This window comes from Chiloscyllium plagiosum, unplaced genomic scaffold, assembly GCF_037043375.1.
Source record: "Chiloscyllium plagiosum isolate Xiang-an unplaced genomic scaffold, Cpla_swu_hap1 HiC_scaffold_34, whole genome shotgun sequence".
NCBI lineage: Eukaryota > Metazoa > Chordata > Chondrichthyes > Orectolobiformes > Hemiscylliidae > Chiloscyllium > Chiloscyllium plagiosum.
In genome coordinates this window covers 43700178-43844356 of record NW_028270172.1, presented here as the reverse complement: position 1 = coordinate 43844356, position 144179 = coordinate 43700178, and the positions used below count along the sequence as shown (strand labels likewise).

The following is a 144179-nucleotide window of genomic DNA, read 5'->3' as shown; positions in this document are numbered from 1 at the left end:
CTCAGGAGTAGGATATTCAACCTCTTGACCCTATACCACCGTTTGAATCATGGCTGATTTATGCCTTAATTCCATTTACCAACCTTAGTTCCATATTTGTTGATAATTTTATTAAACAAAAAGTGACTTTAATGTAAAGATTCTATGCTGGATTGTGGTTCAATTCAACTAGGCTTCCTTTGTCCAGGAGGTGTATCTGTGTGAACCTTGACTATATTGATGTGTGCAGCACTCTTTTGTAAAAGAGTGCATACATACTTTGGTGTGGAGGGGTTATTGTATATGGAGTGCACTCATCGCAACCAAGGAATATCGATTCTTCACTCTCAGCACTTTGAAGTGCATGGCAGGTTTATTAGATAGTGATCTAAAGAATGAACTCTGCCTGCCTGCTGCTTAACTTGGAACATTTGAGATCAATTGATCTCCACATGCCAAATGGCTCGATAATAAAAACCAGGCATGGTAAGAAGAAACTGGAGTTCTGACTTGTGAGACTTGTAGGCTACCAGTTGATGGACAATGACTTAATAACAGAGAAGGGGAAAGGGGCCATTATTAAACCAGGAAATTGTTTAATGGCTTCTGAAAATGATATTGGAAAACTCATTACAACATAATATTTAACAACATGATTGTAAAATGTACTCCTGCTCGGTAGACTTAAATCTACGTCAGTATTAAGAGACATTCAGCCAACTTGTAAAATTCCCCTTGGGATTAGTTCCAATTTAGAAACAATGCCCCTTTTATTTGTTTAGTACTAATATTGCTGTCTTAGTTTTAACAGCTGAAGATAATAAACATTTGCTGTATTGCTCCAGCCTGTCCTAAAAATATAGGACTTTACCCACTACCACACTTTGGACTAAGAAACTTGCAATTCTGCAATGATTTGTCATCCTTATATCCCAGAATACCTCAGGTTGATTTTTAAAAAAATCATTATTTGTAGTTTTGTACATAAATGTAATCTCGATTTGTAAGGTCCACCAACATTAAAACTGATTAAAGATCAGGATCTGGATCTTATGAGTATTGGCAATCATAGTAGTGTATGTCAGTATATATTAATAGTCTGTGTATATCATAACAGTCAGTATATATTAATAGTCTGTGTGTATCTTAGCAGTCAGCATATATTAATAGTCTGTGTATATCATAGTAGCCAGTATATATTTGAGATTCCACTGCTGCACATTTCTAGCCAGGCCTACAAAGCCCAGCTGAAATGTGGAGCATAGCATCCCTCTCAGAACTCTGTTGGATCAGAGTAGAGTTGAGAAGAAGACAGAATGCATCCCCTTTTTTACTGTACTAACTGCCATGTGGTAAGTTTAAGTGCTCGGTTTGAACTTTCATTATTGGATGACTTATGAGATGCATTGATAGAGTTGACAGAATCTTCTTCCTAGAGTTGAAATGTCAAATGCTAGGGGGCATGTGTTTTAGGTGAGAGGGGGGAAAGTTTCAAGGAGATGTGAGGGGCAACTTGTTATTACACAGAATGGTAGGCATCTGAAACACGCTGCCAGCGCTGGTAGTGAAGGCAGATATGAATAGGGGCAATCAAAGGACTTTTAGTTAATCCATGAATATGCAAGGAATGGAGGGTTATGAATTAAAGGCTGGCAGAAGTGATTAGTTTAATTTGATGTCATATTTGGCACAACATCATGGGTTGAAGGGCATATTCCTGTGCTGTACGTTCTATGTTCTCTGACTGCGTGTAAATGGATGGAGAGGCTGGTAGAGGGAACTGGTTAGCATTGGTGGGTTTGGAGAGGCAGCATGTTCTGTGTGAGCGAGGTGACCAATTGGGGAGATTAGTTGGCAGGCCAGGGAAGTATTTGATGGTTTGAGGAGGCATTGGTAGGTCATGGTTTGAGATAGTCAGGGTCTATGATGATTCAGGTGTCAATTCTGACTTACGCAGGAATTAGACTCATTTCTTTATGCCTAACGTTTCCTGAGTAAATTATCAGGTAAGTATATCAGAACTGTCCAAAGTCTCTGACTGTAGCTCACAATTAGAGACTTCTGCAGAGGATTCTCTGGAACTAATTGGAATCTTACTGGGCAGTTCCCATGTAGATCAGCATACCAGGACCTTTACAGAATCCTGACACTCATCTCTGTTAATAAATCCAATCTCTGGCAATCCAGGATCAGAGACTACAGTAAATGGCCGAAATTTCTTCTGCAATATATTCTCTGCAGAAGTCAACCTAAATGTAGCAAAGAGCTAGAAGATTGGGCAGGGCCTGGAAATGTCTAAACCCCACCCGGAGTATGGTCCAAGTGCAAGTTGAATTGAGGTTTTGGAGAGTTTTTCACTTTGAGGCTTAGCATGGTTTTACTCCACATTGGAGCAAATGTGCTTCATTAATGAACTACATTGCTCTATAGAAATTGCCACATCCGATTCTATCCTCAGCTTTTCACAAAATAACTTGCCACTTGCATGTAGGATCCCAGGAAACATGGTCAGATGGATACAGAATTGGCCGAGTGGCAGGAAGTAAAGGGTGATTGTCAAGGAGTGTTTTTGTGATTGGAATCCTGTGTCCAGGGCTACTCCACAATAATCCATGTTGGGTCATTTCTATTTGTAATGTATGTATCGACAATTTAGGTTTGAATGTGGGTGGGGATTGATCAGTAAGTTCGTGGCTGATACAAAACTGGTGAGGTGATCGATAGTAAGGAAGATAGCCTTAGATTACAGGAGGATATTGTTGGGTTGATCTGTAGCAAATAGAATTCAATCCAGATAGGTGTGAGGTGATGCACTCGTGCAGGACAAACAAGGTAAGGGAATTCATGATGAACAGTAGGACTCTAGGAAGCACCAAGGATCAGAGAGACTTTGGGATGCATGTTCACCAGTCTCTTAAAAAAGCAGGACAGGTAGATGAAGTCGTCATATGGGATACTTTATTTAAGTTGAAGAGCATAAAAGTTATACTGAAGCTGTATAAAATGTTGGTTAGACCACAGTGCAGTTCTGGAATCTACGTTATAGGAGAAGGTGATTGTACTGGAGAGGATCAAGGAAATGTAAAAGACTGGGATTGTTTTCCTTGAAGCAAAGGAGACTGAAGGATAAGTTTCTTATCCCCTAAGTAGAGCAAAACGTGGTCCAGTATTCCTCCTGTGGGATGCAGTGACATCCATTTGCCCCAACTAAGTCAGTACCATCCTTCAGTTGTTCTAGTCACCCTGCTGTCATTGCCCAGAAGCTATCGCAATGCCGTGAGTCATGTGCCTGTCTGGCTGCCTCCATGGAGAGTTGGATGGCTGCCATTGGGAATCTGTTCCAGCACCCTCAGGGTCTGCTGAAGTGGTCTGTATACCTGCACTTCACTACCCAGCCATCGGTCCTCAGGACCAAAGTCATGGCGACAGGGAATGGGAACCTTGCATGTACCCCAAGTACCCCTCCTCACACGGAAACATGGTAGTGCCAGGAGGTAGCCAAAAAGAGAGGAGAAACCACAGATAGGGCACTCCAAAATCTCCACTCGGCATTCCAGAGGTGGCTGGGTGCCCTACCTCCACCCAATGTGACCCCCTCTTGTTGTTGCCACCAGGGAGAGTCTGCTTGCATCTGGCAACAAACCCTCAACATGTCTGGGCTGACCATACTCAAAGGCCCCCTAGGATAGCCCAGCCAAGCTCCAGGTCCAACGGGCTCCACTGATGCTCAATTTCCCTCTGCCTCAGCTGCATAACTATGGAGTACACTAACACAAAGTGGGGGCACAGGAGAGGTTATGAGAAAGTTTATTGTGGGCACTTTGGTGGCACAGATGACAATATATTGTATGCTATTTGACATTTTTCTATAAATGGCATGATTTTGACCTTTGCCCCTCCGGTCTTAGCCTTTTGTGTAGCCCTGAATTAACTGTTCCCCCAGTATGATGCTTAGCTTCTTGGCCATGCATGATATACTGTGGATCAGTGCCTGTGTTTAGAGCCAGCTGCAGCTTGTGGAAGCAAGAGGAACAAGCTCTATACAGGAGAGTAGGTTTTGCTGACACCAATGCTCCTTGTCCTACAACATCCCTGTTCTTTCCCTGACCTCTGTGTCCAAAAGTATGTGAATGAGTTGGCCACTGATGTCTGAGGCAATGCAGCAACCAGTAAAGCCAATGCCAGTGAATGGGGACCATGCAGGTTTATATCCTTTACAGTGCCTAGGACTGTGTTTGTGTGTAATGTTATATCCCTTTTAAAGACTTCATATTAGTGAGTATTGGGGCCCACTACCTTATAGGTTGAGTCAATTTTCTTCAATATTCAAGTTGCAAAAAGTACTTCGCCAAATAAATGATCTATGAAAAGGCCAATTTATATAATCAATTTTAACTAGAAATTGGAATGTCTATTTTTTACAAAAAAGCTAAAAGTAAAGAATGAAGGTTAACATACTTAAACAGTGTCCTAAAAGATCATCTAGAAATACTCCAGATGAGAGATTCAATCTGAATGTTTTGTTCGACAAGAGTAATTAGGGATAAGGAATCAAGATGGTATAAACAGTTGAGGTGCACAACAACCATTTGTTCCCAAATGAGTTATGTTCCTATAGCGACTGAAACTGTACAATGTTCCTATTAGTGAGTTCTGTAATGATTTATAAGGAGGTTGTAATAAAGTTAAGGTTTTCCTGGGATACATTGTACTTTTAATTTTTCAAAATGTGTAGGAACTTATTTAGAGCTTTTAAACTCATCCAAATACTAAATTAAGGTTTATAAAGTTATCAGGAGCATGGATAGGGTAAATAGGCAAAGTCTTTTCCCTTGATGTAAAAGTAGTGGTCCGAAATTGCAATTTTCACTTTCAAGTTGGTGTTGCCACATTAATTATTTTTTAAAAACTGATGTATAAGATACTTAATGCCACAAAACATTCTCAGTATCTGTTTTCATGACACAAATAATTCTGCTTTCATTTTGTAACTTAGTTTTGGATTTCATTACGTTAGCAGATGTTATAGCGTATGACAGAGTATGACATTGCGTAAGAAAAACGCAATTAAACATGACTGACACCTAAAATATTATAGAGTAGCAAAATTACAACAAAAATGAGCTTGATACGAAGCATTTGACAAATGATTGAGCCCATCAGTAATGATAAAGAGTGTTCTGCTGAGTGTATAGACATTGAGGTAAGTTGAGAGAAGCCATGAAAGAAAGAATTCTTCAGATCGAATGTTGAAAATGATTTAAAATGAAACAGAAAATCATAACATTTACATCAGAAATGGTCTTGACATAACTTAGAGCGCTCCAAAGGCGTATAAAAATACAAGTAAATGAGTATTTGGGGTCATAGAGATGTACAGCATGGAAACAGACGCTTCAGTCCAACCCGTCCACACCAACCAGATATCCCAACCCAATCTTGTCCCACCTGCCGGCCCATATCCCTCCAAACCCTTCCAATTCATATACCTAAATGCCTTTTTAAATGTTGCAATTGTACCAGCCTCCACTACTTCCTCTGGCAGCTCATTCCATACACGTACCATCCTCTGTGTGAAAAAGCTGTCCCTTAGGTCTCTTTTATATCTTTCCCCTCTCACCCTAAACCTTTGCCCTCTAGTTCAGGACTCCTCCACCCCAGGGAAAAGACCTTGTCCATTTATCTTATCCATGCCCCTCAATTTTGTAAACCTCTATAAAGCCACCCCTTAGCCTCCGACACTCCAGGGAAAACAGCCCCAGCCTGTTCAGCCTCTCCTTATAGCTCAAACCCTCCAACCCTGGCAACATCCTTGTAAATCTTTTCTGAACCCTTTCAAATTTCACAACATCTTTCCAATAGGAATGAAACAAGAATTGCATGCATTATTCCAACAGTGGCCTAACCAATGTCCTGTACAGCCGCAACATGACCTCCCAATTCCTATACTCAATACTCTGACCAATAAAGGAAAGCATACCAAACGCCATCTTCACTATCCTATCTACCTGCGACTCCACTTTCAAGGAGCTATGAACCTGCACTCCAAGGTCTCTTTGTTCCAGCAACACTCCCTAGGATCTTACCATAAGGTGTATAAATCCTGCTAAGAGTTGCTTTCCCAAAATGCAGTACCTCGCATTTATCTGAATTAAACTCCCATCTGCCACTTGTCAGCCCATTGGCCTATCTGGTCCAGATCCTGTTGTAATCTGAGGTAATCCGCTTTGCTGTCCACTACACTTTTAATTTTGGTGTCATCTGCAAACTTACTAACTGTACCTTTTATGCTCACATCCAAATCATTTATATAAATGACAAAAAGTAGAGGACCCAGCACTGATCCTTGTGGCACACCACTGGTCACAGGCCTCCAGTCTGAAAAACAACCCTCCACCACCACTCACTGTCTTCTACCTTTGAGCCAGTTCTGTATCCAGATGGCTAGTTCTCCCTGTATTCCATGAGATCTAACCTTGCTAACCAGTCTCTCATGGGGAACCTTGTCAAAAGTCGTTCTGAAGTCCATACAGATCACATCCACCGCTCTGCCCTCATCAATCTTCTTTGTTACTTCTTCAAAATACTCAATCAAGTTTGTGAGACTTGATTTCCCACGCACAAAGCCATGTTGACTAACCCTAATCAGTCCTTGCCTTTCCAAATACATATACATCCTGTCCCTCAGGATTCCCTCCAACAACTTGCCTACCTCCGACGTCAGGCTCACCGGTCTGTAGTTCCCTGGCTTGTCCTTACCATCCTCCTTAAACAGGAGCACCATGTTAGCCAACCTCCAGTCTTCCGGCATCTCACCTGTGACTACTGATACAAATATCTCAGCAAGGGGCCCAGCAATCACTTCCCTAGCTTCCCACAGAGTTCTCGGGTACACCTGATCAGGTCCTGGGGATTTATCCACCTTTATGCAATTCTAGACATCTAGCACTTCCTCCTCTGTAATTTGGACATGTTTCAAGGTATCCCCATCTTTTTCCCTACATTCTATATCTTCCATATCCTTTTCCACAGTAAATACTGATGCAAAATATTCATTTAGTATCTCCCCTTTTTTTTTCTGTGGTTCCACACAAAAGCCACCTTGCTGATCTTTGAGGGGCCCTATTTGCTCCCTAGTTACCCTTTTTTGTCCTTAATATATTTGTAAAAGCCTTTGGATTCTCCTTAATTCCATTTGCCAAAGCTATCTCATGTCTCCTTTTTGCCCTCCTGATTTCCCTCTTCAGTATACTCCTACTGCCTTTATTCTCTTCTAAGGATTCACTCGATCTGTCCTGTCTATACCTGACATATGCTCCCTTCTTTAAAAAACCCCTCTATTTCTTTAGTCATCCAGCATTCCCTATACCTACCAGCCTTCCCTTTCACCCTAACAGGAATATACTTTCTCTGGATTCTTGTTATCTCATTTCTGAAGGCTTCCCATTTTCCAGCTGTCCCTTTACCTGCGAATATCTGCCCCCAATCAGCTTTCGGAAGTTCTTGCCTAATACCGTCAAAATTGGCCTTTCTCCAATTTAGAACTTCAACTTTTAGATCAGGTCTATCCTTTTCCATCACTATTTTAAATCTAATAGAATTATAGTCGCTGGCCCCAAAGTGCTCCCCCACTGACACCTCAGTCATCTGCGCTGCCTTATTTCCCAAGAGTAGGTCAAGTTTTGCACCTTCTGTCGTAGGTACATCCACATACTGAATCAGAAAATTTTCTTGTACACACTTAACAAATTCCTCTCCATCTAAACCCTTAACACTATGGCAGTCCCAGGTCTATGTTTAGAAAGTTAAAATCCCCTACCATAACTACCCTATTATTCTTACAGATAGCTGAGATCTCCTTACAAGTTTGTTTCTCAATTTCCCTCTGATAATTAGGGGGTCTATAATAAAATCCCAGTAAGGTAATCATCCCTTTCTTATTTCTCAGTTGCACCCAAATAACTTCCCTGGATGTATTTCTGGGAATATCCTCCCTCAGTACAGCTGTAATGTTATCCCTTATCAAAAACGCCACTCCCCCTCCTCCTTTGCCTCCCTTTCTGTCATTCCTGTAGCATTTGTATCCTGGAACATTAAGCTGCCAGCCCTGCCCACCTTTGAGCCATGTTTCTGTAATTACTACGATATCCCAGTCCCATGTTCCTAACCATACCCTGAGTTCATCTACTAGACAAGTATAAAGCATGGCAGGAAAATAGGGCAGTGAAACAGAGCATAATGTTTCAATCTGACGTCTTCCCTCCAAATGGTGCAACAGTCTAGCCAAGGCTTAATATCCTGCCTAATTCTTCTCTTCCTGCAGTGATAGTTCAGCTGCAGCACCAACAGACATCCCTTGCTGTCACTAGAGAGGATCCAGTTCTATCTGATTGTACATAATAATCCAGGAGACTGGATCTCGGTTACCATGGCTTCACGACGAATATGCAGTGTGTTGTTTTATTCATGGAATTCAGAATCACAGAACCTTTATGGTTCAGAAGGAAGCCATTAGCTTGCTGTCTAGTTTGGATCCCTGAACAATTTGACTTTAATCCAATGTCCAGCCTTTTCACTGAATCATTACCATCATTTCTACTGAAATATCGAATCCCCTTGAATGCCTCAATTGAACCTGCCTCCACCATACTTCCAGGCAATCGTTTCCAGAACACAACTATTGCTGTGTGGAAAAACAATTCTTACCTTGCAGATGCTTCTTTTGTAAAACACATTTTCAAACGGTGCCTTTGGTTCTTGATCCCTTTGAGAGCAGGAATAGTTTCTCACAATCTACTCTGTCCAGATCCTTCAATATTTTGAAAATTTCTATCAAATCTCCTCTTGGCCGCCTTCTCCAAGGTAAACAGTCTTAACATCTCCAGTCTATCCTTATAACTAAAGTTAAGCAGCCCTAGAATCATTCTTTTCAGGCATAAGCCCGTCATCAACAATGGTTTTCCTGATGTTGATTCTCCTGCTCCTCGGATGCTGCCTGACCAGCTGTGCTTTTCCAGCACCACACTCTTGACTCTGATCTCCAACATCTGCAGTCCTCACTTTCTCCTAGAATCATTCTTGTCAACCTATTTTGCATTCTCTCCATTGGATTCCCACCTTCCTATAGTCTGGTGCCCAGAACAGTACGCAATACTGCAGCTCAGGTTTAGATTAGATTAGGTTCCCTACAGCGTGGAAACCAGGCCTTTGGCCCAACAAGTCCATTCCGACCCTCTGAAGAGTGACCCACCCTGACTCATTTCCATACTTTTGCCCCTAACACCTATGACCAATTCACTTGAACTGCATATCCTTTTGGAATGTGAAAGGAATCAGGAGCACCCTGAGGAAACCCTCGCGGACAAAGGGGGGATGTGCAAACTCCACACAGTTGCCCGAGGCCGGAATTGAACCTGGATTCCTGGCACTGAGGCAGCAGTGCTAACCACTGAGCCATCCTGATGCCTCAGTTTAACCAGTATCTTCTACAAGTTCATTTCTGCTTAAAAGATAGTTAGGTCACAGTTAGAATATTGTATATTGTTCTGGAATCATGTTATAGAAGTAATGTTATTGCAATGGCCAGGGAGCATAGATTTAAAGTAAGGGGCAGAAGGTTTAGAGAGGATGAAAGGATTTTTGTTTACACAGACAGTGGTGGGAAGCTGGAACTCACTGCCTATAAGGATGGTAGAGACAGTGAACCTCTTAACAGTAAAGAAATATTTAGATGCGTACTTGAAATACCAGGGCAAATAAGACTGAGTTAACTGCTGAAAGATGAGATTAGAACAGTTAAATGGATGTTTTTGACTGGGGCAGACTCGATGGCTGAAGAACCTTTTCCAATGCAGTAGACCTCTATGGCTCTATGATTCTTGTAGTCTGAGCCACTATGAATTCCAGCTTACTGTACACTTTATTAACTCCTCTGTCCTGCCACTTTTAATTATTTGCGCACACATACTCCCAGGTCTCCCTGGTCTGGCATACCCTTTAAAAGTTTACCCTTAATTTTTTACTGGCTCTCCATATTTTTTGTGCCAGTGTAAATCACTGTATCTTTTTCCACATGGAACTTCACCTGAACCTAATCACCCGATCCTATTCAACCATTCCATCAAGCTGTCAATGCAGTTGAAGTTCTACACTAGTCTCCTCTCAGTTTCCAATTCCCTCCTCCAAAGTTTTCTGTCATCTGCAAACTTGAAATTGGCCACTGGGGCATGCCGCTATGAACTTGGTTCTAGCCTGAAAAATACTCATTAACCATTACTCCCTGTTTTCTGTCCTTCAGCCATATTGTTTCCAAGTTGCTAATATTCCTTTTATTCCATGCCTATACGTTTCCTCAAGTGTATTGTGTGACATTATATTGAATACATTCTGGAAGTCCATGTACACCACATCAACAAGCTTCCCCTTATCAGTCCTCTCTGTTACGCCTTAAGAAAAAACTCCAAGTTAGTTAGACATAACTTTCCCTTAACAAATTAGTGCTGACTCTTTCAAATTAACCCACATTTATTCCATGTGACTATGAATTCCTGAGTAATTATTTCTAAAATTTTCTCCACCACAAAGGTTTAACTGATCAACCTGTAATTACTGGGCTTCTCTTTACAACCTTTTTTGGTGAAGAGCATGATGTTTGCAATTCTTCATACCTCTGCATGACACTCAAACAGAAGATTGAAAGATTATTGACTGTGCCTCTATGATTTCCACTTTCTCCAATATCTTTGGATGCACTTTATCAACTTCAAGGACTGAAAGCTTTAAACTTTTCTAATGACTGAGTTTCCTCCTGTACCACCACGGCTGAGTAGCACCTGTTTTGTAGGAGAGAGACAAAGTATTAATTTAACACCTCAACCATGCTGCTTGACTCCATGTGTAAACCCTTCACTGCTGATGTGCATAAAGAACACTTTGGGATATACAAAGCTATAAATCACACAACACGAGATTATAGTCCAACAAGTTTATTTGGTAGCACTAGCCATCGGAGCAGTGCTCCTTGGACAACCACCTGATTGGTGGGAATCTGGAACTCACTGCCTATAAAGATGGTGGAGGAAGAGAACCTCTCAACATTAGTCCAACAGGTTTATTTAGAAGCACTACCTTTCGGAGGGCCAAATCATTACTTTAGGATATATCTGACATTTTTTATCGAACCTCTGTTTCTTTTATTTGCTTTTTTACCTCTCTTCAATAGTTTCTGTATTCAATTTGGCTCTCATTTGTATTTACTACTAGGAATATGTCATAAGCACACTTTCCTCCTTTTCTATCTACCTCCTTTGCCATCCAGGGAGCTGTGGATTTGTTTGTCCTGTCTTTCCCTTTCAAGGGAATATAACTTGACTGTGCCTGATCAATCTCTGCTTTGAAGGTAGTGTTTGTCCCACCAAACATTGTCCTAGACTCTCTGCCCAGCCTCATTCTATCCTATTGAAGCCAGCTCTCCACCAATTGATGACTTCAAATCTGACATAACCAATGTCATTGCCATTCTTATCCCAAACCTTCTGATAAGGGGATCACTGTCCCTGAAATGTTCCCATCCTGTCACTTGATCTGCATAGCCCATTACATTCCCAAGATCGAGAATTCTAGCAGGACTTGCTTTCTTGTTGGACGTATACCTCAAAGAAATTCTCCTAATCAAAATCCAGGGATGCTTGCCCTTTGCTGCCTCTTAAACTACCACTATCCCAATTTGCATGTATGTATAATTAAAATCTCCCAATTCAATCATGGGAAAACAGAAGCAGCAATTTCTGAAAATACACAACAGATCTTTCAGCATTTTAACAAAGAAAGGATCTAAGTTAGAATTCTGCATATCAATCCTTCACCCAAGAACTTCCATTTAAAATAAATCTGACCAAAATACTACATAGCCATTTTTGTTTCAGATGCTTTGTGTTTCCAGTATTTACAATTTAGAGTGGGTGCACGTATTGTGATTAATATTGTTTATAATTTCATTGTTCCTTCACTACACCTTTATTGAGCTTTTAATTTGCTTCAAATCCTTGCTGCATTATATTTGTGGTTTGAGAATTAACCTCCAGCACAACTTACCAACGCATTCTACCATCCATAGGAAGCAGGTTCATGCCATGGTATTTTACTGTCTCTCATCTTCTCAAGTTTATTGAATAGAAGCTGAAAAAATCTGGTGTAGGTGGAATGAGATGTTCATGGAAATATTTGAAGCTACTGCCTCATCCACCAGCTTTTGATTAAAGGTGGCAATGATTTGGAAGTACATGTCTGATCCAGCCCTTTTGTTAAAGATTGGTCATGTGTAGATGTGAGGAGAAAGTGAGGTCTGCAGATGCTGGAGATCAAAGTTGAAACTTTATTGCTGGAACAGCACAGCAGGTCAGGCAGCATCCAGGGAACAGGAGATTCGACGTTTCAGGCACAGGCCTGAAGAAGGGCCTGTGCCCGAAACGTCGAATCTCCTGTTCCCTGGATGCTGCCTGACCTGCTGTGCTGTTCCAGCAATAAAGTTTCAACATGTGTAGATGTGAGCCTAAGAAGAGAAAGATAATTTCTTCAGCTAGAGAGTGGTGGGCCTGTGGAATTCATTGCCTTAGAGCACAGTGGAAGCCGGGACGTTAAATGTCTTCAAGTCAGAGGTTAATAAATTCTTCATCTCACACGGAATTAAGGACTATGGGGAGAGTGTAGATAAGTGGTGTTGAAATGCCCATCAGCCATTATTAAATGGTGGAGTGGACTCAGTGGGCTGAATGGCCTTACTTCACTCCTATGTCTTATGGTCTTAAATCTCTTTTGAATTACATAACCTCATTTTTTTTTTCTAGCTATTATAAACCATATGTAAACCAACAGTTACAGAATTACCAGCTTCTAGAGTTCTCCCCACTAAGTCTGAAAACATTTCTAGATTTAATAATTTGGGCACCATGTCCATCCATTATACAATACAGCAAATGAACAGGCCCTTCAGCCCACCAAGCATACGCCGATTCCCAGTCCTTACTTAGATCTGCTACTTATTGGGCGGCACGGTGGCACAGTGGTTAGCACTGCTGCCTCACAGCGCCTGAGACCTGGGTTCAATTCCCGCCTCAGGCGACTGACTGTGTGGAGTTTGCACGTTCTCCCCGTGTCTGCGTGGGTTTCCTCCGGGTGCTCCGGTTTCCTCCCATAGTCCAAAGATGTGCAGGTCAGGTGAATTGGCCATGCTAAATTGCCCGTAGTGTTAGGTAAGGGGTAAATGTAGGGGCATGAGTGGGTTGCGCTTCGGCGGGTCGGTGTGGACTTGTTGGGCCGAAGGGCCTGTTTCCACGCTGTAATGTAATCTAATCTAATCTTATTGCCCATGTGCAATATCTATCCCTCTGTTCATCTCATGTTCATGTGTCTATCAAGATCAAGATACAGCTGAAACCTTACTAACATAACTGCTTCCACCACCTCCACTGCATCCCAGATACCCACTACCGTCTTTATTAAAACATTTCCTTGCACTTATCCCCTAAACCTTCCCCTCTCACCTTGAACCTGTGACCTCTTTGCATTTGACCTTTCTATCCTAGGAAAAAGCCTTGACCATCCATCTTATCTATGCCTCTCATAATTTTGTAGACCTTTATCAGGTGGCCCTGCAGCCTCCGTCTTTCCAGTGAAAGTAATCAGAGTTCATCCAACCTCTCCTCATAACAAAAACCCTGCTGGCACCTTCCTGGTAAACCTTCTCTAAGCTGAAAATGTGTTGCTGGAAAAGTGCAGCAGGTCAGGCAGCATCCAAAGAGCAGGAAATTGACGTTTTGGGCATGAGCCCTTCTTCAGGAAAGCTAGGAAACCTTCTCTGAACCCTTTTCAAATCTTAAACGTCCTCCTGGTAGTGTGGTGACCAGAACTGCACACAGTATTCCAAATGTGGCCTAACTAAAGCTCTGTACAACTGTAACATAACCTGCCAACTTTTATATCCGATGCCCTGACCAATGAAAGCAAGCGTGCTGTCTGCCGCCTTGACTACCTTATCCATCTGTGTTGCCATTTTCAAGGATCTATGGGTCTGTATACCCAGATCCTTCTGTATGTCAATGCTCATAAGGTTTCTGCCATTTATTGTATAATTCACACCTGAATTTGATTTCCAAAATGCATCACTTCACATTTGTCCAGATTAAACTCGATCTGCCAGTTCTTTGCAAATATCTGCAATCTATTTATATTCCACTGTATCCTTTGTTTAATATCTGTAATGCCACCAATTTTTGTGTCATCCACAAACTTACTAATCAGACCACCTACATTTTCTTCCAGATCGTAATATATATATATATTACAAACAACGAGGATCCCAGCACTGATCCCTGCAGAGCATCACTAGTTACTGATCTCCATTCCGAAACTCCACTCTTTCCACCACTATTTTGCCCTCTCTGACCAAGCCAGTTTTGTATCTATCTCACCAACTCACCCCAGATCCCTCAAGACTCTATCTCCTGTACCAGCCTGCCATGAGATACCTTATCAAATATGTTTCTGAAGTCCATGCAGATAATATCCACTGCCATTCCCTCATCAATCATTCTTGTCACCTCCTGAAAAAACTCAATCAAGTTGGTGAGACACAACCTTCCCACACAAACCCATGCTGCTAATCATTAATAAGTCCATTTTTTTCCAAATGTGAATAAATCCTGTCTCAGTAGCTTCTCCAACAGATTCCCCACCACTGACATCAGACTCGCTGGCGTGTAATTACCTGGATTATCTCTGTTTCCCTTCTTAAACAAAAGAACAACATTAGCCAATCTCCAGTCCTCTGAAACCTCACCTCAGGCCAAGGAGAATGCAAAGATATCTGCTAAGTCCCCAGCTATTACCTTAGTTACTTCCCACAGGATCCTGGGATTGATCCCGTCTGGCCCTGGGATTTGTATATGTTAATGTATTTCAAGACACCCAACGCTTCCTCCTTCGTTATATTGACCTGCCCAAAAGTGTTCATATACTTTTCCCAAACCTCGATATCCCTCTCTTCAGTGAATACTGATGTAAAGACTCATTAAGGATTTCACCCATTTCCTCTGGTTCCACCTGTAACCTCCCTCCTTTATCTTTGAGTGCGCCTACCCTTTCCCTACCCTCTTGCTTCTAATGTATGGATAAAATGCCTTGGGATTCTCCTTAACCCTGCTGGGCCAGGGACATTTCCTAGCACCTTTTAGCCCTCTTAACACCCCATCTGTGTTCCTTCCTACTTTCTCTATATTTTTCAAGGACTTTGTCTGTTTTTAGTTGTCTAGACCTGAGGTATGCTACCTTTTTTTTGACCAAACTGATAACCTCTCCTGTCATCCAAGGGTCCAGAATCCTGCCACACCTGTCCTTAATTTTCACAGGAACATGCCTGCCCTGCTGTCTAATCAACTGGTCCTTAACAGATGTGGATTTACTCTCAAACGGCCACTCCCAATCAGCGTTCTCCTATTCTTGCTTAATTCGGTTATAGTTGGCCTTCCCCTAACTTAAAAACACCATTTGAGGTCCATTCTTATCCTTATCCATAAATATACAAAAACTTATGGAATTATGGTCACTATTCCCAAAATGTTCATCCACTGAAACTTTGATCATCTGACTGGGCTCATTTCCCAATATGAGGTCTAGTAGGGCCCCCTCTCTCAATGAACTATCCACATGAGTGCTTCAAAAAACCCTCCTGGACAAGTCTATAGTACAATCCCACCATTGTGATTGCATCCTCCCTATTCCTGAGCTCTACCCATAATGCCTCACTGCAAGATCCCTCCAAGGTGTCCTCCCTCAATGCAGCTGTGATATGCTCCCTAACCAGTATTGTAACTCACTCACCTCTTTTGCTTCCTCCTCTATCGTGTCTAAAACATCAATATCCCAGAACGTTAAGCTGCCAATCCTGTCCCCCTTTCAACCATGTCCTGATGGTAGCAACATCATCAGAATTGCATGCTTTAATCCAGGCTCTAAGTTCATCTATTTTACCTATTAAACTTCTTGCATTGAAGTGAAGTACAGTCGAAGCCTCCAGTTCTACTGAAATCAGCAACATCTCCCTGATTGCTTCTCTCCTTTGCTATATTTGCCTTAGACTCAAGCTCGCTCTGGGTTTCTCTACTTATTGACCTGCTGCTCTCATTCCCACCCTGCTACCACACTAGTTTAAACACTTTCAGGTGGCACTATCACACTTCCTTGTCAGGATGTTAGTCCACTTGCACTTTAGGTGGAAGCTGTCCTTTTTGTGCAGGTCCCACATTCCCTGTAAGACATCCCAGTGGTCCACGTTTTTGAAGCCCTCCCCCTACTCTAGCTTTTTAGCCACATGTTTAATTTTACTCTGTTTCTGTTCATAGCCTCAGTAGCATATGGCACGGGAAATATTCCTGACATTACTACCCTAGAGGTCCTGCTTTTTATTTTACTACCAAATTCCCAGAATTGTCATTTCAGGACCCTGTCACTCTTCCTAGCTATGTCATTTGGACAATGATTTCTGTCTGTTTTCCCTCCTGTTTCAGGATGTCCTGTACCCACTCAGACATCCATGACCCTGGTTCCAGGGAGGCAACATACCATCCCAGAGTCTTTTTCGCAGTCACAGAATCGCTTACCTGTTGCCCAGGGGCTATCAAATCTCCAATTACTATTGCTCTGCTATGCTTTGTCCCTCCCCTCTGCACAGAGCCAGCTGTGGTGCCAGTGCTCTTGCTGCTGCTGCTGCTGTCACCTGATGGGCCAACCTCCTCATCAGTATCCCAAATGGAAAATTTGTTTGATAGGAGGACAGCTGCAGGGGATTCCTGCACTGACTGATGGTCCTGTCTAACAGTCACCCATGTATCATCTTGGACTTTGGGGTTGTGACTATATTTCTACCATTTCTGTCGATGATACTCTGCAGCATTTGTGTGCTCTTTGTTATCTCCAACTGCAGCTTAAGCTGATCCATTCATTAGGTGAGCAGCTCAAGCTGGGTATACTTGCTGCTGATTTAATTGCTGTCAGCACCCACGAGCATACTTCGCAGTTGGAACACACAACCCCACCAACTGACATGACTAACCCTCTACTGGCTGTTAGTTTGCAAGTTACTTTTTAGGTAGCTAATTAAAATTTATCATTATTACTTTCGAACATAGCCTTCCGGCCCCCAACTTACTATCTGAACTCACTGAACTATCCAGAAGATGAATTAACCGTACTCTGTAATGAAGTAAAATTCCTTCACCTGGAGCACCAAGGGGATGAATGGGTTAACACAAACTAGCAACTGCTCAGCACTGACTAAGCAGAAATTCTGCTCCCTTTTCCCACTCTCTGGGCTACATCGCCACCTGTACTTTACTCCTTCCCTCACCCCTACCTTTTCTCTAGTATATATTCCAACCTTTTCCTAGCTACAATCAATTCTGAAGAAGGGTCACTAGACTCTCAAAATGTTAATTCTGCTTTCTCTCCACAGTGCTGCCTGACCTGCTGGGTTTTTTCGGCAATTTTTTATTTTGTTAATGAATTTTTGTCGTAGGATCTTCAAATGAACAATACTTTCGTTTAGGTTGTATCTAAAGAAATGTGCTGGTATTTGTGTTAAGTTGATTTGTATTCCATGTATGCTGTAGACATTTCTAAGTTTGAATTCTGACCTGCTGGATTGAACTGGTGGACTTTTCAGCATTTCAACTTCACCCACTGAGTGTTTTTATTTTCCCATTGCACAGTGAGACAAGAATGGATTTCAAAACTTAAGTTGCTTTAGGACTAGGTGTGATAATAATCTTAGTCTTTCAAACCTTCAGTGTAAAATTTAGTTTTCTGAACATGTTCTGATGCTCATTGTCATTTCATGTACCTATTTTGTCAGCTATTTTATGTTTTTTTTTGATGCGCTTCACTGTAGTATTTTCTTCTTCTTTCTTTTAAAAATTACCAGTACGCCAAAGCTCTGTGTCAGAAACAAGTTCCAGGCAAAGTCCACGCTCTGAGGATGGCAAACCAGGCCGGTTTTCAGAAGATCAAGAATTGCGAGGAAAGGAGAAGATGCCCAAGAGAGAGCGACAGCATTCAAGAGTGGAGGGAAAGAATGGCAGCAAGTCCAGTGATTCTGGAGAGGAAGGAGACAAAGACTACATATTTGTATAGGGGCTTTTGGATTAGGAGGTTGCGCAGCACAAGAGCACACAGTGATATGAATAATCAGGGTGTAAAGATGATCTGAGATGTTTCTACTCACCAGCCAGCCATCAAATTAAAACTTATCAAAACTGGAAAATGGCATTTAGATTCCTGCTTTGAAAGCAATCTTTTTTCTTATAAAAGAAAGGCTTGGTTCTTTAAAAGATTGTTTGTTTGTTTGTTTGTTTATTACATTTATTTGCTGCATGCGTAATATTTTTCTCTTATCCCTGTGGTTCCTATCTTTTCCTTCTTCATTCTTCCCTGCTTCCCACCTCTGACAAACTGACATTCCTTTTTATTTTTAAATTTTGCTCCCATACTTGCAAATGTTGGCAGTTTTTCTCATATATCGGATTTCTGTTAACCAGCTGCCGTGGGAAGACATGCCTTGTACAAAGACATCATAAACCAAGCAACCAAACTGGAATCTTTTTAAGGGCAGCTTCTGTACAATGAACAGCAAGCTTATGGATGTACTCCTGTGTGCTTACTTGTGTGTCAGATGTGCATGCAAGATATAATCCTGTATGCATTTGAGTAAAATAATGATACTAACTGAGCACAGTAAAGGACTAAATTTGTATAATTTATTATAAATAAAAGAGGAGCTTGGGTAGGTGTTTGTAATCATCTAACAGGGCATATTTTAGCCGCCAGGTGTACAGATAATCCATTTCAGATTATTAAATCTGTTTTCACAAACATTGCCATAAGCACAATGAGCAAGAATATGTGGGGATGGTGGGTCCATCATGTGGGGTGTAATGTTTAGCAGTTTCATGCTAATGGACTGTTGGAACTGGGAAGTTTATTTTTTATGTTAATCATTAGGCTAACTGATGATCTGTTTATCTACTTGCTTTTACATCTGAAATTATCTAATCATTATGCCTTCCAGTGGCATATATTGCTCTCTGTAAGTTAGTTCAGTGTAGAGGGGATTTCTTTCTGTATATATTTGTACCAATAAAGAGAATGATTCTACTATTCTGTTGCCTTTGTATTGTAAAGAAAGTGATTATGGACACAGCTTTCAATTATAATGAACTCGATGCAGTCAGGGAATTAAACAAGGAGCTATAGGAATGATATTTGTTCGCTTTGAGATTAATGTTGAAATTAATTGTGACTAATCTATGTATGTTATCCTTCACGTGCATTGTGGTTCAGGATAATTTTGCACTGATAATTTTGTATTTCTTGCCATCTAAAATCTACATCCCCGTAATATTTGTTTTTGTGGATTGTGGGTTCAAAGACTAAAAATAATTCCAGTCGAGGTAAAATAAAATTGGAGTTTACTCATTCAGTTAAGCAGATAATCACTGATACCACAGCCAGAAGTAATCAACATTGTTATTAAACTATTTCTGGATGAAGAGAATTAGATTTACAACACAAATAGAGATCATTTACTCTGTCTCCTCATTGGTTTATTTGGTTCCATTGCAACAGCAATGATTCGGTGTTGACTTTATTGCGTATTTTAATGCTACTTTAAAGTAGCAATGTGTACCATCCAGAAAATGCACCCCAGCAACTTGCCAAGGCTGAAGACAAGCTAGTGATCTCCACACCATGAAGACCACCTATGCATTGGTTGATCATCAGCTAGAACGTCCCCCACCAAAACATATATCAAGCAATCCGACTTGAAATGACATTACCATTCCTTGGATGCTGCAGAGTGAAAATTCTGGAACTCCTTCCCTAACAGAGTTCCCCACATCGCAGGCTGGAACAGTTTAAGAGACATCTTACTACCATCTTTTTGAGAATACTAATGGATGGACAACCAATGCTGCTCTTACAGACAATGTACAAACTTGGTGCATTTATTTTAATTACTGGTTTAGAGCTTCTCATGGTGTTAAAAAGCAAAGGAGTGTTAATTAACTATTAGCTGTGGCTGAATGTTAATTTGCTTCATATTTTCTATACCTATTATTGTTAATATAACCTGCTCATTTAAGTCTAACATAGCCAGCTTCCAGGAATCAACTCTTGCAGTAAAGTAGTAGAATTTAAGGCAGGTTTACTGAAGAACTGGAATTTCAGCCTTGAGTCAGTGTTGGTAGTCTTGCTGAAGTCAAAAGGTCATGGGTTCAAGCTCCACTCCAAATATTTGAGAGCGTGTCTGGTTTGACATTGAAGTGATCACAGGTTGGAGTTGCTATTCTTAGAGATGTTGAACTGAAGATTAATCAGGTTGGCTGTGAAAAAAAAACTCTACCTAGTTCTGAAAAGTGCAAGATCAAGCATTTTCTGGTGTCTTGACTAATATTCATACTTGAATCAAAACCACTGACTTGTCCTTAATTTATCTCCCAGTTGTTTGTGGGACATTACTGTGGAGATAACCTGCTATGTTTACTTGTATTTCAACAGTGAATGTATTTCAGGAGTACTTGAGTATTGGAGTGCTTTGGGATTACCTGATAAGACACTGTATAAATACATATTCTTTCACTGTACAGAGAAAATGTCAGACCAACAGTTCATCCATATCCTACGATCAGAAGTAACAAAATAACCATATTCAATGTTTGGTGAAATTAAAACAGAATGATGAATTTAGTTTAGCAAGGGAAAATTTGTTTGTTAGTTCAGTCAGGCAGAACTGAACACTGTTGAGGATGTCAACAGTGCGATTTGGTGTGGGTTTTTTCTTTGTCACAAGCCGGTTTTGAAATTAATTACAGCAAGCATCTATAATTTCATTTTCTACACGCTCTAATTGAATAGCTTATACCAAAATATTAGATTCACTGTATGTAAAATAAAATCTCTTCATGGTCTGTACTAGGTCTTGTTTCAATATAAAGTATTTTCAATCCACTCATAGAACATCAAACATGACAGCACAGTACAGGCCCTTCAACACTCTATGTTGTGCTGACCTGTGAAACCAATCTAAAGCCCACCTAACCTACCCTATTCCATTATTATTCATATGCTTATCCAATGACCATTTAAATGCTCTTAATGTTGGCAAGAGCAACTCCTGTTGCAGGCAGGGGATTCCACACCTTTACTACTCTCTGAGTAAAGAACCTACCTTTGACATCTGTCCTATATCTACCACCCCTCAATTTAAAGCTGTGTCCCCTTGTGCTAGCCATCACCATCCGAGGAAAAAGGTTCTCACTGCCTACTCTATCTAATCCTCTGATCATCTTGTGTGCCTCTATTAAGTCACCTCTTAACCTTCTCTTTAACAAAAACAGCTTCAAGTCTCTCAACCTTTACTCCATACCAGGCAACATACTGGCAAATCTCCTCTGAACCCTTCCCAATGCTCGCACAACCTTCCTATACTGCAGTGACCAAACCTCCCAACTGCGGCAGAATGAGAGTTTTGTACAGCTACAACATGACCTTATGACTCTGAAACTCAATCCCTCTGCCAATAAAAGCTAACACAATGTATGCCGCCTTAACAACCCTATCAACCTGGGTGGCAATTTTCAGGGACACAGATCTATCTGCTCACCTATGCTACCAAGAGCATTACCATTAGCCCAGCACTCTGTATTGCTGTTGCTCCTTCCAAAGTAAATTATCTCAGACTTTTCCAAATTAAACTCAATTTGCCACCTCTCAGCCAGCTCTGCAGCTTATATATGTCCCTCTGTAACCTGCAACATCCTTCTGCACTGTCCACACCGCTACTGACTTTAGGTTCATCCATAAATTTATTAACCCATCCTTCTATGCCCTCATCCAGGTCACTCAAAAATAACAAACAGTAGTAGCCCCAAAACAGATCCTATGCGCTACCCCACTAGTAACTGAACTACAGGATAAACATTTTCCATCAATCACCACCCTCTGTCATCATAAAGCTAGGAAAATTCTGATCCAAACCGCTAAATCACCCTCAATCCCATGCCTCCCTATTTTCTGCAATAGCCTATTGTGGGAATGCTTTACTGAAATCCATATACACCACATCAACTGCTTTACCCTCATCCACCCATTTGGTCACCTTCTCAAACAACTCTAAGGTTTGTGAGGCACAACCTACCCTTCACAAAACCATGTTGACTATCCCTAATCAAATTATTCATTTCTGGATTATTATAAATCTATCTGTTATAGTCTTTTCCAAAACTTTGCCCACAACAGAAGTAAGGCTCACTGGTCTATAATTACCATGGTTGTCTCCACTCGTCTCCTTGAACAGAAATGGCTGAGGATGATGTGATGTATCCAGAGGTTGGTGGTGTGTAGGGTGAGGACCAGGGGGTTCTGTCCTTATTACGGGACAGAAGTGTGGGTAGTAGATGAGATACACTGAAGGAAAGAGCTGGCCATAACAAGAACAGACACCCACAGGTCCTCACCTTCCACCCCACCATCCTCTGGATACATGGCATCATCCTCAACCACCTACAAACGGACCCAACTACCAGACATATATTTCCTTCCCTATCCCTATCTGTGTTCTGTAGAGACTAACCCCTCCACGCCCCCCACCATCCCACCCTCCCCTCCAGGACCTTCCCCATCACTGCAGGAATTGCCAAAACCTGTGCCCACAGCACTCCTCCCACCTCAGTCTGAGGCCCCCAAGGAGCATTCCACCTGCATCAGAGATTTATTTGCACCTCCACACATGTCTTTTACTGTATCTGTGCTCCTGATGCGGCCTTCTCTACATTGGGGAGACAGGATGCATACTTGCAGAGCGCTTCAGAGAACATTTCCAGGACACGCACAGAGCAACCTACCTCCCTGTGGCTCAACACTTTAACTCCCCCTCTGGCAAAGACATGCAGGTCCTCGGCCTCCTCCATCATCAAACTCTAACTACCCAACTCCTGAAGGAAGAACACCTCATCTTCCGCCTTGGGACCCTCCAACTTCATGGGATTAATGTGGATTTCACCAGTTTCCTCATTCACCCCCCCCACCTTATCCAAGATCCAACCTTCCAACTTGGCAGTGCCCTCTTGACCTGTCCTATTTGTCCATCTTCCTTCCCACCTAACCGCTCCACCCTCCTCTCCGATTACCAACATTACCCCCCCCCCATCTACCTATCACTCAGCTACCTTCCTCCAGTTCCATCCCTCTTCCATTTATCCCTCCTCTCCCTCGGTTCACAAGCCTCATTCCTGATGAAGAGCTCTTGCCCAAAATGTCAATTCTCCTGCTCCTCAGATGCAGTTTTTGTCCAGTGTGTGCAGGAGGGTTTCCTGACACAGTATGTAGACAGGCCAACAAGGGGTGAGGCCACATTAGACCTGCTGTGCTTTTCCAGCACCAGATCCTCAACTAATCCTACCCTAGTCATTCTTATATTTCTTATATACCTGTTGAAAGCATAAGAGTTTTCCTTGATCCTATCTGCCAAAGACTTCTCATATTCCCTCCTGACTCTTCTTAGCTCTCTCTTTAGGTCCTTTCTGGCTAACTGGTCATTCTCAAACACCCCAATTGATTTTTACATCACCCTCCTTTTTCCTCTTGACAAGAGTTTCAACTTCTTTAGTAAACCACGGTTCCCTCGCTTGACCACTTCCTGCCTGACAGGTACATAGTTATTAAAGGGACACAGTAGCTGTTCCTTGAATAAGCTCCACATTTCAATTATGCCCATCCCCTGTAGTTTCCTTCCCCGTCCTATGCATCCTAAATCTTGCTTAATCGCATCATAATTACCTTTCCCCCAGCTATAACTCTTGCCCTGTGATATATACATATCCCTTTCCATCACTAAAGTAAACTTAACCGAATTGTGGTCACTATCACCAAAGTGCTCACCTACCTCCAAATCTAACACCTGGCCTGGTTGCTTATCCAGTACCAAATCTAATGTGGCCTCACCCCTTGTTGGCCTGTCTACATACTGTGTCAGGAAACCCTCCTGCACACACTGGACAAAAACTGACCCAGCTAAAGTACTCAAACTATAGTGTTTAAGTCCCCCATAACACCTACCCATTACTCTCATTCCTATCTAGAATTATATTTGCTATCCTTTTCTCTACATCTCTGGAACTTTTTGGAGGCCGACAGAAAACCCCCAATAGGGTGACCTCTCCTTTCTTGTCTCTAACCTCAACCCATACTATCTCTGTAGATGAGCCCTCATCAAACATCCTTTCTGCCACCGTAATACTGTCCTTGACTAACAATGTCACATTTCCCGCTCTTTTACCAGCTTCCCTGTTCATACTGAAACATCTAAACCCCGGAACCTGTAACAACCATTCCCGTCTCTGCTGAATCCATATCCCTGAAATGGACACAACATCGAAGTCCCAGGGACCAACCCATGCTCCAAGTCCACCCACCTTATTCCAGATGCTCCTGGTGTTGAAGTAGTCACACTTAAAACCGCCTTCCTGCCTGCCGGTACACTCCTGCGACTTTGCAACCTTATTCATGGCCTCATTATTCTCAAACTCCTGTACCCTAGAGCTACAAGTCAGGTTCCCATCCACCTGCCGAATTAGTTTAAACCCTCCCCAAGAGCATTAGCATATCTCTCTCTCAGGATATTGGTACCCCTCTGGTTCAGGTGTAGACCATCCAATTTGTAATGGTCCCACCTACCCCAGAATGAGCTCCAATTATCCACTCACTTGACAATAGTGATAAACATAAACAACAACACAGATGTGTAACTGTCTTATCGAGCCATGATCCCAAGACAATCTTAATGTTACATCCTGTGTTATTTTGACTAAAGTAGGTTACAAATGCTACAGGAAGGATAGAAAGGGAGGCAAGAGAGGAGGGGGAGTGGCATTTTTGATAAGGGATAGCATTACAGCTGTGCTGAGGGAGGATATTCCTGGAAATACATCCAAGGAAGTTATTTGGGTGGAACTGAGAAATAAGAAAGGGATGATCACCTTATTGGGATTGTATTATAGACCCCCCAATAGCCAGAGGGCAATTGAGAAACAAACTTGTAAGGAGATCTCAGCTATTTGTAAGAATAATAGGGTAGGTATGGTAGGGGATTTTAACTTTCCAAACATAGACTGGGACTGCCATAGTGTTAAAGGTTTAGATGGAGAGGAATTTCTTAAGTGTGTACAAGACAATTTTCTAATTCAGTATGTGGATGTACCTGTTAGAGAAGGTGCAAAACTTGACCTACTCTTGGGAGATAAGGCAGGGCAGGTGACTGAGGTGTCAGTGGGGGAGCACTTTGGGGCCAGCGACCATAATTATATTAGTTTTAAAATAGTGATGGAAAAGGATAGACCTGATCTAAAACTTGAAGTTCTAAATGGGAGAATGGCCAATTTTGACGGTATTAGGCAAGAACTTTCGAAAGCTGATTGGAGGCAGATGTTCGCAGGTAAAGGGACGGCCAGAAAATGGGAAGCCTTCAGAAATGAGATAACAAGAATCCAGAGAAAGTATATTCCTGTTGGGGTGAAATGGAAGGCTGGTAGGTATAGGGAATGCTGGATGACTAAAGAAATTGAGGGTTTGGTTAAGAAAAAGAAGGAAGCATATGTCAGGTATAAACAGGATAGATCGAGTGAATCCTTAGAAGTGTATAAAGAAAGTAGGAGTATACTTAAGAGGGAAATCAGGAGGGCAAAATAGGGACATGAGATAGCTTTGGCAAATAGAATTAAGGAGAATCCAAAGGGTTTTACAAATATATTAAGGACAAAAGGGTAACTAGGGAAAGAATAGGGCCCCTCAAAGATCAGCAAGGCAGCCTTTGTGTGGAGCCTCAGAAAATGGGGGAGATACTAAATGAGTATTTTGTATCAGTGTTTACTGTGGAAAAGGATATGGAAGATATAGACTGTAGGAAAATAGATGGTGACATCTTGCAAAATGTCCATATTACAGAGGAAGAAGTGCTGGATGTCTTGAAATGCATAAAAGTGGATAAATCCCCAGGACCTGATCAGGTGTACCCTAAAACGCTGTGGGAAGCCAGAGAAGTGATTGCTGGGCCTCTTGCTGAGATATTTGTATCATCGATAGTCACAGGTGAGGTGCCGGAAGACTGGAGGTTGGCAAACGTGGTGCCACTGTTTAAGAAGGGCGGTAAGGACAAGCCAGGGAAATATAGACCGGTGAGCCTGACCTCGGTGGTGTGCAAGTTGTTGGAGGGAATCCTGAGGGACAGGGTGTACATATATTTGGAAAGGCAAGGACTGATGAGGGATAGTCAACATGGCTTTATGCATGGGAAATCATGTCTCACAAACTTGATTGAGTTTTTTGAAGAAGTAACAAAGAAGATTGATGAGGGAAGAGCAGTAGATGTGATTTATATGGACTTCAGTAAGGCGTTCGACAAGGTTCCCCATGGGAGACTGACTAGCAAGGTCAGATCTCATGGAATACAGGGAGAACTAGCCATTTGGATGCAGAACTGGCTCAAAGGTAGAAGACAGAGGGTGGTGGTGGAGGGTTGTTTTTCAGACTGGAGGCCTGTGACCAGTGGAGTGCCACATGGATCGGTGCTGGGCCCTCTACTTTTTGTCATTTACATAAATGATTTGGATGCGAGCATTAGAGGTGCAGTTAGTAAGTTTGCAGATGACACCAAAATTGGAGGTTTAGTGGACAGCAAAGAGGGTTACCTCAGATTACAACAGGATCTGGACCAGATGGGCCAATGGGCTGAGAAGTGGCAGATGGAGTTTAATTCAGATAAATGCGAGGTACTGCATTTTGGAAAAGCAACTCTTAGCAGGATTTATACACTTAATGGTAAGGTCCTAGGGAGTGTTGCTGAACAAAGACACCTTGGAGTGCAGGTTCATAGGTCCTTGAAAGTGGAGTCGCAGGTAGATAGGATAGTGAAGAAGGCGATTGGTATGCTTTCCTTTATTGGTCAGAGTATTGAGTACAGGAGTTGGGAGGTCATGTTGCAGCTGTACAGGATGTTGTTTAGGCCACTGTTGGAATATTGCGTGCAATTCTGGTCTCCTGCCTATCGGAAAGATGTTATGAAACTTGAAAGGGTTCAGAAAAGATTTACAAGGATGTTGCCAGGGTTGGAGGATTTGAGCTGCAGGGAGAGGCTGAACAGGCTGGGGCTGCTTTCCCTGGAGCGTCAGAGGCTGAGGGGTGACCTTATAGAGGTTTACAAAATTATGAGGGGCAAGGATAGGATAAATAGACTAAGTCTTTTCCCTGTGGTCAGGGAGTCCAGAACGAGAGGGCATAGATTTAGGGTGAGAGGGGAAAGATATAAAAGAGACCTAAGGGGCAACTTTTTCTTGCTGAGGGTGAAAGGTTGGATAGACTGGGTTTGTTTTCACTGGAATGCAACAGGTTGAGGGGTGAATTGATATATGGAATGAGCTGCCAGAGGATGTGGTGGAGGGTGGTACAATTGCAACATTTAACAGGCATTTGGATGGGTATATGAATAGGAAGGGTTTGGAGGGATATGGACCGGGTGCTGGCAGGTGGAACTAGATTGGGTTGGGATATCTGGTTGGCATGGACGGGTTGGACCGAAGGGTCTGTTTCCATGCTGTACATCTCTATGACTCTATGACTCTAAGTCATTGGTACTTAGTTTTGTTTTAAATAATAGCTTTTTGTGTACTTATGGTTAGTTTTCATATGCCTGTAAAAGAGCTTGCTTGGTTATTTATCATGGCATTAATTCCGTGTTACAGTTCTTTCCTGTTAAGTGGTACTTTGCTGCTCTTTCATGAGGATAAAACGTAAGCCAGTCAAATGTATGGGGCTAAGTATAAATGTGTGTTTGGCACAGGTGGTCTATAATATGGAGGTCTCCGTGATCTGGGGAACAGTTAAATGAACATGTGAAAATGAATTGGAAAGGATCATCTGGTCCACTAAACTAGTCTCACCTTGGTTTGGTGCAATTTGCACTCAGCATATCATAAATTCCTCCCCCCCCCCCCAAACAAAAAGATCAATTTATGAAAAATCACCCAGGAAATCCCTCTGATTCCTGTATTAAGTCTCTGACTTCAGACGTCTTCCAGAAACTCTTCTAGCTTGCTTCTGAATGTTTGCACTATAATTTGAGTCTGGTTTGATAAAGTATACTGATGTCACCTCACTCCCTTCCTCTATAGCCGAACTCATGACACCTTGTGGTTGAAGCCATTCCCTTTGTTATTCTAAAGAGCTTAATTATATCCTGTCAAAATCTTTGTTTTTCAGAAATATAATTTCTTGATCAGTTTCTAATAGTTACATCAATCAAGTAACCCTCTTCTGAATCTTTGAAGGGTTTTAATTCCCTGGTATGTGAGCAGGCCAAACTGGATACCAGCTAGACTAAAAGAAAGTAAAACTACAGATGCTGGAGATCAGAGCCGAAAAGTGTGGTGCTAGAATAGCACAGGCGGTCAGGCAGCATCCAAGGAGTAGGCAAGTTGATGTTTCGAGCATAAGCCCTTCATCAGGAATGTTGACTCTCCTGCAGCTAGACTACAGCCTTATACAATGAAATGATCTTATTTCCCTTCTATTTAATTACACCTAACTGTACTCCCTAATATTATATTCACTTTCACAAGGCTAGTTGTGGGCTCTCTGTGCATCATGATCTATTATCTATTTTTATCAGTATCGAGCTCCTGGTATTTTTCATATTAATGGAATTTTGTTTGCAAAGAAATTAAGTGAGAATTTCGTTGCTGTTTTGGTGTTTGAATTGCATAATACACTGTTGGAAAGTAAGTAGATAGCTTTACATCCCATGCAAATGTAATATGGAAATTTATAAATCAGTCCAGTGTGTCTACCCCGTACTTAGTCATAGGAAACAGAGTGCAATGGTGGATGGATGCTTTTCAGAATGGAGGGTAGTGGCAAGTGGTGTTCCACAAGGATCAGTGCTGGGACCTATTGTTCATGGTCTACATAAATGATTTGGAGGAAAATGTAGTTGGTCTAATTCATAAGCTTGCAGATGATACAAAGGTTGGGGTGCTGCGGATAGTGAGGAGGATTGTCAGAGGATACAGCAAGATATAGATCAGTTGGAGGCATGGGCAGAAAAATGGAAGATGGAGTTTAATCCGGACAAATGTGAGGTGATGCATTTTTGAAGGTCAAGTACAGGTAGAAATTATTTATTGAATGGTTGAACCTTTAGGAGTATTGATATGCAGAGGGATCTGGGTGTGCAAGTCCACAGATCGCCACAGATCACCAGTGCAGGTAAGATAAGGTAATGAAGATAAGCTTGCCTTCATTGGAAGGGGTATTGAGTATAAGGATAGGCAAACTATGCTGCAGTTTTATAGATATTTAATTCGGCCATACTTGGAATATTATGTACTGTTCTGGTGACCACACTGCCAGAAGGATGTGAATGCTTTGCAGAGGATACGGAAAAGGTTTAGCAGGATGTTGTCTGGGATGGAGGATTTTAGCTATGAAGAAAGGTTGGATAGACTGGGTTTGTTTTCACTGGAATGCAACAGGTTGAGGGGTGAATTGATAGAAGTTCATAAGCTTGTGAATGGCATGGATAGAGTGGAAAGCATGAGGCTTTTCCCAGGATGGAGGGGTAAACTATGAGGGGTCACAGGTTTAAGGTGTGTGTGGTGGGGGTGAGGCAGGAGGTGGAGTTTAAAAGAGATGTACGAGGCAAGTTTTTCACAAAAAGGTTGGTGCGTGCCTGGAACATGCAGCCGTGGGTGATGGTGGAAGCGGACATAATAGCAGCACTCAAGAAACACTTGGGCGAATACGTGATTAGGAAGGGAATAGAGAAATATGGATCCCTTAAGTCAGGACAGTTTTAATATGGAAAGGCAAAATGTGTCTGTGCAGGCTCGGAGCGCCAAAGGGCCTGTTTCAGTGCTGTATTGTTCTTTGTTCTTTGTATTAATTTGGTGCAACTGAGCATAAAGCAATGACCCCATTTGGATCCAGCCACCAGCAAATCTTATGGAAGAATCAAAGAAGAGAGAAAACCCAAAAAGAAAAACTAGTGAGGATATCTGAGAAATTATCTTCCAACTCCCCAAGGCAATCAAAACAAATTCCAAGCAATCAGAGACCGATGGCACACAACATTCAATATGTAGCCTGTCTCTTATATTCAGTGATCTCCTCAGGCTAATAAATCTTCCAGCATTTGTATAAACCCTTGCAGTTTACCTGAATGAACTAGCAATTTAATCCAAAGTTCAATGACCTTTGATAGTAGATGACCTGACATCTAACTTTGTTCAGTGTTTGCATCCATTTATTCTTATGTTCCCTGTCCAGCACAAACTTTGTGTCCAAATGGACAGAAAGTACTCCTCCCATTGAAGGTATTTTCTAATACAACAAGTCTCTGCTTCTGAAGGCTGCTTTTCCAACTAGGTTGGTTTAAAATTGATGTTCATCTCGTGGCTCTCCAAAGCTTCTGTGACTCCCAACATGTAAGAATATTCTTATATATTGGAATTTACCAGTAATGCAATGAAAAACACAATGTGTTTCTGCTGGAATTATGAGGCACTGGTAATTAAAACACAAAATGGACCTTGACCCTTGATCCTTTTCAGACTCGTAGCTGCACTAAAGAATGAAGAAATCCTCATGATTTTATAAATCTCTTTGAGGTCATCCCTCAGCCTCCGACACTCCAGGGAAAACAGCCTCAGCCTATTCAGACTCTCCCTATAGCTCAAATCCTCCAATCCTAGCAACATCCTTGTAAATTTTTTCTGAACCCTTGCAAGTTTCACAACATCTTTCCAATAGGAAGGAGACAAGAATTACACGCAATATTCCAAAAGTGGCCTAACCAATGTCCTACACGGCCATAACATGACCTCCCAACTCCTGTACTCAATACTCTGACCAATAAAGGAAAGCATACCAAACACCTTCTTCACTATCCTATCTACCTGTGACTCCACTTTCAAGGAGCCCCAGATGCCCCAACCGAATCTAGTCCCACCTGCCAGCACCCGGCCCATATCCCTCCAAACCCTTCCTATTGCACTCCAAGGTCTCTTTGTTCAGCAACACTCTGTCAGACCTTACCAATAAGATGTATAAGTCCTGCTATGATTTGCTTTCCCAAAATGCAACACCATGCATTTATCTAAATTAAATTCCATCTGCCACTTCTCAGTCCATTGGCCCATCTGGTCCAGATTCTGTTGTAATCTGAGGTAATCTTCACTGACCTCTACGCCTCCAATTTTGGTGTCACCTGCAAGCTTACTAACTATACCTCTTAGGTTCACATCCAAATCATTTATATAAATGATGAAAAGCAGTGGACCTAGCACTGATCCTTGTGGCACTCCACTGGTCACAGGCCTTAAGTCTGAAAAGCAACCCTCCATCATCTTCTACCTTCTACCTTCAAGCCAGTTCTGTATCCAAATAGCTAGTTCTCCCTGTATTCCTTGTGTCATCCTTGTGTAAAAGACAATCCCTTATCTTTCGTGCCAAAAATCATACTTTGCAAATGCTCGGCTTGTTAATTGACCATCCGTTTCAATGACAAAGTGCTACACCCACAAGAATAATTTGCATTATGCCACAGGCTGCTGCATTAGAATAAGCAGGTGATGCAAGCTGTTTAAAGGAGTTTAAAGTACACTTAGAACAGATCACATACTGCATGTTGAAGGTGAACAGAAATTTTTCCTCCAGAAAATTTAAATGAAAGACAAAGCTGCTCTCACTCTAAAACTTGTAACATTTGTTAGTGAAAAATGGCTGTGAGAACTGAAGATTGACCAATCTACCCTGAAGAGGATGCGCGGGATTAAATGCATCATGAGAACAGGACCAGCTATTAGTCTGACCTTGAAAAGCATATACCAGATGGATCCGCAAAAAAAATCAGAATGGTTATGTCAGCACCAGAAATCCATTGTGTGTACAGCCAATGAAATGGACTTCAGACCAACAGCTGGTTGGTGGAGCTGCTTTATGGAACAAAACAGTCTTGTGGCAGAAGATCAACAGTGCTGTCAGCCGAGTCAATAAAACTCAATTGTTCAAACCCATTCCATAGTGGCAAATACACTATTCACATCAGCAAATTGAATAAAATGCTTATGAAGTCTGAAACACCTTGCAGCTAAGCTGTAGTGGGGAAAGGTTCAAAAACATATCTAGTGAAAATGATAGAACATGAGAAGTCAAGATCCATGGTGGTACCAGCTGCATGACCCACAGAACAAAATTAAATCGTACAATTTTCAAATGTACAATCATCCTGATCATCAGGTTTTCTGCAGGGGGGTTTTATGTGTGATAAGGATGGAGACAAAGTTAGGGATCAATGATGTTTCCTGGTGTCCTATATGAAGAATTAAGTTTATCAGTGTGAGAAATGTTCAGATACTTTATATAATTGATGAGATTGAGAGGTGCCTGTGAATAAATAACATCTACGTTGCTGACAGACCTGGGTTGAAGTTATAGTTCAACCTTTGGATGCTTACTTCAACAAGTCATTCAAGAATTAACAAGCAATGACCATCTCCAACAAGAGAGATTTCAGCAATCTTCCCTTGATATGCAATGGCATTGCCATCATTGAATCTCTTATTATCAACATCTGATGGGTTACCATTGACCAGAAACTGAACTGGACCAACCATATAAATACTGTGGCTACAAGAGAAGAGCAAAGGCTGGGAAATCTGCAGTACGTAATTCACCTGCTTCCTCAAACTTGTCAACCATCTGTAAGTCAAAAGGGTGATGGAATATTCTCTATTTGCCTGGATGAGTGCAGCTTCCGCAACACCCAAAGTGCTGGATGTCATCCAGGAGAAAGCAACCCATTTGATCATACCATCTAAAACCTTCAGCATTCTCTCCCTCCCTCACCACATTATTGCAGCAGTGTGTACCATCTAGAAGAGGTACTGCAACTACTCACCAGAACACCTTTGACAGCACCTTCCAAATCTATGACCTGTAAAGAAGATTAAGGGAAGCAGAACACTGCGACCTGCAAGTTCTTCTCCAAACTATAAAGATGTTTGTTCTCTACACGACAATAAAATACTGGAGCTCCCTCATTAACAGCACTCTGCTTATAACTATGCCACATTAACTACAATTGTTCACCACCATCTCAAGGACAATTAAGGATGGAGACTAAATGCTGGCCTAGCCAGTTATGCACAAATTCCATAAATGAATAATCAACAGATCACACAAAATAGAATAGGTGAATGAAGCTTCCCTGTTTGATGGTTTGTGTGTGATTCTGTTGTCAAGTTGTAGGGTCCTATGAAGTGCACCAATGAAAGCAGTGAATGGACAGGAAGATGAGTTATTACGGAGTGGGATCCTTACTATGATGCCAAAGCCATTGTGAATCAGAATGAAAAGAATGTTTTCTGTTGAATGTGGAAAACAGTGAATTTGACAGTTTCAAAAAGTGCTTCTACTTAATGGCATCTTTGTACAATTAATCAATCATGACGCAATTATTTAATGTCTATTTGTTGGTGAGGTCTTGAAATAAGTCGCACCTGTTTTCGGAGGTCAACTTACACTGTTCTACACATTGTAGCTGAGTGTGTAGGACTATATATAGACCCTAAATGAGTAACAGCAGCAAATAGCAATTACTCACGCAACTAATCCAGAACGAATGATTTTTATTGTCACACATATCAAGGTAAATACAGTGGCAAGTGTTTTGTCACCACAATCCAACATCGTTTTGAGTTACAATAATGGTTAAAAGAAGTTACTTATATAAGAGTTCATCTTATTTTCAAACTGGATCTCAAGCACGGCTTCAAGGCTTCTGCACTGTCTCTGAAAGGTGTACCAGTCCTCGAGGAGTTACCTGCTCTGGGTACAGCAATGATGGTGCTCCAGGAGACCCTGGCTCTCCTATTCCTGCCACCTCAACAACTTCGGCAAGAGTCCTGTCGTGGAAATTAAATCGACTCAACTTAAATGTTAGCAAGAGCAAAGAAAAATTTTATTACAGGCCTTTGCAAAGGGACCCTCTGCACTTGACAAAATGCCTTATGCAAGGGGTACCGAGTATCATTCACATGTTTCCTTTATACCATACTTCGCTCAGCCTTATCTCACCTCAAGGGCAATTAGCTTAGGAACAGTTTGAGCCGTTTTCCACATAAGGAGTTGTTTTCCCATTCCTTTACTGTTGAAAAACTGCTCCTGCCCTTGTGTTTTCCCCTGACTCTGCCGAACTTGCAAGGACGGGCTGTCTGTTCACAGAATTCAGTGAAGTCAGGCCATCTGCATTAAATTGACTTAGGAAGGTATTCTTTTACAGATTTCACAATAAATGTTAATTTTGTTAAGTTTCCATTACAGTCCCCACTCCAGGCACCGGCACCACTGCAGCTAATCACCTGCTGCCACCACCAAGAATGCAGGCTCCGGCCTGGGTCTCTGCTCTGGGCACCAAGACAAGACCCTACTCTGGGCCCACCCCAGCCAGGAAACCCCATTGTAGGCACTGCCAATGCCAAGAGTCCAAGCTCTGGGCACTGCTGCTGCCTCCATGAGTCCTGATCCACACTGCCAACGCTGCAGCTGCCAACCTGCTGGTAATGGTCAAGCCTTGAAGATGAAGAAAGAAATGATAAAGAAAAGCAACAAAAAGGGAAGAGAGAAAAGGATGCTGCCAGCCTGGAGTAGATGAGTTCAGGAGCCCAAACACTATCCACCGTGCCCGTGCCACTGTGTTAAAGTGACAAACAGCACAAACCAACCAACAAAGACAGTTGATTAATCTGTACTTTGGTTTGCTCTACACTTTTGTTTTCCAAATATCTGAATATATTGTATACCCTGCAGTGAGTAACATTTAAAAGGTACACGCATTCAAAAGTTAACAAAGCAGGTAAGATGCTCATCCTTACTGTATGGCTCATGTTGTTCCTCCCGATCAATGGATTGCAGAAGTCTGTGTCAGGAACTTTGAGCTGAGTTTACCTTTTCCTCTTTCTTTGATGATTCATTATCCCATAAATTGGCCACAGTTCCCAAGTATGTGTTTCACAGGTGCACAATTTTCTGTATTGTTAATAGCTTATTAAAGAAACTTTAAAAGCTCCTCTTGCCATTCAGAAAATAAATTTTATATGCCTCCTCTCTGTCTCCCACCTCCCAACAAATTATCATGCTCTAATCATCGCTTCATCTTCAATTCCATGGTCCTTCATTTCCTCATAATCTTTTGTGCAGTGGTTTATCAAAACCTTCGAGTCAACATTCATCAACACTTTCCTACCCATCATATGTGAGACTTGCCCAAAGGTATTGAGCCAGATTAGTCAGCGATGACCTATCCTGGGTATTCACTGGGAATATGCCTCCCAGGGTCTTTTCCATGGCCTCAGAAGGGTCACATTATGTTTTCAACCCAGCTGATGGGACTTCTGTGCTAACTGTCAAATTTAGCCAAAGTCGTTCCTCAATGCCAAGGATAAATGTGGAAAGGTTGGAAGAGCTTGGAGAAATGATGGATAATGGGTACAGACAAATTAAGAGAATGGAATAAGCTAAGGTGGCTGAAGGAGAAGTTGTTGGAATAGATTACATGTGGCTATTCCATTATCCTGATGTTTGGAGCTGGACAAACTGTAGTAGTAAAACAAGGCAGGAAGATTTAATCACGGGTGAAGTCAGCAACCTCTGATGAGCAAACTAAGAGAAGGTATTTAGTGATTTTGTTTCAGATCTCCAGTACCTATAATAGTTTGCTTTTGTATACAACTGCCTAAATGTCCAATGAAATGCAGCTTCAGAAGCACTCAAAGTACTCAATGCCATTCAGAACAAAATAAGACATTTTATCAGCAACCATCCAACATTTTAAATATTGACTGTCAAGTGGAACTGACCAGAGAGACTGGTGATGGTTGGGGATGGGGGAAACAATTCATCTCTAATTAATACATTTCCAGAGAAAGTTAGCAATGTTAGAGGACAGCAGGTGGGTGATTATTTGGTGAGAACAAGATTTTATTTTAAAATTAGGAAAGTAGTTTAAAATAGGATTGGGAAACTAAAGTATATTTAATTTATAGCTGAAGTAGTTAATTATTAGTAAATTTTCTTCTTATGGTTTAATGCAAGGTGGCCACAAGATGGTGCTATGGTTGTGTCAATTAATTTTTGATCGCCTATGACAACCAATTACAGGATCTTATGAGTGTGATTGCACTGAATGTGTATGTCAAAATTAAGGTTTTTCATTTGTGAAGAAGGTACAAAAATGTGCGTTTATCTCTGATCAATACTGATATGCACATACCATAAAGGTAAACAGGAATTCTCCCTTTTCAAATGCCATAACCTTAATCCTAACCCTTCAGTTGTCCTTAACCATTTTACTCTCCTGTTATTACCCTAGACCTGCCTGTGGTTTTCCTTGTGCCTCATTTGGCATTCTCTGAAGGGAGCTCATTACAGCAGCAGCCCCAACTCTCCCATCCTGCCCCTCCTCAAACCCTTCTCACCTACTCAGTCTGCTGCAGATTAATTTTAAACATTAAAGCTGAGAGTGTGAAGAAACTATTCAACCCTTTGAGCTTGCTCTGCCACTAACAGACACCAATAGCAGAGCAGAGCATTAAACATCAGGGGCAGAGATGAGCGCAATGGCCATCACTTACGGAGAAGGTGCTGGGGAATCTGAAGGTGGATAAACCACCCAGACCAGATGAACTACACATTGGGGTTCTGAAGGAGACAGCTGAGGAGATTGTGGAGGCATTGGTGGTGATCTTTCAGGAGTCATTTGAGTCAGGGAGTGTCCCAGAGGACTGGAAAATGGCTAATGTAACATCCCTGTTTAAGATGGGAAGGAGACAGAAGACAGGAAATTATGGGCCGGTTAGTCTGACCTTGGACATCGGTAAGATTTTAGAATCTATTAAGGCTGAGATTGCAGAATACTTGGAAATGCAGGTAAAATAGGACTGAGTCAGCACAGCTTCATTTGGCGGAGGTAATGTCTGACAAATCTGTTAGAATTCTTTGAGAAGGTAATGAGGATGTTAGACAAGGACAACAAACCGATAACACCTATTTGGATTTCCAAAGGCCTTTGACAAGGTGCCGCACAGGATGCTAAATAAAATAGGAGCCCGTGGGTCTTAGGTACTGACATAAATAGAACATTGGCTGACTGGCAGAAGGCAGAGAGTGGGAATAAAGGGATCATTTTCAGGATGGCAGCGAGTGAATAGTTGAGTTCCGCATGGGTCAGTGTTGGGACCACAACTATTCACGTTATGCATTAGTGATCTGGAGGAAGGAACTGAGGGCATTGCTGCTAAGTTTGCAGATGACACAAAGACAGGTGGAGGGAAGACAATGTTGAGAAAGCAGGGAGGCTGCAGAAGGACTTGGACAGACTAGGATAGTGAGCAAAGAAGTGCCTGATGGAATACAATGTGGGAACATGTGAAGTTATGCACTTTGGTAGGAAGAATAGAGATGGAGGCAATTTTCTAAGTGGGGAAAGGCTTCAGAAAGCACTAAGGGAGTCCTAGTTCAAGTTTCTCTTAAGGTTAACATGTAGGTTCAGTTAGCAGTTAGAAAGGCAAATAGAATGTTGGCATTCATTTCAAGGGGGCTAGAATACAAGAGCAGAGATGTACTGCTAAGCCTGTATCAGGTTCTGGTCAGACTGTATTTGAAATATTATGATCAGTTTGGGCCCTGCACTGAAGGAAGGATGTGCAGACATTGGAGGATATTCCAAGGAGGTTACAAGAATGATCCTGGGGATGAAAGGCTTGAGATATGAGAAGTGGTTGCAGAATCTGGGTTTGTTGTTAATGGAGATTAGAAGGATGAGGAGGGATCTCATTGAAAATTCCAGAATACTGAGAGGCCTGGATAAAGTGGATGAGGAGAAGATGTTTCCACTACAGGGAAAATGCAGGGGAATGGGATTGAAAAGTATCTGATGGTGTTATGCAATGTTATGTTGGATAGTGTCCTTTTTAAGAGGTGAGCCACATGAGCACCAGTGATTCATCGACCAGGTTCATGGGCTTGTGCAGCCATAGGCAGGTCTAGGGTAATAACAAGAGGGTAAAATGGCTGAGGAGAACTGAAGGGTTAGGATTAAGGCTATGGGATTTGAAAAGGGAGAATTCCTGTTTATCTTTATAGTATGTGCATATCAGTATTGATCAGAGATAAACGCACATTTTCTACCTTAATCACAGATGAAAATCCTTACTTTTGACACAACTGAGTTCTTACAGAGTGCACACCTTCTGAATAGAACCAAGTATTTGCATGTTTTTTTAGTTCTGACTGGAACCAAGATAACTGTCCAGAACAGAACAGTTACACACTCAAAAAAATCTAATAGCTTAGTTATGCATGATTTCCCTTTCATAAAGCCATGCTGACTTTGTCTCATCCCATTCATCATTCGAAGTGTTCTGACACATCTTTTACAATATATTCAGTTTTGTTTTCTCTCAATAACCCTTTCTTTAAATAATTTGGTTATATATGCCTACTTCCAGTCCATAATATCTGCTCCAGACTCGATAGAATTTTGGAAGATGACCACCTATGCATCTAAACTTTCCAGGGCCACTTTCCTTAGTCCTCTGGATTTAAGTTATCGGGACTTGGTCATTTGTCAGCTTTTAACCCCATTGTTTTCTTGAGCGTCATTATCTTTTTAACACTGGTTTTCTTCATCTTCTTTCCTCTCACTACAGTTTTCTAATTCCCTTAACAGAGTGTCAGCAGAACTTGTGGTTTTGTTGAACATATACTGAAACAATATCATTATCACATCAGGGATAATCAAAATCTCCAGATTTGGTGTGACATATTTGTAATCTCTTCTATATTCAATAAATTCAATGCTTGTGATCAGTTTCAATCTTAAATCATAGGTTTAAGATATGGTCACATAATTGCAAGCTCACCCAAGTCACAATGTATGTGTCATTTTCTATGACCTGTACTGCATTTCACTGCTCACTGTCTGTTAGCGAAATAGGAAGGTCTCCTTCTCCCACAATGCTGAATTTGCAATAAGACTGCTGTCTTACTGCTACAACAGGAAGTTCTGGATCATAGTTTGCGAGGATTGATGAGGGCAGAGCGGTAGACGTGATCTATATGGACTTCAGTAAGTCAATCAACAAGATTCCCCACAGGGGACTGGTTAGGAAGGTTAGATCTCACGGAATACAGGGAGAACTAGCCATTTGGATGCAGAACTGGCTCAAAGGTAGAAGACAGAGGGTGGTGGTGGAGGGTTGTTTTTCAGACTGGAGGCCTGTGACCAGTGGAGTGCCACAAGGATCAGTGCTAGGTCCTCTACTTTTCATCATTTACATAAATGATTTGGATGTGAGCATAAGAGGTACAGTTAGTAAGTTTGCAGATGACACCAAAATTGGAGGTGTAGTGGACAGCGAAGAAGGTTACCTCAGATTACAACAGGATCTTGACCAGATGGGCCAATGGGCTGAGAAGTGGTAGATGGAGTTTAATTCAGATAAATGTGAGGTGCTGCATTTTGGGAAAGCAAATCTTAGCAGGACTTATACACTTAATGGTAAGGTCCGAGGGAGTGTTGCTGAACAAAGAGACCTTGGAGTGCAGGTTCATAGCTCCTTGAAAGTGGAGTCGCAGGTAGATAGGATAGTGAAGAAGGCGTTTGGTATGCTTTCCTTTATTGGTCAGAGTATTGAGTACAGGAGTTGGGAGGTCATATTGCGGCTGTACAGGACATTGGTTAGACACTGTTGGAATATTGCATGCAATTCAGGTCTCTTACCTTTCCTGGAGTTAACCGAACTATCTGACTGTATCTGCGGCTTTTCTCCCTTCCTTTAACTGCCATCCATCTCATCCCTTGCTCTTGTAAATTCCTCATTGCCTCTAACTGTCTCTCCAACTGATCCATTCAATATGATAGGATTCGCAACCAATGGCATTTATTACAAATATAATCCTCAGTAACGTGTAAACTCTCCCTAAACTCCCACATCCGACAAGAAGACACAGAGATGGGTTCAAGTGCGTATACTTCAACGCAAGGAGTATCAGAAATAAGGTCGGTGAACGTAAGGCGTGGATAGGTACCTGGGACTACGATGTTGTGGCCATCACAGAAACGTGGATAGAAGAGGGACAGGAATGGTTGTTGGAGGTTCCTGGTTACAGATGTTTCAGTAGGATTAGGAGTGTGGTAAAAAAGGAGGGGGGGTGGCGTTGCTAATTAGAAATGGTATAACAGCTGCAGAAAGGCAGTTCGAGAGGGATCTGCCTTTAGAGGTAGTATGGGCTGAAGTCAGAAATAGGAAAGGTGCAGTCACCTTGTTGGGTGTTTACTATAAGCCCCCCAAAAGCAGCAGAGATGTGGCGAAACAGATTGGGAAACAAATTTTGGAAAGGTGCAGAAGCCACAGGGTAGTAGTCATGGGCGATTTCAACTTCCCAAATATTGAATGGAAGCTCTTTAGATCAAGTAGATTGGATGGGGCGGTGTTTGTGCAGTGTGTCCAGGAAGCTTTTCTAACACAGTATGTAGATTGTCCGACCAGAGGGGAGGCCATTTTGGATTTGGTACTCAGTAATGAACCGGGACAAGTGATGGGCTTGTTAGTGGGTGAACATTTTGGTGATGGTGACCACAATTCTGTGACTTTCACCTTGGTTATGGAGAGAGATAGGTGCGTGCAACAGGGTAGGTTTTACAATTGGGGGAAGGGTAATTATGATGCTGTAAGACAGGATCTGAGGAGCATAAGTTGGGAGCATAGGCTGTCGGGGAAGGATGTTGTGGAAATGTGGAACTTTTTCAAGGAACAGATACGACGTGTCCTTGATATGTATGTACCTGTCAGGCAGGAAAGAGCTGGTCGTGTGAGGGAACCTTGGTGGACGAGGGAGGTTGAATGTCTTGTAAAGAGGAAGAAGGGGGCTTACATAAGGTTGAGGAAACAGGGTTCAGACAGAGCATTGGAGGGATACAGGATAGCCAGAAGGGACCTGAAGAAAGGAATTAGGAGAGCCAAGAGAGGGCATGAAAAATCTTTGGCGGATAGGATCAAGGATAACCCAAAGGCATTTTATGCGTATGTGAGAAACATGAGAATGACGAGAACGAGGGTAGGTCCAATCAAGGACAGTAGTGGGCGACTGTGTATTGAGTCGGAAGAGATAGGAGAGGTCTTGAATGAGTACTTTTCTTCAGTATTTACGAATGAGAGGAACCGTATTATTGAAGAGGAGAGTGTGAAACGGACTGGTAAGCTAGAGGAGATACATGTTAGGAAGGAAGATGTGTTGGACATTTTGAACAACTTGAGGATAGACAAGTCCCCCAGGCCTGATGGGATATATCCTAGGATTATGTGGGAAGCAAGAGAGGAAATTGCAGAACCGTTGGCAATGATCTTTTCATCTTCACTGTCAACGGGGGTGGTACCAGGGGACTGGAGAGTGGCGAATGTTGTGCCCCTGTTCAAAAAAGGGAATAGGGATAACCCCGGGAATTACAGGCCAGTTAGTCTTACTTCAGTGGTAGGTAAAGTAATGGAAAGGGTACTGAGGGTTAGGATTTATGAGTATCTGGAAAGGCACTGCTTGATTAGGGACAGCCAGCATGGATTTGTGAAGGGTAGGTCTTGCCTTACAAGTCTGATTGAATTCTTTGAAGAGGTGACCAAGCATGTGGATGAGGGTAGAGCAGTGGATGTAGTATACATGGATTTTAGTAAGGCATTTGATAAGGTTCCCCATGGTAGGCTTATGCGGAAAGTCAGGAGGCATGGGATAGAGGGAAATTTGGCCAATTGGATAGAAAACTGGCTAACCGGTCAAAGTCAGAGAGTGGTGGTAGATGGTAAATATTCAGCCTGGAGCCCAGTTACAAGTGGAGTTCCGCAGGGATCAGTTCTGGGTCCTCTGCTGTTCGTAATTTTTATTAATGACTTGGATGAGGGAGTCAAAGGGTGGGTCAGTAAATTTGCAGATGATACGAAGATTGGTGGAGTTGTGGATAGTGAGGAGGGCTCTTGTCGGCTGCAAAGGGACTTGGATATGATGCAGAGCTGGGCTGAGGAGTGGCAGATGGAGTTCAACCCTGCCAAGTGTGAGGTTGTCCATTTTGGAAAGACAAATAAGAATGCGGTATACAGGGTTAACGGTAGGGTTCTTAGTGAGGTGGAGGAACAGAGGGATCTTGGGGTCTATGTTCATAGGTCTTTGAAAGTTGCCACTCAGGTGGATAGAGCTTGTAAGAAGGCCTATGGTGTATTAGCGTTCATTAGCAAAGGGATTGAATTCAAGAGTCGTGAAGTGATGTTGCAACTGTACAGGACTTTGGTTAGGCCACATTTGGAGTACTGTGTGCAGTTCTGGTCGCCTCACTTTAGGAAAGATGTGGAAGCTTTGGAGAGGGTGCAGAGAAGATTTACCAGGTTGTTGCCTGGAATGGAGAATAGGTCGTACGAGGATAGGTTGAGAGTGCTAGGCCTTTTCTCATTGGAACGGCGAAGGATGAGAGGTGACTTCTTAGAGGTTTATAAGATGATCAGGGGAATAGATAGAGTAGACAGTCAGAAACTTTTTCCCCGGGTACAACAGAGTGTTACAAGGGGACATAAATTTAAGGTGAAGGGTGGAAGGTATAGGGGAGATGTCAGGGGTGGGTTCTTTACCCAGAGAGTGGTGGGGGCATGGAATGCGCTGCCTGTGGGAGTGGTAGAGTCGGAATCTTTGGTGACCTTTAAGCAGCAATTGGATAGGTACATGGATGGGTGCTTAAGCTAGGAGCATATCACTCTCCTAAAGGACATTTTGCTTCTTCCAATCTACAGACCCAGAAAATAACACCATCTTATTCCTCTACAAAAACACTGCTTCAGGCTAACATAACATGTACGACTTCAGAGACACATCTCAATAAATCATATAATCAAGAAAGAACCCACAGTACTCACTACTGTACATTTACATCAAGGCTGTACTTAAAACTATTCACTTCTCTGTTTCTGTGCTGTGACCTCTCCCAAACAGGTTCCTGCAAGATCAGTTGTGAATTTCAGTGTTTGTTAATTTTCCCAGAAGCACTCTGATGTCCAGCGATACATGAATTCCAACAGCGAAGGCAGTAACTGCGCAGGTTCACTGCTGTGTCAGGGAGCAGTGTGGGTTTCTTTCTGTCTCTCTAATTTGGATGCATGTGGTGAATATTGCCGACACCGTCCAATAATTTATCTCTGTTATGTATTCCCACTTTGCAATATCTCTAATGCCTTCCTAAATTAGAGAAAAACAAAATTGGAGAAACTCAACAGGTTTGGCAGCATCTGTGGAGAGAGAAACAAAGTTGATGTTATGACTCTTCCAGTTATTTGATCCTGCCTTCTGCCTTCCCTATGTTGACAGGCTGATGCTGACAATACTTTTAGCCTCCAGCCATCAAATTTCTACTCTTAACCTCTTGCCTCCTTGAATCTGCAAGAGCTGTGCACCCCTAAAACCATTAACAATCACCATGAAGTAGCAGTCAATTGGCTTCTTAATGATTCCCAGCACATCTACCTGGGTGACATCATAGTCCTACTGTCCAAATACCTTGGGAGATACATAACAAGGTTTTACTGTAACAGGCCTCCTAACATTTTAATATCTATCATACCCCTCTGCCATGTCTTTAAGTCTGTCATCTCAGTGCTGGTCAGATTCCCTATTCATGTGATTCTCTCTTCACAAATTCTGTCCATCTGAGTATTTCCAACATTTTGTGCTATTACTGTTGGAATGATATATGTTGGTCATCTTGGAGACTTAAAGAGTTACTAATTGTCAATAATCCATATTCCTTGCATTTTGGAACAATAAGCTTTCCAGTGAAAAGGTTGGTTTCAAAGTGTCATCGGAGAAAGCATAGCTAATCTCCGACTTTTAATGTCAAAGTAATAATTGCAGGAAATGCTTATAGAAGTAATTAATATAATTAAATCCTTATAGTAATAACATTATTTAGGAGTGATTAATACATAAATTTAGTAACTCACGTGATCAGCATATTTGAAGGATCCAATAACTACACTGGGAAAATTTAGCAGTCAATATATTTTTCTAAAGATTTGAGAATATTTAAGTCAAAAGTCTTATTTGAGCAAAGGACATTAAGTTGTCAGGTTTATTTCTGAGCAGTGTTTGAAGAGCACTACTCTCTGCTGGGGATATAGTGAGCATCTTTGGTCTTTTGAAAATAATTGTTAACGTAAACATTGGTCAATATGTAGTGTACACAGTGTTATTACAACAAAGACACGGCATGCTTTCATAAAGGAACCAAGGCAAAAGGAGGTCAGCCATGTTGAGTTTCAAGGCAGTAAGGCAAGGATGTACACTCTCTGTTTTAATACTAAAGGTATTTTAGGTTAGCAGATAAGTTTTAAAAAAAGGCTGTTTGTTTGACTCAAAGCTGGTGTCTAGTGGCATACCACAGGGATCAGTGCGAGGTGCCTTATTGTTTGTGATCTAGATAGGGGTATGATAAGTAAAAGTGTGGATAACACCAAGGTTGGCTATGTGGTTGGCAGTGAGGAAGTAGGTACTGGGTTACAGGATGGTCAGATCAATGGCAGATGTATTTAACCCTGATAGGTGTGAGGTGATGCACTTTGGAAAAAGAAACAAGATAAGTGAGTATACTGTGAATGGCTGAACACTAGGAAACTGAGAGGAATAGACGTCTAGGAACAGCTCGCTGAATGTGACAGTACAGATTAATAGGTGGTAATTAATAGGAAGGCATATGGGGCACTTGCTTTTATCATTTGTGTCATAGATTATAATGGCAGGGAGGTTATGTTGGAGCTGTACAGGACTTTGGTTAGGCCGCAGCTGGAGTAATGCGTGTGATTCTGGCTGAATTAGAGGGAGTGCAGAGGTGATTTGCCAGGATGTTACCTAGGGTGGAGCAGTTCTCCCATGAAGAGTGGCTGGATAAGGTCAGGATGTTTTCTTTAGGTTAGAGAAGGCTGAGAGGGAACATGATTGAGGTGCATAAGGTTATCGGGAGCATGGAGAGGGTGGTTCTCCTTAATTCAAAGGTCAATGAGAAGGAGGCATAATTTTAAGGTGAAATGCAGTAGGTTTAGAGGGGATTTGAGGAAAGTGCTGGGAATCTGTTTTGCACTGGCTGGGAGGTAGTTGAGGCAGGAAACCTCAACTTTTAAAAAATAATTGGATTATTACTTGAGCTACCATAACATTCAAAGCTATGGGACAAGTGCTGGAAAGTGGGACTTACAGAGTCATATAACTGGACAGCACAGAAACAGACCCTTCGGTCCAACTCGTCTATGCTGACCAGATATCCTAAATTAATCTAGCCCCATTTGCCAGCATTAGGCCCATATTGCTCTGAACCCTTCCTATTCATATACCCATCCAGATGCCTTTTAAATGTTGTAATTGCACCAGCCTCCAACATATCCTCTGGCAGTTAATTCCATACACCTACTATGCTTTAGTTAACCCTTAGGTCCCTTTTAAATCTTTCCTCTCTCACCCTAAATCTATGCCCTCTAAGTTTGGACTTTCCCCACCCAGGGAAACGACCTTGGGTATTCACCCTATCCATGCCCATCATGATTTTATAAACCTCTATAAGGTCACCTCTCAGCCTCTGGCAATCCAGGGAAAACAGCCCCAGTCTGTTCAGCCTCTCCCTATAGCTCAAATTCTCCAACCCTGGCAACATCCTTGTAAATCTTTTCTGAACTCTTTCAAGTTTCATAATATCTTCCCTATAGCAGGGAGACCAGCATTGCACGCTATATTCCAAAAGTGTCCCAACTCCTATCCTCAATGACCAGTAGTATTTGTGACGGATACATTAAGGGTACAAAGAAGGTTATTTGTTCATGTTGGTTCATTTCACCACTTGTGGTGAGTTGATCCTCCCAGTTTTACACTTGTTTTTACTGAGTGGTTTGAAACAACAAGTAATTTTTAGGCCCCGCAGGAACACAGTTAAGAGTGAACTGCCTTGTTATCAGTCTGAAATCACATAATAGACTGACTAATAGTGATAGGCTTCCTTCCTCAGGACATTGATAAGGGATCAATTGAGTTCTTTACAGCACTCTGACAGCTTTTATGGGAATGCTGTTCCTGTACCATTCATAAAATGAACTCAGTTGTTTAATTTCACAGAATTTGAACTTTCAGCATAAGGTGACATGATGGTTTATAATCTCAAAGACAATTTGTATTTATATTACATACGGAAAATGTTCCAGTGTGGTTCCCAGCATGGGATGTGAATTTCAGGCTGTCTCCAAAAGGCAAACCGGCAGTTGGGGTGCCATAAAGTGGTATGCCCTGGTCATCTTTGGTAATAATTTAACAAGAATGGAGGAGCGTTCCAGAAGACTGTAAGATGTAGATGCAGCAGCAGGCCATTCAGCCCCAGCGAGTCTGCTCTGCCATTCAGTGAGATAATGGCAGATCTTAGAATCCTCAATTCCAATTTTCTCTGTTTTCCCTGTAACATTTGATTCCTTTCCTAATTAAAAACCCGTCCACCTCTGCCTTGAATATGTTAGATGACCCAGCCCATATAGCCCTCTCTAGTAAACAGTTCCTCGTGAGGAGAAATCCCTCCTTCATCTCTGTTTTAAAAGGGTGACTCCTTAATCTACAGTGATGCTCCCTTGGCTCAACACTCTCCCACAAGGGAAGCAACCTTTTTGAATTTACCCTGTCAAGTTCCCTAAGAATCTTGTATGTTTCAACAGAGTCACCTTGCATTCTTCTAAATTCCAATGAGTATAGACCCAACCTACTCAAACTAACCTCTTCAGGGTGTCCCTCTATACGCAGGATCAGCTGAGTGAACCATCTATGGAATGCCCCAATTCAATATATCTTTCCTTAGATCAGGTCCCAGACTCCTCACAGTATTCCAGATGTCTTCTGTCTAGTACCTTGTATAGTTTTAATAAAGCTTTCATAATTTTATACTTAATTCCTTTTGAAATAAAAGGACAACATTCTACTTGCCTTCCCTATTACCTGTTGAACTTGTCTGTTGGTTTTTGTGATTTATGCTTGCAGACACCCAAATTTCTTGCTCTGTAGCTTTCTGCAGTTTTCAGAAGGCATTTGATAAGACACTACACATTAGGCTATTTAATAAGAGCCCATGGTATTGGAGGCAATTTATCAGCATGGATAGAGGATTGTCTAACTAACAAAAGGCAGAGTTGGGATAATGGGGACATTGTCATGATGGCAACTTGTAAGTAGTGGAGTGCCTTGGAGATCAGTACTGGGGCCATAATTAATAATGAATTTAAGAGGAAAGTGAATTGACTAAGCCAGGTTTCCAAAAGACACAAAAGTAGGTGGATAGGGAAATGGTCAACAGAAGGATTTGGCAGATTAAATGAATCAATAAAAACTTGGCAGATAGAATGTAATGTGGGAAAATGTGAGGGTTTGCACTTTGGCAGTAAGAATAGAGGAGCTGAACATTATTTAAATGGGGAAAAACTGCAGAAAGCTGTGAGTTTACCCTCAATGTTTATCTTACCCTCTTTTTTTAATTTTAAAACTTTCCCAATTTTCATGTTTGCCAGTAATCTTTGCCACATTGTAGGTTCTTCTTCTTTAGATTAGATGGATGGTGTATCCCTTTCTGGAATTCTCCTTGCTCACCGAATTATATCTTTGCTGTGAACATAAACTATTTTCTTAAATGGCTGACATTTTTCATGAACCATCTTGCTGCCAAACTCCTTTCTCAGCCCACTCTAGCTAGCTTCATCCTCATTTCTTTGTACTTACCCTTATTTAGCGCAGATTTTTTCCAACCCAAATAAAAGCTAAATTCTGGCATATTATGGTCACTGTTTCTGAGGAGATCCTTTCTCTAACATCATTTATTAAACCTGCCTCATTACATGTTACCAGATGGAAAATAGCATGACCCCTTGTTGGATCCACAAATGTCATTCTCGGAAACTCTCCCAAACGCACACTGTGAATTCCTCCTCGTGACGACCTCTGTCAATCTGGATATCCCAATCTCCATGAAGATCAATGTGCTCAGTTTTTTGCTGGCTTCATTACCTCCTGATCTATTCTCAGTCCTACTAAATAGTTTCTGTTAGGGAGCCTATATATTATTCTTACCAGTGTTTCCTTACCATTGTTATTTCTTACGTCTATCTAGATGGATTCAAGATGATTTCTTGTTGTGATTTTCATTTCATCCCACAGTGCTAACTCACCATACTTTCCCTCCTGCATATCCATTCAAAACTTCACAAACCTCTGAATTTTTAGTTTCCAGTTTTGACCTCCTTGGAACCATGTCTCCACAATGGTGATTAGGTCATACCCATTACCTGTGTTTGTCTCATCAACTCATTTATTTTGTTTCAACGACTACATGCATTCAAGTGGAGAGTTATCTCCCATTTTTATCCCCTTTGACCCTATTTACTGATCTTTTTTATATTTGTACAATCTCCATTCCCGTATTACTCCAGGTACTGCTGTTCAAACAGTTGCCCTGTAACTTTTGCTTTGTAGACCTGAATTTTTCAAAGTTTGTGCGAAGATTTGTAGCTCGGGTGCTCGTTATTGTGGTTCTGTTCGCCGAGCTGGAAGTTTTTGTTGCAAATGTTTCGTCCCCTGGCTAGGCGACATCATCAGTGCTTGGGAGCCTCCTGCGAAGCGCTTCTTTGATGTTTCCTCCGGTGTTTATAGTGGCCTGTCCCTGCCGCTTCCGGTTGTCAGTTTCAGCTGTCCGCTGTAGTGGTTGGTATATTGGGTCCAGGTCGATGTGTTTGTTGATGGAGTTTGTGGATGAATGCCATGCCTCTAGGAATTCCCTGGCTGTTCTCTGTCTGGCTTGCCCTATGATAGTAGTGTTGTCCCAGTCGAATTCATGTTGCTTGTTGTCTGTGTGTGTGGCTACTAAGGATGGCTGGTCGTGTCGTTTCGTGGCTAGTTGATGTTCATGTATGCGGATTGTTAGCTGTCTTCCTGTTTGTCCTATATAGTGTTTTGTGCAGTCCTTGCATGGTATTTTGTACACTACATTAGTTTTGCTCATGTTGGGTATCGGGTCCTTCGTTCTGGTGAGTTATTGTCTGAGCGTGGCTGTTGGTTTGTGTGCCGTTATGAGTCCTAGGGGTCGCAGTAGTCTGGCTGTCAGTTCTGAGATGCTCCTGATGTATGGTAGTGTGGCTAGTCCTTTTGGTTGTGGTATGTCCTCGTTCCGTTGTCTTTCTCTTAGGCATCTGTTGATGAAGTTGCGCGAGTATCCGTTTTTGGCGAATACCTTGTATAGGTGTTCCTCTTCTTCTTTTTGCAGTTCTGGTGTACTGCAGTGTGTTGTGGCCCTTTTGAATAGTGTCCTGATGGAGCTTCGTTTGTGTGTGTTGGGGTGGTTACTTTTATAGTTTAGGACTTGGTCTGTGTGTGTGGCTTTCCTGTATACCCTTGTAGTGAATTCTCCATTCGGTATTCTCTGTACCATCACGTCTAGGAATGGGAGTTGGCTATCCTTTTCTTCTTCTCTCGTGAATCGGATTCCTGTGAGTGTGGCGTTGATGATCCGGTGTGTTTTTTCTATTTCCGTGTTTTTAATGATTACAAACGTGTCATCGACATATCTGACCCAGAGTTTGGGTTGAATTTGTGGTAGGACTGTTTGTTCTAACCTTTGAATAACTGCCTCTGCTATGAGTCCCGAGATTGGTGAGCCCATGGGTGTTCCGTTGATTTGTTCGTATATGTGGTTGTTGAATGTGAAGTGTGTTGTGAGGCACAAGTCCAGTAGTTTAAGTATGCCGTCTTTGTTGAGCAAAACTATTGTAGTGTACAAAATACCATGCAAGGACTGCACAAAACACTATATAGGACAAACAGGAAGATAGCTAACAATCCGCATCCATGAACATCAACTAGCCACGAAACGACATAACCAGCTATCCTTAGTAGCCACACACACAGACAACAAGCAACATGAATTCGACTGGGACAACACTACTATCATAGGGCAAGCCAGACAGAGAACAGCCAGGGAATTCCTAGAGGCATGGCATTCATCCACAAACTCCATCAACAAACACATCGACCTGGACCCAATATACCAACCACTACAGCGGACAGCTGAAACTGACAACCGGAAGCGGCAGGGACAGACCACTATAAACACCGGAGGAAACATCAAAGAAGCGCTTCGCAGGAGGCTCCCAAGCACTGATGATGTCGCCTAGCCAGGGGACGAAACGTTTGCAACAAAAACTTCCAGCGCGGCGAACAGAACCACAACAACAGACCTGAATTTCCCTCTCCCAAACCCTGCCCCCCTTCTTGTTAGTTTAAAGCGTGTGGTTCACCGGGACACTGATCCCGGCACAATTCAAACTTGTTTTTAATTACATCGTGTGACACTGGTGTGGATTGCTGTTCAGTATTTATTGTCCATTCTTAATCGCCCTTAAGAAGGTGGTGATGAGCTGCCTTCCTGAACTCTGCAGTCCATGTGCTGTAGGTAGACCTAGAATGCCATTAGGGAGGGAATTCTAGGATTTTTACCCAGTGACAGTGAAGGAATGGCAATATATTTCCAAGTCAGGATAGTGAGCAACTTAGAGGGGAACCTGCAGGTGATAGTGTTCCCATGGAAACACTGCTGTTGTCCTTCTAAATGGCAAGTCCAGTTGAGTTTCTGGTCAGTGGTAACCCCAGATATCAATGGTGGGGGATTCAGGGATGGTAACACCATTGAATGTCAAGGGGGGGATGATTAGATTGCCTCTTATTGGGGATGGTTATTCCCTGGCATTTGTGTGGGGCAAATGTTACTTGTCACTTTTCAGCCCACAACTGGCTATTGTCCAGATCTTGTTGCAGTTGAACATGGACTGCTTCAGTATTTTAGGAGTTGTGAATAATGCTGAACATAGTGCATTTGTCAGCAAACATGCCCACTTCTGAACTTATGATAGAAGGCAGGTCATTGAACCTGAAGATGATTGGGCCTTGGATACTATGCTGAGGACCTCCTGCAGAAATGTCCTCAAACTGAGATGATTGATCTCCAGCAACCGTCACAATCTTCCTGCATGCCAGGTATGACTCCAACCAACAAATTGTTTTCCCCTGATTTCATTTACTCCACTTTTGCTAGGGCTGTTTGATGCTACGTTCGGTCAACTGCAGCCTTGATGTCAAGGGCAGTCACCCTCTCCTCACCCCTGCAGTTCAGCTCATTTATCTATGTTTGAACCAAGGCTGTAATGAGATCAGGAGCTGAGTGGCCTTGGCGGAACCCCAACTGGGCATCAGTAAGCAGATTATTGTTAAGCAAATGCTGCTTGATAGCACTGTTAATGACACCTTCCATCACTTTATCAATGTTTGAGACTAGACTCATGGGGCAATAGTTGGCTGGGTTAGGTTTGTGTACAAGACTTACCTGGATAATTCTCCACCTTGTTGAGTAGATGCTAGTGTTGCACCAGTTCTTGAAGAGCTCAGTTTCTAGAGCACCGGTCTTCAGTACTATTGCTAGAATATTGTCAGGGCCCATAACCTTTGCATTATCTGGTGGTTCCAACCATTTCATAGTATCACGTGGAGTGAATTGAATTGGCTGAGATGGATCATCCACATCCGTGTTGCTGGGGAACTCTGGAGGAGGCTGAGCTGGATCGTCCACTCAACATTTCTGGCTGAAGATTGCTGCAGATGTTTCAGCCTTGTCTTTTGCACTGATGTGTTGGGCTCTCCCATCATTGAGGATGGGGATATTGTGGAGCAGCCTCCCCCTGTGGGTTGTTAAATTATCCATCACTACTTATGACTGGATATAGCAGGACTGCAGAGCATGGATATGATTGGTTGGTTGTGGAGGTGCTTAGTTCTGACTGTCACTTGCTGCTTATGTTGTTGGCACGCGAGTAGTCTTATTTGGTAGCTTCATCAGTTTGATATCTCATTTTTAGGTATGTCTGGCGCTACTCCTAGCCTCCTGTACTCTTGAACCAGGGTTGATCACCCGGCTTGATGGGGATATGCCAGGCTGTAAGGTTGCAGATTGTGTTGGAGTATGATTCTGTTGCTGTTGATGGCCCACACAGCCTCCTGGGTGCCCAGTCTTGAGTTGCTAAATCGGTTGAAAGTTTGTTCCATTCGGCACAGTCACCATCAACATCGCCACACGATATGTTGGAGCTTATTCACAAGGTAAAGGTGAGACTTTGTCAGGACAAGGACACTCATACCAATACAGTCATGATCAGATGCATCGAGAGCCAGCAGATCAGTCCGGATGAGGTCAACTATGTTTTCCCTCCTATTGGTTTCCTAACCACCTGCTGCAGACCCAAACGAGAAGCTATGTCCTTTCGGACCTGACCAGTTAGATCAGTGGTGATGTTGCCAAGCTAAACTTGCTGGTGGACATTGAAATCCCCACCCAAAGTACATTGTGTGCCTTTCCTACCCTCAATGCTTCCTCCACCAGTTGTTCAACACAGAGGAGCAGAGTGCTGTCAGCTGAGGGAGGATTCTATGTGCCAATTAGCAGATACTTACTTCCCTGCCCATGTTTGACCTAATGCCATGAGACTTCAGGTGTCAAAAGTCAATGTTGAGGACTCTCAGGATGACTCCCTCTGGACTGCTGGGCCTGTCCTACCAGTGGGACAGGGACATGGTGTCTAAGGTAGAGTGAAACCCATCTCACCAGAATTTCTACCCCAGGGCTGATGCCAGTACTGCATGAACTGAAAGCCATTTCACCCACACCAATACTTGAGCTACACATTTAATTCCTTGACTTTATTCATCCTATGTCAGTTTGCTCGTGGGTCAGGAGATTATTACTTTGGCGATTCTGCTTTCTAATTTAGCTCCTGACTGTTCAAAATATTTCAGTGAAAACCCTTTTCGAGTTATAACAATACAGCTGTACAAATGTGGATGACGGTAACTGGATCCTCCCCCTTCCATTCCAGGTTCTTCTCTAACCCCAAGGTGATGCCCTTAACCCTGGCACCAGCAGGCAGCACAGCCTTCGGGATGCTTGCTTACAGCTGCAAGAAAAGTATCTATCCTCCTGATTATGCTGTCCCCTATCACAACCACATTCATTTCCTCTCATCCACAAAGCTTACAGGAACCTCCTAACTGTTGAACAGTTTCAGAGGCCAGGATTCCTCAATTGCAATCCTTCTTGTTCCTCACACCTGTCTCACCCACCGTCATATCCTCCTGTCCCTCATCACAGACCAATTTTGAATTACTTTGTCTGAGGCTATGCGATCGCCCTCTAGAGCAATGTAACCAGGTGAATTAGCCCACCCCTGAGTGTCACAATGTCTGTAGCTCAGATTCCAGCTCATCAACTTGGAGTCCAAAGTCCCCCAAGCTGCAAACACTTCTTACAGATGTGCTCATTCTGCATTACATTGCTGTCCAACAGCTTCCATTTTTGCAGCAACAACACATTCCCCATCCTGACATCAATGATGTAATTGATTCAATTTATAAACTAATGACTCTAGATTCCTTGCTCTTTACACTTTATTGTAACAATATTTTGTTTTAACAAAACATCATCAATCTTATACTTCAACAAATATTTTTAAAAGAGAGAAGTAAAAGCACTAATACATAATCATAAAGAAGATCTTTCTTTTTCTTTAAAGACTGGAAATATTCCCCAATCCTACTTGATCAACTTCATTCCTTACACTTGCGTCATGTGACATCACTCCACCACAGGTCAGCTTCTCTTTCAATGCCTCCTGTCCTTTCCCACTCACCTCTCAGTCTGGAGCGTTTACTTTTTGCAGTAAACCCTAGTTAAAGCATCTCTGTCCCCCTTTGCAATGAATTCCCACCTTGAACCAAAGTTCCAGCTGAATAGTCAGAACTCATATGACCTCCATCTCAGCGTGCTGAAGCCTTTTGCACACTGTGTGGTATAAGAATTCCCTTGTATGGATCTGGCTAGTGAATTCTTTTAATATATCCAGAAGGCATTTTACACACCGCTGCATGGTGTTATCCACCAAAAAATCACGTGTTACTTTTTTTCCCTTTATCCTCTACTACCAAACTCATGTTTCTCAATCACTTCCCCATTTACATACAAAGCCCATCAGGCCAATGCAGCACCAATGAAAATGAGGGATAGGTACTGAGGTGGGTGAGGGCAGAGTGGGAAGACTAACTCAAAATGGAGGTGGATGGGGAAGTAAGGCATTCCAACCCCTGCGGTGCTCACCTTTCTCTAAAGGCATCAGGAGTCAGAGACACTTGTTAGCTATCGTGATCAAAACCCCACTCAGATAAAGGAACACGGGTGCTTGAATTCTAACTACCATAATCAAGCAGATATCTCCTTCAATTAGGCTATTTAACTTACTTAAAGGCTACTGTCTGAATCAAATTTTGACTTTAAAACTGAACTTGGAAAGGGTATGTCAGTTTAATTCCTACTTTCAACCAAATTTCCATGAGTCTATTTACTCAGCCCTTGTCTCACACTGCTAAAGTCTTCCCACACTGACCATTCTCTTAACTGATGCCCTGCCTGTCTTTGGACCAACTGAGGCCCTAAAGTGGCCAGGTAATGGTGACTTACGAATCTTCTCCCATAGTTCTGCTGTTTCACCACTGACAAGAGGTAATGCTGCTTTTGAAACCTGACAGCAATTTGTAGGCTATAAGGGCAGTGGTGGAACACCTCAGGTATGGACATGCTACAGCAACAAGCTATCTCAACCTTGCATGTCCAGACCCTGTCCTCTCCAATCCAGTACTCCACTGTCTAGACTGACCTCATAGAAGACACCAACTTAACTTTTCACCCAGCTCCATCAAAGAGTGGCATTTTGGACTGCCTGCAGTCCCAACAATGGCCACTGCTCCTGCTGGCACTGTGAAGGCGAGAAGGCTGCTGGATACTCAGTTGACTAGTAGCTCTGAGACATGCTCCCAGATGGCACTGGAAATTACTGGGTGACTGAAGTACAGTTTTGCTTTTGCAAACCATTCCATAAGACATTGAATGAAACAGCACAAAAGGAGGACATGCAGCTGCCCGTTACTTGGACCATGAACCTGCCAGATCAGGCATTTTGTGACGTATATATCTTTCAAGAAAGTAACAAATGCTGAGAGAAACGTTCCATAGCTTTCTGGATCTCCCAGCACTTTTCCAGCAGATACTTGGATGAACAGTAAAATTAGCCACTCTGAGCCATTTATGTCATTCCTCTTGGAATATGGCAATAAATTTGTAGAACTTGTAAACAACGAGATATAGAAAAATTAATAAATTAAGCAGATATTTCATGGATTAAATTTAAAGCAGAGTAATATGAAGACTTGCATTGTAGGAAATATTTTTGCGAACAGTTTTAACACATTTAGGAACAGTTCTGGAGAAGGGTCACTGGGCCCGAAATGTTAACTCTGAGTTCTCTCCACAGATGCTGCCAGACCTGCTTAGTTTTTCCAGCAATTTCTGTTCCGGTCAATGGGTCAATAACGTGTTTAAAATAATATTTTTTTTAGTTGATTGGTAAAATATAAGAACAGGAAGGTTATGCAAGTGTTATATAAAATACCAGTTAGGCCACAACTTGAGTACAGTAGGTAATGCTATAATGAATGTTTCTTCAACACAAATGGCTTTAACACAATTGAAGAATTTAGACTGCTATTTGTAGAATGTGAACTTTCCTTATCCATATTGATTGTAACACAATTCCCACCCCATTAGTTTAAATGGCACAATTATTGCACGATTTTCTTATAATGCGAGATCGAGATTGCTCGAGAACTGAATTATCACGTTATATCAGAACCAACCCGTACTGTGATCAGTTCTAGTCATTGCATTACAGAAGGATGATAGTAGAGAGGGTAAAGAGGAGATTTACAAGGATGTTGCTAGGATTAGAAATTGCAGCTATGAAGAAGGATTGGATGGACAGGTTGTTTTCCTTGGAATAGAGGAAGATGAAGGGAGATTTGATTAAGGTGTACTAGTTTGTGAGGGTCCTAGAAAGAGTGGATAAGAAAGACCTAATTCATTCAGTAGAGGGGTCAGCGAATAGAGGGACTTAGATGTGAAGTAATTAGCAGAAGGGGGATGGGGAAAAACATTTTCACCCAGCAGGTGTTTGGGTCTGGAGCTCAATCCTTGAAAGGGCAGTACAGGTAGAAAGCCTCAGTGCGTTTAAAAGGGATCTGGATATGCATCTAATTCCAATAACCTTCAGGAATAGGGTTCAAATGCTGGAAAATGGGTAAGAATGTGTGGCTTATTTTTCAATCGACACAGACAAAATGTTTTCCTACATTTCCTAAATATTCTAACTACGTAAGGATTTGGCTGGGATTGGGGCTGGGGAAAGGAGCAGTATATGAATTGCTCCTTAGAACCAGCATCAGCACAGTGGCTGGAATGGCTGCTTTCTGTGCTGTAGCAAATTATCTGATATTCATATTCCTCTCTCATATTACCCCTACCAAAGTACATTTAAATTCTTGTCATGAGCATTTGGCCAAGCCTCACAAGGAAATTTGCCCTAGTTCTGTTCAGCAGAGAGATTTCCAGCATGCACAGTTCCATATCTCCCATTGTTCATCCCAGTATCCCAGGGATCTACCACCATATCTTATACCATCTTTCCAGCCTTGCATTCATCTACTTTATCATCTGTCACTGTACTCATTTGTACATGGAGCAATTTAGAGCTTACTATTTTTTGAGGTTCTGCTTGCTAATTTCCTATCTGACTTCCTAAATTCTGACTGCAGGATCTCATCTTTCCGTCTGTCCATGTCATTGGTAGTGTCATGACTCTGATGGGAATAACGCTTTGGAACTCAGGTTCCACTATTCCATGTGTTATCACAAATGTGAAATCTGGTCAGTTTAATTAGGGTGATTTAATACCTGACTGTGATCACTACCTAGAATAAAAGAAACTCACACCAGCTTTCATCAATGAACAAGAAAATAAAAGCTTACTTATTACAGCAAACATATCCAAGCCCCTCAAATGTGTTAATAATGGCTAATAGACAAATATAAACTATAAGCAACTATAAGCAATACCCCCTTGATGAAATTCAATGTGAGCAAGTGCAAGGTCTTGCACTTTGGAAAAAAGAATACAGGCATGGACTATTTTTAAAATGATGAGAAAATTCATAAAGCCAAAGTACAAAGGGATCTGGGCGTGCTAGTCCAGGATTCTCTAAAGGTTGGTTTACAGGTTGAGTCCGTGATTATGAAAGCAAATGTAATTTTGTAATTTATCCCAAGAGGGTTGGAATATAAAAGCAGCAAGGTGCTTCTGAGACTTTATAAAGCTCTAGTTAGAATACTGTGTCCAGTTTTGGGCATCATACCTCAGGAAGGACATACTGGCACTGGAGCATGTCCAATGAAGATTCACACGGATGATCCCTGGAATGGTGGGCCTAACATATGATGATCAGCTGAGGATCCTGGGACTGTATTCATTAGAGTTTAGAAGGTTGAGGGGAGATCTGATAGAAACTTAGAAGACAATGCATGGCTTAGAAAGGGTGGATGCTGGGAAATTGCTTCTGTTCGGCGGGGAGACTAGGACCCGTGGGCAGCCTTAAAATTAGGGTGGGGGGGTCAATTTCTTCAGCCAGAGAGTGGGCCTGTGGAATTCATTGCCAAGGAGCACAGTGGAGGCTGGGACATTGGGTGTCTTCAAGGCAGAGATTAATAAATTCTTGATCTCGCAAGGAATTAAGGGCTACAGGGAGAGCGCGGGTAAGTGGAATTGAAATGCTCACCAGCCATGGTTAAATGGCGGAGAGGACTTGATGGGGCCAAATGGCCTTGCTTCTACTCCTATGACTTATTGTCTTAAATCCAAACACAAATAGGATGGACCAAACAAAACAAATTTTTCAGAAATATTGCAGACGGAAAATCTAGGCAAAAAGGAACCAAGTTTGTGGATCAGAATCTAAGCCACTAAGAAGAAATAAGGTACCTTCTCAAGGTTTTGTTGGATTTTGGTGATAGTGTTTAATAGCCAATCAATTGATCCCAGGTCTTGGCTTGAGTTAGCAGTCTTTCTTTTAGCAAAGTCTTTGGGAGTTGTTACTTATCCACTCAGAGGGAGAGTGAGGGAGTGATCTCGCTTGCTTGAAGACTTTTTGAAGGTCTGAGTCCCAACTGCGCTGTCTTCTCAGCTCTGTGATAAACAACCAACTCACAAGCTTTTGCTCGCCAGTTACATTATTTTCAAAGAATCTCTGCCTTGAAGACACCCAATGTCCCAGCCTCCACTGCATGTCTCACAAAAGTATCAAGCCCATCTTCAGTAAAAGTGCACCACATGATTCCACTTTTCCTCTGAGTTGTTAAACAAAACTTTGTCATTCTCGACAACAAAACAATGTAAACTTCTCTTTTACAATACAGCTCATTCTGCTATAATGTGCGTTTCATCAGAGCAAATTGGCAATAATGCGATTGGCGAATTGTGGACATTGTGTTAACCAAACAAACTTTCTGCTGCATAGCTATAGCAATTTTCTATAATTGTTTTCTGTAGCTTGGGTTGCAGAGGAACACAACTATCACGTTATAGCAGAACGACCCCACACTGATGTGGTCCAGGATTGCTGCAGTTCACCCTCCCTGCTGAGGATTCACTCGTACTGTTCAATTATATCTGTGACCTGAGCACCGAGGTGGACAGCATACTATCCTGGATTCATGTTGGCAGTAGAACTGTCTATCTGTTTCTGTATTCCATAACAAACAATTCTGCTATTGCTATTGCTCTTTGAATCTTTGTTGTCACCCCTCCCCTGTAGGTTCAGCCAACCATGATGCCTGTACTTGTTTCAGGTTGCACTCCCAAGATGAACCATCATTGAATCCCTACAGTGTGGAAACAGGCCATTTGGCCCAATGAGTCCACACTGACCCTGTGAAGAGCATCCTACCCAGGACCATCCCCCTACCCTATCTCTGTAACCCTGCATTTCCCTGGACACTATGGCGTAATTTAGCATGGCCAATTCACCTAATCCCCACATCTTTGGACTGTGGGAGGGAATCAAAGCACCCAGAGGAAACCCATATAAACATGGGAGAATGTGCAAACTGAACACAGACAGTCGCCAGAGAGTGAAATCGAACCCTGGTCCCCGGTGCTGTGAGGCCGTAGTGCTAACTACTGACCTCCATGCTACCCCAAGATACAGGCAAAATCTGAACAAAATGGAATAGTCATAGTATAGGAATTCAACTACCCTAACATTAATAGGGATCAAATCAATGTAAAAGTATAGAGCATACAGAATTCTTGAAATGCATTCCGAAGATTTTTTTGGCCAGTGTGTCAGAAGCTGGGACAGTTCTAGACTTTACTTTAGGGAATAAAGCTGGATGGGTAGGAGGATGTCAGTGTGGGAGTATTTTAATGACAGTGACCACAATTCAGTTAAGTTTACAGTATGCTATGTAAAAGGATAAAAATATATCAAAAGCTTTTTTGTAACTTGGAGGAAAGGCTAATTTTTCTAAGCTGAGATGTAATTTAACAAAATTGGACTGGTAGCAGTTAGTTGAAGTCCACCAGTATTAAAGTGGTGGGAGACATTCAAGAGGAGACAGCATTCAGAACAAAAATATTCCAGTAAAGGAAAAGAGTGGGACTCTCAAACCTCATACCTCTGTTCTCCACTGCTCACTGGCCCACCCACATAGCAAAGATCATACAGAATAAGATGAGGCAACACAAGAGAAAACATAGCTCAAACACTCAACACTTTGTAAAGTCTAGATGAGTATTGGAAGTACAGTGATAAAATCAAATAGGAAATTCAGAATGTAAAGAGCAAATGAAAATATATTTTCAAGTAAAACAAGCAAAACTCAAAGAGGTTTTATAAATTGATAAAGCGTAAGATGAAAACATGGGGAAGAGAAAGGTCAATGAGCGATTAAGGAAACGGCTTGGATGTGGAGGCAGAGGATACGAGTATGGTTCTTAATGAATACTTTTAGAATCTCTTCACAAAAGCAGAAACAACATAGTTATTACAGTTGAGGATGAATGTAAAATATTGGATGGAATACTAATACAGTGAGGGAGGAAATGTTATAGCTTTTAATATGAAATTGGTAACATCTAGAAAGGTTCGGACCATCATTTTCCAATCTCCTCTTAGCTACAGGTGGCACAAGACAGCTGGAGGATTGTAAACATTATGCAGCTGTTTAAAAAGAGAAGGAAGGATAGACTAAGTAATAACATGCTAAGCAATCTAACTTCAGTGGGCAAATTACTGACTAACATTCTGACAGCATAAATTGTCACTTGGAAAGACAGATTAATTAAATCCAGTGAACAAGGATTTGTTAAAGGGAGACTATGTCTGATTAAGTGATCAAATGTTTAGAGGATGCAACGAGGTTTGCTGAAGCATATTTTATGTAGTCTACAGATTTTATACAAAGCTTTTGACAAGGATATGAAAAACTCAGCAAAATTAAATAATCATGGGATCCAAGGGGAGGTGGCAAATTGCATCCAAAATTGGTTCAGTGCCAGTAAGCAGAGATTTATGATGAACAGATGTTTTTATGACAGGATGTTTCCAGTGGGGCTCCATGGGCCCTCAGCACTGCATCTCTTGCTTTTGTGGGTACAGATTAATGAGGCCGGTCTAAAGGTAGGGGACACAATTGAGATGTTTGCAGGTGATACAAAAATTGGCCATGTGCTTGATAGTGACTGGACTAAATGAAGACATCAATTGACTCGTTAGGTGAGCTGCAAAATGACAGAAGGAATTCAGTCCAGTGAAATGAGATCCAATACATATGGGAAGGACTAAAAATGCAAGGGAATATTCAACAAATAATAACATCGAAGTGTAGAGGAACAAAGGGAACACACCTCCACAGATCCCTGAAGATAACAGGACATGTAGATAAGGTGGTTAAAAAACATGCAGATGCTTTCATTTATTGGTCATGTCTCAGAATGTAAGAACACTGAGGTTTTGCTGAATCTGTGTAAAACACCAGTTAGGCACAGGAAATCTACAGGAATGTTGCCAAGAATGGACAATTTTAACTATGGAAAAAGATGAAATAGTTGATTTCTTGAGAATCATGAAGTACAAAACGTATAAAATTATAAGGGAACTGATAGATGGATAGGAGGAACCTACTTCGGTCAGCAGAGAAATCAGTAACCAGAGGAAGATTAAAGGAATCAGTAGAAATATTTGAACAGGTTTGAATCTTTTTGCTGTGTGTGGTTAAAATCTAAAATTCAACTTCTGAAAGGCAGTAAACTTCACAACATTAAAAAAAATACTTTGAAATGCACTTGAGGTGCTGTAACCTATAGAGTTCAGGGCCAAGAGATGGTTTAGGCTTTTCCCAATGGCATAGATACAATGGGCGGAATGGCTTCCTTCTTGGCTGTAAATCTTTGTTTCTTGTGCTAAATTCCGTGGTAATTTGACAGTGATTGTTCTCAATATCAAGGCAGTATTTCACCGAATGCGTTATCAAGGATCATTAGCAAAATTGAAGTCATACCTTGCAGAAAGGAAAAACAGTTGTGGTCGTATGAGGCCTCAGCCCCAGGATGTCACTGCACAGTTTCTCAGGTAGTGTGTTCTAGGCTCAACTATCTTTATTCAATAAGGTCAGATCTGATGGTTGCTGATGAATACACAACGTTCAGCGCCATTTGCAGGTTCTGAGATACTGAGCACTCTATACCTGCAAGACCTGGAGAACATTCAGGTTTAGACTGATGGCAGCAATTAAGAGTTGTACCCCACAAGTATTAGGCAACTATCACCAATGAGAGAAAACCACACCATTCCACTGTCCAGGATATTCAACATTACCATCACAGAATCCTCTGCAACTAGCATTCTGGAGACTACCTTTGACTCAAAACATGACTTGTAATAAAGCACATCGGATTATACTGATAGTGATTGAGAACTGGTTGGCGGACAGGAAGTTAAGAGTAGCAATATGTAACTATTAACAAGACACAGCAATGATTTTGATAAGGAAACTAAATATAATATCGTCAAGTTTGCAGAAGACACAAAGCTGGGTTGTAGCATGAGCTGTGAGGAAAATTCAGTATGATTTAGACAAGTTGAGTGATTGAGCAAATGCATGCTAAATCAAGTCTAATGTGGATAAATGTGAGGTTATCCATCTGGTAGTAAAAACACAAAGGTGAATTGTTATCTCAATGGTGATAGATTAGGAAAGAGGAAGGTACAATGTCACTGGATGTCCCCTTCAACCATTCACTGCAAGTAAGCATGGAGATGCAGCAGATGAGAAGAAGGCAAATTGGATGTTGGCCTTCATAGCAAGAGAATTTGTGTACAGGTGCAGGGATGTCTAGCTGTGATTGTACAGGGCCATGCCTGGAACCATACCTGGAGTATTATGTGCAGCTTTCAACATAGAACATAGAACATACAGCACAGAACAGGCCCTTCAGCCCACAATGTTGTGCCAACCATTGATCCTCATGTATGCACCCTCAAATTTCTGTGACCATATGCATGTCCAGCAGTCTCTTAAATGTCCCCAATGACCTTGCTTCCACAGCTGCTGCTAGCAACACATTCCATGCTCTCACAACTCTCTGTGTAAAGAACCCACCTCTGACATCCCCTCTATACTTTCCTCCAACCAGCTTAAAACTATGACCCCTCGTGTTAGCCATTTCTGCCCTGGGAAATAGTCTCTGGCTATCGACTCTAACTATGCCTCTCATTATCTTGTATACCTCAATTAGGTCCCCTCTCCTCCTCCTTTTCTCCAATGAAAAAAGTCTGAGCTCAGTCAACCTCTCTTCATAAGATAAGCCCTCCAGTCCAGGCAGCATCCTGGTAAACCTCCTCTGAACCATCTCCAAAGCATCCACATCTTTCCTATAATAGGGTGACCAGAACTGGATGCAGTATTCCAAGTACAGTCTAACCAAAGTTTTATAGAGCTGCAACAAGCTCTCACGACTTTTAAACTCAATCCCCTTGTTAATGAAAGCCAAAGCACCATATGCTTTCTTAACAACCCTGTTCACTTGGGTGGCCATTTTAAGGGATCTATGTACCTGCACACCAAGATCCCTCTGTTCCTCCACATTGCCAAGAACCCTATCCTTAATCCTGTACTCAGCTTTCAAATTCGACCTTCCAAAATGCATCACTTCGCATTTATCCAGGTTGAACTCCATTTGCCACCTCTCAGCCCATCTCTGCATCCTGTCAATGTCCCGCTGCAGCCTACAACAGCCCTCTATATTGTCAACGACACCTCCAACCTCCAACCTTTGTGTCGTCTGCAAACTTGCTGACCCATCCTTCAATCCCCTCATCCAAGTCATTAATAAAAATTACAAACAATAGAGGCCCAAGGACAGAGCCCTGTGGAACACCACTCACCACTGACTTCCAGGCAGAATATTTTCCTTCTACTACCACTCGCTGTCTTCTGTTGGCCAGCAAATTCTGTATCCAGACAGCTAAGTTCCCCTGTATCCCATTCCTCCTGACATTCTGAATGAGCCTACCATGGGGAACCTTATCAAATGCCTTGCTGAAGTCCATATACACCACATCCACAGCTCGACCCTCATCAACTTTTCTAGTCACATCCTCAAAGAACTCGATAAGGTTTGTGAGGCATGACCTGCCCCTCACAAAGCCGTGTTGACTGCATTTAATCAAGCCAAGCTCTTCCAGATGGTCATAAATCCTAAGCCTCAGAATCCTTTCTAACACCTTGCAGACAACAGACGTGAGACTTACTGGTCTGTAATTGCCAGGTATTTCCCTATTTCCTTTCTTGCCTCTCTCCAGTCCTCAGGTACAACTCCAGTGGAGAGCGAGGATGCAAAGATCTTCGCAAGTGGCGAAGCAATTGCATTTCTCGTTTCCCAAAGCAGCCGAGGACAAATCTGGTCCGGGCCTGGTGACTTGTCAATCTTAATGTTTGACAAAATTTTCAGCACATCAGCTTCCTCTATCTCTATCCATTCCAGCATGCACACCTTATCTGGTCCTTATCTGGGGAAGGATGTTCTGGCTATAGAGGGAGTTCAACAATGGTTTACCAGACTAATTCCTGGGAGGATAGAAATGACAATGAAGAGAGACTGGATCAGTTAGGACTATATTCAATCGAGTTTAGAAAAATGAGGAGGGTTCTCATTGAAATACATAAAATTGTAACAGGACGAGACAGGCAAATGCAGAATGGGCTTTTGCACTGAACAGGGAATCCAAAACTAGGGATCACAGTCTAAGAATACAGGGCAGGTCATTTCGGACTGATATGAGGAGAAAGTTCTTTAACCAGAGAACCTCTGCCACAGAAAGTACTTGAGGGTAAGACATTGATTGTTTTAAGGCTAAAGGGATCAAACGTTATAGGACAAAAGCAAGAAAAAGATGCCGAATTGGATGATTATCCATATTGAATGGTGGATCAGGATAGAAAAGCCAAAGGTTTCTATGTTTCCATCAGCAAAATAGATACTGTGGCTCCAGTAGCAGGTCAGAGGCTGAGATTTCAGTGGTGTGTTACTCACCTCCTCGATCCTCATTGCTTCCCCACAAGGAGCCTGATGGAAGACTCTCTACGTTCCTCATGCATAAATCTCCAGCAATACATAACAGGTTCAATAACATCCCATGTCAAAATAGTCCACTGATCTAACTTACATGCACTAGTAAAAGAGGGAGTGTAAGACCCCTTGTGGTGCAATGATAGTGTCCCTACCTCTGGACCAGGACTCCCAGGTTGAAGTCCTATCTGTTCTAAAGATGTGTGTAGTGATTGTAACAAGGTCAGCCACATGGACCCCATAGAATATGCATTCCCTGATTGGGGCTGTTTATCTGGTCCACTCAAGGAGCTCTGGCTGACAGATCTAAACAGGAATGTCAGAGGTTCTGTTTACTCAGAGCTGGCTCTGTGAGGGACCTGGATCAGTGTCGAGGACTTGTCATGTGTAAATAAACCATGTGTGGCTTGGTGACAGGATATTGGCCTCTGTGGAGTTATTTCAAAGGCGAAGGGAGAAAAGCATGCTTCTGAAGGAAATTGGCTCGCAATAACCATCTTTGTGTTGGGGTAGCTTTTCTGGCATCATGCCGTTATTTGAGAAGCTTCACTCGTTCAATCTTGCCTTTGAAAACTGGGTCCAGTATGTGGAAAGAATCCCCAGAACTATGCTACAATGAATACTCCTAGGATTTTGTACCAGGAGATAAGACTGCCATTTGGGGTATTGTCAGCCTGTGCAATATTTCAGAGAACATTATATGACCTACCCTAGCTTGCTATTTATCTGGATGACATGCTAATAACAGGGAAGATGAATAAGGAGCACTTCGAGAACTTGGACATAGTCCTTAGATGTTTCTTCCAGACAGGCATACGCCTTAGAAGGGAAAAATGTGTGTTTTAGGCACCCCAAGGGCTGCAGTGTTGACAAGACCAGATATCACCCATTAGAAGAAAAAGTGAGGGCCATCAAAGGTGCCGCGGGTCCCATATATGGACCAGAGCTTAGGTCTTTCCTTGGGCTTATTACAGAATTACTATGGAAAGTTCATACATCACCTGACCTCCATCCTGGCACCTTTTGCATTTACTCTTAAAAGGTCAGCCTTGGAAATGGTTGCGTAACCAGGCCATAGCTTTCAGTGAAGTGAAGAAACAGCTATCATCCTCTAAGGCGATGGCACACTATGATCTCAAGTGAGCTCTGGTATTGACATGCGATGCCTCTCTGTACGGTATCAGGGTAGTGTCGGCTCATAGATGGCCAATGAGAGGAATATCCAATCGTGTGTGCATCCAGGACTTTGGCTAATGCGGAGCATAAATATGCCTGGACAGAGAAGGATGCTTACGGACATAAATTTATAATAATATGGACCACAAACCCCTGCTACGTTACTTAAAGAGGACAAGGCAGTGCCTTGGTAGCTTCAGGCCCAATTCAGTGGTGGGTTCCAATAATAAGTGCGTATAATTACAAGTTGGGACACTGTCTGGGAGCAAATGCGGATGCATTGAGTGAATACCACCGAAGGAACTGCCACTGGAAAGGTGTGTAATGGTTTCAAATCTTCAACACACACTTCCAGTCTCTTCAGCTGAAAATATCAGACTTTGGATGCAGAAAGATCCTGTCCTGGCCAAACTGAATCAGTTGGTGGTGATTGGAAACAAAAGGGCTGACACAACCAGCATTGACACCTCTCTGGAACCAGAGAGACCAGATCACAGGAGAGGACGGCATATTATGGGGAGCAAGGGTGATCGTCCCGAGCAAAGGTCACCTCCAGACACTGGCAGATCTTCACTAGGGTCATCCAGAGGTTTCTAAAATGAACATGTTGGTGAAAGGTTATGCCTGGTGACCAGGATTAGATGCAGACATAGCCGTGTTGGTGGGGCAGAACCCAGAGTGCCAACAAGGACAACAATTACTGCCAGAAGCTCCCCCACATTAATGGGAATGGCTGGATAAACCATGGATTTGGTTACATGTCAACTATGCAGGTCCTTTCCTTAGCATAATGTCCTTAGTCATGTGGATGCCCACTCAAGATGGCTGGACATGCATAGAGTTCATTCATCAAACAAGGGGATGACAATAGAAAAACAGCTCACATCTTTTGCAAAACATGGAGTCCCGGAAGGATTGGTCACAGATAATAGGCAGTCGTTTAACTGCAGGGAATTTTGAATACTTCCTCAAGTCAAATAGTATTTGACAAATAAGGAGATGTCCATACCACCCGTCATCCAATGGTGAGGCAGAAAGCGCAGTCCAAACGTTGAAGGCAGGCTTAAAGAAACAGTCCCCAGCTTCACTAGTTACCAAACTGTCCTGGTTCCTATTTGATTGTAGGACCTCTCCCTCGTGCAGCTACAGGGATAGCTCCAGCAGAGTTGCTAATGGGAAGAAGATTCCGCACCAGGTTAAATCTGATCTTCCCGAACCTGAGGGGTGGGTGAAACGGCATCAGGAATGCCCATGCCAGACACAAGATTCCGCTAAGCAAGAGAAGCAGTTAACTTCAGGGGATGAGGTTTGTTGTAGGAACCATAGGATTGGCCCTGCATGGGAAAGAGGAATGGTTAACGTGAGGTCAGCAGCCCTGAACAAGCACATGGACCACATGAAAGCTGCAAACTCACAAACAGTGCAGGAGCAACACTTGCCTGGCCCTTTAACTGCCTTTCTGAATCTTCTGGAACCTGTGAGTTCTCCCTCTCAGTCAAGCGTTGAAGATACGTAGGAATCTGAGATGGACATGGTGGATGTCAATGCCTTTGCTGTCTGAAGAAGAGAATGACTTTCTTCTGAGAAGCTCCAGGCGCAAGAGGCAAGCGACTGTACGTTACACACTGCCTGTTCAGTGGCAGAGTTGGAGGAACCTGACCCTTCCCCAGGAGGAGCCACAAAAAAGGAACTGACCTATGTCCTCAGACTGACAGGGGGAAAAGGATGGCAGTGATTGTAATGAGGGCAGCTAGGTGGACCTCAGAATATGAGTTCCCTGACTGGGGCCGTTAATCTTGTCCAAACAGGGAGCCCTGGCTAACAGATAAGAACAGAAGTATCAGACATCCTGTTCACTCTGACAGCCAGCTCTGAGGGATCAGTGTAAATAACGGGTGAGTTAGTAATGGGATATCAACCTCTGTGGAAATATGTCAGTGTCTAATAACATCTCTGAACAGAAAGATCATAAGACATCTACTGGTGTATGTCTGGCTGCGTCTGTACCAACTACTAATTCACTAAGGTTTCCTTGCAGCACTTCCCCAACCTGTGTCCTCTACCACATAGAAAACAATGGCATCAGACTCATGGGAATACCATCTACAGGTTTTCCTCCATTCCACACGCCATTCTGACTGAGGAAGGTATCTCTCTTCTTTCATTTTTCTGCAACTTCAAATCCGATACCTTTGATTTCTTGTCCGGTTCCACTTTTGAATAATATTTAGAGGTCTTTTTTGGGTAACTTGTGGCTTTGTGGGCGGCACGGTGGCACAGTAGTGGGCGGCACGGTGGCACAGTGGTTAGCACTGCTGCCTCACAGCGCCAGAGACCCGGGTTCAATTCCCGCCTCAGGCGACTGACTGTGTGGAGTTTGCACATTCTCCCCGTGTCTGCGTGGGTTTCCTCCGGGTGCTCCGGTTTCCTCCCACAGTCCAAAGATGTGCAGGTAAGGTGAATTGGCCATGCTAATTGCCCGTAGTGTTAGGTAAGGGGTAAATGTAGGGGTCTGGGTGGGTTGCGCTTCGGCGGGGCGGTGTGGACTTGTTGGGCCAAAGGGCCTGTTTCCACACTGTAAGTAATCTAATCTAATCTTAATATAAATTAAGAAGATTTCCGTCAACCTGGAAGTGATTATTGATCTAACTCTGGTAGATTTTTGCAAAACCCCATTCTTTACACTACAATGCACTCTACATATATGGTGAGTACTCAACTCTCTTTTCCAGACATGGCCAATCATTGTTTTCACAAGTATAGTTGAGGTTGGGTAATACATGTTGACGTTTCCAGTAATACCAATCACCTGTAAATATATATTTTAAAATACTGTTGGTAAATGTAGTGAAAATGCAATAAATAAACAAGTTTGAATTGAAGACTACCAGGATGTGTTTTACTTATTGATTGAAGAAAAATGTAATTGCTTTGAATGGTTTTATTCCATGCTCATTTTAAACTATAGTGAGTCTTCATTGACACGTAAGTATAGATTGCAGCAAAATGTATAAACAGGTGGCACACTCTTTGAACAGCTATTGCTCTCTTTCTCTCGATTATAAAACCAGTCTGTAACTTGTGGGCCCAAATATTTGCTGAAATCTGTAGTTTATAGATGGTGAGAGATATAACATTGGCAATATCTTCAAATCCAGACTAGGGTCCCTCAATACAGAAAGATCTGGAAAAGAGCATTGTTAGAGATGTTTCAAAAACATCACAATCTCATTGTCAGGTGAAGTCAATTTTGTTCATGTAATTTATACTATTCCATTTATCTACATAACATTTGAGCATTAAATCTGTTATTTACCACATGTTGACTGGTGTTCTGTGAGCTGTGATACAGGATTGGCTGATTTATGGATTTGAAATTTGATCCAATCAAGTTAAAGAGCAACAAATTTGATTCAAGACTGTATGTGACGTCTGAGTTTCAGCTGGCTCAGTGCCCACTATGCATTTCATAATTGGAATATTAGTTCACAATGCAATCCTGCATAAATATAAAATTGAATTAACTTGAGTAAAGATGGAGCAGTAGAACTAAAACATATTATTTTTCCCATCGGCCTTACAGCTGGTAATATTGAGTATTACAATTTTGAGAGGGAAAGGATTCCATTTTTACAGCAAGGATTATATCTGTTCAGTGTATTATCTTGCCTCTATCAGGTACAGAAATAGTTCTTAAAAGTCATAATTGCAATATGAACTTAGGTGATTTAAAAACTGTATTCTTATTAAGTGGAGCTGTTAACCAATGATTGCACAGTTTCAGCATCATTCGCATCTTCTTTTAAATAGGGATATCTAGTGGATACAGAATAATGAATGGGTCACGGCATCTCTCTGGACATCCAACACAAACATGCACAGTGTTCTTGTGATCACAGACAAGCTGCACATTAAAGTAATGGAAATCCTTAATAAAGAGTTAATCTATAACCCTATTAATACATACATCACAGATCTGAATGACTTTTGGTTGCATATGAGTATGATCAAACACCGGCTCAATTACAAATCCTGCCAGTAAAACAAAGCAGACAGCAATCTGATTTGACTAGTTTCATTCCTGTCAAAGTGAATATAGTTGGTGGCTTTGACAAACAAGAGATTAATAAATCTGAGTGACACAATTATGAGCTGCAGACTGTAAGATCCACAGATGTCCTCAGCAGCTCCCCCAAAAGGACCTGGAGATGAAGAAGTTGAGTGCTGTGATCACCTGGACAGCCATGGCAGTGCCTGTGCACCTGCTGCTCTTGGGCAGGTATCAACCTCCTAAAGGCTACAGATGTTTGTATAGCTGCCTGCGAGCCTGAGCCGTCGGAGATATGTTGTTTAGATTTGTTGAGGAAGCAGATCCTTGGTTTTGATCTGAATCTATGTTGAGCATATCACCTCCTTCAAATGCATCTCTATATCCAACTCCTCTAAGCTGTGAGGTTTCACGTGGTTTTGGAGAAAGCTGCTACTTTTGATGGTGGTGTTACTTCTGTTGCAGGCTTCTGGACTGGATCAGTCTGCTGCTGCTCTTTGGAGATCCAAGCTACTGTAGTATTGATAGCTCCGACACTGCAGGGAAGACTTACATTTTACTTTCAAAACATATGATTTTTTTTAAGACTTGTAAAAATACATATAACATTTTGGCTTAAATTGCAGAAAGAGCAAAAAAATTTAACTTGTCTCTATGCAGCGTATTCTATTCTTAGGTTTCTCAATACAATTGTAATAATCTTAATGCATACAATAAACATCCAATGTTAGGCATGTAGCCTGTGGGCAAAAGTTTCGAATTAAAGCCTATATCCATGAACCACTCTGGGGTTCCCTTAATGTAGTTTCAGTTTCACAGGTAAGAAACTAAGCAATAAAGATACTATTCTCAGAAGAAGTGGTGAATTCAAGCTAAAACAACTACTCCTATCAGTACTGCCTTTCACTGCAGGTAAGCACAAGTTCCCTGATCTCAGAGAAAGAAAACAAAGAGGTGGAGGAACTCAGCAGATCTGGAAGCATCTGGTTGAAGTAAAACAAAACTAAAGTTCCAAGTCCTGTGACTCTTTGTCAGAACAGAAAGCAGTTCGGAAAGGGGGAGAAGCAAGTCACCTAGATAGCGATAGTGCCCAGAGAGACTGAGGAAAAAAGGAGGCAGACAAAGGGACAGGTGATAATGGGAACTGAATAGTTGAAAATACGTTGGTACGTTGGTACAGGACCTGGGGGTGTGGGGATAGATAATGAACATGAAGGGAAATGTTCACATGCTGAAATTTTAAATCCAATATTCAATCCTGTCGGCACAAAGGTACCTTGGCAGAAGATGAGGTATTGTTCCTCCAGTTTGTGTTGAGCATTGGTAGAGCACTACAACAGGCCTGAGACGCGCATGTTGGCATGGCAACACAGTGGTGTATTGAAGAGGCAGGCAACTGGAAGCTTGGGGTCATTTTTATAGATAGAGTGGAGGTTTTGGTAAACTGCTTCAGCTGACCCCCTTACCCTGTCGTCAGCATAAATACCACCTTTTCCCAACTGTTTTCAGTTCTGATGAGGGTCACTGGATTCAAATCATTAACTCTGTTTTTCTGTCCACAGACGCTGCCTGGTCTCCGGTACTGTCTTTTTTTGTTTCAGATCTCCAGCATCTACAGTTCCTTGTTTTATCTTGTGATTTCAGTCTTTATGCTGTACTAGTGGGTCAGAATCAGTCAACAATGGCTTCCCACTGAGCACTCACATCCTCCAATCTGATGAGATGTAGGAACAGTATGGATCTGTTGACTGGCTGTGAAAGTTAGCATGGCAAATTAAAGAACAACTTAATTCGGGGAGTGGGGGAATGCTGTTTGTTGATAATGCTGCCTGAGTGCAACTTGAAAGACCACTGGATAATCTTGAGATCCTGACCCAATGTCACTTTTGGGGATTTCCCTCCCCAGGCCTGTTTCCATACTGTAGGGAATCTAATCTAAATCCTTTTGATTGTGGGAATGATTGGGCCCGATGGGGGCTTGCCAATTTAGGAGATTGTTGGATATTGGGACCAAACATGATTCCAGAATCCAGTGGTATCCAAGTCCTGCCCACTTGAATACCCTTCCTAGAGGTTGTCAATCAACAGGCAATTTGGTTGTGTACAGTGTGTGGAGCACAGTTAGTGGGAGGGCCCGTTACAGCTCAGATAGGTGCTGCTGATATAGGTGGGAGACCATGACAGCACCTCAAGTTGGAGTCACCTCTCAAGACTTCAATAAACAGTTCAGTTAAGCGTGGTCATAACTGGCAAACCTTCAGTGTGGAGAGGGAACTGCAAGGTGGGCCCACAGTTGCCCTCAGGTACGATGGGATTAAATATCCCCACCTTTAAACTCGCCACCAGGGGGCACTAAATTGAGCCCAGTCTTTATTATTATTTGTGACTGGGTTAGGTCACTTGTTAAGCTCTCTGGAAACATTATGATAGACAGAGAGTGCAGGCCTGTCAATTCCAGTTAGGCGGGAGCGATGTCAGGAAATGAGCAGAGACTGTTAGCTACACCAGCGGCTTCTGTTCGACCGTGGAAAATGATTGTTGTATAGCAGAAAAAACATGCAATGTTCCCTTCATTCATCTCACAAATGCCAGTTGTATGAAACCTTTTAGAATATTGCCCAGAATTGTGTTTTCTCTCTCCCCCCACGACATGCCTTTCGAGTTCTGGGTCATTGCTGTTCGACGGTTTAGTTTCTTGTGCAAATAAAAAGAGATATATCTCGCAGGGATACTACTTTCTGTGCTGGGGTGGTGTTATTATTCCAAACAGCCTTTCAATGCAGATTTCTCCCCATGACCTTAACAAGTGAGTGCATTGGAAGCTGATCAATAGGATGCCGAGATGGGAGGAGCCGGAGCTTGTCAGAGCTCCCTGGGGGACTCGGTGGGGAGGGTGAGCGTTGTATTTCAGTGGAGTTGCCTTTCTCCTGGCGGTGAGAAAGGACCATTGCCCATTCCCGAATTCTGGATCTCTCCTGATAACTGCGGCACAGAAGCTCGCCAGCAATTCGAAACTTTTTTTCCCTCACTCGGCAGCACCATGGACAGCCCGGGCTTCCACAATCTGGATGCTGTCGGTTTCCTTCAGATTTGGCAAAGATTTGACGCTGATGGTAATTTAAACATTAATTTTACCACTTTTACTGCTAAATGGTGAGATACTTAAGTTCCTGTTATCTGTACGTGGACACGAAGGGGTGATTATATTTGAAAATCTTAATCTGTCTGTAAAGTAGAAATGATTTTCCCTCTAGTGTATTTCGGAAACTTTTGCGATCAAATTGAGACATGAAATATTCAGTAGATCTGAAAGGACGAAGCAAATTAGTTTGAACGAAATGTACATAAATCAGGTGCTTGCACAATACAAAAACAGAAGTGGCTGGAAAAGCTCAGCAGGTCTGGCAGCATCTGTGGAGAGAAGTCAGAGTTAACTTTTCGGGTCCAGTGACCCTTCCTCAGAACCCAAAGTGTACAGTACATTTTGCCACATTTCTTTATGTGGGGGTTTGATTGTCCCTTAAGTTGTGTTCTGTTCTCGACATTACGTTGGTACAATGCTTCATATTTTTCATTCTGTATGAGTGAAGTCAACTATTTATTCCATTGCAGCCTGAGACTTGTAGCAATAATTCACTTCCGTAGTTACCCTGGTTCTTAAACCATCAGCGTTCCTTTTTCTTGCATAGTTTATTGTTTGAACAGACCCCACCCTTGCATTTATTTATTTTATTATGTTTATGTTATTTCCTTAGCAGCTGCATCGGCCTGGAGCTTTCGATTTTTATTTTGTTAATGATTGAGACAGGCCAGGTGAAACCTTCAATTTTGCCACCTTTAAATGTTGCTCTTGAGAGATCCTGTGAAGAGTTTGTACAAGGGGCAGGAATTAGAATTGCTGTCAATTCCTTGATCCATAATCACAGATTTCACCATTTGTTTCTTGTGGAGAAATTACAAAGAGGGAGGCAATGGTAGGATTACTGCTAGACTGTTTTTCTAGAAACTCCATTAATGTTCCGGGGGCGTTCTTTTGTTTTTACTGAATTCAAATACCACCGTCTGCAAAGGCGGGTTTCGAACCATTGGTGAACCGAAGCAGACCATGCGCAAGTGATGTAAGACCTGGACAATATTCAGGCTTAGGCTGACAAGTAGTAACATTCGCACCACACATATGCTAGACAATGACCATCTCCAATAACAGGCAATATAACCGTCACTCCTAGGCATTCAATGGTGTTATCATCACTGAATCCCTAACCATCAACATCCTTGGGGTTACCATTGACCAGAATCTCAACCGGACTTGTCACAAAAAACACAGTGGCTACAAGAACAGATCAGAAGCTAGGATTGTATTGGTGAGTAATTCACTTGTTGGCTCCTCAAAGCCTTCACCAGCAGTTTACCATTTAGAAGGCACAGGCAGGAGTGTAGTGGATTACTCCCCACTTGCCTGGATTAGTGCAGGCTCCAATACTTAATAAACTGAACACCACCCAGGACATTGCAGCCCACTTGATTGGCAGCACATCCACAAACATCCACTCTCTCCACCACCGATCTTCAGTAGCGGCAGTGTGTACAATCTACAAGACGCAGTACAGAAAAACTCCTTAGACAACACCTTCCAAACTTACGACCACTTCCATCTAGAAGTTCAAATGTGGAAGATGTATGGGAGCACCACCATCTGCAAGTTGCCCTCCAAGCCACTCACCATCCTGACTTGGAAATGTATTAACATTCCTTCACTATTGCTGGGTCAAAATCCTCCCCCACCCCGTGCCCCAACTGCATTGTGGGTCAATGTAAAGCATGTGATCTGCAGCAGTTGAAGGCAGCTCACCACCACCACCTTCTCAAGGGCAACGGGGACAGGCAATAAATGCTGGCCAGACAGTGATGCTCCAATTCTAACAATGATTTTTTTTTTCAAAACTGTGAGTCAAGAGCATTCTAGTTTGCTTTTGGTCATTGGCCACCATTGCTCTTGCTTTTGCATTTGGAATGAATTGGGCCATCACAACATTGGTGCTCATCAGGGCAGTGTCCCCCATTTGAGGACCAAATGTATCAGCATCACCAGGGAGTCACAGATTCCAAAGATGCAGCCAGACTTGCTGAGTATTTATAACATTTACTGTTCTATTTCAGATTTCCAGCATTTGTGGTATTTTATTTTTATGTTTACATCGGTACCATTGAAGAGTTCACTTAATCTATATTCGAAAGAAAACTGTAAGTTTTTGCACACTCTATTGCACACTATTACTATTGCAGAAATGTGGAGTTGCGAAAGTTCTCATTTCAAATGTGCTCATCCTTTTGTGAAGTAAAAATGATCTTTCAACCTTTCTGTGGTTTTTAAGAAGATGGGAACTTGTACTATTACAGTCAATAAAGTATTATTTTAATTTTATTTTATGATTGCTCACTCCAGTCAGGATAATATATTACATGGTGGGACCTGGTTTTTTGAGAGTACTCACTGAGCACACTAGTTCTTCACTGCAACATCTGTACATCCTTCTGCAGCAGCAATTCCAAGCAAAACCACAATACCACTAAAGCACACCAACATTTTAAAATTGCAGCTGTTGAAACTTCTGGGTTTAAGGGACAGCAACATCTCCTAAAAAGCTGTAGTCACTACAAAAGCAACCTAGTCCGCCTTCCTAGAACATAGTTTCTATTGTATATTCTCAAGAGTTGTACACCGAGGTCTATTCTGAGAAATGTTGAATGCAGCGCTTATTACATGTGAATAATGAGGTCAACTTGCTGAAATCAACATAACAGTGAAATAGCTCAGACTCTAGCTAACCATGTTTATCTCAGTACAGATTTAAGGCTGGGTAAGTAGGATTTTGACACGTGCAATTTTATGCCTGAATAAATGCAGCTCGATTTACTGTGCTGTATTGCATTTGTGCTGTTCATTCCATACCCAAAGGTCTTCAGACAGGATTTGCAGAATTTTTTTATGTTATTCAATTCTTCAAATGATTTTATTGAAATGGTTACACTATTTGTTGAAATCTCTTCTAGACAATGGCTACATTGAAGGCAAAGAACTGGATGATTTTTTCCGTCACCTTATGAAGAAACTTGGTGCTGAAGTGAGTCCACATTCTACTTTAACTTGTTAAATAGACCTCATTGTAAGCATTTCCAAGGCAACCAACTTAGTTCCCTTCTGACAGCTGTTTGCCAAATGCAAGTGTACAGAAATGGAAAGGACTCACACAAAAACAAGATACATAGCAACAAGGTCAGTTCTGCCTGTGACTAACAATATATTCTAAAAAAGGTTACTGGACGCAAGACGTTAACTCCGCTTTTTCTCCATAGCTGCTGCCAGACCCAGAGATTTTCCAGCAGTTTCCTTTTTTTTATTGTTAATAATAATGTATTGTTGAAATAAAAGCAAAATATTACCGATGCTGGAATTCTGAAACAGAGAGTGTAAGATTTTTTTATTTAAATGGAGGACCAACATCATAAGGTAATGCTCTGAAGTTGGGGAATTCAACGTCAAGCTTTTAAAATGTCTAAACAGAAAATTGAGGTGTTGTTCCTCAAACTTCATTAGAACATTGCAGCAGGCCCAGGACAGAAATATTACCAAGAGAACAAGGGGACAATCGAGATGGGAGTTCTGAGTAATTGCTGCAGACAGAATGAAAGTGTTCCACAAAGTGGTTTCTTTGTCTGTTTGGTCTCGCCAACATAAAAGAGTCAGCATTGTGAGCAGCATATGTGGTAAACTGATTTGAATGAAGTACAAGTAAAATGCTTTTTCACCTGGAAGATGAGTTTGGAGCCTTGGACAGTGAGGAAGGAGGTGGTGAAAGGAACAAAAATAAAAGGAGGGTAGAATCAGAGATGGACCAAGTGAAGTGAGAGAAGGATGGAAATTGAAAGCAAAATTGATTAATTTTCCATTTTCAGAAGAGTTGTGGAGCGGGCCAGAGAAGGTCTGGAACAAGGAATGTTCCACTTTCCGTGTTCCATTGCTCTTTTAGCCCTGTTCTGAGGAAGGGTCACTGGACCCAAAATGTTAACTCTGATATCTCTCTACAGAGGCCACTAGGCCGACTGACCTTTTTCAGCAATTTCTCTTTTTATTTCTTATTTACAACATTCAGTTTCTTTCGGTTTTTATTCCTCTACATCATCTGATCCCCTTGCTCTTCCTGTTCCTATGGAGAAAGTGAGGACTGCAGATGTTGAAGGTCAGAGTCGAGTGTGTGAACTCCCCAACGCATCAAGAACAGAAACCCCCCAGTCCTCACCTTCCACCCCATCAACCTCTGCATATGTTGCATCATCCTCCACCACTTCCACCACCTACAAACAGACCCCACCACTAAGGATATATTTCCCTCCCCAACCCTATTAGCATTCCAGAGAGCCCATTCCCTCCACGACTCCCTTGTCAAATCCACGCGCCCCACCAACTCTCACCCCCAATCCCAGCACCTTCCCCTGCCATTGCAAGAAGCGCAAAATCTGCACCCACACCTTCCCCCTCCCCTCAGTCCAGGGACCCAAAGGATCCTTCCACATCCAATAGAAATTTACCTGTACCTCCACAAATGTCATCTACTGTATAGGTTGCACCCGATGTAGTCTCCTCTACACCTTGAGGATTGTTTCAGAGAACATCACTGGGACACCTACACCAACCAATTCCACCAGCCCATGGCTGAACATTTAACTCCCCCTCCCGCTCTGTCAAGGACATGCAGGTCCTGGGCCTCCTCCATTGCCAAACCCTAACCACCCGACGTCTGGAGGAAAGCATCTCACCTTCCACCTTGGGATCCTGCAACCCCACAGGATTAATGTGGATTTCAATATTTTTCTCATTTCCCCTCCCCCCACCTTATCCCAGTCCCCAGCCTCCAACTCGGCACCGTCCTCTTGACCTGTCCACCATCTTTCCCATCTATCCGCTCGACCCTCCTCTCCAAACTATCACCTTCTCCCCCACCTATCTATTGCACTCCCAGCTACCTTCACCCAGCCCCACTCCCCTCCCATTTATCTCTCCACTCCCGAGGCTCCCAGCCTCATTCCTGATGAAGGGCTTTTGCCCAAAACATCAACTCTCCTGCTCCTCGGATGCTGCCTGACCTGCTGTGCTTTTCCAGGCACCACACTCTCGACTCTTCCTGTTCCTATGTCAAAAGTATAAAAACTACCATTTTCCAACTCCTTTCAGTTCTGAAGCGTCATACCAGACTCAAAACATTAACTCTATTTCTGTCTACAGATGCTGTCAGACTTGCTGATTTTCTCCAGCATTTTCATTGAATATACTGTTCAAATTCTGTTTGCATTTGCAAGGACATAAAATAATCATCTGAAAAGATTGTATGATGTTTTCATGGCATTCACTCTTTTTAAAGGTTCAACAATCTAAATCATTTCCATGAATATACTTCCCATTATCTCTTTTTTATCCGATTTATTCTAGACTTCAAATTATAATTGTCTAAATCTTGAGTTTAATAATTCTGACAAAATTATTGTTTTCAGTGAGCTAACTTTCTGTACTGTTTTTTGAAGCTTTTAATTTTGTTACTTCTAATCAACAAAAACTTTTTCACACGAAATATTGTGAAGTAGAATTCAATATACATAGCACAGAGCAAATACTGTTTAAAAAGCAAGCAAACTGCAATTGTTTGAAAATGTGAAACATAAATTGCTGAAGTACAGCAGATCAACTAGTCTTTATGAAGAGAACTGACAGGTACTTATGTCAGGCTGATGCCTTCTTGAGGACTGGAAAATAATAGAGGCTAACCCTTAGAATCTGAAAAAAGGAAGGAACAAGCAGACAAATAAATCAACCAGCAATACCACAAAGAGAAAAATGAAGTATCTTTTGAATAACCTGTTACCTGAACACAATGTCAATATAAGAGATCACCTTAGCCAGGCAATAAGAATGTAGTGTTACAGAAACAAAGGATAGCAAAATAGTTAAAGTAGTGACCAGCAAATGCACACAAACACACGTGCACAAAGACACACAACACACCATCAACAAACCAAAGCAGAAGATGAAACTGGAAGAACTTATCAAATAATTTGTTCATTTTGTGAACATCTGTTTTAATAAGTTATTGTTTCTGGTCGGCTTCATTCTGGTAGAACAGTATTCTGTTGCTATCAACCTTTGTTTAGTGCCAGGATTACCTCTTGAGTCAAAGGGTTTGTGAGCTCAAGCATATTTTTAGCTGGCATACAAATGCAATACAGAAGGATCACTACAATGTTGGAGTGCCATCATTCAGATGAAATGTTGTTAAGGTACTGTCTGTCTCTGAGATTATATAAAAGAATTGATTCAAAGAAGTGTAAAAATGCTGTCTTGTAATACTTAATGTAGGTACCTTAACCAGCACAACTAAGACAGTTTAATTGGTCAATTTCTTTCATTACTGTTTGTGGAACCTTTCTGTGTGAAAATGTGTTGCCTTATTTTCCTAGATGACAGCAATGATCATGCTTCTGAAATAATTCATTGGCTGAGACATGCTTTGCGACCTTCTAAGATTGGGAATGGTGCCATTCAAATGCATGTCGCTCTTTGTTTAGATTATACCTGAGTAAAGCAGCCAAATTAGATCATTTGTTAAAAGTCAACAATTATTACAAACATTTCAAAATCTTGAGTGAAAAGTAAAGATTCTTCTTGATTGATTTATTGGATCAGAGGAAAAGCTTGGAAGGAGATCCGGAAACGCAACAAAAGTTCAATGTCACCATTTAGCCGCAAGCAAACTGTTTGCAGAAGGACTGGATCAATACATGTGCCTTTGGGAGGGAAATTTGCACTTTCACCAGTTTTTCCACATTATGAGGCATCTGATCTGAGTCAAATTTTCAACATTGAGATAAAAGAAATTCTGCGTGGCAAGTATATTCTGACCTCGAGAATACGAAAACTATATGAAGCTGGGTGCAGTAAACTGTCCATCTGGCTCTTTTTGATAACATTGAATTTCAAAAAAAAGTTTAAGGTTGAAGAATTGACATTAGAACCCTCAGTTAGGAAGGCATTGTTATATAAAGATCAAAGTTGTATTCTAAAATATTCTGCCTGATTGTTACTCAACCTTGCTGATTTTGTTATCCTGTCAAGTTATTAGGTCAAACTTATGGCTTTTAGACCAAAAGCTTTTCTGTGTTGGAGAATAATCTAATTTAAAGAGCTAATGTCAGTTCGCAATTGCTTTATTTGTCAGTGCATGGAACATTGAAGTTTGACATTGATGAAGGAGTTTGTGTAATATACGGAAAATTTTGTATTCAGGAGATTTGGACTTAGTTAATGGACAGAGGGATTTAGATTAGATTACTTATAGCGTGGAAACAGGCCCTTCGGCCCAACAAGTCCACACCGACCCACAGCCCACCATCCTACATTTACCCCTGCACCTAAAACTACAGGCAATTTAGCATGGCCAATTCACCTAACCTGCACATTTTTTTTTGGATTGTTGGAGGAAACCAGAGCACCCGGAGGAAACCCACGCAGACACAGGGAGAATGTGCAAACTCCACACAGAGAGTCACCTGAGGTGGGAATTGAACTCGGGTCCCTGGCGCTGTGAGGCAGCAGTGCTAACCACCGCGCCGCCCCTTTCAAAGTTTAATGCTACTTCAACATAAAAACTCTGAGTCACCTGTTAGAGGACTCCTTTAATGCCATTGGGAAAATGCTTGAATCTGTTGTTAAGGAGTTAGTAGCAAGAAATTTAAAAAGGCTTAATACAATCAGACAGAATCAGCATAATTTTAAGAAAGGAACCACCACATTTGACAAATTTATTAAAGTTTTTTGAGATGTAACCAGAAAATTGATAAAAGGGAACCAAGAAATCTCGTGTAAGTTGGATTTTGAAAAAGGCATTTGATCAGTTGTGATCAGTTTTGTGTCACGAGTCAATATCTATTAAAACCGATACTACCAGCATTGATTTAATTCACAGTATTAATGTCTATCATGTATATGGAGGCTTCTCATGTTCAATTTACGTGACTTTCTTACAATTACTAGGAACTCTTACCATTAATGAATAAGGAAATCCAAGAAGAAGCCATGTTAATTTTTCATGGATTGCTTAGATTCTCAGGTCAGAGAGGAATTATCCAGACTTTTTTTCCCCTTTATTGAATTTTTCTTTGTCTCACCAGAACATGACAAAAAGGTGGAAGAATTGGGGTGACATTGGGGTGGGTGATGGGTGTCATGTGTACCAAAAGAAGTACCTTGTCATTGTGCAGCAGCCATCATGAGTTCACACAACCAGAAATGCTTCATTGGAAATTTAGATGCACCCAAACTCATCTTGGCATCTGAATTCCTAATACTGCCGGATATTATTTGTCGTTCCTTCACTATCATTGGGTCAACTTCCTGAAACTCCCATTCTCACAACACTATGGCATGCCATTACCCCCATGGGCTGCAGCAGTTCAAAACGGCAACTCAGTACCACCTTCTCAAGGACAGGCTGATGGAACCAACTATCTGTCTCCCATTCAATTTCCTCTTTTCATTTGATTAGGGTTAGAGTCATGTTCAGAGTCAAATGGCAGAGTCAGGTTTTGGTAACTAAAGATGCATTTCTTAGTGGGAAACATTTTCAAATATTGAATGATCCCTTCAGCTTTGAATTCTCATCTCCCGATTTTAGTGAATTTGAGTTAATGCCTTCAGAAAGAAAATGGGTAGCAGAATTTCAAGACAAACAGTACTTTGCCTGAAACCCCACAAAACAATGTCAAGACTTATGTTTTTGTTTCATTTCACTGAAGAAAAACATTAGCCGACAGCAACTCGTCAGTATAAACTAAGTCTGTGAAAAATAAAACTTCATTGCATTTGTGGTAAAGCAAATGTGCGCAAACCATGTCACAGTAATGGTAACACATTTGTAGATATAAATATTGTGTTCACACTAATCCACAAATTTAAGAGCTTCAGTTGTCAGATATTCATCTGTCTTTACATACTATTTGCAAGTTCCCCTTTACAGTATATGGCTAGTTTCTGTTAGGCACATAGTTAAAAATTAAAGAGGACACATGCCAGATGCTTTGCAATTTTAACACCATTGTTAATGTAAAAGTTAGCTTGTATCAATTGATCCACTGTGTTTCTTCCTTGTGATTAATTTATCTGCTTCAGGCCAAATTAAATTAAATAATGTTATCTTGTGCAATTGCATACTCAACGTTTTCAATCCCAGTTTTCATGAAGGCTCAAAATGGATTTTTATCCTCGATTGACTCCTACATATCTCAGAAGGTGCAGGACTTTGTAGAAGAGCAATGATTGGAAATTAGTAGCTGATAAATATATTGCCCATAATCCTAAAATTTGTTACTTAAACAACTTGGTCATGAGCACAGGTTGTTATAAAAGGTCCATGGCCGTATTGTAACAGCAGATTTTTCTCCAGAGTTCTCTCAATGCTTGGCTAAAACTATCAAAAAATAAGTTACCAGACCATTAATCTCACTGGGATTGTGGGACATTGCTGTGTTCAAATTGACAACTACTTTTGCCTTCATAAGAACAAATGGCCACCGTTCAAAAATAATTATTTCTGAAACAATTTGAGACACCTTAAGTGTACAATATAATTATAACATCCTCCTTCTAATCAACTTAATGATGATATGGACTAGTTGCCTTGCCTATAAACATTACTTAATTCATATCCCTTATTTTATTGGTCATGTAATATTATTTCAGACTTATTAAGCAAAAACAATGAGGAATAGCATTTTAGCATAAAAAGTTGCTGCCATGCTGATATTGTTATACCTTCAATCTAGTGAGACTCCCCTACAAGAAGAACATGACTCGTGCAAACGGGTCAATGCACTGACTTGGTACTTCCACCAGGGAACCCCCACAAAGCGGGGAATGAGTCTGAGATGCAACTAGAACAGAGCAGTTCCAGTTTTGTGATTTGTACTTTCCAAAAGTGTCTTCTTTCCTCTTGGAGATGCTGAAATTTTAAATTGCCAATACTGCAATGTACTTTTCATATTGTGGTTTAGAGTGAAAGACCCAATTTTCTCTTACACGACGTCTGAGTCATGTTTGAAATAAACCCTAGCTGTCTGCTGTCAAGCTGCACTCTCATGTGAATGGACCTCAATGAAGTGTGCATTTTTTTTAGTAAGAGAGTTTAGCATGATTTTGAAATGCTTGGGGATAATTTTGTAACTAATGTTCAAAGCAATTAATTTCTTACCAATTCAAATGCATGCCATGTTGTCAGGGAAGACAAAGCTTTAGAGATTAGTGTTTGATTACATGTGGTGTGATCCAATCATTAACTGTGTGAGTAGATATCCAAGTTAGTATTCATGGCTCCTAGTTTCACACAACCAGAAATGCATCATTGCAAATTTGCATACATCCAAACATGCCTTAGTGTCTGAATTCCTCATATTGGCACCTCATTGTTTGCCTTTCCTTCACTATCACTGGGTCAAAATCCTGGAACTCCCATTCTAACAATATTGTGGCATACCATGATCACAATGAACCATAGCAGTTCAAGAAGGCGACTCATTACCACCTTGTGCAGGTTAGGTGAATTGGCCATGCTAAATTGCCCATAGTGTTCAGGGATGTGTAGGTTAGATACATTAGTTAGGCGTCAATGTAGAGTAATGGGAAATGGGTTTGGTTGGGATACTCTTTGGAGGGTCAGTGTGGACCTGTTGGGCCGAAGGGCCTGTTTTCACACTGTAGGGATTCTATGATTTTCAAGGACAGTTATGGATGGGCAATAAATAGCGAGTGTTACCCACATCCTGCGAATCAATTTTAAAATGTTACATGTAACTTGGTATTTAGAAATCAAATTAATCAAAATTACTTTCCAACAGAGCAGTATCCCCGCTGCCATAATCAAGGTGCTAGAACTGTTGATATCTATGGACAACAAGAGTCAATGCAGCAAGAGGCTATGCTTCAAGAGAAATGAGCACTTAATTTGATTTGACAAGCATCATGAGTAAGACATAATATGACTTCAAATTCCAATTCAATTATCCTGAAACCTGCTGTTGCAAGTGTATGCAGTATTGGACATTAGCTAACATTAAAGTTAATTTGTCAGTATGTTATGTTAGGTTTGTTCAACTTTCATGGATGGGATGGGAGGGGACTGGCATATTTCAATCATTCTCTAACTCGAGGGCCAGTGATTAAACTTAAGAAAGTGAAGGTTTGAGACAACAGTAAGCAAGAATTTCAAAGTAAAAACAATTCCAGCCAATAAATTGATCATTTTAAATGATTAATAAGCAATTTATCAGAGTTTGTTGAAGAATTAAGATATATTGTGGAGAAAGGAGACCAATGGATGTACTGTAATGAAGTTTTCAATAGACATCTGGATAGATGCCACATCAAAGATTATTATGGAAAATAAAAGCTCACAGCACATGAAGTACATATTGATATGGTTAGAAGATTGACTGGCTGACAGGAAATAATAGCCATAAATGCATCAGTTTCTGGTTGGCAAGATGTAATGAATGATGTACCAAGAGAATAGGTGCTGGGTCTCAATCTTTAACAATAATATAAAAGAATTGAGTGAAGGGACCAAAGGCATGGTAGCTAAATTTACTGATGACACAAAAGTAGGTAAGAAAATAAGTTGTGAAGAGGACACAAGGAGGCTACAAATGATATAGATAGTTAAGTGAATGGGAAAAGCTCTGACAAACAGAATCATGTATAAAAATGTGAAATTGTTCATTTTGGTAGGAAAACTAAAAGTAAACATTTTGACCACATGTTGAAAGAGTACAGAGTTTTGAGATCTAGAGAAATCTATGCGAAGAATTTATGGGTGCAGAGGAGGTTTACCAGGATGTTGCCTGGTATGGTAGGAAGATCGTATGAGGAAAGGTTGAGGCACTTGGGGCTGTTTTCATTGGAGAAAAGAAGGTTTAGGGGTGACTTGATAGAGATGTACATGATGATTAGGGGTTTAGATAGGGTTGACCATGAGAACCTTTTTCCACGTATGGAGTCAGCTATTACGAGGGGGCATAGCTTTAAATTAAGGGTGGTAGGTATAGGGCAGATGTTAGGGGTACATTCTTTACTCAGCGAGTCGTGAGTTCATGGAATGCCCTGCCAGTAGCAGTGGTGGACTCTCCCTCTTTATGGGCATTTAAATGGGCATTGGATAGGCATATGGAGGATAGTGGGCTAGTGTAGGTTAGGTGGGCTTGGATCGGCGCAACATCGAGGGCCAAAGGGCTGTATTTTTCTATGTTTTTATGTTTCTATGTTTCTATGTTTCTATGTGATCTAGTACATGAATCTCAAAAGGTAAAGTATGCAGATAGAGAACCTAATCAGGAGAGCTAACAAAGTTATTGGTTAAAATGAGGGAAATCAAAAGTAGGGAGGTTATATCATTATACAGGGCACTGGGGAGACTGCATCTGGAGTACCATAGTATTTCATTGCTTATTTTATTGAATGATACAAATGCATTGGAAGAAATTCACAGAAGGTTTACAAGACAAATATCTGGGGTAGGTGGATCCTGAGGGGACTTGACAGGTGGATGTAGAAAGGATATTTCCTCCTGTGGCAGATCCTAAAATGAGGAATCAATGTTTTAAAAATAAGCATTTAAGACAAAAAAAGAGATAAGAATTATTTATTGTGCAGAGGGTTATGTGTCTTTAGGACTGTCCTTCTCAAAGGGCGCTGTATGCAAAGTTTTTGCTTACCAGTAATCTAATTGATGATTGGCTATTGGGTGTAAATGGAAATGTGGAGTAATCAAATTAACCATGGTGATGAGGAGACTAATCAGTCAGGGGATATTTTGTCTTGGTTGGTCAATGGGAGATCTCCTGGTAAACTCACTCTGTACACCAGACATATACACTTGCACTCTCCAACAGGCAACAGCAACTAAAGAGAATTTGAAGAACTTGTACCTTCTCCCTAGCTGAGGATTATTGAGCCCGACTGCAATGTTTATATTGAAACCTTCATTCTGATCAGATGACTCAGCACAGACTCATGTCTACTATCTCCTACTCCTGTTCCTAATTTATATGCTCATATATTTCTATTGTGCCATCTCTGCTGACGTTTTAGTCCTTTTAAGTGCACCTACTTCACTGTTTAATTTTAAATGTGTGTATTTGCATATATCAAGCATATGATTATGTGTGTGTTATTATAAGCACATTGAACAAGGGTGGCAAGGTGGCTCAATGGTCCACACTGCTACCTCACAGAGTCAGAGATCCAAGTTCAATTCTACCCTCAGGTGACTGTCTGTGTGGGTTTCTGCCAGGTGCTCTGACTTCCTTCCATGATCCAAAGATGTGCAGGTCAGGTGGATTGACTATGCTAAATTGCCCATTGTATCAAGCGATGTGCAGGTTAGATGGATTAGCTATGGGAAATGCAGGGTTACAGGAATAGGATGGGGTGGGGGTAGGGTCTGGGTAGGATGCTTTTCGGAGGGTCAGTGTGGACTCAATGAGCTGAATGACCTGTTTTCACACTGTAGGGATTATAACTGGGCCATTTCATCTTTGATGCTATTTAGCAATGGAAAAATGAATGCATTTAACTAACTTTGATCCCTGCCCCTGAGCATCTCTGTCTTGAGAAATGCCTCAATGTCTCCACGATTTTGGGGAAGCCAATTCCAGATTTCTTTATATCTCCTGAGTATTGTTGTTGATAAAATGGATAGATAGGTTATCGAGGACTTTTACAACTTTGTACTCCAGGAATGGTATGAACGTATAAACCCAAGTTTCTAAAACGCTGTCTGCTGGCAAAACGTAGTAGCAGAAGTGTAAATCCAAAAAAGTTTAACATTCAGGATCTGCATTTTTCCATGCATATGCCAAGAGCTGTAAAGCAGCTATGTATTTTATTCAGAAGAATTTGAGGAGCTAATTTTATTTCCAAAAGCATTAAAATAACAGATTTGACCCTAATTCCAACAGAAAATGATTGTATTTGCTGTTACAAATGTAAAATACTGCCACACAGCTACAAATCCTTTGTCCAGTTTATCATTATTCAATTATTGTTATAGTGTTTCTGCAGTTGCATCTATTTTTGGGATTTATTCGTTGTTCAGTACCTTGCTTCTGTTGCTGTAGATAGTGTTTTTGACAATGTTAGTGTTGTTAGATTTTATGGACCTTTTACTGTTCTTATGGTAAGATAACCAAGTGACAAGCGATACTTTCAGAGAAGCCTGATAGCTGTTGTCATAGAGAATTGTGACCCTTGCAACTCTTTTTCAGTGTTCACGTGTGCCACTAGCTGGATCAGCATTTATTATCCATCCTTTATTGGTACAGCATTTTCATTCCTGGCATGAAACGATAGAACAGATTTCTTTTATTCCTCCTTTGGCCACTTGAAGATTGAAACTTAGACTAATACTACAAATTAAAAATTTTACGTTAGTTGCCATTTTACATAAACCATGCTGCCTTTCAGTAATAGTCAAGCCAGTTATTGGAAATAGATGTTACTATCTACCACAATGGGATTTCATAGAACATCGATTTGCGGTTCTGGATTACTAATTGAGTGGCATTACAACTACACCATCATCCCATTCTGCATCTATGCAGAGAAAAACAGTCCCATTAACATTTCAACTTCCATTAGTGATGTGACTCAGTGCCTATGCTTGTAGGCACAATTCAAGCTTGTATTTCTTTGGTGTGGGGGAGAGAGGAATTGGGACTTTTGTTTAAGATATGGAAGTGCATGGTGCTTTTCTGTAGATGTGCTTGTTTTATGCTTATGAATATGAATAGTGTGTAACATTAAGTAAACAAAGTGGCTGTGACAATTTCATGCTTTTTTCACAGCTGACCCAGAGCAAATTGTTCCCATCATGGAGAGATTCATGTGATCATAAAGGCAAAGTTACCAAAAGCAGAAATATTACAAAAACAAAACAGAGTATCAATAAAGTCAAAGTAGATTTACAAAAGTAGTTACGTTTTGGACAACTGTGAAGTTACTCTCCTGGTTTATAGCAATGGAATCCTTCACGTAGCATCCTTAACAAATACACTACTGCAGGTTTACACTGGTGGCTCAACTGGAAAAATCACTGTCCAACGAGACAGTCAGTTGAGAAACTCTTATTTTCAGGACCATTAGAGTATCAAGCTTGGAGTTAAAATGCAATCTGCTTCATAACTGAAATTATGATATATGTATCCCTGGTTCAAAGTCATACAAGGACTCAGTAAAATCCTGTGCTGATCAGGATCAAAATGGCAAGACAATAATTTCAGTTGGCCTCAGTCTTCCGCAGCTATGGAGAGCTTACAAAGTCTTCAATTACTCTTCAGCTACTGTTGCCTGCTGGAAAGTGCAAGTGTACATGTTTGGTGTAGAGAGTGGTCTTGCTATGAGATCGCTCATTGACCAAATGAGACAAAATATTCCCCAATAAATGACATTCTTCTGTAATTTATTGTTTGTGAATGCTAGCTTCAAACAAAACATGGGCTTCATCAGTCACCAAAGAACTCCTGTCAAAATATCAGATGATGGCCTGGCTGTTGTCTTCAGTACAAAGGATGAATGAATAAATAAAATTTGATGCAGGAAAGGCTAAATTGAAAGTCATTATAAATCTATCAGACAGTTATAAAAAGCCTACTGATTCATGAGTGTCCTTAAGGGAAGGATATTGTGCTTGTTAATGTAGTACAGCCATTCAAGTGGTCAGGCTGTAGCTGGTGGCTAGATTACACTCATGTGCATAAAGGTTATGGTGACCTAGTGGGTCACATTGTTTGCAGAGAGAGATTTACATAGTTCTCTGCATGACTTGGAACCAAGGATTCATGAATGTGCTATAATTTTAGTTATGAAGCAGATTTCATTTTAACTCTATCAGAATTAGGACCAAATCTGTTACTCTAATGCTGCTGAAAATAATACAGTTCCTCAAATTCTAGTGAATAAAATACATAGCTGCTGTATAGCCTCATGGCATATGCATGGAAAGATGCAGATCCTGAATGTTAAACTTTCTGGGTTTACCCTCTAGTACGAAGTGTCTCCAGAGGAGCATTTGTGTTAGAAAGTTGGTAATGTAGAATAATGCCCTTCCAGGAGTGCAAAGTTGTAAAATTGCTCAATAATTGTCCTATTTATCGACAATAATATTCATTCATTATACCTTGAGTATCATGCAATTTTAGGTAAAAGCATTAACTCATAAACTAAAGGATTTATGTTGAACTAACATACACATGTAAATATATGTATATGTATTTAATGCTCAGGTGGTAGTTGAACTGCAAGTCATGTATAGGCAAGACCAGGTAAGGACAGCAGATTCCCCTGCCTGCAGGACTTAAGCAGGTGGGTTTTCATGATAAGTTTTTATTCTAGATTTTTAAAAATTAATTCAGATTTCACCATCTGCCATGGTGGAATTTGACCCAAACTCTCTAGATTGCTAACCTAGTGACATTACTACGATACCACTCCCTCACCCTGTATATGCAGGGAGGAGAAAAGGTGACATTAACATTTCAGTTTGCTAACCTTTACTCAGTTAGTGATGTGTAACGGATTTGAAGCAAATGCAGAGACTCAGAAAGAGAGTGAGAATTAAGGCTTAGGCCTGCAACAGGGCAGAGGACAGTGGAGATGAAATTGTGCAATATTCCCAGAGAGGATAAATCCTGGTGAAGTTTTTACTGGTAGCTTTTCCTCTTGACCTGGAGAGAGGCGGACAGCTCATGGCCAAGGTGCTGTTGTCATGGTCTCCAATTTTATACTCACCTACATATGCTGACCTGGGGAGGAAGTGTGCAATGCATACAACTCCAACCATAGGCACACTTTCATGTATTGTGGTGTTTAGTTAACCCTTCTCATTCTCTTTTGGAATTGAAGTTGATTTGTTTCCACTCCAATTCAATGGGTTCTGAGGTTAGTGCTAATTCTGATGCTGACTTGTAGACTCTCTGCAGGGTAATTGGTACCTGAAGAATGGGCAGATAAGGTATTGAACAATTGTGCACTGTCTCTGACACCTCAACTCTGCTCCCATTGAAGATATCTTTGGTTCCTTTCAAATGAACCTTCTCCATTTTGGTGTCCACAAGTCAGGAACTCTCATCAGTTGATGGGGATGGTTTATCTGTAAAGCATTCCTGAAGCAGCTGCACTGTCCTTCTGGGAGTCTCCCGTCATGGCTGAGCCTGGAGTAGAACAGTTCCTTCAGGAGCCTGGTGACAGGTCCACAAATGACCATGGAAGCTGATTTTGTGTGATTCTTACCTCAATATTTGGCGTGTTAGATTCAGTAAGGAAGCAGCTGTTGGAGCAGCTTTCTTCTAAGTGAATTTGCAACTTTCTGTGAAGGGACTGCTAATGGTGCTTCTCCAGTGATGCAAGTTTTCCAAGTCTCTAACGCATATCAGGGCGTTTGGATCTCTTGTGCCCTTTAAACAGTGATTTTAGTATTGGGTTTGAAATTCTTATCCTAAAGTACTCTCTTTCTCACCCAGCTAAACTGTAAACTGGCACACTTCATGCGCTGGTGAGTTTTGTTGTCTCTGTCTGCCTTCATCAAGGAGAAATTCCCCAGAAATGTGAATTTGTACAAGATTTCAGTGTTCATCTTGCTCCATGTGGGTAGGTGATCAACTGAGAGAGGTATTTGGAAGGGGAGCTTAATTTTCTAGGTATTTAGTGAATGGCCTGTCTCTCACTTCCTTCAGAGAAAACGTCAACCTTTCTGTGGAGCTCAGTTTCTGGGTGAACCTGCACACTGTCATCCTCTGCATTTTGAAACACAACGACTTAGGTTGAAGTGGTTTTAGTTTTGATTGAAGACTGCCCAGAGTTAAGCCATTTCCCATCTGTTCTGTAGATTATCTCCACACCTCTGAATAATTTGCTTCTACTTCTGCCCCACCACATATGGTTTTACTTTAACATAATCATGATCACATTATCCCCGACAGCATCCTGTCTACTTTCCTCTTCCCAGGTGAGGAACATGAGGAGATGTGCAGCTATGGCAGGAGTGTAGCTTCACCATGTTTCAGAATTTTAGCAGAAGTTCCATCTCCCCCCAAAAGACCCTGTAAACTTTTGACTATTGCAACTACCTGATGATGGAGCAATGCTTCAAAAGCTGGTGCTTCCAATTAAACCTGTTGGACTGTAACCTGGTGTTGTGTGATTTGTAACTTTGTACATCCCAGTCCAACACTGGCATCTTCAAATCATGAATATGTTTTCAACTTCCATAATAGGGTATTCAAAGTGAACAGGGAAAGGTATTTCACAATGAAGTTGATGGTGTCCAAGTGGAAGCCAGAGTCTTAGCTGATGAGTTCTTCAAAATGTTCTGTCTAGCAAGCAATCACTATCTCTATGTTGTGTTTTCCTCCATGATTAGGCTTTCAGTGGAATGGGCACTTGAATACTTGGCCTATGGATCACCTTGACAGAAGAAACTATACATATATTTCTTCAGTATTTGCAAAGAGTTGGATTTCTTGTGGTCTTTCTACTTATCATTTGTTCTTTATGCCATGACATTTATGTTGTATCTACTGTCGTCAGCTGCTTATAGGATTGTTCCTTCTATCTTGACTATTGTAAAGTTTCCAGTTTGTGATAACTTTACACTTATATTTGATATGTCCTGTATCACTTGGTCCTTTTTGGCAAATCAGTCAAATCTTTCCTGGTAAAGAGAGTACTGAAGTTTCTGCCAATGTTTTTTGTGATGGAGGTTGTACTGTAGCTCCTGATGACTAACAGTTGAGAGTTTTGCAATGGAGTACTGACAGTCAAGTGCCCCTTTGGAAGCTTTAATGTTAATTTTTTTTGTAGCATTGATTTTGTTGTTTTCTTTATTTATGGACAGGCTGATGGAGATGGTAGATTAGACAAGGTTACATCAGCACCTAATGTAGCACAGTTAAATATATCTCCTTGTAATCCCATGCCAGATGAGGTTGAGCAAGTGCCAATGTTTAACAGTGGGTGTTGCCATAGGATCTTGTGTTTGGCTCATTCGTGGAACAGTTGTTATAGAGACATAGAGATGTACAGCATGGAAACAGACCCTTCAGTACAACCCATCCATGCCGACCAGATATCCCACCTGAACCTGCCAGCACCCAGCCCATATCCCTCCAAACCCTTTCTATTCATATACTCTCTTTTATATCTTTCCTCTCTCACCATAAACCTATGCCCTCTGGCTCTGGACTCCCCGACCCCAGGGAGAAGACTTTGTCTATTTATCCTATCCAAGCCCCTCATCATTTTGTAAACCTCTATACGGTCACCCCTCAGCCTCCGACGCTCCAGAGAAAACAGCCCCAGCTTGTTCAGTGTCTCCCTGTAGTTCAGATCCTCCAACCCTGGCAACATCCTTGTAAATCTTTTCTGAACCCTTTCAAGTTTCACAACATCTTTCCGATAGGAAGGAGACCAGAATTGCACGTAATATTCCAACAGAGGCCTAACCAATGTCATGTACAGCCGCAACATGACCTCCCAACCCCTGTACTCAATACCATGACCAATAAAGGAAAGCATACCAAATGCCTTCTTCACTATCCTATCTACCTGCGACTCCACTTTCAAGGAGCTATGAACCTGCACTCCAAGGTCTCTTTGTTCAGCAACACTCCCCAGGACCTTACCATTAAGTGTATAAGTCCTGCTAAGCTTTGCTTTCCCAAAATGCAGCACCTCGCAAGTTATGTTCTAGATATTTTGTTAGGAGGAGGACTCCATTAGAGGTGGCATTCCCTATCCTTCCATGCCAATCAGGGTTCTGTTCGAGTTTACATTGAAATCTCCAAGGAGGATCAGTTTGTCCCCTACTGGGACCAGAACCAAAGATTACTCAAGTTCAGTGTAGAATGCCTCCTTGATGTCATCGGTTGCTTCAAGTGTAGCAACACATGCAGTAATGACAGTGACATGCTGATTCCTCATTAGTTGAGAGTGTGGTGCAGGAAAAGCACAGCAGGCCAGGCAGCATCTGAGGAGCAGGAGAATCGAGGTTTCGGGCTTATGCCTGAAACGTCGATTCTCCTGCTCCTCGGATGCCCCTTGACCTGCTGTGCTTTTCCAGCATCACACTCTCGACTCTGATCTCCAACACCTGCAGACCTCACTCTCTCCTAGTTGATTCCTCATTAAGGTGAACTGGGCAGTCACAAAGCATTGTTTCTCCCACAGGGAAAGCTGTTGAGGTCCCAGACAAATTGATTTTTGATGTTGAAGCTCACCCCATGGAGGTATAATTCTCCTTTGGAAAACCCAACTGGAAATTGGATGCCATCTGCCCTATTCATTGGTCTTCTCTTGAACATTTTGTCTCGTTCAAGATGGCAACATCAGTGTTAGGGATTTCCAAGTAATGACTATTGTGTAGTGCTCAGACTCGTCACAGTTTGGACTATCCATGAGCATGTTGACATCCCAGATTCCAAACTGAATCTTGATGAGTGGTGCTTAATTGTTCATGGTTTTAATTTCATGTGGAGCAGTCATTGCATGTCAACCACCACACAGTTTCAATAGCAAGGAACCTTGGTCAAACTGGAAGTATATTCTGAGATAACTGCAGACAAGCACAATGTGAGACATTAACATAGTAAGTTTCGTGTACACAGCTGGGTGTGACTCCATGGGCAGGACAGACTGAAGCCGAAAAATCAGTAGTTATATCTAGACTCAGTAGGAGACTGACGACAGTCTCTCAATCATTCCAGTGCTGGAGAAGGACAATAGACTGACCTGAGATACTTTAAGTATCACATTTTTATCAGATACCTACACACTTGTATGACCACAAGGCAATGAAACTGCTGTCCAGTTTGTGGCAAAATTAAAAGTAATTCCAGTCATGACTGACACTTTAATTGTGACATATTGCAAACTAATTAATTCTATTTGCTATAAATTCTGTCTTGAAATCTTATTCTCCACAATCACCTGATGAAGAAGCAGCGCTCCGAAAGCTAGTGTTTCCAAATAGGCCTGCTGGACTATAACCTGGTGTTGTGTGATTTTTAACTAAATAATTCCATCAATGTAAAGGGATCTGATGTTAATGTGTTGCCATAAATGGTAATTTGAAGAATTAGACATGCTGACATTGAAATGCATGGTGGTGGGGGTGAGAAAAGTTGTGTGATATCTCCAGAATCTTCATTGAGTTATCGGCCAGTTGGCAAACCTTGCATGATTGGGCTGGATGTCAATTGGATTCTAATACGTATCAATCAAACCTTGACTTTCACAGGATGACCTGAGTGCCGGGAAGGTCCAGAAAATGAAAGAGCGATTTATGTCAGCTTACGATGTCACTGCGGATGGAAAGCTGCAAATCCAGGAGGTAATCACATGTTACTAACTCCAGCTCAGTGTCTGTTCAGTGCAAGTCATGCAGATAAGTTATAAGGACTTGGTTTGTATTTCATTGAATACAGATCATAATGGGATGATTTGCTTTTGATTTTTAGGTTGTTTAAAGCAGCTGGTAGAATAAATAGTAAGAAACTATTTCCTCCTGTGGTGAGGATAGCACAGAGGCAGAACCTTAAAACTGGAGCGAAGCCAGAGAGGGCTAGCACCAGGAAGCATATTTTCACCAATAAAGTCATAGGAATCTGGTGTGTTCTCACTCACAAGGCTGTCGAGGCTTGGTTAATTCAATGTTTCAAAATTCAGATTTTTCAGGTCAAGAATTCAATAGGATTTTGATCCAAAGCTGGTAAATAGAGTCACTGATTAATGGAATGGGCTTGAGAGACTGAATGCCTTATATATGTTCTTCTGTTCCTTAAAACCCGTTTCACTATCGTCAGCCATTTTAGAAAATTAAATCACGGTAAGAAAACCTGAGAAATTTCCATGCTGTTTGGCTTTGCTGTACTATTTGAGTATGTTTTATATGACTTGAATAATGTTCATGACAGCGTAAAGAATTTGTTGAGGAATTACTTGATAGTATGAGGGAACTAGATTAACATGAATAAAGCACTCAAATTCCCCTTCAGTGGTTTATATATTAATCTTGAATGTGTAAATTATATCAATTCAGAGTGTGGTAGAATACAATTCTGCTGATACAAGTGGCCTAAGTGCCTTATGGATGCCCCATTCTTGAGTTGCTAGATCTTTTCAAAATCTCTCAATTTAGCACAGTGCAGTGCCACTCAACTCAATAGAGGTAATGCCCATTGTGAAGGCAGGACTTCAGCTACAAAGGACTTTGCAGTGGCTGCACTTACCAATACTGTCATGGACAGATGCATCTACTACAGATAGTTTGATGAGGACAAGCTCAAATACATTTTTCCCTTTTAGATTTCCTCATTAACAGCCAAAAGCCCAAACCACAACCTATGTCCTTTAGTCCTTGCTCTCTTTAGTCAGTGGTAATGTTATCAAGCCACATTCTGTAATGGACATTAAAATCTCCCAAACTAGAGTACGTTTAGTGCTCTCACCACCCTCAATGGGGTGTTCAACATGAAAGTGCACCATTTAATCAGCTGAAGGGGGTCACTAGGTGGTAAGTCATAGGAGGTTTACTTGCCCATGTTTAATGTAATGCCACAACTTCAGTGGGTCCAGAGTCAGTGTTGAGGACTCCCAAGGGCAATCCCTTTCCGACAGCATTCTCAGGTGGATCTGTTTTGTGGTATAGGACATACTCAGTAATGGTGGTAGTCTTTGTAAGGTATGATTTTGTGAGAATGACTGTGTCAGAGTGTTGCATTAATGCTGTGGGACAGGTCTTTCAACTTTGGCACAGAGGATTTTATAGGGTCAACAGGGCTGTCTGTGCTGTGATCACATTTGGTACTTTGGTCAATGCTAGATGATTTATTTTGATTTCATTTTTTTAAATCAGATTTTGCAGCAGTTAGATACAACTGAGTGGTTTGCTAGGCCATTTCAGAGGATACTTAAGAGTAAAACACATTGCTTTAGGTCTGGAGTCAAGTGTGGGCTGATAAGGTGACTCTGGCAGACAACAGTGAACATTGAATACATTCACTGCTCACAATGGGGTCTCCTCATCATTAAGGAAATGAAGTGTAGAAGTGGTGACTCTTTCGTAGAACACGTACATTCCGAGTACTTCGCAGAATACCCACGTTCTGTCCACAAAAACAATCCTAACCTTCCAGTTGCTCGCCACTTCAACACAATCACCTGTTCCCTGGCCAGCATCTCTGTCTCAGGCTTGCTACAATGCTCACTCAGTGAAGCTCAGTACAAGATGGAAGAACAGCACCTCATTTTCCACTCAGGAACTTTACAGCCTTCAGGATACAACTTTAGGGCTTGAGCTGCCCCATGTCCTTTTCTCTAAATCCCTAACTCCACACACCAGGTCTCGTCATCTCATCGTCTGCTATTACGCACATCATATTGTTAACAACCCCCAATAATAATTACTCACTCTCCTAGCCTGATTGTTATTCATGTCTTTGTTCTTGTCTCTCTTTGCTCTATCATTACCTACTGTTTACTCCTTACCCTCTGATCCCCACCATATCTTCTGCATGAAAACCGACATTTTCCTAGCTACCGTCATTTCTGAGGAAAGGTCACTGGATCCAAAATGTTAACTCTGATTTCTCTCCACAGATATTGTCAGACCTGCTGAGCTTTTCCAGCAATTTTTGTTTTTGTTTCTGATTTCCAGCCCCTGCAGTTCTTTTGGTTTTTATTAATGAATGAGATTTTTGTTGACACCACTTGGCAAAGGTTTTATGATCACTATAAAACTAGATATTATTTCCAGATTTATTAATTCATTTTAATTCTCTCATGAGTGGATTTGAACTCATATCCCCAGAGTACGAGGTTGGATCTCTGGATTACGAGCCCAGTGCCAGTGCCGCTGCCAGAGTTCCCGTCGAATTTCTTTCCAACTGTATGAGCCTTTCTATCAACGTCTGGAACTGGAAATCAATACTATAATTGGCTTACTGACACTGATTGCTGTCCATGCAACCTTGAAGTGGCCGCACAAATGCAATGTTGACCATCACCTCTCTGGATGTTATTTAAATCTGTGTCCTTTCACTTTAAAGGCTAACAGGGCTGTCATGTTATAGAAACTTATCATCCAAATGGAGTTGAATATTTAGTTCTGATTGAAATATGTTGTCAACATTTATTTAGTTAAGCAGTCCATAATTGATATGTAAAAAAAACTTCATTGTGTCCACAGTTATGTAAAGGAAGAGGAGTAATCATGGGCCCTTGCATATAGGATCTAAGACATTCACAGTTTTTAAATAAAAAATGCAGAATGTCTAACCTTATACTCCTGCTCTGAAATTTTCACAAACTACACTCTTTCTCCGATATAATGTATTTCCTTAAATGCTCCCAGCAAACCCCTTTAATTTGGAGAGACCATAGTGACATTTGACTTAAATCAGTTCCATGTCAACTGCCCAATATCTTATCAATCTCCTGAGTTTTGGCAGGATCCAGTTGGGAAAACTAGAACGTACAGTGTAGATACTAGACATCTGGGTAAATACTTCTGAATGTTTACAAATTTTTATTTCTTGGTGACCATCTAATATTGATGATCTCTAGTTGTATTCCTCTTCACAAATGGAAATACACTAACTTTGTGAGTGTGTTATTGAAACCTTTCATAATTTTAAAGACCTTTATTAGGACACTCTTCAATTTTCTCTTTTCAAGAGAAATGAGACTGAGGTAGTTCATCTTACTTTCTTAAGTATAACATTACACGTTTATTTCATCCTTGTAAATCTTCAATACATCCCCTCAGTGTCTTAATATTGTCTTATAATCTAGAGACCAAAACATTACACAGTGCTTGAAGTGTGGTCTATCCAAGATTTGGGATGCATTTAGCATAGCTCCTCCATTGTTCACTTCTATCCTGCTAGAAATAGTTCCTGAGACTTGGTTTGCCTTTTATGTGGCCATCCTAACCTATGCCACTACTTTTTGGAAAAAAAGCAGTAAGTGCTGGAAATACTTAGTTCACAACCTGAAATATTGCACTGAATTTTTTCATTTTTGGCAAAGACTTTTGATTGAAATTCATGGCTGGTAGTCAGCAACAGCACATGTCGACTTTTCTCAACCAATTCCCCACTCTTCAGCTCTTAATTATGAAGGTGACCCCTTGGGTGACCAGCTGATGCTGTCATGTGACAAAATAGGCAGAAGTGCTCGCTTACACATTCCCAGCATACATAACCTTCAGTCCCATCATAACATTATATACTGCCAACTTGTGGAGGCTTGGATTTAACATTAATTCAGTTTAGGTCATCATTTTGATTTGGTTTGAATGGTAAGAAAGCATTTTTTGAAGTTCACTCAGATGTTTTGTCAAAGGCGAAGGCAGAGCTTGAGTTTGCTTTCTTAATGCAAACACTAAACAGAAGTCAAACTATACGTGGAAAATATCGTGATTAGAGATAGAGGCAATGAAAGATTTGATTATTGAGCCTTAATCCAATGCAAAGCAAAATTTCTATCCAACTGTTTCCCATTCTGTATCTCCTTATACTGATGTATAAGGTGATGATTCTTAACAGGGTTCACGTTCACGTTCATGTTACACTGGCTCCTCTACTCCATTGACATCAGACACATTTAATGGGTGGAGACAAGCGGTTCTGCTATAGATTTCAGAAGGAGCAGATTGGTCAGTTCTGACTCCCTAAGCTCCTAATAATTATGCCTGACCAGAAATAGGTGTATTTACTTCTATCATGCAATAAACCTTCCGTTTATCTAACAGCAGTGCCTGATGTGTAGATATTTAATAGTCTTTCTACCACAAATCCCTGAATAGGTCCAAGACAAAGCAACAACAAAGGCAGTGAACTATCTCAAGCAACCCTGACCCAATACCACATACTGGTAGAGGTAGCAAATGCCACACAGTACCAAAGGTGGCTATTGGGGAAAATACTATATAGTTGCAGCAATATGGACCTGACACCCATCACAAAAAGAAAAATCTAGAAGAAAAAAAGCATGCAAATCACTCTAACAATTTAAGAGCATTGCTGCTTTAAAAAGGTACAGTCAGTTAGCTGCTGAAATGCAAGCTCAGCTCTTCAAAGACAAAACTTCATTTGGAAACTAGTCGGAAATGCTGGGACCCATGAGTTGTGATGAGGAAAAGCGAGAAAAGTCCATCACATTTAGAAAATACAGAACCCTTGGTGAATGTGCTCTCTATGGGGAACAACTGAAGGTACACAAAGGTAAAGTTAGATATCCCTAGGGGAAAAATTACAAAATAATGTACAAAGACGAGAAAGGAAAGGCAAAGAGTACAAAAGAAAGTTCTCACCCCTCAGAATGAGTGTAGCCGCCATTGACAATCAACTCACAAGAGGATGCTACAGCAAGGAACAGTGAAAAGGACAGAAAAGAAATTTAAACCAGGGCTACAGATTGGGAAAGTCCTCAGTTTATTTCTGCTCAAAATAAGTAAGTTCAAAGAAATCTAGTGAAAGTCTATCAGAAGAACAAACGTCAGGGAAAAAAAAATGTTAACTGCATAATAATTAATTAAGCCATAATTTTAGCAGCAAGATTTAAAAGATCAGAGAAAAGAACAGGTACAGGAGCAGGTAAATAGATTGTGTGTGAATTAATCCTCAGTTTAAATGCAATTGGTACCACTCTACTTTGCTGTGTTCTTAAAGAAGCAGCTCACTTTGGGGTCAAGCTGCAATTAAGCTAAAACTGAACTAAACAACTTCTCAACACTGCTGCTGGGAAAATGTAAAATGCTCATAAGAATGCAGATTAATTTTGGCATGCAAGCTCTGCTGTTGTGAATTCCTTGTTATTGGCCTTACAAATGTAAAATTATGTCATAAATGCACAAGTCAGTGCTACCATTTGCACTCAATGGTCAATATTTTTAATTGATGGAGATGATTGCCATCAACCTAACAGCCAGGACCTGTACTAAAGAGCACCCAAACATTCAGACTATTCTCATCCATATTAACTCTAAGGCTACATGTTTGGTGTTAATCAGGACAATAGAGCATCGAAAGAAGCACTTAGCCCATCAGGCCTATGCTCAATACAAAAACTCTTTGAGCTATTTTTGTGAGGTTAGTCGTGATGTTTACCAATGTTAAATATTAAATGACGTAAAACTGATCTTCGAACACAAGCACAGAACTCAATTTATAGATTCTTTTTTTAATAAAAATATATCAAGATTCTGTGATCTGACATTTAATCTTTTAAATCTGCAGTTGGCAAATATGATCCTGCCTGAAGATGAAAACTTTCTTCTGCTATTCCGCCGTGAGACTCCATTGGACAATAGTGTGGATTTCATGCGGGTAGGTAACCAGCCTCTGGGTTAGAAACGGAGGCTGATTTATACATAGCCCATAGTAAACTGTGGGATAAAACTTGTATACATAATTTATTCAGGCATTGAGATAACAAATGCGGTAACACTCTTCACTTATTTATTACATGAGAGTAGAGACTGATTTTCTTTTGAATGGGCTCACCTCAGGGCCATAGTTAGTATAAAAGTTAGTTCTTTGTGCTATGAAGCATTCACATTGCTCCCTTCTGAACACTTTCTAAGGTCACTAAAACACCATCACATGGGTGTATCAGAGCTAGACACAATACTCTACATGTGGTCTGATCAGCTACAAAATGGTATGCTTTGATTTATATTTTATGAATCTATTCATATATCCCACCTAATGTTTCTCTATTTTGGACATGAAGCTTCAATGATCTGTGCATAAAAACACCGAAACCTTTTTCTCAATTGATCCATTTCAGTATTGTGCCTTATAAATTATAAATGTACTTTGTGTTGATCCACTGAAAATGCTTGATACCATATTTATCGAAGTTAACTGCTATAGCCCCCTCCCCTAGCATAGTCTTTTTGTATGTAATTGCACTCCCCTACCATCTAAAATCTTGCACATTATCTGCAGGCTGCCTGTACATGAAACACTTTATTAAAGATAGTGCAGTGTAGAAGTTTGAGGAGCAATCCCTGGGCAACAGTCACAGTAATGTGTCTCCAAACTGAACCACATTTGTTAACTGCAGCTTTTTAGTAAAAAGATTAGAGTTAATTGCTCATAAAATGTCTCAAAATTCTATTGATCTAACCTGTCTTGGAATGAGTTTTTGATGACTTGTCAAATCAAATGCTACCATTAGAATTTTGAGTCTGTGATGGTTGTATTCAAACAATTGATGCACTTGTGTATTCTTGTGTCTGTTGTAGTGCTACTCTTACATTAATCCACAACATGACTTTTGCCAGTCAGAAACAACAAATAATCATGGTATCCTGCACATGAGCAAAATGCAGGAAGCCCTGCAGGAACTGGACTTGTGTTACATTGGTGAAGTCAGAATCATGTTTGGTTCTAATTCCACCCCTAAGGTATACATGAACACTACCACCTACAAATAGCCCTGCAAGTTGTTCAGCAGCATGAATTAGAAATACTGTATATCTTTATTTCTTCGTCACTGGGTCAAAGTCCTAGAACCCCCTACCTAACAGCCCTGTGAGAATACCTGGCAGGGAGAGGACAGGAAGGGATTCAAGAAGGTGGTTGGTCCATCATCCTCTTTTCTAGAAGTGTTAAGGATGGGCACCCACTTCTGCCTTTGCCAGTGATGTCCACATCCCATTAATGAACAAAAAAACAGCTTGCACCTGTACTGGGAGAAGTGGAAGACATTCACCAACGCTTATCCCTGAGACAGCGTGACTATTTTGACAGTGCTTTTTAGATTAGATTAGATTAGATTACTTACAGTGTGGAAACAGGCCCTTCGGCCCAACAAGTCCACACCGACCCGCCGAAGCGCAACCCACCCATACCCCTACATTTACCCCTTACCTAACACTGCGGGCAATTTTAGAATGGCCAATTCACCTGACCTGCACATCTTTGGACTGTGGGAGGAAACCGGAGCACCCGGAGGAAACCCACGCAGACACGGGGAGAACGTGCAAACTCCACACAGTCAGTCGCCTGAGGCGGGAATTGAACCCGGGTTTCTGGCGCTGTGAGGCAGCAGTGCTAACCACTGTGCCACCATGGAACTTGCTCAACACAAACTGGCTGCCATTATTTTCTGTATTCTGACAACAGGAATGCTTTGTTGGATTTTGAATTTCCTGAGGTCATGAAAGGTGCTTTATATGACAAGTCTGTTTTTAAACCACCATGAGTTAGCATGAACTACACTTCGGTACGCGAAGTTGTACAGGAAAAATCAAAAGTGCAAGGTCAATGAATCCAGATTCTGATTTCAATGCAAAAGATCCAAACTGACTGAAATTGTTTTCAGAGTGATCTGTCTAATCTTGATTCAAGGTTGTCTCATTCAAATTTCTGTTGATTCAATCCTTTTAGCGCTGAAGACTTACTATGTTGTTCTAATTGTTTTACATGGCTCAAATTACTAAATTAAAACAAAACAATTTCATATTATCAGTAGTTGTTCGGACACATTTTGAGAAATTTGTGGATTTCAGTCAAATTTAATAATAAGACTTGAAGTCATTGGTGGTTGAAGTAATAATTGGACCAAGAATTAAGATATAATCACATTGGAAGTCAATGCTTAATGGATGATACATGACTCCTGCTTTGTACATCTATTGTAAGATTATAAATCTGATTGGTGCTGGAGTGTCCAAAACAATTAATTCCTGTTGTCCTTTTCAGATCTGGCGTAAATATGATGCAGACAGCAGTGGATATATTTCGGCCACTGAACTCCGAGTAAGTCACCTCTTGAGAGGAAACACAAATGTTATTCAAGTGATAGCGTGTTATGTGTAACATTCTCCACTAGAAACAATTTTTTCACAAATTGGCTCGTTAGTGGCTAGAGGACAGATTCTCTAAACTGGATAGCCAATAGAAAGTTGTTCAGGTCTGGTTCAAGTTAAAAATCACACAACACCCGGTTATAGTCCAACAGGTTTATTTGGAAGCACTAGCTGTTCAGGTCTGGTTCATGAGAGAAATGCCCTATCTGTCTATTTTAAACACTTCAAATTAGAAATGGCCTCACTAGCAAGGCTGACACGGTGATGGAGATCCTCCCCAGGATATTTCTAGCTATAGCCATGGCCAAACAGGTGACAGAGTCTTATCAAGGTCTAACAGAGATGCTAACTAATTGGCCCTCTGTCAGAGGGGGGGGGGGGGGGGGGGCTTCCAGCGGCTAGCCTCGTTTCTGACAGCTTGGAGGATGTACAGGCCAACTGGAAACTTCCAGCCAGCCTCAGACAATAGGCCTAAATGTCCCATTAACCCAACTCAATTATTTATCCCTCTAGCGGGTGGTAGCTCTTCAGCCATCCCACTTTCAGAAAAATGGCCTAGGGTAGGATGGTGCTAGAAAACCAGCACGCCTGCCAACAGCGTATATGCTGCTTTCATACTCTCACCCTGTGACCCTGATTCATGTAGGAGCATCTTCCTCTCTGTCCCCTCATTAGATAATCTGTGATTCACAAAATGTACAGGAAAAGAGCCCTTCAACCTGAGCTGTGCCTCCATGTTGGTACTTTCGTTTTAATGAGCAGGTTATAGGTTCAAGCCTCCACACTGGAGATTTGTGCACCAAATTTAGCTTCACACTTCAGTACAGTCGTGAAGGAGCACTGCACTGTTTGCTATAAATTCTGTGTCTTACAATCTTATATTCACAACCACCTGATGAAGAAGCAGCGCTCCAAAAGCTAGTGCTTCCAAATACACTGGTTGGACTATAACCTGGTGTTGTGTGATTTTTTAACTGTGTACACCCCAGTCCAACACTGGCACATTACCCGCACCCGCACCAACCAATCCAACCATCCAGTGGCTGAACACTTTAACTCCCCCTCCCACTCTGCCAAGGACATGCAGGTCCTTGGCCTCCTCCATTGCCAGACCTTGACCACACGATGCCTGGAGGAAGAGCGCCTCATCTTCCGCCTAGGAACCCTCCAACCACACGGGATGAATGTAGATTTCTCCAGCTTCCTCATTTCCCCTCCCCCCACCTTATCTCAGTCCCAACCCCCGGATTCAGCACCACCCTCTTGACCTGCAATCTTCTTCCCGACCTCTCCGTCCCCACCCCCTCTCTGGCCTATCACCCTCACCCTCACCTCCTCCCACTTATCGTATTCCCAGCACCCCTCCCCCAAATCCCCTCTCCCATTCCTTTTATCTCAGCATGCCTGGCACACCAGTCTCATTCCTGAAGAATGGCCTGTGCCCGAAACGTCGATTCTCCTGCTCCTCGGATGCTGCCTGGCCTGCTGTGTTTTTCCAGCATCACATTTTTCACCTGTCAGAGGTTCTATCCATTCTCTTAACTGAGAGGCTCCATCTGTCTCCGTGATCACCTGGCCCAGTTTTGAAGATAATCAGAATTTAGAATCCCTACAGTGTGAAAACAGGCCCTTCGGCCCAACCAGTCCACACCAACCCTCCAAAGAGTAACCCACCCAGACCCATTCCACTCCCCTATATTTATCCATGACTATTAAACTACACGATGGGCAACTTAGCATGGCCAATTCACCTAACCTGCACATCTTTGGACTGTGGGAGGAAACCGGAGCACCCGGAGAAAACCCACGCAGACATGGGGAGAATATGCAATCAAACCCAGGTCCGTGGCGCTGTGAGGCAGCAGTGCTAACCACTGTGCCACCATGCTGTCCTGTGGTGGTAACCATGGTGTTCTCCCAGATGTGCTGGTTAATATTTATCCTTCAAACAGCATAACATGAAAATACTATGTAACCATTTGAATATGTTAAATGTGAGATCTTCCTCTGCACTGATTGAGTGTCAGTTCTGACATTACAACAAAAAAAGGCAGTTCAAAATTCGTGAATTGTCTATAAGGCAATTTGGTCTGAGGTCATGAAAAGATTGTAGTAATTCACCTTTCAGAACAAGTTTTATAATTTATGATGGTTGCTTTATCTTTTAAAATTATAAACACTAAATAAGTAATAAAGATCTGATCATTCTTAAAAAAATAGAAAATTAACTCATACTTGTTTGAATTTAGTGCTTAAAATGTATTTGTTCAGTACTATTGTACTTCTGTGTTTAAAATAATTTGTTACAGTACCATTCCTCTAATTCTCTGTTTTACGACTTCATTTTATAACAGGATAATATGTTGCAAAGTTAGGAACCTATTGATTTGAATCTTATGGTCTGTGCATTATGTATCCTCTAGAATTCCTAATATCAGTCATTACATTGGGTTAATGGTCAATACTTAGAGTTTATGATCAGGTTGTAGGCTTTATGGTGAATGCATTGTACTTATGATGATTGCTTAGAGTTTATGGTTAGCATATAAGTTTACAGTCAGTATGGAAGTGTTACAGGTCAGTGAGCAGAGTTTATGGACAGGGCAGAAGATGTGTGACTCAGTGCATAGGTTATATGTCTCAGTCACAGCATTATTACAGAGCAGGAGGAAACCATTCTCTATATGACCATTGCTTAAATCAATTCTCCTGTCTTCTCCCTATAATCCTACATAATGTTTCTTTTCAAATAGAAGGCTATTCCCATTCAATACATCAATTGAACCTGTCTCTACTACACACTCAGGCAGTGCAATCCACTTGCTATGTGACCATTTCTCCTGTTAACACTGGGGCAGTGCCTTGTGAATCAAGCCTTGCTATTCCTAAATCTTAATTTTTTTTTCAACTTGGACACATTATCCCAAACTTACCTGACATTCAGATTAAGATTGATAGAAAGTATGGGCCAATTTCTTAAAAGAATTAAAAGAAGAATTATTATTTATTACAAGTAATTGGGCTAATGCTACAGGTAAGAGATGTAAACCATTGGCATATGACATTACTAACTAAACTCTAATCTCCTTATATATTTCTCTTTACACAGAGACACAAGGCAAGTAAATAAGGAAAATAGTTTACTGGCAGAGATAGAGAAACTGGAAAGTCAGTTTAGTGATCTTTGTTTTCTGGTTTTGATATTGAGATGATCCTTTTTAAGCTGCCTGAATACCTTGTTTAGATGTCTTTCTCTAGTTTGTAAAAACAGAGTGACTGATAGATTCACTTGGAAAATGTCTCTGATGCATCAATTCAAAAGCTTGCAGCAACTGCTGCAGGAAAAGTACTGCAAGAAAAGCATTTTTCATGCTTAAATTGCAGATTTAAGAGAATAGAAAGCTTCTGGGCTCTGTATCGCCCTAATGTGTTCCCAGATCCACCCATGAACCAATTACACAGTTGTCAGCAAGCAATATGTCTCGGTCATTGATAATTGTCACTAATCGAAGTTAAAAATCACACAACACCAGGTTATAGTCCAACAGGTTTAATTTGATGCAGTAGCTTTCGGAGCACTAGCTTTCGGAGGTGAGACACAACCACCTGATGAAGGAGCAGCGCTCCGAAGCTAGTACTTCAAATTAAACCTGTTGGACTATAACCTGGTGCTGTGTAATTTTTAACTTAGTACACCCCAGTCCAACACTGGCATCTCCAAATCGTCTCTAATCAACTTCTTGTCACCAACAAGAACTACATCAGTGCACACCCTCTGCCCCAGATTGCCTGCAATCTGAACTTCAATTCCTGCTTGTTCAAACGGTTCTTTACAATACCTATCAGGTTACTTGCTTACAACATCCATTTCAAACTTTTTTTTAACTTTTCTTTCTTATTTCTTAAAAATGCAAAAATGAAAATCATGGTCTTATGCTCGTATTTTATGCTTCTATTGCCAATTATTTAAGTCAGTGTAATACAGCATTGTAAATAATTTTTAAAAAGGTTAAAATAGCAGAATAATCTTTCTTTTTTATGGGCTTTGAAAATGCTCTTAGTTGTTGTGCAAAATCCCTTTCCTGCCTGGACTACAGGTTCGGGTCTTACTCTGTGTACACAATGGGTGTGCTTTAATCAACCTTCTTTCTTTCAGTTTCTATTATTACACTTATTAGTCCAACAGTTGGCCTTCACATGTGCAAGGGTCCATCCTTGGGTGCTTGATCTGCCAAGCAAGACCTCTTCACGACTTCAGTGGTAAACCAGACCATTCCCCTAAGCTGCAGGATGTTTTTAGTGTGAAATATATCTCTCATGCCAATGGTCTCATCCACTTCAGGAAGTCAAACCATCATGGCATATGTATTTATCCAATCACCTCTCAGCTGGGGTTGTTGCCAGGCAGTTGTATCTGCCTTTGCCCCTGCTTATCTTATGGCCTTCTTCCTGTTTAACCCAGCATTTATTATACAAGGCTTCCTTGAAGTCTCATTTGTTATCAGGCTCAGGTGGAGAATAATAATTCTTCCAAATTGTCAAAAAAGAAAAACCGACCTTTTTAAACCTTGTTTCACTGTAATAGCAAATCATAAGCTCTCCATTGTATATTTCTTAAGTCATTGTTGGCTACCTTCCTTCAGCCTCCCTTTATCCATTCCCTGCAGATGGGATTGCCAACAATATATCAGTACAAAACACTAACAGAAATTAGCACATAAATAACTGGCACTAAAAATGACTAACTAATTACTGTAAATTGTAAGAAACAGAGTTTAAAATCTATATAAAATATGCAAGGGTTTGATCTTACAATTCAATATTTATCTGATAATTTTCATTTCCTTTTCAACAGTCCTCCTCAATTGAGCTGTTGTCCAGGTCTAGGAGTACATGACATTTTAATCCAACAGATTACAACAGGATACTATGTTACTTCAATTTATATAGGAATTGACTGTGTATTTCTGATTTAGTTACAATATAACTGAATTAAATTGATTTTATCCTTTTTCTGATAAAAAGAGTTAAATATAACATAATTTCCTAATTCAGCAAATTAGTCAGGAAGAGTAGTAATGTCATTGATTGGATGCGATAGAGACTAAAGCTCTAGAGAGAAGTCTTTAAATCCCACCTTGAATTTAAATTCAAGGATGAATCGTGACTGAAAAGCTAGGCTTAGTAATGGTGATTATGATAACTATCATTGATAATTATTAAAAATCAATCTGGGTTCATCCTTTAGGAAAGGAGCTCTGCTGTCCTACATGTGACTCCGGATCCATATCAATGTGATTGACTTTTATTTGTCCTTGAAATATGAAAGCTGCTGATTTTAAGGGCAATTAAGGATCAACAACAAATGCTGGCATTGCCAGCAATGTCCACATTCTCTAAAAGAATAAAGAAACTGGACCGTCAGTTTGACCAACGCACTGGCATTACAAAGGATGCTATGTAATTGGGATGATGCTGACAACCTCCTACAAAAATTAGATTGGTACAAATTTTGCATGTACCAGACCTTACCTGCTCCATCTTTCATTGAAATACAATACTTTCACGAACAAAGTGCTATTTTAACTGGACATTAGGCATTTAACTTTGTTTGGTCTGTTTGATGAACAGAACTTCCTGAGAGACCTATTCCTTCAACACAAGAAAATGATTTCAGATGACAAGCTAGATGAATACACAGACACGATGGTGAGCATCCTTGTTACTTGTTGCAAACTCCACCTAGTGCAGACAAAAAACTTGTTGGTCTTTTTAAAATCAATGTTGGCTTCAATGGCACTACAATTCACATTCCATTTATTCTGTAATTTTGCATATATCTGAACCCAAACATTTTTCTGCAATTTCCTAATGATTTAAGTATGCTCTTCAGTGTATTTCTAACTAATTTGGACATGACTGTTTACTTTCTTTTCATGTAATGGATATATTAGGTTGGATTTGAAAATCATGCCTGGAGATTTGTATGTCAGCTGATAATGAATGTCTTTATAGTGAAAGAGTTGTCTGTCTATAATTGGAAATCAGAGACACATTGTCCTTATCATTGAAGCTAACACAGATGAAGACCAGATATGGTTTATTGATTCTGATGAAGAGTCATTGGACTTGAAATGTTAACTCTGCTTTCTATCCACAGATGCTTTCAGACCTGCTGAGTTTCACCAGCAATTTCTCTTTTTGTTTCATATCTCCAGCATCCACACTTCTTTGTTTTTTTGTTTATAAGAGACTGGATTTCGCTAATTTGTTCCTTCATCTAAGTTAATAACTAGCCCTAATTCTCCCTCTTATAGTATTTTGTGTTGCAAAGGAGAGGGAAGCAAGCAGGTTTCTCTAAAGTTTATATTTTTGAGCAGACTGCTGTGAGACTGAGTTACAAGGTCATCACTTTTCCCCTTTTTAACTTTAGGGATGCCTATGGTTTGGGATGAGTCAATACAATGAGGGACTGGAATGCACAATAAATGACAGATTTGTGGTTTGTTTATCAAACAGACTATATTTCCTTCCCCTCAGAACTGAGGTCAGTCATCATAACACAATTGCTGCCCTGACTGGCATCAGTTAACTCGGCACACGCTACAAAATTGAACCCAGGGCTTCCTTGGTTTGCAACCTTGGGTCTACACCAGGCAGTGAGTTAATCAGCTGTACTGCTAATGGAGCCAATTGATTTTGTGTCATGTAAAGCTCACAGTGGTGATTATTTATGAAGCAATGATAACACGTTTCCCAATAATGTCTAAGGTACTTAAATCATTCAAGCTATTTGCATAATAGCTTCATGCATAGCTTTAGTTGTGGTTATTGTTAATATTTCATTCACAGCATTTGCGAGAGGTCTATGATAGAATTAATTTTCGAAAGTTATATCTGAGTAGAATTTAACATTTTGAACAGAGATGCAAGGAGCTCCTATCCACCACCCTCTATCTTGTTGAACTTGTTCTGACATTGAACGATTTCTTTAACTCCACCTGTCCTTCAACCGAAAGGTGTTGCTATGGAAATCCACGTGGGTTCTAACTATAACTGTCTTTTTATGAAATATATCTTTGCTGCAGCCCCAGTCCAGCTGTATCATTAATGTGTTTTCCGACTCTCACTATAAACTGAAAAATGTCATATTTTTCAGGCTGACAGGAATGTCATGAGTGGTGTGTCTGAGAGATCAGTGCTGGGGCATCAACTGTTTTCAATTTATATAAACGATTCAGATGAAAGGACTGAGGATATGGTAGCTAAATTTGCTGGTGACACAAAATTAGCTAAGAAAGTGAATAATGAAGAGGACATAAGTCTGAAGATGTGCAGGATAGATGGATTGGCCATGGGGGAATGCAGTCGAAAAGTGTGGCAGGAAAAGCACAGCAGGTCGGGCAGCATCCAAACAACGACAGGTGAATCAACATTTCAGGCATAAGCCCTTTATCAGGAATGCAGGGTTACAGGGATAGGGTAGCTGGGTTGCTCTGGGTGGGCTGTTCTCTGTAGGGGTTGAAGTGGACTCAATGGGCCAAATGGCCTGTTTCCATACTTTAGGTTTTCTATGATAAGGAGCCTGTAAAGGGATATAGATAAGCTATGTGAATGAGCAAAGATCTGGCAAATGGAATAAGAAATTAATAAGTGTAAAATTGTCCATCTTGACAGAAAGAATAAAAAGAAAGATTGTCTAAATGGTGAACTGTTGTAGAGTTTTCAGATGCAGAGTGATCTGGGTGTCCAGGTACGTGAATCACAGAAGGTTAATATGCATGTACAGCAAGTAATGTGGAAAGTTAATAGGATGTTATGTTTTATTGTGAGGGGTATGGAATTCAAAAGTACATATACAAGGCATTGTATAGTCTACAGTTCTTGTCACTGTACTTACAGATATTAATGTGTTGGAAGCAGTGTAGAGCAGATTTATGAGACTAATATCAGGAATAAGCAGATGGCCTTATGAAGAAAACCTGGTCAGGTTATCCTCTGGAGTTTAGAAGAATCAGAAGTGACTTAATTGGAACAAAGAAAATCGTGAGGGGACTTGACCCGGTGGATGGTGAGGAGAATCTAGAACTAGGGGTTGCAGTTTAAAAATAAAGGTCCCCCATTTAAAACAGATGAGGAAAGAAGCATTTCTGAGGGTTGAGAGCTTTTTGAATTCCCTTCTCCAAAAGGCTGTGGATGCAGAATCTTTAAATCCTTTTCAGGCAGAGTTGGATTGGTTCTTGATTACCGAGGGGATGAAAGGTATTCAGGAATTCAGAGTCAAGTTTAAAATTAGATCAGCCATGACCTTTTTGAATAGTGAGGCAGGTTTGGATGGCCAAGTGGTCGTCTCTTGTTCCTTGTTCATATATTTGTATCAACTTTGCTTCTAACTGGAATTCTTCCTTCTCTTGCCTGTGCGTTTCTCTAATTCTTCCTCTCCTTCCTTGAATTCTCTGTCTCATTTCCTGGTGATAGCCTTTTGACTAATATCCATTAAATGCTAATTGATACCCAAGACACTTTGACTCCATTTCCTTCCACCTTACTTCCATTCCATTCTCCTGGTTTTCTGTCTCCATTGTATTCTTTGTGAAATACTAGCTGTAATATTCACAATGTCTCCCCTTTTTTCTAAATTGAGAATTACCTCTCCTCCATGGTTGAATTGGACCCTTGACATTCTGTTCTGTTTTCCATTCCTGCTGATGTCCTTTTTTTCTCTTGTGTGAATCCTATGGGGATCCCCTTGTGAACTTGGCACCCATCAGCTTTCACATTCAGTCAATCATCTGCCATCTTGCCAGCCCCAGTGTTGCCACAACCAAATGCACCTTACCCTGATCCAGTCCTCAGTCTCAACCCAACCCCCACCACAATATAATCTAAATCTACACCCTCTCCAATTCCAACAATAAATTTTCATGTATCTGCTTTATTATATTGTTTGTCCTCATAATCCCACACCCAAACAATCCTTCCAAGTGAAAGATTGCTTTGCACATACTTTTACTAATTTAGTATGTAGTATACACTGCTCAAAATACTTTGTGCTAAGGAGATAAAATACGGACTGTGACCACTTAATAGAACACGTCTGGTTGATCCATAAATGGGACCCCAAGTTCCATGTCCCCTGCCATTTTAATTCTCTGCTTCACTCCCATTCTGACCTCCACTGCTCCTGTGAAGTCTAATAGAAGCCAGAGGAATAGTACCTCATCTTTCAGATACTTTACAGCCTCCTGGATTCAACAGCAAGCTTAACAATTTCAGATCACAACTTCTCTCTTTTATTAAATGGAAGTTATTGGCTGTGATGATGATGCTCCTTTAACAAGGTTGGGTTGTCCTTAGTTTTTATTTCAAAGGGGTCATAAACGCATAGATTCTAACGTGTCTGCTTTGGATGGGTTTTAAGGTCAATTTAGTTGTTGCTACGGTAAAAGGTTGCCTAAGGTAAAAGCCTTTCAAGTTTAAAAACACACTTGTACAATGAAAGGGGAATGGCCAGTTCCCCCAGTTTATCTTTTTTCTGCTCTGGTTTAGTTTGGTTGGTTTTAGCAAGCAGTTAGTTTTTTTGAGGCTGTTGGTCAAAGTAATGGCATGCTATGATTTGATGTAAAATGTGAAACTAATTTACTGTTCTGATCACTTACTAAATCTCATCGCTGCTTTATTTCAGATGAAATTTTTTGATAAAAACAAAGATGGCCGTCTGGATCTCAATGACTTGGCAAGGTTAGATATTTACTATACTCAGAACAAAATCTGTTACAAGAAATTGTTTTGTTAGAGAAAATTTCAGATTCACACCATCCTTTAAGTGAAAACATAGTTCCTCATATCACTGTAGAATGACCAAGTTCTGATTTTAAGATTGTGTCCCATTGTACTAGATAAGACAGCCTCTCAGTCCCTAATCCAGCGAATCTTTCTATAATATTAAACACCCCAATTTAAATAAATTCTCTATCTATACCCGAGGGAAATATAGCCAAATTTATTATTCTTGTTCTCATAATAAAATCCTTGAAATCCTGGTCTCCTTGTTGATTTCAAACGCAGCATCCCTTTACAAAATCCTGCACCTATCTACATAGCTTACTGCCTTACAAATTAGAGTTTCATATGAAATGTTATATATACAATAAGAGAGTTTAAGGTTACTGCAGATTATATCTGCCATAAATGCTGTTGGATGCGAATCTTATCAGATCGAGTGGATCGGTTGGAAACAGATAGAAGCGATGAGGAATTTGTAACAGCAACAGTATGTGATGGATGGCAGTTGTAGGAAGGGGGAAAGTCTCAGATACAGTCACATAGATGGGCTAACTCCAGGAAGGGTAAGAGAGGTAGGCACCTAGGGCAGGAGTCTTTTGTGGATATATCCATTTCAAACAGGTATGTTGTTTTGGAAAATGTAGGGGGTGATGGATTCTCAGGGGAATGTAGCACGAACAGCCAAGTTTCTGATATTGAGACTGGCTCTAATGCAACGAGGGGTATGTCGGCTTCCAAGAGATCAATTGTGTTAGGGGATTCTGTAGTCAGAGGTACAGACAGACGTTTCTGTGGCCAGCAGAGAAAAAGCAGAATGGTGTGTTGTTTCCCTGGTGCCAGGATCAAGGATGTCTCAGAGAGGGTGCAGAATGTTCTCACGGGGGAGAGGGGCCAGCAGGAGGTCATTGTCCACATTGGAACTAACGACATTGGAAGGGAAAAGGTTGAGCCTCTGAAGGGAGATTACAGAGAGTTAGACAGAAATTTAAAAAGGAGGTCCTCAAGGGTAGTAATATCTGGATTACTCCCAGTGCTACGAGCTAGTGAGGGCAGGAATAGGAGGATAGAGCAGATGAATGCATGGCTGAGGAGCTGGTGTATGGGAGAAGGATTCACATTTTTGGATCATTGGAATCTCTTTTTGGGTAGAAGTAACCTGTACAAGAATGATGGATTGCACCTATTGGAAGGGGACTAATATAGTGGCAGGGAAATTTGCTAGAACTGCTTGGGAGGATTTAAACTAGTAAGGTTGGGGGGTGGGACCCAGGGAGATAGTGAGGAAAGAGATCAATCTGAGACGGGTACAGCTGAGAACAGAAATGAGTCAAACAGTCAGGGCAGGCAGGGACAAGGTAGGAATAATAAATTAAACTGCATTTATTTCAATGCAAGGGGCCTAACGGGGAAGGCAGATGAACTCAGGGCATGGTTAGAAACATGGGACTGGGATATCATCGCAATTACAGAAACATGGCTCAGGGATGGGCAGGCCTGGCAGCTTAATGTTCCAGGATACAAATGCTACAGGAAGGATAGAAAGGGAGGCAAGAGAGAAGGGGGAGTGGCATGTTTGATAAGGGATAGCATTACAGCTGTGCTGAGGGAGGATATTTGAGGAAATACATCCAGGGAAGTTATTTGGGTGGAACTGAGAAATAAGAAAGGGATGATCACCTTATTGGGATTGTATTATAGACCCCCCAATAGTCAGAAGGAAATTGAGAAATAAACTTGTAAGGACATCTCAGCTATCTGTAAGAATAATAGGGTAGTTATGGTCGGGGATTTTAACTTTCCAAACATCCACTGGGACTGCCATAGTATTAAAGGTTTAGATGGAGAGGAATTTTCTGATTCAGTATGTGGATGTACCTACTAGAGAAGGTGCAAAACTTGACCTACTCTTGGGAAACAAGGCAGGGCAGGTGACTGAGGTGTCAGTGGGGTAGCACTTTGGGGCCAGCGACCATAATTCTATTCGTTTTAAAATAGTGATGGAAAAGGATAGACCAGATCTAAAAGTTGAAGTTCCAAATTGGAGAAAGGCCAATTTTGACAGTATTAGACAGGAACTTACGAAAGCTGATTGAAGGCAGATATTCGCAGGTAAAGGGACGGCTGGAAAATGGGAATCCTTCAGAAATGAGATAACAAAAATCCAGAGAAAGTATATTCCTGTCAGGATGAAAGGGAAGGCTGGTAGGTATAGGGAATGCTGAAGGACGAAAGAAATTGAGGGTTTGGTTAAGAAAAAGAAGGAAGCACATGTCAGGTACAGACAGGATAGATCGAGTGAATCCTTAGAAGAGTATAAAGAAAGTAGGAGTATACTTAAGAGGGAAATCAGGAGGGCAAAATGAGATAGCTTTGGCAAATAGAATTAAAGAGAATCCAAATGTTTTTACAAATATATTAAGGACAAAAGGGTAACTAGGGAGAGAATAGGGCCCTTCAAAGTTCAGCAAGGCGGCCTTTGTGTGGAACCACAGAAAAAGGAGGAGATACTAAATGAATATTTTGCATCAGTATTTACTGTGGAAAAGGGTATGGAAGATGTAGACTGTAGGGAAATAGATGGTGACATCTTGCAAAATGTCCAGATTTCAGAGGAGGAAGTACTGGATGTCTTGAAACAGTTAAAAGTGGATAAATCCCCAGGACCTGATCAGGTGTACCCGAGAACTCTGTGGGAAGCTAGAGAAGTGATTGCTGGGCCTCTTGCTGAGATAGTCACAGGTGAGGTGCCGGAAGACTGGAGGTTGGCAAACGTGGTGCCACTGTTTCAGAAGGGCGGTAAAGACGTGCCAGGGAACTATAGACCGGTGAGCCTGACCTCGGTGGTGGGCAAGTTGTTGGAAGGAATCCTGAGGGACAGGGTGTACAAGCATTTGGAAAGGCAAGGACTGATTAAGGATAGTCAACATGGCTTTGTGTGTGGGAGATCATGTCTCACAAACTGGTTTGAGTTTTTTGAAGAAGTAACAAAAAAGATTGATGAGGGCAGAGCAGCAGATGTGATCTATATGGACTTCAGTAAGGCGTTCGACAAGGTTCCCCATGAGAGACTGATTAGCAAGGTTAGATCTCATGGAATACAGGGAGAATTAGCCATTTGGATACAGAACTGGCTCAAAGGGAGAAGACAGAGGGTGGTGGTGGAGGGTTGTTTTTCAGACTGGAGGTCTGTGACCAGTGGAGTGCCACAAGGATCAGTGCTGGGCCCTCTACATTTTGTCATTTACATAAATGATTTGGATGCGAGCATAAGAGGGACAGTTAGTAAGTTTGTAGATGACACCAAAATTGGAGGTTTAGTGGACAGCGAAGAGGGTTTCCTCAGATTACAACAGGATCTGGGCCAGATAGGCCAATGGGCTGAGAAGTGGCAGATGGAGTTTAATTCAGATAAATGCGAGGTGCTGCATTTTGGGAAAGCAAATCTTAGCAGGATTTATACACTTAATGGTAAGGTCCTAGGGAGTGTTGCTGAACAAAGAGACCTTGGAGTGCAGGTTCATAGCTCCTTGAAAGTGGAGTCACAGGTAGATAGGATAGTGAAGAAGACGTTTGGTATGCTTTTCTTTATTGGTCAGAGTATTAAATACAGGAGTTGGGAGGCCATGTTGCGGCTGTACATGACATTGGTTAGGCCACTGTTGGAGTATTGCGTGCAATTCTGGTCTCCTTCCTATCGGTAAGATGTTGTGAAACTTGAAATGGTTCAGAAAAGATTTGCAAAGATGTTGCCAGGGTTGGAGGATCTGAGCTACAGGGAGAGGCTGAACAGGCTGGGGCTGTTTTCCCTGGAGCGTCGGAGGCTGAGGGGTGACCTTTTCGAGGTTTACAAAATTATGAGGGGCATGGATAGGATAAATAGACAACGTCTTTTCCCTGGGGTCGGGGAGTCCAGAACTAGTGGGCATAGGTTTAGGGTGAGAGGGGAAAGATATAAAAGAGACCTAAGGGGCAACTTTTTCACGCAGAGGATGGTACATGTATGGAATGAGCTGCCAGAGGAAGTGGTGGAGGCTGGTACAATTGCAACATTCAAGAGGCATTTGGGTGGGTATATTAATAGGAAGGGTTTGGAGGGATATGGGTCGGGTGCTGGAAGGTGGGACTAGATTGGATTGGGATGGACGGGTTGGACCAAAGGGTCTGTTTCCATGCTGTACATCTCTATGACTCTATGACTGTTTCTTAGATTGGCCGATTGACTCTGATTTAAACCTAGGCAAAAGTGAGTGCTGCAGATGCTGGAGATCAGAGTCAAGATTAGAGTAATGCTGGAAAAGCACAGCAGGTCAGGCAGCATCCGAGGAGTAGGAAAGTCGACGTTTTGGACAAAAGCCCTTCATCTATATTTCTAGTACCTAATCTTGACTCTGATTTAAACCGGCCTGTTGTAAATGCAAACACAGCTTAATAACTATCAGTCATAATCAAATTGGTGTATTCTCTATGTCAAAGCTTCTATCAATCAGAGTCCAACTTGCCAATCAATTAGCATGCTTTTTTATCCACTGTAAAATGTTGTTTTCCTTTGCATTGGTGTTCTTGTGAAATATCCTGATGAGTGCATGACCAACTACAGGCGAAAATGGGATGTGCCTTAAATGGGCTGTAATCTCTACCCCACCCACCACACCCACAGAATCTCAATCACTCCTTGAAAATCCAGCACATGGCCAATTTCACCTCACACATTGTTACCCAAAGGCAGACAGTGCAGCAGCAGAGGAGAGAAAAATCAAGCCCTAAGTGTTTGGCAACTTGAATTTGTTTGTTTGCTATATAATTTGCACATGTCTGTACAATGAGTTCAGTTGCAGAGCAGGTACGATTCGTTGTTGCAATTGTTATTTTCTCCAAAAAGACTTTTAAAAAGTGTGCATTTCCCAGTGACCAATGCAACAATATTGAACTACAAGATTTCATGCTAGAAAACTTTTATTAGAACAAATACACTAAAATTCACATAGAGTTAACATTATCTAGTAAGCATCTATTACACAAAACTGCAGAAAAAGATATTCCGTATTAAATCTTAACACAAGTGAAAATCCCTCGCCACATTTTTACATTACGGTGCATTCTCAACAGAAATGTACAGCAGAATCTTCCAAATTCCTGAATGACATGGGCTGTGCTGAGGGAGCTGGGAAAATCACAGATGATATCCAGTGGGGACTCTCTCGGTGTTGAGAATAAGAAGTGCCATTTCCAACCAATTGTCAAATAGGAAGGCAAGACTCTCACTTGTGAGCAGTGAGAGGCCAATTTGCATACATTAACATTTCATTATTACTTAATCCCATCTCATTAATATACAGTATTCCATTCTCCCAATCATCAGATAGAAACTGGATGCTGAGAATTCCCAATATGAAAGTCAAAGTGGTTATCTAGTGACTCTAGCTCACTGCTTGCTCCTCTGGACCTTAATCTTGGATCTTGCATCTAAGGACACATTCCATGGGCAGCAAATGTGCACACCCCACATCCACAGACCTTAGGATTTGACTCACACCAGCCTCACTGCATCATTATGGAACATTTCCAATCCACCTACAATCGGTTCTGGACTTCAGTTCTTTCTTTCTCTCCCATTACATCTCAGTGCAGTCCCAGGGTGCACAGTTGGGGTGGATGGAACCAGCCATTGTGTGAAGCCCATTGGATTTGGTGTTTGGGTGATTCTAGGGGACCTCAGACATGCTGAGAGACTCCTGGTCAGAGGCAGCTGCACCCTCCTTGGTTTGATCTCCCACAGGGCTGACAGGATGTAGGAGGAAGGCCCAGCCATCTCTGAATGTCCTGTAAGAAGACTTCTGCAAGGCCTGTATGTAATTCCCCCTCTAGGTGAGTGCCTACTGGCACCAGCATGTCCCCTTTTGAGGAAGGGACACCCAGTGTGAACTCAAGATCCCTTCATCCCCTGTTGCTTTGTCATTGATGCTGAGCACCAATGGGTAGAATGAAAGGGTACTGGTTCGTCCACCTTTACAGCCAATATTGAGTGTGCTGGACCTGGCTTTCCAGAGCAGCCACCAATCAGTCTGTGGAGGCAGCTAGGTACTGAGATGCCTGAGGCAACAAGGTCCCATGGTATTGCTGCAGTCCTGCAGCCTTTGTGCCCCAATAAACCTGCCTGCTGCTCCTGAGGCTTCTTGGACATTTCACTGAAGTCCCTCATGGAGCCATCTCCTAAACAAAGAACAAGACAGCTCAGAAACAGGCACTTCCACCCTCCAAGCCTGTACCGACATGTTTTGCCCTTCTATACTAAAATTGCCTTCACTTAAAGGATCCATATCCCTCTATTCCCCTCGTACTCTCCATATGCTTTTTGAATTCTACTATTGTTTCTGTTTCCAGCACCACCTCTAGCAATGCATTCCAGGCACTCACCACCCTTTGCATGAAACACTTGCCTAACGCATCTTCCCCACGTTGCACCTTGAAATTGTGTCCCCTAGTAAGTGACCCCTCAACCCTGGGAAAAAGCCCCATACTTCCCACTCTATCCATGACAATATTTTATAAACTTCTATCAGGTTATCCCTCAAATTCCTGTGTTCCAGTGAACTCAAATCCAGTCTATCCAACCTTTCTTGATAGCTAATATCTCTCATTCCAGGCAACTTCCTGGTAAACCTTTTCTGTACCTCTCCAAAGCATCCACATCCTTCTGGTAGTGTGGTGACCAGAACTGTATGCAATATTCCAAGTGAGGTCTAACTAAAGTTCTATAAAACTGCAGCATTGCTATTCTTATAATCAGTGCCCTTTCCAATGAAGGCAAGCATGCCATAGGCCTTTTTAATTCCCTTATCCACCTGTGCAGTGCACCCAGATCCCTCTGCATATCAATGCTCCTAAGGGTTCTGCCATTCACTGTAGAATTTCCACCTGTACTTAACCATCTAAAATGCATCCCCTCACATTTGTCTGCATTAACCTCCATCTGCTATTTTTCTGCCCGTGTCTCCAACTTATCTATAGCCTGCTGTTTCCTCTGAAAAACCTCTTTATTAACTGCAGCTCTACCAATCTTTGTTTCATCTGCAAACTTACTGATGAGATTAGCCAAATCATTTATGTAGACCACGAACAGCAGAGGTCTCAGCATTGATCCCTGTGGAACACCACTAGTTACAGCCCTTCATTCCGAAAGCATCCTCCCACTGCTACCCTCTGTCTCCTATAACTAAGCTGGTTCTGTATCCAGCTTGCCAGCTCACCCCAATACCATGCGATTTCAACTTTTGTACCAGTCTGTCATGAGGGACCTTGTCAAAGGCTTTACTGAAGTCCACGTGGACAACATCAACTATTTTTCCCTCATCAATCATCTTCGTCCTCCTCAAAAAACTTGATCAAGTTAGTGAGACATGACCCCCCCTCACAAAACAATGCTGTCTATCGCTAAATTGATAGATCCTGTCCCTGAGAATCTTTTCCAAAAGTTTGCCTACCACCAATGTGAGACTCACAGGTCTATAATTTCCAGGATTATCCTGTAACCTTTCTTAAGCAATGGGAAAACATTGGATATTCTCCAATCCTCAGGGACCTCACCTGTGGCCAAAGGGGATACAAAGATGTCTGCTAGTGCTCCAGCAACTTGTTCTCTTGCTTCCTTAATATTCTGGGATCGATCTCATCAGGACCTGAGGACTTATCTACATTAATACTTCTTAAGGCACACAACACCACTTCCTTTTTAATACCAACTTGGCTTAGGACCTGTGCCATCAACCTGGTGAATTCTCCCATGACCATCCGCAGAGGCATAGCAGAGATGCGCTCATGAGCATGTGTTCCTAATTAAAATATTTGCCAAGGTGTCAGTGTCAGAGCTGCTGGCAGGTGCAGAAGACAATCTTGCATGTGCATCTACTCAAGCACTGATGAAGAGGGGGTGGTCGGATGGTAACTCTCCTCTTGGCTGCAAAGACCATGTTGATCTGCTCGTGCCTTCAGGACCAAAGGGGCAGGTTAACAAAATATTCGCATTGGCAGTAATGCAAGAACAGCACAGATTGGATAATGTTTCCTCACCAGTGATGAACCAATCTTCTCTGTGTAGGCGGTAAGGAGCCATTTGTCAGGCTCTCCGCCACCCATCCTGGCGTTTTAGGCCCAATTATAGGTGATTGTCTCCTGGAATAAACAAAGGGAGTGAGCTGTAAGTAGCAGGTACAGATGTTATTGCTGGTACAGGTGGGGACATAGTGGTGAGGTGTCCTGGGTGAGTGAGTACAGAGGACATGCAGGGTTAGAATTCTGGGGGAATTTAGGTGGGTGAGAACAAGCGAAGGAACATGTTGGAGGCAACAGTGAAAATGAGAGCCTTGGTGGGATGTGTGCAGAGATAAAGTGAATATGAGGTAACAGAGAGATGATGGTGACATTTATCCTGGCAGACTGCAGAAGGTCATTGACATTCTTTCTAAATTTCTCTGAATGGATGAGACCACACTGACCCAGTTGACAACCTTTGTCTGGGTTGGTAGGGTTGAATGTAATCACTATCAGTGTTGGTGCTGGGTCAAGAGGGCATTCTTCCTCTGCATCACCCTATCTGCCAGGACTGCCTGGTCCCTGTTCGCAAAGTGAGACACCAATTTCCCCTTGTTTGCCATGTCTGGGAACAATGTTACAAATTGTGCAGGGCAGTTCCAGACTGACAGTGCTTGACTGGGTACACAACAGCCTTTTCAATGTGGTGCTGGTGCCAGGAATCTCAGGATATCCCAGTAGTGGTGAGTATTTCTACCTGCCATGAGTGGGAGAATTAGCCAAGGTGAGCACCACAGCGGCATGGTGATGGAACTTGACAAAAATGACACTTAGCTGATTTCTGATAAGATTCAACTCATTGTCGTGTTTTTAAAGTCCTGAGCATCACCCAGCTTTAACAAGATCTGTTCTCCCTGACCCACCAAGGTGAATCTTCTAAATCTCCTTCACTCAATCTTCTGAGCATAATTGAATGGACTTCCAGTAGCAAAGTATCCTCTAGTTATTCCTTAGTCCTTAACTTACTGCAAGTGTCGTTTCCCTTCACCAACCCTCTGTTTAGTGGTTAACCCAAAGTAATCCTTTCCAGCATGCACAGCTTAATCTTACCCATGCAAATCCCACTGTCTCTGTGAGTCTAGGCAGTAGCAAAACATGCTGCTTCCCTTTCATGTGAATGTTTTCAAATTTGTGATTGATTTTGAATAAATTTCATTATGCCTTTCTGTCTTCATAATAAACAGGTTGTGTTGCTTTGTCTTCAGGCAGATGTAGCATTAGGCTCATACCTGTGCAGATTCCACTGGATTTTCCCTCTCCAAACTATTCCAATTTACCTTGTATAGAAAGAGACAGTTTAAAAGACAGCTACTTAACAACATGCAATGTCATAGAATGGATTTAAAGCAGGCCTGTTGTGTTCTTTCTTACCTGATCCACCTGCCTTAGTTTTAGTATTGTAATACCATGAGTCTTTAATGAAGAGAATTGTAACTGATGTTGATAATTGCTTTATGATTTGGATTTGATTTCTTTTCTGTCTTTTGAAGGATTCTATCACTGGAAGAAAATTTCCTTCTGCAGTTCAAAATGGATGTAAGTTCAACTTTTCTAGTAGGGAAAGCTTTTATATTACTGTTCTGCAGCCTGACTGAAGTAACAGAGTACTTACATGTGAGCAATTTCATGGCCTGTTAGTGTACAAAGTGTACAGAGTTGGCTTGGACTGAGTGAGAAATTGGGAGTTTGGTAAATGAGGGCATCTGAACATTATCTCTTTAAAATCTAATCTGATGTGTAATTTACTGTTTGAGGTTATGTCTTTCCAGCCTTAGGTAGATAGATACTTTCATCAACCTGTCCAGAGATGTTACTACATATACCTCTGAGATTAGAATCTGGGCCTCCTGGCTCAGAGGAAGGAACACTACCACTACATCGTAAGAGCCCCCTAGCCTGAGGCAGGTATAAACAAGATCTTTTTAGGAAAGTAACTGTAACTAATTTAAAAGCTGGTCTAATCTTTCAGAAGGACTCTCGTGTGGTGCAGTAGTACTAGGAGCCCTGCGTTCAGCTCCTTTCTCCTCCAGAAGTGTCTAATAACATCTCCGAACAGATTGATTGGAAAGTATCTCATTTGCTTTCAGTAGCTGCAACAGAGCTGACTCCCCTCTGATTATTAGGTAGTATCAATATTGGGTCTGAGTGTACCTTACAGGGAGTGCATCTTGGACTAAGTATGAAGCTGGGAGTTTAATGACTAGAGGAGTTGGAGCAATGGTCGAAGGATAGTCTTGTTTCTTTTTCACCCTTTTTCACCCTCCAGTAGTTGGTTCTTACTTGGTAAAAGCTAAGAACCTGATTGGTGAATAGCTGGCTGAAGAAGGGCTTATGCCCGAAACGTCGATTCTCCTGTTCCCTGGATACTGCCTGACCTGCTGCGCTTTTCCAGCAACACATTTTCAGCTCTGATCTCCAGCATCTGCAGACCTCACTTTCTCCTCAAATTATTTTACATGTAATGAATAATTATAAAGTTTAGGTAGAGGAGGGCAGTTCAGCCAGACAGAATATGCAACCTGTGACTTATGGAAAGGCATGGACAAACACATCTGCACAAAAGTGTCAACAGCAGCAAAAGCTTAACTTCCAAGCTTCAGAATTCGAATGACAGCCTCTGCTACAGTGGTGCATCGATGAGTCAGACAGCTATGTGTGAGCACATTTTAGAGAGGTAGCCACACCACAGATTAGGAGCATGCTGGCAGAGAATGAACGGTAACTTTGAGAGAGTCCAAGAAAACCAGGTAGGTAGTGAGGGTGTTCCTGAGACGATCTCACTCACTAATTGATGTGCCATTTTGGATACTGGTGAAAGTGATGATTCCTCAATGAAGTATAGCCAAGCCAAATACATTGCACTATCAGTGGCGCAATTACACAGGTCAGGAGGTCAAAGAGTGGAAGAGCAATCATAAGAGGGGAGAGGGGATTTACTAATTAGGGGAAGAGATAGACATTACACAGACTGCAGGTGTATTTCTTGTTTGAGCTGTTGCCTTCCTGGTGCCAGGTTCAAGGATGTCACAGAGTGACTGCAGGACGCTATTCTGGATGGAAGTGAGCAGCCAGAAATCATGGTCTATACTGGTACCAATGATTTAGCAAGAGTGATAAGGCCTGAAAAGCAGCTTTTAGGGAGCTAAGGTTGGAAAGAGATTAAAAGTCAAGAGTTTAAATGGAGTAAAAACACGATTAATCTCTGTGCCATCTGACAGTGAGGGTGCGAGAATTAAGCATTTGAACACATGGCTGGAGAATTGGTGTTGGAGAGAGGCCGTCAGATTTCTGAGCTAATTTTGGAGAAGATGGGAATTGTATAGGATGGAGGGGTTGTACCTTTGCAGACCAGGTCTAACATCTTCCCAGGTATGTTTGCTCGTGCAGTTGAGAAGAATTTAAACTAGATTCGCAAGAAGATAAGGAGCTGAGAGGGAGCTCAGATTGAAGGGGAAGGACTACAGGTAACAGGAAGTAGAAAAATAATAAAAAAACAGTCATAGTGAAATCAAATAGGATCAAAATATGGAGTAATATTGAAGCCAACTCAGTACAGTCATATATTGGTAAAACTTTCAAGATTGGGTGCCAGAATTTTGGCAATTCAAGCATTCCATTTATCTTGCAAAGGAAAGATTTGATTTTTGTCTTACCCTTGTACTTAGGCCTGTAGCCTGGAGGACAGACGGAAGGATTTTGAGAAGATTTTTTCTCATTATGATGTGGTGGGTTTTATTTTCTTTCTTAAATACTTTACTCTGAAGTATTTGTGTTTTATGTTTGTAAGTGCACACATATACTTCCAAAAAAAATTGAAAATCAATTGAATTTTAGGTACAGAGTCTCAGATGAATTTATTTGGGGTGGCACGGTGGCTTAGTGGTTAGCACTTCTGCCTCACAGCACCAGGGTCCCTCGGGCAACTGTCTGTGTGGAGTTTGCACATTCTCCTTGTGTTTGCGTGGGTTTCCTCCGGATGCTCCGGTTTCCTCCCCACAATCCAAAGATGTGCAGGTCAGGTGAATTGGCCATGCTAAATTGCCCATAGTGTTAAGTGCATTAGTCAGGGGTAAATATAGGGTATGGGAATGGGTCTGGGTGGGTTACTCTTCGGAGGATCGGTGTGGACTTGTTGGGCTGAAGGGCCTGCTTCCATGCTGAAAGAAATCTAATCAATTTTAATCAACACCTAACATATGACACCTATAATCATGTTCATTATTCATAGGATCTTGCTATGTGCTAATGAGTTGCCACTTTTAGATCATGAAAACACCAGAAATAGGAGCAGGAATAGGCCATTTGCCCACCATTCAGAAAGATCATGGAGTCATAGAGATCTACAGCACAAATATGGTTTGGATGGCCTTAGTCCATTGAGTCTGAACCTGTCAAAAATAGGCACTTAGCTATTCTAATCCTAATTTCCAATACTTGGCCCATAGCATTGTTTGCCTTGGCATTGCAAGTGCACATATAAATACTACTTTAATGTTATAAGGTTATTGGCCGTTAACACCCTTACGGGCACTGAGTCTCAATTCCCACCACCCTCTGGGTGAAAATAGTTTTCCCTCACATTCACTCTAAACCGCCTGCCCCTTATCTTCAATTAATGCCCCTGGTCATTGCTCCCTCCACCAAGGGGAAAAACCTTTCTTTCCATCTACTCTGTTAATGCTCCTCATAATTTTATATATCTCAGTCATTGTCACCCCTCAAGGAAAACAACTCCATTCTGTACAAACCTCCTTCAAAACTGAAATTCTCCAGCCTAGACAACATCCTGGTAAATCTCCAATGCACTCTCTCCAGTGGTATCACCTCCCTCCTATAATGTGGATTCCAGAACTATGCATAGTACTCAACTTGTGGTCTAACCAACATTTTATGTCGGTCCAACATAACTCTATGATAATATAGACAAGTATCCCACATGTATCCTTCACCTTTTTATCGACCTGTTCTGCTATCTTATGGGACTGATGGACATTCACACTGATCCTCAGTGCTCCCCAGCGTCTTACTGCTCCTCGTTTTTCAAACTGGAGGCCTGTGACCAGCGGTGTGTGACAAGGATTGGTGCTGAATCCATTGCTTTTTGTCACTTATATGAATGATTTGGATGTGAACATAGGAGGTATGGTTAGTATGTTTCTAGTTGACAACAAAATTGAAGAAGTAGTGGACAGTGAAGAAGATTACCTCAGAGTACAATGAGCTTGATCAGCTGGGCCGATGGGCCAATGAGTGTCAGATGGAGTTAAATTTAGACAAATGTGAGGTGCTGCATTTTGGAAAGGCAAATCAGGGCAGGACTTATACATTTAATGGTAAGGTCCAGGGGAGTGTTGCTGAACAAAAAGACCTTGGAGTGCAGGTTCATAGCTCCTTGAAAGTGGAGTCACAGGTAGATAGGATAGTGAAGAAGGTGTTTGGTATGCTTTCCTTTATTGGTCAGAGCATTGAGTATATGAGTTGGGGATCATGTTGCGGCTGTACAGGACAATGGTTAGGCCACTTTTGGAATGCTGTGTGCAATTCTGGTCTCCCTGCTATAGGAAGGATGTTGCAAAACTTGAAAGGGTTCAGAAAAGATTTACAAGGATGTTGCCATGGTTGGAAGGTTTGAGCGAATAGTGGGACACCGAATAGAATGGGGCTATATTCCCTGGAGCATTGGAGGCTGAGGGGCGACCTTTTAAAATCATAAGGTGCATGGATAGAATAAATAGGCAAGGTCTTTTCCCTGGGGTGGGGGAGTCCAAAACTTGAGGCATAGGTTTAAGGTGAGACGGAAGAGATTTAAAAGGGACCTAAGGGGCAAATTCTTCACAGAGAGAGTGGTGTGTGTATGGAATGAGCTGCCAGACGAAGTGATGAAAGCTGGTACAAATACAACATGTAAAAGGCATCTGGATGGATATAAGAAAATGAAGGGTTTAGAGGGATATGGGCCAAATGCTGGCAAATGGGACTAGATTTATTTAAGATACGTGGTCAGCACGGACGAGTTGGACTGAGGGGTCTGTTTCTGTGCTGTACATCTCCATGACTCTATGTATTCCCTTGCCTTGTTTGTCCTGGATTGGATTGGATTCCATTTTTCACCGATAAGCCCATCAATATTCTCCTAAACTCCCTTACAAAGAGAAATAGCCTTCCAGCATCCACAGTGTCAATTCTCTCAGAATGTTTTCTGTTTCAATAAGATCACTGGGATTTTCTCTGTGGGCTGTGAGGCCTGCAGAGATATGTTATTTCCTGAAGACTGAAGCAGGTCCAGGTTAAAAGAAGCTCAATGACCTTAGGAATTCAGGAAATATGATTGTCAAACCCCTTTCAGGTGTCAACCCTCAACCTCTGACTGCCCCTGCATTCTCCTGTGCAGCACACCTCAGAACAACAAAACCTTGCAGCCACTTATTTCTCTCTCTCATTTTTCCAATGGTATTGTTAACCTTTGGAGAAAGATTGGAGCAATCTGCCACCAACACTGAGTCTCAAATTGACACCAATATTCATGTCCATGGCGAATCAGATATGGCAGACAATTAAACACTTGCTTTCCCACACCCGTGGTCTACACATAGGATAGAGGAAGGACTTCCCATGGCTATACAGCACCTCAGCAGAGTGTTTTCCAGCTCTTTGGCAGCAGGGAGGTGATGATGGGCCATGGAATGAAGATAGAGCAAGGGTACACAGAATTGGGGATTGTGCTTAAGGTAGCCTGGCATTTCATTCCTGGACCTGTTCTCCCTTTTGTCTCTCACTCTCAAATAACTCTAGAATGTAGCTACACATATTCTTGTTAGAATCCCTTTAAATTTAAATCTTTCCATTCACATGAGTGGGCCATCAACATTCCTAAACTATATAACTGGTTGGGAGCCTTGCGAATGAGACTAAACAATCACAGCAAAGCCCACTTCCCTTACATTCTACATCAGCTGTACCACCCTACAGGCGACATTCCCACCATCCCCAATCCTGCAAGTGGGTTCTCTTGGTTAAAAATGCTGCCCAATGGACCAGCAAAGAGGAATTGGAATGAAATCGTTCTGGTGATTTGCTGACATCTAATAGATAGATGTCTGTTTCCTGACAGGTCATCAGCTGTGGTTATCACCATGGCAGCGTGGAAGTGTTTGTTAAAACTCTTTCACCTGTATTGAGAGAAGACCCTGGATAGGCTATTGGCTAAAGCCCTCCCCACGAACACGTTACTGAATCTAGATATATCATTCTGCTGTGAATCTGGTTTCTGATTGCCAATTATTAAGTCAGAGCCATAAATAAGCAAAGTTACTGTTTTGTAAAAAGAAGCATGATAAAATAGCTTGAGTAGATTGTACTAGTGTGTATTTCTGAACACTTTCTGAAAAGGTAATGGATGGTATTCCAGAAGGATGTGATTGAATGAACTGCAAAGCCTTCTTTATCTGAACTTTATCTGAACTTTAATACATTATCACCAAACCTTTTTGTTGATTCCCAACTGTTTGCTTTATTGTAGAGTAAAACAGGAGCTCTGGAAGGTCCTGAAGTAGATGGATTTGTTAAGGATATGATGGAGTTGGTGAAGGTGAGTTTACAGCAAAGTGAATTAATATATCATTTTTTAATAAAAATCTGTTTAAAACATATAGCTGCTCACATCAATCAAAATTTCAATTTCAATTCCTCACTGTTAGAGTATTGATAGTATAATAAAAAGGAAAGCAGTATTTCCTCCTTTCAGTACTTCTCTAGTCCTTTATAAATCGGATAAAATAATAAATATTCATTCCTGAGGCATTTGAGAAAGATTATTCAAATTACGCATCAAGATCTGATTTTTGAGAAAAAGTTTCTTACATTAGTTCTTGGAGAATTTAGTTTACCAATAAGGTGAGGTTTTTTTTACATTAGTTATCTAGTAATGTTTTACATTAGTTCACTAACAAGGCTGGTACTTATTACGTTAATTCATCAACAAGATAAGTATATTAGTGCATAAGAAGGCCATCACAGAACACCAGGTTTTGTCCAGTAGGTTTATTTGGAAACATTAACTTTTGGAATGCTGCTCCTTCATCAGGTGGTTGTGGAGTATATACTATTGGATTGTAACCTGGTGTTCTGTGATTTTTAACTTTGTACCCCCCAGTCCAACACTGGCGTCTCCAAATCTAATATGTTGTGCACTAACAAAAGTAGAACTAATCAGTTACTGGAGAAAGGGCATGTATGCAGTGAATACAAGTTACTTCTTCTCCAGTGATTAGTCAGATATATCTGCAGTGAGGTATTCCAAAGATCACCAAGCTTAAATCTCCACATTTCAGCATATAGATAGATTTGCAATGCAGAGTGATGCCAATAGCATAGGTTCAATTTCCACACCAGCTAAGGTTGTCATGAAGATTATATCTTCTCAACCCATTCCATAACCTGAGGCATGGTGACCCTCAGATTAACTTCACTGTTAGTCACCATCTTTCGGACAGAGTAGCCCTGTGGTCCCCTAGGGTAATGGTGACTTTAGCTTTTACAAATTTTGTTTTCAAAAATACCTTGAACAATATTAACTGAAATTTCATGAACTGACCTGATATAGCAACATAAGAGTGTATAGTTGCTTTTATGCAAATCTCAGTGTCTTGAGATGAAAGCCTCAAACAATCAATACTTCATGACTTCAGAAGGGCCAAGCAACATTTCAAGGGTTTTGCAGGAAAGGAGGAAATGTTATTAATACTAAATTAACAACAATTTCATTGGCAGTTAACACACCAGTTATAAATATGATAAGATGTACATTGGTGATACCAGACATTGTAGGTGCACTGTCCTCTCACAAACTAGCAGTTCAAGAAAAAGGCACACCACCAGCCTCAGTTGAGGATGCTATAGCACTGGTCTTGTTAATGAATTTGTGCAATAAATATAGGCCTTGCTGGTTAACTAATAATAAATTCTGGCTTTAATTGTAAACAAATTGTAATGAATGCCGGCATTACAAGTTAACTAATGTAACAAATGCTTATGTTGCTAGTGTATTCATTCACTTCTTGTGACTGAGAAAGGAAGCAGCTGTCATCAGCTCTGAATATTGCATTCACCCTCTCAGATTGGTTTAAAAATAAACTTTATTTCATTTTAGAATTAGTTCCACTTTAAATAATCTTTAGATTATAACTTGGGTCAACTTTGCAAAGTATTTTATTTGCCAGAATTCTCTTTTAAAGCTACAATATTTATAAGGAGTAAGAAGGGTCTGGATGAGACTTAAAAATGACTAAGGAACTTAGTGATGCGAAGATACTGCCGATCTCAGCCACAGGAGGCCATTGACAATCTGTGGCTGTCTTCTACCTACAACTTAACCAAAAGGAGTTCTGACAAAGAGTTACTGGATCTCAAACGCTAACTCTGATTTCTCTCCACAGATGCTGCTGGACCTGCTGAGATTTTCCAGCAATTTCTGTTTTTGATTCTGATTTGCAGCATCCGCAGTGCTTTTGGGTTTTTACTAACCAAATGGATAGCCTGGTGGGAGGGCAAATGGGTCGCTCATTTCGGGAATATTCAGGATCTGGCTTTCTGTATATGTAGACTCTGCAAATAGTTCTCCACAGTCCCTACCAGTTTGATCCAACATAACTTGCAAAGATGATTAATTCTATTTTGGACAGTCAATCAAATTTTGATAGGAGGTGGTGTGGCATGTGATCATTATCTATGAACTAAAGGTTCGCTGTCAAATTTTCCTCTGAGAATACAGAGGAAAATTATCTGCTGCCATGATAAGGTGGAATCACACTGTCTTCCGATGTGGACTGCTAGATACCAACACACTCTGTGTCTCATGCAACTTATCAAGCTTGTCAAGTAGGGAATTTCCCTTGGACTGAGCCCATTGATGCTGGCACAATTATACCAATTGACACAGGTTCACAAAGAACCTGAGTCAGCTAGAGAAAATGAATAACGATATTGCAAAAATGGCCTTCCAACATCTGAATCAATTTGCTAAAAGTTTCTTTTAAACTTACTGCCAAATTCAACACAACACTTAGCAACCTGGATAGTCATCATATCTGGTTGAAATTTGCTGAAGCTTGATTGACATAAAATAGTGTTGATGTTATGCATTTTTTTATAATAAGACTATAAGAAACCCCCTGCCTGTTATGGATGGGAACCTCCTCAGCATACTAACAGAAGTGCGTGACTTATGCAAAAGGATAGAGATATATAATTAAAGCGGTTATGAGGCATTGTAAACACGATAGCATTGTTACTCTTATAATAAACTCATCTTTTTTCTTGTTTTGTTCAGTCGAGTATTACTGGAGTTGACCTGGACAAGTTCCGTGAAATTCTCTTGCGCCACTGTGACGTAAACAAGGATGGAAAAATCCAGAAGTCAGAGCTTGCGCTCTGTCTTGGACTGAAACTAAACCAATGAGACAACCATGCAATGGAGTACTTCACACTGTCACAGAATGTAATCTTTCCTGTCAAACATTTAATATCACACTTATACAGGCAGCACTACCCACGATCATAGAAGCACCAAAGTATTACTAGTGTAAGAGGAGAGGCGGGTGTGATAAGTTAATTCTCCAAAAGGGCAATTCAAAACTTATATTAAAAAAAAATGAATGGATCGGGGCTTTTGAAATTGCATGCAAAGGTTTGACTTTAGGCTTTCATTTCAACATTGATGTAAATCGAAAGATTACAGCAGACCATAATTGGAGTGTGGATATACAGAGATCAAATTCCATCCAAACATTTTCACATCTTAGATGTAAAGCACTGTCTGTGCATTTTGACAGAATGTTTATGTGAATTCAGTTGGCCGACTTGTGCAATTAAGAATAAAAGTAAGTGTGCGCTCCCAAAAATAAATTCTTTGTGAAATACTAAGGATATTTTAAGAAAAGATAAAGGACATATGCATCAGGCAGTGATATTCAGTAGTGCCTCTCAGAACATCAGTCATCCTACAGTTACAATACCAATTTGCACTCAGTAATACATTAAGAAGCGTTTAATATGCTGCCAGTGAAAGCTGCAGTTATAACAGTCAGTCTGTTAGCATACCAATGGTGATTGCTGAATTTCTGCTTATTTCACTTGCAACTCATCTGACTTTACCAGAAGAATTAATTGGAATATAAGTTCTGTTTTCATCAAATAGTTAGGGTAATTATTATAGTTTTGCATTAAAATTTGCTCTGTTTGTTTTAACTGTCTCATCATATTACATTATTGCTATGAAATCTATGATATTGGAGAATAATAAACTATTATAGTGATAGTCAAATGGAGTTGATGCTTGGAAATATTTTAATTCATTTTCTTTGTCCTTATCTATGAAGAAAACCATTTCTACAGATGAGAAAAGATATTCATTAGCAACCTTTTGGGGTTATACATGTGCTGTCAAAACTCGAAAAGAACATCTGCAATGTGAGTGAGCACACTTGTGCAGCGAATCCTACCACTGGATTGGTGAAGGTGAAGTGAAGGTCACGAAAGGTTTGCATAGCAAACGAGTCATTATGTCACTCAGCAGCAATAGGGAGTTTGCATTGGTGCTGCCATTTTAGAGCTCCAAGACTGAAGTTAAGTGAACTCTGCACTAAATGAGGGTGGGCATCTTCACGCACAACTGACCCTCACCCTCACCAGGGAGGAAACTAATCCAATCAAGTTGCAGTCAATGACTGAAAAGCTGGCTGGCAGTCTTCTCTGCTTATCACTGAGTGTCATGTCACCAGAATCTGCCAGTAAATCAGAGACTGGGATCCTTGGGGAGCTGGAGAGAGTTGCTAGAGGCTTGGACTGTGCAGCCATGAAGGCCTGCAATGACAAGTAGGGAGTGGATTCTCTTAGGAGAGGGATCTTGGGGGGTGGCATAGGGGAGCAAAGAAAGAGGTGTTCAGCAACACTCTGCTACCTGCCATCTGCCTCCAGAATGGGGCAAATGGAAGCCTCTCTCCCACCTCCAACCCAGTGTGCTCTGCCTGGAAAACAGCCCAAATCTCTCACGTAGCAAGAGGCAGTTAATGGGGCCAGTCATGAACTGAGGCTCTCAGCGGCCAGGGCTTTAAATGATGACAAGGTTGAGAAGGTTGTCCACAGACCCCCTTGTCCAGAAATAAATGTTGAGATGAAAAGGTTGGGGGAGGATGTTGTGGAGGGTGTGTTTATCTGGAAGTGCCAGCCACAAATTAAAAGCACTTTCTTCAACCTGCCCACATCACTAGGCAAGAGAAAATCCCATTCCTCTCTTAGCCTTTTCCAACGAATATGCTTTAAACAGCGTAAAGACTACTTTTTTTAAAGAGATCATCAACCTTCAGATTACATACTGCTTGATTTATTCTGGACTGGGGTGGGGGTGGAACCTTGCATGTGGTGTGCTGCTGCCTCGTCTCCTGGACGGGGAGTGGACTTAGCAAGTGCTTGCTCTGTCAGTCCCATTGAACTGATTGGGGGGGGGGGGGGGGGGGGCGAGTAGGATGTGGGAGACTTCAGCAATGCTGCAGGTCCCTTACACACAAGTGTGTCTCTGCTCAGAAACAAACCCTGAAGACAGAGAGAGGGAGTAAGGCAGGCAAAGGGAGGAAAAAAGGAAACTTCAGAAAACTCTGAGCCCCAGAGGACAGGCATTGAATCAATTGACCAAATAATTAATTATCTGAATGAAATAGTGCCTGCCCATCTTGTTCGGATAATCAAGGTTCCTCTGTATATGGTTAGAGCAGTGGAGTGCATGCTGAAGACATCTCCACAAGTTAGTTTCTCTCAGACATGAATATCCCTGTAGGCATTTCTCATGACATGCAGCATGATTTGGAGAATGAACAAATGGTGCAGCACAGCTGAACAAGGTGCAGGTGGAGGAGGGGGTAAGGAGCTCATATTGACCCAGGTTATGCAGGAAGCAATTCTCTCTTCGGAACTTTGTATATGAGACATCTTGACTGGGTCCAGGTTTGTTTTGCCAGTAGCTGTCAAAGCCTGTAACGATGAAATTTTGTACATCTGTCTCCACACAGATAGCAACTGGAAATATTTTGCAACAGCTTTGTTTGCCATTGAAATAAGATTGCATACAATAGGTCACTGCGCTTTTAGTTCAAAAAGAGGCGACTAAATTTCAATCTCACAGGGAGAGTTCAGCAGAGTAAGCATTCATTTTAACTGGCTTCACTATGGTTTAGGGTGTAATAGACAGCATAAATACTGCGTTGCGAGTACCAATTTCGACTTTGCACTATGTTGAAATTCACTCCCTTAATGTCTCACTGCTGTTTGAACAAAGGAATCAAATCATGCAGGCCACTGCATTTGAGTCACTCGATGAACCACAGCGGGGGACAGTGCAACAAACACAAACAAGATACCATGGATACAATGAAATCCAAGCTGCCATGAGAAAGGTATCAGAGCAGATGTTTGGGAGCTGAAGCACTTTTGTTGTCTGTACCACTCTAAAAGAGCACTACGTACTCAAGATTTGGTATCAAGATTCAAGATGCTGGACAACTGTCAGATCCTGAGTCACAATTGCCATCAGCTGTACAGTAAGCAGAAGTATGAAGAGGTTGAGGAAAATGAAGAAAATGCATGCAAGGGAGAATCTCAACAGCCATTTTTCTCCCGTGTGGTCTGTGAAGAATTTGTTACTTTATCCCTGAATTTCCATCACAGTGCCCCTGTGGACACACAATCCAAAAAAAAATGCCATTTTACATGCAAGTCATATGATGCAGAAATTTTCCTTTCCTGGTCCTGTGATAGTCAAAACGTGTGGTGCTGGAAAAGCACAGCCAATCAGGCAGCATCCAAGGAACAGGAGAGTCCTCCCTCCCATTTATCCGTCAGCAGGAAATGACATGTGGTATAGGAAATGACATCACCAACCCAAGGAAACCCAAATATATAAATAGAAAGCAGGCTACACCACCAGTGCTTCATCCAGAGGCTCACTGATGATATTACCTAGTATGGTGACAAAACGACTGACAACGAACCTTCCAGCTCAGTGAGCAAACCTACAATCAGAACCTCAACCTCAGCTACGAATCTTCTCAAAACTCACTTACCCTTCAGGTCCTGTTTAAATTTTTCCACTTCACCTTAAACCTATACCCTCCAGTTTTGGATTCCCTCACCCTAGGAAAAAGATCCTATCCATGCTCCCCATGATTTATAAACCTTTATAAAGTAAACCTTCAGCCTCTGATAAGCTCCAGCGTATTCACCCTCTCCCCATAACCCAAACCCTCCAGTCCTGGCAACATTCTTATAAATCTTTTCTGCATACTCTCATGTTTATCAACATTCTTCCTTTACAAGGGCAAGCAGAATTGTATGCAGTATTCTAAATGTAGCCCCACCATATGTCCTCTACAGCCTCAACATCACATCCCAACTCCTATATTCCATGTTCTGACCAATGAAGGCAATATTGCCAAATGCTACCTTCACCTCCCTGTCTACCTGCAAATTCCCTTTCAAGGGAATGTCCCCCTCATCTCTTTGTTTGACAACACTCTCCAGGGCCCTGCCATTAAATGCGAAAGTCCTGCCCTGATTTGCTTTTCCAAAATGAAACACTTCATATTTATCTAAATTAAACTCCATCTGCCAGTCTTTAGCTCATTAGCCCATATGTTCAAGGTCCTGCTGTACTCTGTGATAACCTTCTTCATTGTCAACTACACCACCTATTTTGATGACATCTGCAAACCTTTTAACCAAAACCTTTATTGTGGGCGGCACGGTGGCACAGTGGTTAGCACTGCTGCCTCACAGCGCCAGAGACCCGGGTTCAGTTCCCGCCTCAGGCGACTGACTGTGTGGAGTTTGCACATTCTCCCCGTGTCTGCGTGGGTTTCCTCCGAGTGCTCCGGTTTCCTCCCACAGTTCCAAAGATGTGCAGGTCAGGTGAATTGGCCATGCTAAATTGTCCGTAGTGTTAGGTAGGGGTAAATGTAGGGGTATGGGTGGTTTGCGCTTCGGCGGGTCGGTGTGGACTTGTTGGGCCGAAGGGCCTGTTTCCACACTGTAAAGTAATCTAATCTAATCTAAAAAACCCCCTATATTCACATCCAAATCATTTATGTAAATGATGAAAAGCAAGAGACCAACACTGACCCTGTGGCACACCGCTGGCCACAGCCCTCTAGTCTGAAAAGCAACCGTCCACTACCACCCTCTGTCTCCTACCATCAAACCAATTTTATATTCAATTGGCTAGCTCCCCTGGATCCAATTTGATCTAACCTTACTAACTAGTCCAGCATGAGGAACCTTGTTGAATGTTTTGCTGATATCCAAATAGACTGAATCTACCGTTCTTCCTTCTTCAATCTTCTTAGTCACCTCTTAAACACACTCATTCAGGTTAGTGAGACACAATTTCCTATGCACAAAGCCATGTCGACTATCCCTAATCAGTCAATGCCTTTCCAAATGCATGTAAATCCTGTCCCTCAGAATTCCTTCTAGCAATTTATCCATCACTGACGTAAGGCCCACCGGTCTATAGTTCCCTGGCTTTTCCTTACAGCCTTTCTTAAACATTAGATAACCTCCAGTCTTCTGGCACTTTACCCACGGATGTTGATGATATAAATATCTCAACAAAGGGCCCGGCAATCTCTTCCCTAGCTTCCCACAAAGTTCTGAGAAGCATCTGATCAGGTACTGGTGATTTATCAACCTCTACGTGTTTTAAGATCTCCAACATCTCCTCTTCTGGACAATGAACTCTTTTCATGACATCACTATTTATTTTTCCAAGTTCCCTGGTTTCTATATCTTTCTCCAAAGTAAATACTGACTTGAAATATTCATTTAGTGTCTCACCCATCTCTTGCAGTTGCACACAAATGGCCATGTTAATCTTTACGGGACCCTATTCTCTCCCAAATTACTCTTTAGCCCTTAATGTATTTATAGAATTTCATTGGATTCTCCTTAACTATATTTGCCGAAGATATCTCATGTTTCCTTTCTGCCGTCCTGATCTCCCTTAAGTATACTCCTACTGCCTTTATACTCTTCTAGGGATTGACTCGATCCCTGCTGTCTATATCTGACATTTTTTCCTTCTTATTCTGAACCAGAGCCTCAACTTCTCTAGGCATCTAGCATTCCCTACACCAACCAGCCTTGCCCTTTACACTAGCAGGAACATACTGTCTTTGAACTCTTGTTATCTCACTTCCCAACTACCTCTTTACTTGTGAACAACCTCCCTCAATCAACTTTTAAAAATTCCTGTCTAAATGGCCTTACTCAATTTAGAGTTTTAACTTTTTGATCAGCCCTATCGTTTCCATTACAATTTAAAACTGAAAGAATTATGATCACTTGCCCCAAAGTGCTCCCCCACTGACACCTCTGTCACTTGCTCTGCTTAATTTCCCAAGAGAAGGTCAAGTATTGCTCCTTTTCTTGAAGGTACAGCCACATATTGAATAAGAAAGTTTTCTTGTGCACACCTAACAAATTCCTCTCCATCCAAGCCCTTAACACTATGGCAGTCCCAGTCTATGTTTGGAAAGTTAAAATCCCCTACCATTACAACCCTATTATTCTTACAGATAGCTGAGATCTCCTTACATATTTGCTTCTGAATTTCCTGTTGATTCCTGAGGTGGCCTAAAACAATCCCAACCAGTGATCATCCCTTTTTTATTTTTCAGTTCCACCCATATAACTTTACTGGATGATCTCCAAGGAATATTCTTCCTTAGTACAGCAATAATGTTATCCCTAACCAAGAACATCACTTCCCTCCTCTCTTGACACCTTTTCCATCTTTCCTATAGCATCTATACCCTGGAACATTAAGCTGCCAGTCCTGTCCATCCCTGAGCCACATTTCTGCAATCGCTATGATATCCCAATTCCATCTTCCCAACCATGTCCTGAGTTCATCTGCTTTACCCGTCAGGCCTCTTGCATTGAAGTAAATACATTTTAATTTATCAATCCTACCTTATTCTGTGCCAAGCTCTTGTCTGTCTTGACTATTTGACTTGCTCTCTTTCTCTACTGTACCAGCCTCGATTTGATTCCTACATGCCCCTTACTAGATTAAAGCCTCCCATAGAACTAGCAAATATAGGTCCCCTTCCAGTCAAGAGAGCGATCACAGTATAAAAAAAAGAAAAAAAATTCCCTCACCTTATTATTATAGATTTACAATAAAAATTAAGATTTAGAAGTTACATAAGTCTTAAAATCAAACTCTTAGCTGATCAGACTAAAAAACCAAAGGTTGTCCTCTTCTCCTATAGTTTCAGGCAGTGATTTAAATAAAAATCACTGAGTACTCTACTGTTGCACATGAAGTTGGATATTAGACCTCCCATGTCAGCTATGAAACTGCACTGCTTTTTGTTGTTTCAGTGAAATCCAATCTCCAAAGCTCTCGTACAATTTCTCCGTCTGACACCTGTGAAACTAGACCTGTTAGCTGCTTCACAAAAAGCGAAACTCTGAACCTTCTGCAATTCCTGAGTCTCCGACCTTCCTACATGGTCGTTCTCCCAGAACAATCTCTCCTTCCTCCCTTTGAAAGTATCTTTGTTTTTGATCTTTTTTTAAAAGTTCCCAAAACAACGCAAAACTTGTTGCAAACAAATCTGCCGCAAGGAAATGAGTAAATCCAGCTGAGCGCTGAAAAAACCCTCAAAACCAAGAGCAGCTCTCGCTGTCGCAATCCATGAAATTCACTACTCCCAGAATGCAGTGAAATCCAGGACACTGAATACATTTAAGGAAGAAACAGACTGGTTTTTAATTAACAATGGGTTAAAGGGTTATGGGGAGTGGGCAGGAAAGTGGAGTTGAGGCTAAGATGATTCTATGAAATGGCAGAGCAGAATTAAGGGGCTCAATCTTATGTTCTGTGCAAGAACCTCCTGATCAAAAGTTATCGTGACTTGACTGAAGGGTGCTGAAAACCATAGCAATCTTACTGGTTTTGCTAAAAAGCTCAGAGTCACCGCAGATGATGAGCCTGGAGATGTAGCCTGATCCAGTTCATGAATTGAATGTCTGTCCCTGAGTGCACTATGTCCTTGCCACAACATCCCAATCATAGGTACCACTGAAGTGCTTGTAAACGAACAGGAAATATGCCATGAAGGTTTATAGACAATTGCACATAGTGGATGTAATCTCTGTGGATGTTGGTGCATGTGACTGGTGCCCTGAGATGTTGCAGCTTGGTTTCCAGAAATGGGTTTGCACCAACAAGGCCTTCATACACACAGGCATGCACACTTATATATCTCACATGAAACTTTTGCTCGGGGGGACTTAGAATCAGGAAATGTAGAGTCAGTATGGATAGAGCTGAGAAATTCTAAGTGTAGAAAGACCCTCATGGGAGTTATCTACAGGCCCCCAAACAGTAGTCTGGATGTAGGGTGTAAGTTGAATAAGGAGCTGAAATTGGCCTGTCGCAAAAATATTATTACAGTCGTTATGGGGGATTTCAACATGCAGGTAGACTGGGAGAATCAGGATGGTACTGGACCCCAAGAAAGGGAGTTTGTGGAGTGCCTCTGAGATGGATTCTTAGAACAGTTTATGCTGGAGCCTACAAGGGAGAAAGCAATTCTGGATCTGGTGTTGTGCAACAAACCGGATTTGATCAGGGACCTCGAAGTAAAGGAGCCATTCGGAGGTGGTGACCACAAGACAATAAGCTTTAATCTGCAGTTTGAAAGGGAGAGGGTAGAATCGGAAGTGACAATATTTCAGTTGAATAAAGGGAACTATGGAGCTGAGGGAGGAGCTGGCCAAAGTTCAATGGTGCAATACCCTAGCAGGGATGGCAGTGGAACAACAATGGTAGGTATTTCTGTGTATAAATGCAGAAGATGCAGGATCAGTTCATTCCAAAAAGGAAGAAAGATCCTAAGGGGAGGCATGGGTGGCCGTGGCTGATGAGGGAAGTTAAGGACCATACAAAGACAAAAGGGAAAAATTATAACATAGCAAAGATGAGTGGGAAAACGGAGAACTGGGAAGCTTTTAAAGAACAACAGAGGATAACTAAAAAGGAAATACGCAAAGAAAAAATAAGGTACGAAGGTCAGTATGGATATGGCCAAAAATATAAAGGAGGATAGTAAAAGCTTTTTTAGGTATGTGAAAAGAAAAAAAATGGTTAAGACTAAAATTGGGCCCTTGAAGACAGAAACGGGTGAATATATTACGGGGGACAAAGAAATGGCAGAAGAGTTGAATTGGTGCTTCAGATCTGTGTTCAATGGGGAAGACATGAGCAATCTCCCAGAGGTAACAGTGGCTGAAGGACCTGAACCAATGGGAATTTATATTAGGCAGGAAATGGTGTTGGAGAGACTGTTAGGTCTGAAGGCTGATAAGTCCCCGGGACATGATGGTCTACATCCCAGGGTACTCAGGGAGGTGGCTCGAGAAATCGTGGATGCGTTGGTGATCATTTTCCAATGTTCTATAGATTCAGGATCAGTTCCTGCGGATTGGAGGGTGGCTAATGTTGTCCCACTTTTTAAGAAAGGAGGGAAAGAGAAAACTGAGAATTATAGACCAGTTAGTCTGACCTCAGTGGTGGGAAAAATGCTGGAGTCAATTATAAAGGACGAAATTACATCCGGATAGCAGTAACAGGATAGGTCAGAGTCAGCATGGATTTATAAAGGGGAAATCATGCTTGACTAATCTTCTGGACTTTTTTGAGGATGTAACTCTGAAGATGGACAAGGGCGATCCAGTGGATGTAGTGTACCTGGACTTTCAGAAAGCCTTTGATAAAGTTCCACATAGGAGGTTAGTGAGCAAAATTAGGGCACATGGTATTGGGGACAAAATACTGACTTGGATTGAAAATTGGCTGGCTGACAGGAAACAAAGAGTAGTGATAAACCGCTCCCTTTCGGAATGGCAGGCGGTGACCAGTGGTGTGCCGTAGGGATGAGTGCTGGGACCACAGCTTTTTACAATGTACATTAATGATATAGATGAAGGTATTAAAAGTAATATTAACAAACTTGCTGATGACACAAAGCTGGGTGGCAGGGTGAAATGTGAGGAGGATGTTAGGAGAATACAGGGTGACCTGGACAGGCTAGGTGAGTGGACGGATGCATGGCAGATGCAGTTTAATGTAGATAAGTGTGTGGTTATCCACTTTGGTGGCAAGAACAGGAAGGCAGATTACTATCTAAATGGAGTCAAGTTAGGTAAAGGGGCAGTACAATGAGATCTAGGTGTTCTTGTACATCAGTCAATGAAAGCAAGCATGCAGATACAGCAGGCAGTGAAGAAAGCTAATAGCTCATTGGCCTTCATAACAAGAGGAATTAAGTACAGAAGCAAAGAGGTCCTTCTGCAGCTGTACAGGGTCCTGGTGAGACTGCACCTGGAATATTGTGCGCAGTTTTGGTCTCCAAATTTGAGGAAAGACATTCTGGCTATTGAGGGAGTGCAGCGTAGGTTCACGAGGTGAATTCCCAGAATGGCGGGACTATCTTACACTGAAAGATTGTAGCGATTGGGCTTGTATACGCTTGAGTTTAGAAGGCTGAGAGGGGATCTGTTTGAGATGTATAAGATTAGTAAAGGATTGGACACTCTGGAGGCAGGAAGCATGTTTCCGCTGATAGGTGAGTCCCAAACCAGAGAGCACAGTTTAAAAATAAGGGGTAGGCCACTTAGAACAGAGTTGAGGAGAAACGTCTTCACGCAGAGAGTGGTGGTGTATGGAATGCTCTGCCCCAGAAGGCTGTGGAGGCCAAGTCTCTAGATACTTAGATAGAGGTCTTAAGGATAGTGGAATCCAGGGTTATGGGGATAAGGCAGGAACAGGATACTGATTGAGGATGATCAGCCATGATCATAATGAATGGTGATGCTGGCTCGAAGGGCAGAATGGCCTATTCCTGCACCTATTGTCTATTGTCTATTGTCTATTTTGGATTTTCACATTCAGATGCCAAGTGAAAGTGACCTGTTTCCTAAACCAAAAGACAAGGGAGAAAGTGTTCTGGCTCGCTCAGCTATTTTTGGTGGAATTAGACAAAGGCCAGCCTATTCTTTGTCAAATGTGCATGTTTTACATCTTTATTTGTGAGATGCAGGAAGGGTTTAGAGGAATATGGGCCAAGTGCTGGCAAATGGGACTAGATTAGGTTAGGATATCTGGTTGGCATGGACAAGTTGGACCAAAGGGTCTGTTTCCCTGCTGTACATCTCTATGACTGTATGTAGTGTCACTAATCGGGCCTACAATTTTCACCTGCCTTTCTGTTGTAACAGCTAGTTGAGTAACTTACAACCAGTAAGTCAGCCACTTGGTGTGGGAGTAGAGTTTCATATAACCAGACCAGGTTTGGGGAACAAGGGCAAAATTTACAGAAGTCTTGTCCCCTCAATTGTATCGAAGAGTCAAGCAGATCACCCAGGATGTCATTTGTGAATTTGATGATGAACTATTTCAGTACTGTGTTGGGGTGGGAACCTGAATGGAGGTCCAGCAATGGTGTGAATGGGTTTGGAAGACAACTTTTATAAAAACTTTGGAAAGTTAGAAATGAGATGACAGTTTGCAAGGACAGAGTTGAGCCAGGGCAACAAGCTCAGAGAGGAGACATGATGAGTTTACATGAATGTTTTCTAATATGAATGTGCAACAGCATATCAGCAAGAACTCTGATTTCTTTCCACAGATGCTGCCAGACCTGCCAAGCTTTTCCAGCAATTTCTATTTTTGTGTCAACAACATATTGCATGTCTAACAAAAAAAGGCCTGCATTTATGATTTTTTATCACACCTCACATTTTCTGTAATCAATTAAATATCTTTGAAGTATATTCATTGTTGGAACATTTGCAATGCAACAATCAACCTATACCCTATAAGATTCCAAAATACTAATGAGATATTGAACAGGTTATCGGTTTCAGCTTTTCTGGTAAATGGTGAACTCTGGTTGAGGCTTTAAGAGTTAAAAAGAAAGCATATTGAATATATACTTAATTCAGAACTGCATGGACAGAAAGGAGACATGAACCATTTAGCCAAACAGAGTCGTAACCACAATAACGTATGTAAAAGTAGAAACTTGATCCTTACAGAGAGATTGTTGCTGTAAATGGGAAAATAGGAATGTTTTAAATTTCAGGACATTGTCACTGGATGTGGGAACAGCAGGTGTTTGATTAGCCTTACAGCATAAAACATTTATCTTACTGACGACTGGTTCAGTTTTCTAATGGGAAGTCGTTACTGTCATAGTCTCATATGGTTTATGGTCACATGACAAATTCTATACTGGAAACTGTATAAGAAACTGTATAAAAAAACTCTTTGTTCATTAAACCGTCTCTCTCTCTCTCTCTCTCGAGCTAAATCTTTATATACATATGGTGGAGTAAAACCTATGCATTCTTTGGACCCCCAAATGTCTCCATGTTGAGTGTCACTTGCAACAATACAATACTCCCTTCTTTATTTGAATGATACTCTCTCAATACAGCACTGAAGTGTCAGCATAGATCATGTGCTCAAATCTCAGGAGCAGGGTTAAAAATCCAACCTTCTGATGGATCACTGGGAAAATGTGAAGGAATATAGTCACTCCCATGTATGTGGGGCAGCTGAGATAGAAATTTTATTTGCCATTAAATGTCTGTGTTAACGTTTGTACTTCTGTTTGGGGGAATAGAAAAACAAAAATGTTGGTGTAACTCAAGAGATTGGAGTGTAGGGAACAGAATCTGTGAGCTGCCCACTGGGTAACAGAGCACACATCTCAGTTGCAATTTGACTGATTCGACTATGTGTTGTAGATGGGTGGATGGTTGCCCTGTTTGCCCTTCAGAATGCTCCTCTCCAGAGGATAAAAGGGGTCAGCAAGAGGTAGAGGTCAATTTCAATGGCACATTCAAAACTCCCATTACCTAGAGAAAGAAATGGAAAGGATTAGCCCACAATAAGCAAATTCTATTTACTGGCACAAAGCCAATGTACACATGTACATTGCTTCCTTTAGGTTTACTTAATTCATTTTGTATTCAGATTGCTTTTTGTTTTGATGTTTTACAGTTCTGCAGCTGTCAGTTTTAGTTTGCTTTGAAATAATGCCTGCCCATTGTGCAGAACTGGGATGTGCTACCTTTGGAGGTCTTCTTAATATAAATAGGTAATCTACAAAACAAGCTCCAGAATAATGCTGAGACCAACAGAGTTGCTTCACT

The 144179-nt window shown here is 41.5% G+C and overlaps 2 protein-coding genes across 9 annotated transcripts in view; both read left to right on the top strand.

Annotated features, from left to right (window-relative positions):
- The window catches only part of LOC122564345 (F-actin-uncapping protein LRRC16A-like), a 472988-nt gene extending 451992 nt beyond the window's left edge, over positions 1-20996 (top strand). For all 8 annotated transcript variants that reach the window (XM_087978643.1, XM_087978642.1, XM_087978641.1 and 5 more), the window contains one exon: positions 17954-20996. In XM_087978643.1, coding sequence (XP_087834769.1) covers positions 17954-18162 — 209 coding nt within the window. In that variant the 3' untranslated portion in view covers positions 18163-20996. The remainder of the gene's footprint in view (positions 1-17953) is intronic.
- A 51983-nt stretch (positions 20997-72979) lies between these two features.
- On the top strand, positions 72980-132229 carry scgn (secretagogin, EF-hand calcium binding protein). The gene is made up of 11 exons (XM_043719098.2): positions 72980-73175; positions 76117-76187; positions 94449-94541; positions 100450-100539; positions 102925-102981; positions 108663-108740; positions 112717-112772; positions 122396-122441; positions 124571-124630; positions 128425-128493; positions 131233-132229. Exons 1-11 carry the CDS (start codon positions 73103-73105, stop codon positions 131359-131361), a joined length of 822 nt encoding a protein of 273 aa, XP_043575033.2. The 5' UTR covers positions 72980-73102; the 3' UTR covers positions 131362-132229.
- Positions 132230-144179: the final 11950 nt, after the last annotated feature.

Bases quoted from the DNA above. Each gene is read 5' to 3' on its own strand.
- scgn (XM_043719098.2), top strand. From the start codon at position 73,103: ATGGACAGCCCGGGCTTCCACAATCTGGATGCTGTCGGTTTCCTTCAG. The intron at 108,741-112,716 runs GTGAGCATCCTT...GCTTTATTTCAG, and splicing joins ATGAATACACAGACACGATG to ATGAAATTTTTTGATAAAAA. The intron at 124,631-128,424 runs GTGGGTTTTATT...GCTTTATTGTAG, and splicing joins TTTTTTCTCATTATGATGTG to AGTAAAACAGGAGCTCTGGA.